This window comes from Salvia splendens, chromosome 22, assembly GCF_004379255.2.
Source record: "Salvia splendens isolate huo1 chromosome 22, SspV2, whole genome shotgun sequence".
Lineage (NCBI taxonomy): Eukaryota > Viridiplantae > Streptophyta > Magnoliopsida > Lamiales > Lamiaceae > Salvia > Salvia splendens.
Window position 1 is genome coordinate 3,370,081 of NC_056053.1, and position 139,689 is coordinate 3,509,769.

Genomic DNA, 139,689 nt, shown 5'->3' on the forward strand with positions numbered 1-139,689 from the left:
ATAGGAGAATAACGCTCCCCCACTTATGAATATCATAAGATTAAGATTAAGATTCATAACAGGCCCAAACAAAAATGTATAACATGTCAATATGAGACATTTATTCGTTTAACTTGTGAAGTCTTTTTTAACATTATTTAAATATATTAGAACTAGCATCTCCAGTGGTTATGGACATGCAATAGCCCTCCCATAGCCTTGTCACTGCCACATCATCAGCACTAAAATCCTCCTGCCACATCATCTGGACATGCAACTGGACAAGCAACTAGACAGGCAATAGCCCAGCCACATCACTCAATTATGAAAAACAAACAATTAATAATCACACAAAATACGGAATTAAATATTCGACACATATACGCAAAAATATACTATTTTCATTTAAATTAAAAGGTACATTTAAAAAAATTACATAATTTTAAATAAAAACTAACTCCTTGCAATCCTCCGCGCGCACAACTCTTCAATTAAATCCTTTTGGAGTCGAATATGAGCATCCGTTTGACGCATGTCGGCATGTGCTTGGAGGAGGGCTTCTTCATCGTGAGGTACCCCACCTCGTACGTTGGTGGCGGCGACGTCGTGACTTGGACCTGCTTCATTATCGCCGTTGGCCCAATTAGTCAGTTGTACACCTTCATCTTCGACAATCATGTTGTGCATGATAATACAGGCGTACATTATATCAGCAATGCAATCGACATTCCACAAACGCGTTGGTCCCTTAACTGCAGCCCATCGAGCCTGAAGCACACCAAATGCGCGCTCCACATCCTTTCGCGCCGACTCCTGCCGCGTCGCAAAGTAGGCCTTCTTCGCATCTGATGCGCACCGGATCGTCTTCACAAAGACGGACCACCTAGGGTATATCACATCCGCCAAGTAGTAGCCCATATCATGCTGGTTGCCGTTGGCGACAAAACTGATGGCCGGACCGACGCCGTGGCACTGCTCGTTGAAAAGGGGTGACGAGTTGAGGACGTTTAGGTCGTTGTTCGAACCGGCTATCCCAAAATACGCATGCCAAATCCACAGCCGGTAATCAGCTACGGCCTCGAGGATCATCGTGGGATTCTTTCCCTTGTAGCCGGTCGTGTAAAACCCCTTCCAGGCAGCGGGACAGTTCTTCCACTCCCAATGCATACAATCTATGCTGCCTAACATTCCCGGGAACCCATGCTGATCCCCGTGCATCCGCAGCAGATCCCGACAATCTCCGGGGGTAGGCTTTCGGAGATACTGATCACCGAATACTTCAATCACGCCCTGACAGAAATACTTCATACATTCAATGGCAGTCGTCTCACCGATGTGGAGGTATTCGTCCCACATGTCTGCCGAAGTCCCGTCGGCCAACTGCCTGATTGCCGCAGTGCACTTTTGAATAGGGGTGTGGCCGGGTCTGCCAGCCGCATCGTGCCTGAAGCGGAAATACAGATATCGATGCTCAAAAGCGTTAACAATACGCATAAACAAGTCCCGCCTCATCCTAAAACGGAGCCTGAAATGGTTGGCGTTAAAACGCGGCTCCTCTGCGAAGTAATCTGTGAACAGGCGCTGATGTGCAGCTACATGATCACGATCAACCACTTCTCGACGGTGGACAACTGGTCGTGGGCGAGGTACCGCTGGCTGCATATAACTCTGCAGCCATCGATCAACCTCACGGCTCGTATAGGTATCTAGCTCTTCGTTCATCATACGCTCGTACTCATCAGCATCCCCACCACGGCCACCACCACTACCACCGGCATTACTCATTTCTCGTTGTTGATCTTGTACAGAAATTAAGATAGAGAGAGTACTCGTTAAAACAAGTGGTGCGAATGAAAATGACGTCCAAATCGCGTATGTATAGTGTTTCGAAAAATAAAAAAAAAATAAAAATCTGACGTCGGTATGACGCCGATCCGGGGCTATAATGGCGCCGTGCGGATCGGCGTGAGAATCGGCGTGGGCATGCCGATTTCGCTGACGCCGGCTACAATGGTTCGGCGTCAGCACCGGCGTCCGTGAAAAATCGGTGTGTCAGTGCCGACGCCGCCATTGGAGATGCTCTAATAGTGGGCTTCAACAGAGATTTTGGCTGGAGTGTCCACATCTCAAGGTCGCTCCAAAATGCCGAAATCAATGAACCCAGTCAATAATTCAAACCAAATTGGAGCTCATTCTTTAATTCTGCAACTAACTAAAAATCAGCCAAAGTTTTGGTATTAAAAAATCAGCCACCTATAATCCATTCTTGCAATTACGATATTAATTTTATTTTGTTAAAGTTGAAGTTATTAATAAAAAAGCGTTAAAATTAAAGAAGTAAAGTATTATAAATCTTATCTGTAACACAAAAGCTTTATATTTAACAGTTTAGGTTAAGATGCTTTGAATTTTTAGTTAATAAAAATATTACAGTGTTTTAGTACCTATATACTCGTAAATAGTGCAAGATTAAATTAGGTTATACTCCTTCTGTCCCTAAAGAATATGCACTTTGAATTCGGCACGATCTTAATGTAAAATTGGGAAAGTAAGAGAAAGATAGAGAGAAAAATTAATTAAAGTATTTAAACAAAAAGAGATATATAAAGCTTGTAGAAAGAAAGAAGAAAATTTTAGTCCATTAGTACTCCTCTATAGGGTGGTTGGTACGGTATACCGTACCAAAATTGTCATACTACATACCGTTCTGAAAACTACAGTATGACAAAATATCATACTGATACCATAACGAATTTTTGTTATACCGTAATCCGGTATATCAAAAATTCGACGTGGTTAATTTTTTATACCGTTACCTAACCGTTACTGCAGTATACCGTAATACCATTACAGAAAAAAATCTATTTTATACACAAAATATTTAAAAGTAGGATTTTTGAAGATTTTTTCTTTTTAATTTTATTTTAAAATTTATACTCCTTTTGTTCCATAATAGTAGAGTCATTTTGCTATTTTGGTGCGTTCAATAGTAGTGAAGTCATTTCTCTTTTTAGTAAATGTCAACACATTTCTTCTACTTTACTCTCTCTTACTTTATTCTCTCTTCATCTCTCTACTTTTTTCACTTCCTACTTTATTCTTCTTTTACTTAACTCATTTAACACAATTTTTCTTAATCTTCGTGACGGAAAGAAATGTCTCCACTACTATGGAACGGAGGGAGTATAATATTTCAACATATACCGATTTTTCTGTATGCACAAAGGATTCGGTATACTGACTCTATGGTATATACCAAATATTCGGTAAACCACGGTTAGAAAAATTGATACTGTTATTGAAAGTTTTCGGTATGGTATTATACCGTACCGAAAATTGCGGTATATTGAAAAATCAATATTCTTGGTATATTTTCAGTGTAGTAAGGACAATATTTCGATATTTTTTTCCACCCATGCTACTCCTGCAAAGAGAAAGATAGAAAGGAAAAATAATAAAAAAGTGCTAAGTTTGAGGAAAATATTGAAAAGTGACGAAGAACAATAAATGAGTACAGTACGTAACAATAATTATTAATTAATATCAGGTGAGATAGAGTAAAAAATAGGAGTAATACTCTTATTTCCTCTTTGCACGAAAAATAATCTTATTTGTAACTTGCATAAATTTTAATGAAAAATTGGTAAAATAAAAGAGATGAAAAAAAAGTAAATAAAGTACCTCTCCGTCCTAACTAAGTTGAGTCGTATTCCCTTTTTAGATGTCCCAACAAAGTTCCTTTTTTGACAAAACACAAAACATCCAATCAATCTTACTTTATTTCATCACCTACTTTATTCTCTCTTTATCTTTCCAACATACATTTTAATATAATTTCTTAATCTCATTGTCCAAAAGTTTTGTAGTATTAAATTAGTTGGGACGAAGGTAGTAAGAGAAATAAAGAGGTTTATAAAGAGATAGAACGAGAAAAAATGGATAAAATATAAGACACAGTTTGTATATTTGAAGTAATCTATTTTTCGTGAAACCCTAAAATGACGAAATGAGACTATTCTTGCAGATCTTGAAAATATGAGAGAAAGTTCTCCCTTTAAAATGCAACTATTTTGTTATGGACGGAGGATGTAGTATATGAATTGAAATGCCCTCAAGTGGCTCATGGGCTATTTTGTCCGAAAAAAGGTTTTAGAAAAAGTGCAAAAAACACCTCATCCAAAGTACTAAAGTTCAGGGATCTCTAATAATTTTTTTACGGAAATGTTTAACTCTGAAGGTTCATATCATTGTGCATTATGTAGGATCTCCTATATTAAGAATAAACATAGGAAGTGGGAAAACCACAAAAACATCAACTTCGAATTCTCTGTTGAATGACAATTCAAGTTTTTTATTCCCTAAAGCATTCATATATTGGATATCAAATGCAATGTGGCTCAACTTTGCTGTCAAATAGAACTATTATTGTACACAAAATAGAAACAATTTCAGCTCACTAACCTCAAGGCTGCTATATATGTATATCATTTTGGCTTAAAGAGCTAATTAAGTTTGAGAAGATCTTGCAAGTTGCAACAAACTAATTCCTACGCCAAAGAAAGCAGTTGTATTTAGAGACTCCAAATCCTCCACGAGACCGCGACGTTCGAGCTTTTGGTGCGTCCTTCTCCGACAACAAGTTTCTCATGGCTTGAGCTTCCATCTCCGAGGCTCTCAGCTTGTTCATGATTTTGTCCGTGGATGCTGATTTCTTCTTCTCTAGTTTCATCTGAAGAGATAAAAAAAATCACAAGAGGTTACTTAAAACACTCGAACATAATTGAGCGTTACTTCGTGTATTAGATGTGATCGGCCCTTAACATTAGTACTACACAAACCTCAAGTTCCCGAACTGCTGCCTCCGGTTTCGCCTTCTGCAAGTTCTCCCAAGCAGTGATTTTCGCTTCGTCTCTTTGCAACCTATATGATTATAGGTAGCACATGACATACAATTGAAAAAGGCATGTAAATATTTTTTGAATCATTGAAATCATTAGACATACTTTGATATCTCTTTTGAATCCTCTGCAGCATTCCAATGTGAAGGCATGTTTTGGATATGAATCAAGTCCTTCACCTTTATTACTTCTTGCTTCTTGGACTGCCCGGCTGTAGCCATGCCTTTGTCAACCTGAACATCTCGAACTTCGTCTTTAGAAGCAGGAACGTCGTTCTGATGCAATGAAGCCGGACCTAAGGCAGGTGATGCAGAGAAGGAGAGCCTCACATTCCCATCATGGTTGATCTGAGTTTTCATGTCCTTATGTTTAACATCTGAAATCGGAGACTCCTCCTTTGCAGCGCCATCGGGTTTTTCATCTGCTCATTCAGTTCAACAAACTGAGAGATGATGTTCAAGCAGAGGCTGAATGAATGCAGTGAAATACAGAGAGTTCACAATACAACAAGGACTTGTACTACTTTTAAGTGAACACTAAAGGTTGATTTGAAAAGCTAGATTTTACTTGGAATTAATTGCACTTCAAATTAGCTTCTTCATTCCTTCACATTGAAGTTAATCATTCAATGACATCCACTCCACACCAAAACATGTGGAAAGCTTTCACATTGAGGATTGGTCTAGATATGCATTAGCACTTTTAATAGAGTAGTTACTAAATGTGCAAATGAGTGGATTAGAACATCATTGGATACTCACATTTGAAAAATATTACAATTACAAGATACATTTCCCCCCCCCCCCCAAATTTAGTGAAATACTCCCTCCGTGCATAAAAATTTGACACGTTTTATATTTTGGGACGTCCATAATTATAAGACACTTTTTCCTTTTCTTTTCAGAAGTACGTAGACCTCAACCTCACTAACTCGTTACCTACATTCTACTATGAAATTAATATACACATTCTATTAACTTTCTTCACCCATTTCTTTTATAAAAACAAACAATTTCTGAAAACTCGTTCTTAGTCAAAATGTGTCTTTCAATCAAGGTCGGAGTATAATCAAGCATGTGAAGAAATTAAGAAAGTAGCAAATTCAAAATATCTCAATTCATCATAGTAAATCATTGATTAACTCTGAATTTTATTTATTTATCCATATAATCATTTAAGGTAAAAGTTAACCAAATTGACTAGTACCATGAGGCAGAATCACACCATCAGTGGGCCCCATGGGCCCACTCTTGGCTTTGGGCCGCCGCGGAACTTGAGCCGAGGCCCCATAGCTCGAAACCGGGCTCGTGATCCAACGCTCAGCATCGTCCCATTTCGAAGGCAGCGCCCTCAAACTGTTGAAAGGCATCAATGCAGCACCACCAACATGCCTCCTAACATTAATAGGATTCGCTACTCTCTCCGAGCTCCACGACGTCGGCATTCCGCCGCCGTATTCGCCGGAGAATCTGACCGTTTTCGAATTTCGCTTCATTTCTTTCTATTAAGAGACATCTAACAATAAGACCAAATAATAGTAGTATTTATATTTAATACTATTGCGATAAAGAAAACGATCACACGTTGAATTTGAGGAACAATAAAATACATGCGCAATTAATGAATAAATGGTGAAGATATCAATAAAATGGTAGCTTCTTGAATATATCGACAGAGGAAATGACATCCATCGAAATGGTTGGACAGTAGTTCATTTTAAAGAAAGCCCATCCTTTTATTTCCAGCTACATACACTACCACCAGAAAAAACACAAATATAAATGAGTAATAAACGAGTAAAATAAGAAGTTGGCTTTTCGTGAAATTAATTTGGATTGGCTAAAAACACATACATACTCGAGTTCTCAGCTTTGTCTTTCTTCTCGAATTTTTCGATGTCGACTGCTTTAATAAACTATAGCAGGGATAAATTAAATGAAGAGTACTCAAAGAGGAGTATTTAAAAATTTAAATAAGTGGGAAATAGAATAGTAGAATGTTGACAAAACAGTCGGTTCCATGATATCCATAGGTGTTATCTGAAAAGAGAGTGGGATTAGTAAGGCTATTCCATAACCATTGTCCAACACAAATGTCATTCAAATTTTAATAAAATATTATTTCAGTCTTATCTACATATACATCTCTTAATCTAATACCTCATCCCTCCGACTATAAAATTTGGAAAAGATGAGTTCTAACATAAAATTAATAAAATAAGAAATTAAAAAAAATAAATAGAATATTGATAGTGAAAAATGAGGCCCGGGTTCAGTGCATTCTATGCAGCCAAACTTGGGCCAAGATGTCGATTGAGGTATTCAATTAGCTCAGTATTTTCTTGACCTTTTTCACAAGTCCATCATCAGGTTATGACCAACTTTTCATGGCTGCATGATGGATATCAGCTAGCATTGGAGCTTGACAAGGCATGGAGTCAAAGTATTTCGGGTACAACAATCGACGTAGCATCTTCTTTGAAGAGGTAATATTTCATGTTTATGCTATACTACTAACTTAGACATGCGGTGAAATAAGTTAAAAAAGAAATTAAAAACGATAAAATTGGTGAAATAAGTTATAAGACCGAAAATGGGTTGTGGCTTATAAATTATAATGAGGGCATTACAAAGTCGAATAGCAAAATGGCATAATGTGAGAGGAGTTAGGTGGATGAAAAGCAAATACTCTCTCCTTCCATAATAGATGACACACTTGAGTAATGACACGAGATTTTAGAAGATTTATTTTGTGTGTTGAGTGATGAGAGAAAATAATATATTTATATTAATGTGATGAGAGAACTTGTGGCTTGGTAAGTTCCCGATAAGTACGAGAATTACCGAGCATCACGTCATTGTCATTGGTATACTCTGAAAAATTTTCTTGCTTGCTAAGTTGTTGCCGATATGAACACTTGTCTATTAGTCTCTCAGAAGGTGTTTGGTGATTGAGCAATTGCAATGCTTGGTAATATGTGCTCGCTAAGTCCCGCTTTTTTGTAGTGCTTCAACACACAATTTATTTGCATAGTGCCCGTTCGGTTGCCGATACTCACCCCGACTCAATCTCAGTCACTGGAATTGTCCGACATTCGGTTACTACGACAGAGTTATCACTCTGCCCGCGTCTCCTTTATCATGGCCCGTCTCGACTGATTGTTTTTCACCCTAATCCCACGACAATTCACCCTGCGACTAAAATTGTCGCATCTCTCTCACATCTGCTCCACGCCCGCCGTGCACCGCCCTATGCAGTCGGACTTTTTTAACGATTCATTCTATGGGTGTGGATTGTTGTTTCCTAGTATGTGAAGAAGGGCTATGAAAATCTTGGGGAAATGGGTAGTCGTGATAAATGGTAATTAAATGAAATTAAATATGTATGTTTGGGGAATGGTGTTGGAGTAGGATTTGAAAGTTAAATAAAATTAAATAAGTAGGAGTACTAATGTTTGTGCTATATTTATTGCAGCAAAATTTGCCACTCCGTTGCCAACTGAGCTACGCCCTTGCGGGCGCTATATTTATGCTTTTATGTTCTGTATTGCAGTAATCCAATTTCATTCTATTTTTATGGTTTTGAGTTTTTCCTCCATATTTTTTATCAGCGAATTTAGAATTAATAATTAGCTAATTACTAAATTAAATAAATAAATTAAATTTGATTCATAATTTAATAAAATATAATTATAATTAATCAATTTTTAATAATATATTAAAACAAGATAAATATTATTACCTACCAAACATTATACTAAAATATCTTACACATAATTTGTCAACCAAACAATATTTATAAATCCAATACTAATTCTATCTTAGACAAGACACATCCTATCTTATCTCATATTGTATCTTCCTACTATTTAGTCTCATGAACCGAACAACCACATAATATATAAATATAATTTTGTTATTGACTGGACTTTAAATAAACTCCAAGAATAAATAAATTTTCACTGAAACTATATTTTTTATAGCTAAATACTATTTCATCCATCTTGTCACAAACGAGACGTTTCTTTTGAGCACGAGATTTAAGAAAATGATGTTTGAAAAGTAAAATGGGATATAATAAAGTAGGAGAAAGAATGAAGTAAAGAAATAACAGAGAATAAATTAAAATAGAGTAAAATTTACTTAATAAATGTGTTGTTTTTGCTAAAAGAGGAAATAACTCAATTTAGACGAGACTCCCAAAAAAATACGCATCGCTTATCATTAATGTTCTAATCTACTCCCCCATCCATCTACAAGAGGCTCGGTTTTTAACAAATGTAATAGAAACTGAATCGGAAAAGATAGTGAAAGGCGAGCCGTACTTCTATATGGTAGTTTTATAACGAAATATGAGTTAGATAAAATTAGTGAAATGCATGTTCCATTACTAAAAATAATAAAAAAATAAATGAGATATTTATTAGTGGACAGATAAAAATGACAAATGATGCGATTTATCGATGGACATAGGGAGGGGGAGTAAGTAACAAAAATGTGGTCTTTGCATGTGTTTATATCGTAAGTTTGCATCATAACTTCTTTTGTACACTACTTCTAAGTTGAATAGAGATTAAACAAAAGAACAATAGGCGTTTTCTTTATTAGAAAGAGTAAAATGCATAGAATCAAAATTTGATATTTTATGATATTTCAAAAGTTGACTTTTGAATAATACTACTAAATGTTATTCCAATTTTAAACACAGAAAAAGGCATCATTGGATGTAATAATTACATCCTCTTCAGCATTACCACCCAAATCAATCAAGAAGATGCCCCGAATCTTCAGGCATGTGCTCCCTCTTTCCTAATCATTGTCACTCACTCTCACAACATGTGATCAAGACATATTCCACTTACAAATCCCAATGCTACTATACTCTAACTTTTCAGCATTAACAATGAATTCAAATGTAAATTATTCCACTCATATAGTGATTTCTTTGGTTGTCGATTTGGATTTAAATACATGGAATTTACACTGCTAACTCTATCAACTATTTGAGGGTCTTTTCAAATTCTTAAGAATCTTTTCTTTTCGGTTATAAAACAAAATAGAAATTTGTTAGCATCTCATATCAGTGCTCTTCATCTTCTCTATCTATAGTGGTGAAAAATATATGTGGTCCAAAAAATGCCATCACATCAAATACTATATGATGGTATTATCATAAATAAAAAAATGAGGGCAAAAAGGCTGCTATAAATATTTTTTTCATTCCATCCAAGAAAAAATATTCGTCCTATAAAACATGTGAAAAAAGTGAAATAGAAGTTTAAGTATAAAATAAAATCCAACCAAAAACGTTCTTTAATCGAGTGCAAAAAAGTGCGGGGAGACGGGAGAGGGTTAAAACGTGCAGATTGAAAATTTAAAAGTAGGAGTAATAAATAATTATGTGGAATGATATTGATATTGCAACTACTGATAAGATATGGGTAGAAGTAAAAATGAAAAAATGATCTGGATCTGTTTGGTTTTTCTTGAGAGGGAGAATATATATGCGGCTAATGCATCTTGTTGGGTGCATAAATAATAAAGTTCTCTCAAAGTTAAAACACAGGGAATCAAAACGTAACTCACTAGCCATATAGGGTAAGAGGGGTTGGCCTACCACTTTTGTCACCTTCTCTTTCAAGTTCATGCATCCAATTTACTATAGGAAACCATGGACCACCACTCCTCCGTACCAGCCGCTCCTGTTCCCTTTCCTTTTGTGTAAAAGTAACACTGTCCTAATCCCCCCCCCCCTCTCTCTTTCTTTCTTTGTATAGATATAATACACAAACACACAATGTGGTGAAACATCAAAAGAATGCAAGTAATAATAGCATCACTTGATTTGTTGTACTTTGTGATGCTCCTAAGTGGGGTGTTAGAGAAAGGGAGTGATTCAAAATCAAGAACACACTCACCTTGAGCCACATGGAGTCGGATCAGCTTTAGGCCATCCACAACCTCGCAGCTGCACTTCTTCCGTTGGAAAATTTCACATTCAACAACCGCAGCCATATTGGAAAAGTAAAGCTTACTCATGTGTCTGTGTGTAAAGTGAGTGGTAGGTTTTTTACACCAAAAGGTAAAGGAAATAAGGGGAGAGAGAAAGTCTAAAATTCAGTTTGAGGAAGACATACAAATTGGTTGGTGAAATTGGAAAATTAACTGCATTTATAGTTATATGGTAAAATCTATGAATAGTATTGTCACAAGCAGCAGAGAATTGCAGTCAAGAAATAACTGCAAATATAGAAAGAAGAAATTGATGGAACAAACAAGGATACCAAAATCTGAAAGAAAGCGCATTTATTGAAGTGGTTGAATATTCAAATTTTTCCCCAGAAGTGAGTGAATTTCCATTCGACTGCAGAGATAAGCTTATACTACTCAGAAAAAATAACGGAAATAAAACTTTGATACTTCTTCTCTACGGAAGAGATAGAGATTGAACAGGTAGCTGTACGATCTGAGCAAGAAATTAAGCAAACCTAAACCTTCAGATTGAAATTAGTGGAAGAACATGATGTTGTTGGTTATTCTGGCCTCACTGGAACAAGGACCCATTCGTACCGCCCCTCAAGGGGCTGGTCCTTCACAATGTCATAGTTGTACCTACAAAATCCGTACGCACGTTTAAGATTGTAAACTACTATGAGCAATTGATGCTGATGCTTTTAGAGAGAGAGAGAGTTACTTGTCAATGAATTTTTGCTGGATGTTCTTCTCAGCCGCGGCAAAGAATTCCTCGAGCTCAGCTTCTGATGGAATTTTCGTCTCTGCAGAATGACGGCGAGGATCTGGTTCACGTATCGACTCCAGCTCGCCTGACTCACCTCGAGCCTCTCTCACCGGCGTCGTTTCGCTTCTGATAAAATAGGAATTCGTCATATCTTCAAAGTATGGCATGGAAATATGAGAGGGAGAGACGTTGAGGATTTCGGAATAGATCAGATCATACAATTCGAAAACGGTGCCGTTGCGGATCACTGTTTTTGCGGATTTTCAAAATTTTGAATTAAAGGAACGGTTTGGAGGAGAAGTGGAGAATTATCCCATTTAATTCAATTTTTTTGTAAAAGTAAACAAAAAAGAGAGAGAATTCACCTCTCTCGGCAATCCAACGAATCACCAGCAGAAGTCGTGAGGAACTCCACAGTCGCCTCATTGTCCTATAAAACGGAATTCAAAATTCAAATGTCGCATCATGAACAATTAAAGCGATATGAGCATATTAATTCCGGTATCAGCAAATTTTGAATAGCGTGAGAATAGAATCATTGAAATTAAATTCCATTCAGCTTTAATATACGCATATACATGTATATGTACCTCCAGATCTACGAATTTCGATGTCTCCTTAGTCAGATCACCGGATCCGTTACTTGTGCAACAAGACGCAAAGGCATCGTCTCCTCCGACTGTCTCGCAAGATAAATCTCCTGAACTCGCCGGCGAAGCTGAATTTGCCGACGCCACGTCATCCAACCGCGGAGCCTTCAGATGAATTGAAGACGCCGATAACTCCGATTCACCTAAATAAACCTTCCTCTTTCTCTCCCCCGCCGCTGCCGCGCTTTCCATGTCTGATCTCTCCAATTCCTACCAGTTTCAAGAGAACCTTCCCATGCGAGAATTCTCCAGACTATCTTCAACTCCTATTAATAGCCTACTCTCTCTACGCCACAATTGATTGCTAAGAAAGTGAACCCTCGCAGCTCACTAATTTCAGATATTACTAATATTCCCCCTCCCAGCGCACGTACGAGTACCGTTTCAGACTGCAAAACGATCTGCTTTTTACCGCGCTTTTTCTGTTGCATAAATTCTTTTCTGTAGAGAGAACTTTTTTTTTATATATAATGAGAAAATGGTAGTAGTGGTGATGGTGATGATGATGATGATAGAGATGCTTATGATGGGCACAGAATTCCGTTGAAAGGTGTTAAGATTGTGATTGGGGGCTTTAACGGCGATGGACGGAATGAATGGGGTCTCCCGTTACATAGATCTAGCATGAACACGTTGCCCCGTTGTGACTCGCGAGCTACCCTCTATACGCGCGACACGTGTGCAACTTTTCCAGTTTATCCAGTATTTTCCGCGTGACTCAGGGGCTGTTAGTCCTTCGTATAATGACGTTTTGTATTTTACGGTATAACATAATTACTGCGGTTAAACCATAAACATAATTTATCACGTAATTATGGAACACATAATGGATATGATATGGATGAGGTAAGGTCTACCGTTTGTTGATGAATGAATCGTCGTAATTAACTTATCTTTTTGGAAGATATATGGTAGAAAAAATCTTTTTAGTTTGTGCAAATATATCCTTGAATTTAATAGAATAGGTAAGCCTAATGGATTAGCGTACCAGATCGGAATTCATGTCAAAATCTTTACAAATTATTCTTATACAATTATATTGCCTAAATCTCTTTAAAGTGGCACTCACGTGAGTTTTAATTTTTTTTTAAAAGAAAAAATAATTAAAGTCAAGAGAATAAAAAATGAGAGTGTTTAGTTATTTTGTGGAAGTTCCAATCTCATAAATTGTAAATAAGATGAATACATGATGAGGGGTAATGTGTTGTGAAAAGTTTATAAAAAATAAAAATGAATTCATTTTAGTGTAAAAATAAAAAAGAAAAAGGATAGTACTATTTTTAAGAGATGGGAGTGTGTATGAGTTCCATATATAAATTGAGATTTCAATTTAGTGTAAAGTTTCATACACCGTTTTGTAATTTTTTGCCAAATATATCCCAATGATAAAAAGATATCCGTCTATATACCTAATCTAGCCGTCCTAACTTCCTTCATGTGAATCATTTTTTTCATAGCTTAAAGTAATAAACTGTAAACTACAATTCCATTTGTCGGGTTTTCATGACTGGGTAATGTTTGTTGGACTTGGATATGGCTGGCTGCAAGATCCACCACAAAAAATATATAAATAAATTTTACATTTAATTTATTATATTAAAGTATGGTTATTGACGCCTAATATTCCACAAATTCAAAAACAATTCTACTAACTTCGAACTAAATGGAGTAATATTATGGACATTGTCTTGGGTGTTAATTTTCCACGAGCGACGGATTCTTACTTCTGACTTATTATTGAATATGAGGTGTAAACTGAGTTGGCAATCTAAAACAAATTAGTAGTTTTATTTAAAGGATCTATTATTTTCGTCCTAATCTTAATTAAATTGGGATCGGTTTGTACCAAGTTAATAACACTTTCAAAATTAGCCCATTTCATAGCTGGGTTTTATTCGAGAATCACCTCATTCCCTTACACCATCGGTTGTTCATATGTATTTTGGTCAAAAATACATATGGACAATAGTATTTTCTCAATCCCATTGTGAATAATTGATACTTATTTTTTAATTGTCTTATTATAAGTGATCAATTTTCATGTTAGTAAAAAATAATTCATTTTCTTAAATCTCATATCTAAAAGATATCCATCACTTGTATACTCCCTCCGTCCTACAAGAATATGCACTATTTTCTTTTTAGTCCGTCCCACGAGAATATGCAATTTCTAGTTTTGGAAAGTCTTTTCTATCTAATGAGATGAGACTCATTCTCCACTAACAATACTTTAATTACTTTTTCTCTCTACCTCTCTCTTACTTTACTAATTTTACATTAAACTCGTGTCGTCCCCAAAGTGCATATTTTTTGGGACCAAGGGAGTATGTAATTGGATGAAAATATGGCTATGTCATTTGTAAGAACATTCACCAGAAACATTAAACGATTGTTTCTTCCCTTTTCAGTGATATACTATGATAATTATATATTAGGAATGACACACTTCAACAAAACATAGAAGTTCAAGAGGGACTAGTAAGAGAGTTTTGGAGTATCTAAGACGGCCTAAAAACAATAATGGTTAAAGCTACAATAGTCTCTAACTAAATCATTCTTTTGTTAATAGGAATGCATTTAGTAGTGTGTTTACGATATATGCAACATGGTACTGAGTTTTTGTAGTTACTCCCTCCGTCCCCCAATTTGAGTCACTCTTTGGCTCGACACGAATTTTAAGGAAAAGTTTAAATGTGTGGTGTAATAAATGGAGTTAGGTAGTGAAATGTTGGACCCTTTTGACTTTTTGTGTAATAAAGGGTAATTTTGATGTCCAAAAATGGTAAGTGAGAAGAGTGACTCTTATTCGGGGACGGCCCGAAATGGAAAAGAGTGACCCAAATTGGGGGACGGAGGGAGTATTATTTAACATTTCAACACGGTTTTTGTAGCTTGTTTTCAGTTGTGTAAATAATTGACACATACCATATAAACAATGCACTTATAACCACAAAAATGAATCAGAATTGGGTATAACTATTTAGCAATGTCATAACCTCAAAGTCTTTCCTATGGACTTACAAACCCCAAACTTAACCAATTTCAAAAGCATGATGTTTACCAATGAAAAAAAAAATCATAATCCACATAGAAGTGAGTCAAGTGACTTTAAAAATAACAATTGGAATACGATTTTTCTTGGAGTGTAAGTTAAATATAGAGATAATGAGGTGGCTTGTTGATAGGAATTAATCTCATATTAATCCTTAATAGGCTAATATTTGTGTCAAAAAGAGTGAAATTGATGTGACTTTTGTGAGAAAAAGAAACAAAACCTTAGGTTAGAGTTGAAGTGCTAGGGGAGGCGTTTAACACCCGTGAGAATAATATGTATTCTATATCTTCATTTTTAATTTTAATTAAATATTTTTCATATATTTATATATGTAGAGATATTAAAAAGTATATAAAAAAATAAAATAAATATTAACAACAAATCAAATCCTAACAACTGTAAAAAGTAAATCAAATCCTACAATTGTAATAATTAAGCATAAAATAAGCTAAATGATAATAAAATGATCAACTCCTTTACGTTTACCGAATAATATAAGTCTAGATCCCTATCATTTATCTTAAGTAAATACTAGTAGTACACAAACATGGTTTTCCAATATATAAATTCCTTTTAAGCTTCCAAATTACAGTAGTAACAACAAATTAAAACTAAAACTATATTAAAACAAAACATATACTCCTAAGGAGATTAAGCAATATATTAAAACGCTATAACAATTTTCCACATGTTGACTGTATATGGAATTCATAAATTAGTTATTATATCTAAAGTATTAATTAAATTAATTTTTTTTGTTTTGAAAAATTTATTAAAAATTGTTGGAAACAAAATTGGGATTTTTTTGGCTTTCATCTTCAGAATTTCGTCCCCATCCACTCTCCGTCCCCCTTGTACCCCGTCGTCGTCCTCCGCCGCCTCAGCCCCTTCCAACCGCCGTACCTCGTTTCTTTTACCGAGCTCGAACTATCCGTGCTTCCTTTTATTTCACCTGTTTCTCTGCCATCTTGGACCTCGCGGCCGACGAATCTGCCTGCGCTGACTCCTTATCTACTTGGAAATTCCGCCGCCTAAACCAACAGAACAGGCAATTCTTTCTTTATCAGTTCGATTTTTGTGTTATTTCGAGTTTTTCCTCAGTCTGTTCAATTGCGATCGTTTTGCCGGACAGTTTTTCTTTAGGTCTTTTTTCATTTTCTCTTATTTGTGTTTCCTGCCTTTTGTTTAGTCTCTGCGAATGCTATGTGCTTCTCTGTAATGATTGTTCACTTTAAATCGTTGTAAACTGGCTGCTAGATTGGAGTTTCCTCTGACTTTAAATGATCAGTGTCTTCAATGGTCTTAGTGCGTTTTTTTCCTTCTTAATTTTCAGCACTCTGGCTCTCTTTCACTTGGCTCACTCAACCGTCATTCACAGGTAAGGTAATTTAATTTGCCGTTTTATGTATATGATATTCTCATTTTTGATCCTGGAAGTTACATTTACTTAAAAGGTTTAGAGACCATTGCTATAATTTATTGCGTGGTGATAATTATTCATTAAATATTATTGAATAATGAGCATGAATCGTTTATTACCCCATTAAGGATTAGTTCCCTTCTTTGTTCTTTCCATTGCAAGTGTAATTAGTTGAACCTTCATTTTTTTGGGTTGCCTGATTGTAGCGAACTTTGTAACCAAAACAAGGGAAATTGAAGCACTTTTTAACCTCTATAGAAACGTTAAAATTAAAATATTTAACCTATAAAAATGTGAATGCCTATCCTTTTGTTTATTTCTCTATTGGCATTATTATTTTTGTTATTCTTGTTGTTTTTATTGTTACTACTATGATTCTTACTATTAATTTTCTTGGAGCAAGTAAATGGCAATTGAAGCTTATGTAAGAACTAGTACTATGTAGGCTCCTTATCTCTAGTGGCAGTGTCGGTATATGTTTCTTGCTATAAGATGCTAAATGTAACAGTCAATAAGCCATGCAGGTTGCATTATCCTACTTAGACAAAGTTCCTTTTCATAGTAAATTTAAAGGTTTTATTTTGTTTTCATTCTCAATCAGAAAATCAAAAGAAATTTGTGAATGGAGTATCCATGGTATTTATCGGGTTCTTAAGTTCTTAACTATATTCAACAAAACTTAGCTGGATCAATCAGACTCAGAAATAGCCTGTCAAGGGTTTGAGTGATTTAATGTTATTTCCTTGGAAGTTGAATACATTGCGGGGATGGTTTGAGTGTTTGATTTTAGAATAACACCTTACAATTTTTCTCTGTTCCTAGTCATTCTTCATTTTCTGTATATGAATGCTATCAATCTCTCGTGAAATAAGTCCAAAAGATAAAAATAGAAGTTCCAAAGTTCCAATAAACCACAACAAGAAACTTAATACTCTTCTAGAGCTTATGCTCAGCAGCATGGGCTGGTGGTTGCTTAAGAGAGTAAGATGGTAGTTTAAAAGTGTGTGGCCCAATTATTGAATGTTGTGCAAGTGATTGCCCGAAAATGAAACGGACCAAGTCAAGTGGGACAACCAGAAAAGGAATACAAGCCAAGTCAAGTTGGACAGAGGGGGTAATATTTTAGCACCTATTGGAGATGAAGATGATATATGAATATATTAATAGTTTGTCAATATAAAGTAATAATGTAATAATGTTAGTTACTATAATCTGCAAGTTGGTTTACGGGGGAAATTGTACTTCCTATTTTTGCAGTATTTTTCAATTAACATATTATGTATTGATCATTTCAAAGTGTAATTAGCTATGAAAAGCAAGCAATTCCTTGTTAGTCTCTAATTCCTGTGTTTAAAATGCCACTAGCCTATCTTGTTATTAGTCTAATATGGTAGTAGAATTTCAATTGTATCAAATTATCAAGCGAAAGTGGCAACACTATTTATGATGTCTTCAGAAGTTTCAGCGATGCATCGCGTTGGCAGCTCAGGAAACACATCCAATTCAGTTCGTACTCGCAAGGAAAAGAGGTTAACATATGTATTAAATGATGCAGATGATACAAAGGTAATACTCACTTTAGTTCAGATAAAATTCTGCCCCTTGCATTGTCGTTGATAAGAGAAGAATAGCCGGTCTATCAAACTTCTGTTTTATGGGTTTTTCACTGTAACTGCGAACTGCACACATAAGGTTTGGTGCTTATACATGCTTTGGATGATGATATATGACCAGACTCTGTTTCCTCTGTGTCTTTTGGCCCTTTATCAAAGTGTACTCCTTGTGATATCATCTTGTTACAAGGCTAAGAAATGTTGATGAGGAATATAATAGAGTTTTTTTCTGCCAAAAATGAATATATAACAGGGAATACTATTAATAAATTAAAAATTATACCACTTCTATGTAATATAGTATTTGGTTTACTTCAGTGATGTTGACTATATAAGTAACATCTATCACATTTTCTATTTGCAGCACTGTGCAGGCATAAACTGCTTGGCTTTATCGAAATCTACAGAACAAGAAGGTAGTGAGTATCTCTTCACTGGTAGTCGTGATGGCACATTGAAGAGATGGACATTATCAGAAGATTCCGCTACTTTCTCTGCTACATTTGAGTCTCACGTTGATTGGGTACAAGTTTCTTTCATTTTTGGTTAAGTCTATTGTTTACCATTTTCCTATTTTGTAATGGTTATGCAGAGAAGCTAATATAGGTCTATGATATCTTCTCCCAATATCACTAGTCACTTCCATATGTGGCCCCATCAAGTTGGTCTAACTTTGTACAATAGATTTGTATCCTCATTCCATACCAAGTTTAAGAAGCCCATTTCTGCAATTAGCTCATATTGAACTGGTTTGTCAAGCAAAATATAGATTTATAGACTATCATTTTGCTGTTGCTTGATATTTTGGGTCCATGACTTAATGCATTATATGACCTTCTTAGAAGTTTATTTTGGAGCTTTTTGTTGGTGTGGCAGGTCAATGATGCAGTTCTGACAGCTAGTAACACATTGGTCTCTTGCTCATCTGATAGCACTGTTAAGGTGCATGTAGTCTGCATTTATTTCATGATGATGTTCTCTTTCTTAATAAAGATGAATTTATCAATTTATTTTTTATATGGTGCTAATATTAGGTATGGAATTGCTTGTCTGATGGAATATGTGCGAGGACGTTTCATCAACACTCTGACTATGTCACTTGCCTGGCGGCAGCAGAGAAAAATGTAGTCTTTCTGCCAAATACATTAAGATTCTAAGAATATGATATTGTGCCAGGCATAAGTTTATGATTCTTCTCTATTATGCTTAGAGCAATGTCTTTGCCTCTGGAGGCCTTGGTGGCGAGGTTTTTATATGGGATCTGGAAGCTTCACTGAATCCCGTTTCCAAATCAAATGATACAAATGCAGATGATTGTTCAACTAGTACTAATGGTTTGGGGTCTTTGCCGAGTACTAGTCTTCGTCCTATCAACTCAAGTAATAACATATCTGTGCACGCCACCCAATCTCAAGGCTATGTTCCCATTGCTGCAAAAGGCCATAAAGAGTCAGTTTATGCATTGGCAACAAATGACCGGGGAACACTTCTTGTTTCTGGTGGAACTGAGAAGGTGAGCTCTGGTTGTATGTCTGGTATTTTGATCAATATATAGTTTTTAATTCGTCTCATGGGAAAGATCGATCAAATGATGCTTCTTTTCATTTCCCCAGAGCTGTTGATGTCAGATGACATTCTAATCTATTATTTGACCAACAGTTTTCTAATTGATACATATTGTGTGATGAAATTCTTAGGTTGTGCGTGTTTGGGACCTGAGGACAGGTTCTAAAACCATGAAACTAAGAGGACATACAGATAACATAAGGGCGCTGTTATTGGATTCTACAGGCAGGTTAGTTTAGGGGGCCTCCGTTGAGCATACTTTCAGGGTTCTGTGATATCAGTCTTGTGGCAAATATCTATACTGGCAAACATTAATTGCGCCAATTTTGGTAATTACGCTTAAATTGGTGTGGGTACCCAGCTTAAGTTGTAGCATACTTGCCCTTGAAATTCATGTTTAGGTCAAAGCTGGTAATCAAGTTGTGTACTTGTGTTAGTAAAAGTAGTAAGGGCGAGTATTTACTCTTGGAATCTATATTTAATATTTCCATCCTAGTGGGATGATAGTTCTGCTAAGTGTTGTAAGAAAACATGAAACTTGCTCATATGATGTTAGCCTTCTTTTCAAAATCCAAAGTGTTATTTTAGGACCTAGTTAAGTTGAAGTTCTTGTTTTTTTCTTTTGGCACTCTTCCATAACTAGAATGTTGGTCTTTTGCTGTCATGAAAAGTAGTGATGCATGAAATCCAGACACTAGTAAAGCCAAAATATTTGTTTAACAAATATTTCTCCCATTAGATTCTTTTTTGTTTGTCGCAATAGGAAACAACACAAGGTGCGCCAACTTGATTCGAATTATTGAACTTCTAGTAACCTGCTATTACTGTGACCTCTGATTACATTTCAAATGTTGAAATGTATAATGCATATCACCTCTGTTGATTTGCAGGTATTGCTTATCCGGCTCCTCTGATTCTATGATCAGGTATGTGCTATCTTTGCATTTACCTACTACTGGAAGCATCATTAATGAAACTAGTGTCATTATTAACCATGGTATGACCATGCGTTTCTTAATGTTCATTCTTTGATTTACTGAAAACTTCACAGGTTGTGGGATCTTGCTCAACAGCGATGCATTCATTCCTATGCTGTGCACACAGATTCTGTCTGGGCACTAGCCGCTACTCCATCATTTAGTCATGTTTATAGTGGTGGGAGGGACCTTTCTGTGAGTGTGGCTAACTTTAGCATTATATATATACGAGCCACCCCATATTGTGTTGCTTTTGTTTATAACTTTACCTCTTTCTGTAGTTGTATTTAACTGATTTGGCAACAAGAGAAAGCGTATTAGTATGTTCAAAAGAACATCCTATATTGCAATTGGAACTGCATGGTGATGGTATATGGGTTTCCACAACTGATTCTTCTGTACATAGATGGCCTGCAGAAGCACATAATCCCCTTAAAGTATTCCAAAGAGGTGGCTCATTTTTAGCTGGCAACTTGTCATTTTCAAGGGCTAGGGTTTCACTGGAAGGTTCTACACCTGTGAGTCTTTTATTTATGTTCTTCTCTTAGTAACAGTTCTCAGCTTAGTGTCAACATAAGAATTAGTTGGATGCATATTTCTATTTAAGTGGCAACAATTTTCCTTCAGATTTTTATTTTACAAATTTGCAGAGGGAAATTGCAACTGGAACGTTTTCTGTATAGTTGGATAATGATAGGTTACTTAGTAAAATACTTCGGATGTTTTAGGAGAAGAATTCTGGGAAATGATATATGCAAAATGTTTGGAGAACTCTAATAACTTATGGGGATAGAAAGCAAAATATTCTGGAGGGAAATAATGGGTTTATATATTTTTCACTTCATGTTGGGAAAAGCAGAAGTGAAGGTTGAAATTTTACTTAACAATCCTTTTGCTTTTTAGTTATTCCGACACAGTTTATATGTGGTAATAGTAGCTCCATATTGAACTGTTAATAATCAAAATTTTTAGAATAAAGGAGAAATTAGTAATCATGGTGATTCACTGAGTTGTATATGTTGTCTATGTACCAACCGGCAAAGAAAATTCCTAATATAATTCATGATCTGTGTGTAATCAAGGTTTTAGTAATAGTTTTATTGTTGTAGATTCTTGTGCAAATTTAGTAAAATAGGTTTGCGAAGTAAGCAATTGACTATTTAAGTTTCTGTAGGTTCCTGTTTATAGGGAACCGTCTCTCACCATTTGTGGAACTTCGGCTATAGTGCACCATGAGATTTTAAATAATAAAAGACATGTCCTGACAAAGGTAAATTGATGCTGATTCCTTTGTTACCCTCAACTTGCTGTTGCAGTTTCCCTACATCTATTGCTCATCTTGTTGATTCAGTTATCTAAATTGGTAGTTCAATTTTACGTTTTCAAGGACACTGCTGGTACAGTAAAGTTGTGGGAAATCACAAGAGGTTTGGTTACTGAAAATTATGGAGAGGTCAGTGATGTGCATGAACCTAATAACTTTCTTACATTAGCAGTTTCAGTGGGATCTGGTGGGAGTTTGTAAGTACTTATGGTATTTTCCAGTTCCATGTTATCTGAATTTGTTTGTTTTGGTTTTTCAGGTTTCATTTGAGAAGAAGAAAGAGGAATTGTTTGAGATGGTATGTACTTCTTGTCTCGATTTCCCATGTTTTCATGTCCATTTTGACTTATTAACCAGCCCTATTCAGGTGAATGTTCCGACATGGTTCACAGTAGATACAAGGCTTGGGAGTCTGTCTGTCCACTTGGACACACCGCAATGTTTTTCTGCTGAGATGTACTCTGCAGATCTAGGGATTGCTGGGAAACCGGAGGATGACAAGGTATTTTCTCATGCTCACAAACATATCTATGTATATATGTCATTTCTTGATCCCTACTCCCACTGAACCATAAAGATATCTACTGATATTTTTCCTGCTAACCTTTTGTTTTAGCTATGACTGACTTCAAAATACAAAACTTTTTTTCTCTGGGCTTATTTTATCTGATTCTATAGCATTCCATGAACCATAAAGCTTTTCTCAGGCTTATTTTTTCCCTTGGATCACCCTTTCTTGATAATAAGATCCTTATGATACTTTTCTTTTCATTGCAATGATGAATTGATATACATGTACAAGCTTTCTATATTCTTAGTTGTTACTGTTGGAAACTAAGTTGAATCGTCCTTTGTTAATAATATGTAGGTCAATTTGGCAAGAGAAACCCTCAAAGGGCTTTTGGCACATTGGTTGACTAAAAGAAGGCAGAGATTTGGATCTCAAGCGACAGCTAACGGAGAAATTCCCTCAGGAAAGGAAATGTCTACGAAAACTTTAACTCTAACCCGAATAGAAGGAGATGGGAATTCAGAGAATGACTCTGCTGTTTATCTACCCTTCGAATTTTTATCAGCTTCCCCTCCTTCCATTGTTACTGAAGGCTCTCATGGGGGGCCCTGGAGAAAGAAAATTACTGACTTAGATGGAACTGAAGATGAGAAAGACTTGCCTTGGTGGGTTCTTGATTGTGTGCTGAATAATCGCCTTCCTCCAAGGGAAAATACCAAGTAATGTCAATCCTCTTGTCTGTTTAAATTGGTTGTTGCCCATTTCTCGAGCCTGCTGCTAGGAACTTATTTTGTATAATGTTGTTTTATGCAAGGTCAGAAGTCTGTTAAAAATGGCCACTATCACTTAACTGTCTGAATCTGCATGCCATTGGTCATGAAAACTTATCCTGATTGTTGTGAACTTACTATCTTAGAACCTAATAAATTGTTCAAAGATGCTGGCCTTGGTAATATTGTTAGGTCTCGAGGACTCATTCATGCACTTGAGCAGATGACTTGTGAGCCCTGCTTGCCAAACTTTTGTGTTTGCTTGATGAAGGTGGTTTTGTCTTCACTCGACCCTAGAATGGGATAGAGCAATCTTGAACTTGATTTGTCCTTATTTGGAATGTCTTTATAAGATTTTGAGCAAGTCATTTGCAAATATATTTTGCTTGTCTCAGCTCTCTTGTTGTATGAATTCCATGTATTTTTTGTTGCTGTTGCAGATGTAGCTTCTATCTGCATCCATGTGAAGGTTCTAATGTACAAGTCCTCACACAAGGGAAACTAAGTGCTCCTCGCATTTTGAGAATACACAAGGTAAAAATTTCTACTTGATACCTTAAAGGGTAGTCTCTTGAGTAATTTTGATTTTTTAAATGAAACTAAAATATACATCTAGATTTTGACCGTGCAGACATGTTTTGCAATAAAAATGAAAATTTTATGCTAGTTGGTGATTGCCATGAACCTAGCAATTATTGTCTTCCAATAAAGTCAATAGTATTGTCCATATAATAGATGAAACAAAAATAGACTTCTAATTTTGACCATGCATATCTATCTCAGTTAGTGTCTTAGTGACTTAATGCTTGCAATAGAAAATGAGAATATTATGCTAGTTTCCTAGTTAGTGATTTATATGAATCTAGCAATTATTGTCTTCCAATAGTTTCGATATTTTTGTCCACAATTACTTGGAAATTGATGCATTATGTGTACACTAATATTAAAATTATGCTGGTAATATAATCTGGCAGTTAAAGACCACCCACTATGTGACGTTTGAACGTTCTGCCTCTTGGTTTTTAGACAAACCTCTTAAGACGCTCAATTAAGTATTCAATTGCCCCAAAGAAAATTTTTTAATGTTTAACAGAATAACAGGTTCTAGGTGAAGGAATCTTAATGCAGTAGCAGTGGCATGTAAATAAGTTTAGTCAGCCTCATTGCTTAATTTTCTTCTTCTGGATCCCAAATAGAAAATGTTATACTGGCTCATCTTATAGTTTACTGTTTCCTTACCTTTTGTTTGTATAGGTTGTCAACTATGTGTTAGAAAAGATGCTTCTTGACAAGCCAATGGATAATCTGAATGGTGATGGAACTTTTGCTCCGAATGCACCTGGAGGTCAGATTTCACATCCAGTTGTAGGAGATGGATCTCTACGATCTGGGCTGAAACCTTGGCAAAAACTTAGGCCTTCTATTGAGATTCTTTGCAATAACCAGGCAAGTAGTTTACTTTTTATGCGAGAGTAACTGACTCACATCTGAAAAGCTATACCTTCTTGATTCAATACCTAAAAGTAATTAATATTTTTTTTGCGGAAGAAAAGCTTACGGTGCATTATGTTTGGAAAGGATCTATTGAAAATTTTAAACTTGAAAGGCTGTTCTTGCATGCATCACTGCTCCTGAACTTGCAATATTATGATTTTGATATTTCAAAGGCCTGATAGTTGAAAGATGGTAAGCTTTTGATTATTTATGTTGATGTCTTTATGGCCCATAGATTAGCACCTCTACTTGCAGTTTTCTGTTCACATTCAAATTCTACTTTTCCAGTCCTTTTTATTGACAGATCTCTCTTATTATATGAATATTATTGGAGTGTATTTCATGGTACATTTCCATATGGATGAAGCATGAGGTTTTCGTTTTCTCCCATGTTAACTTCTCTAGTGATGCTCTAGGTTTTACCTCCAGATATGAGCTTGGCCACTGTCCGGGCTTACATATGGAAGAAATCTGAAGACGTTATCCTTAACTACAGAATTGTGCAGGGAAGGTGATGAATTGATTTGGCAGATGATGCTACATTCCTCGCCTAAGGTAAATATCTTATATGTGAGTTTGATGTAAAATGGATTCTAATCAAATTTAGGATAGGTTACAAGCTGCCAAATGCCAATGCTGCCATGACATACTCCAATTGAGTGTGAATGAAAAAGAGGTATATCATAACCAACTATTGGAATCTCAAAATTCTAACTGATGTATCAACAGAAATTCAAAAGGCAAGAACTGTTGGAATAATCCAACATTGTTTATTTCAATTGAAATAATCCCCTATGGTCCAATCCAAATATAATGATTGATTCCTTGATGGTCCATTATGCTAATCTTAGGGGTTTACCTTAAGAATATGATGCTTTTGGAATTCTAGGAATCCCATCCGCGAATTCATTGCTGGTGTAACTTCCTTGAAGTTTTATTAACTTTTTCTAGTATTTGAACATGTTTTTAACAGAAGAAGATTTTTTTCATCTATTTGTAATTTCTTCTTTTCAATTTTATAATGAAAGTTTTTTTCTTGAGAAAAGGGAAAATATAGTATGCATCACACTGAAATGGTTATGTGATTCAACAAGTCATTTAATTCACCGCTAGATCAGGTGTCTATGCTTGTGCATGTGCGTGCAGACACATGACTTTAACCATATTAATTCACATACTTTCTACTTCAAAATATATCAAGTAGCATGAAATTTTGGCTCATTCCATTCATCAATCTTATATGACCCTAAGTTGCCAACCTTTTAAGGAAAAAAGCTACTAGGCTATACATTGTTATTTTTGTGAATATGACTAGTTCTTCCAACAATGTACACAGAGGGAATAGACTTAAATTTTAGCAGCATGTCAAGTTGAAAGCTGAGAGATTGCTAAATTGACAATCAAACATTTAGTCTTTGTGGTTTTCCTTGCAATGCTTGATTTCTTGTATTGTGAACATCTTTGCAGTGGTGTATGTGACTCATCAACTTGTATCTGGTTTCGTCTGTTAGAGTTCGTTGCAAGATCATTTATCGGCAACTTCTTCTCACTATGATTGACAGGTTGCTTGTGCATGTAAATACTCAGAAAGTTGTCCATCTTCAGAAGCTGGAAATGTAACATATCACCGAATCTTGGAAAAACGAAGCAGTTGCTGGAGGGAGGAGATCTCATCAAAACTGTGCAGAGTGCTCTCTGAACTGAATCTCTTGTGTTGCGACGCTTGATTATCTTCCTTTTTGGGCACCGGCGTGGATGGGTTTTGCCTTTTGATTATGTGGTAACTTGCAGACATGCCGGGAGCTTAAAGCTTGTGGAAATATTTGAGAATTTTTCAACGGGTTATTTTACCCAAAGAGGGATTTGTATTAAGAAAAACTACTGTTGTGAAGCAGTGAAGGTCAATAGATTTTGTTGAAAAAATAAAAAGCTACACCAATTTCAGTTACACCTATTTAATTGGTAAGTTGATAGATAAACTTAAACTTCACTTGTAATCTGTTCAGGTTTGACTGTCGTTGCTGAATTTAGTTTCTGAAGACAAATTAAGTCGCCTGGAAATGCAGATATATAAGCAAAAGAAAATATTAGTAGTATGTTTTTAGTTTGTGTCAAGCTTCTAGTTGGAATAATCTAGTTCAACTTTTGTTGATAAATATACGGAACAAAAAATGAAAAGTTTCGAGAGCCTGATTCAACATAATCGAACCAATTAAATATATTGAGATAGATAGACATATTATTAAAGAAATTGTGGAAGTAGGGATTGTAGAATTATCATAGTACATGAGTACATTAGATGAGATGATCAACTTGAATATATCTTGACTGGTATATTTCTTGCCAAAGTTGTTTGAAAGTTTGCTAGGTAACCTCATCACTTCACTTGAGGGGGTGGGTTGGAAAGTGAAGAACAAAATGTAGCCATCAAAGCATATTTGGCGAAGTTGGTGTAAGCATAGTATAACAGTGTGTTCAAAATTTGCAAGTGTTGAAATATGAATGAAGAACGTGACATGTAGGAGACGTTAACCTAAGACCTCATACAATTGAATTAGGAACGTGACATCTCATGTAGGGGAGTTGTCTGCATACCACTATAAATCTCTCACTACCTGTCTGAAGTATCATAAATCTTAACACACACGACACATGCACGGTAGCTTTTCTACCACTTTCGGTTATCAACACCCGACACTATGGATACCATTGGAAAGCTATTATCGATAAATTTTCATTGATACATTGAGATTTTACATATGACTATCTATAACCAAACTATTAGTGAACGATCCAAATACTCCTATAAAAAATTAACAGTTCAATTCTTAATAAAAAAATACAGTATAAATTTGGATAAAATCTAGTATTAAGATAGCATCCACAGTCGGGCGGGCTATCGTCCGCCGTTGTAGCCATGCGGACGATGCCCGATGCATCGTCCGCACCTTATACATTGTCCGCGGACGATGGCATTGGAACACACATCGTCCGCCCCTGTGGGTCACGCGGACGATGCAACGCGTTTTCCTTTTTTTTTTCAAAATTTTTATCTATTTAAACCCCCATTTCTCTTCCATTTCCCACACCAACAATTCTCTCCCATTTCTCACTTTCCCCACACACCAATATTTCACTCCCAACCTTTCTCACTGAAAAAAATGAGACCCGACGACGACTGGAGTACCTCGGAGGGCATTACTCGGGCATTGACTCTGGCCTTATTCGATTGCGTTCATGAGGCTACGGTAGAATGCTTGGCCGAAATGGAGTGCGAAGCGGCGGAGCAGGCCCAAGCGGTGTGGATCCCACGTTCGATTCGACGTCGGACGTTTGTCTGCCGCGAGCACGACGTCGAACGTCTCATTTTTTTTATTTCGTAGTGTAATGTTTGAATTTTAATGAAATGAAGTTTTTTTTCCAATTTTTGTAGTGGTTTAAATATTCAAATAAATAAAATGCTTAGGGCGGACTATAGGGCGGCCTATAGGGTATCCCACTGCATGTGGAAGAGTAGGAGGATGAAATGCTGATGTGGCGGGACTATAGGGCGGCCTATAGGGCATCCCACTGCAGGTGGAAGGGTAGGAGGATGAAATGCTGATGTGGCGGAGCATAGGGCGCCCTATAGGGCGGACTATAGGGAGCCCCATCGTGGATGCCCTAAGTTGGTAATTACTCGTTGCTTGGTTCAGAATATAGTAAAACCCTTATAAAATAATTGTTGTGACCATAGAATTTTATTAATTTAGGGAAATAATCTATAAATGACAAAGTAATAATTTATTAATATAGAGATGTTTTAACTAACGTATATATACATAAATGACCTTCAAAATTATAGGCTTGTATGATTAACTTATAATGTACATTAATGATTGATGACAATTGAAATCAAACATGAATTGTAATTGTCGTTCAAACAAGGTATTAACTGAAAGTTGGAATATCTCAATCATTATTTTGACCAAAGTAAAACAATATTTCATTTACATTTATTACTCTTAGCCAAAAAAAAAGAACGGTTCATTGTAGCAAAAAAAAAGCGATTCCGTCGCCTTGGCGGCCCCCACACTCTGACCCGACATCATGTGAGGGTGTTAAATCAAGGTACGCAATGACCCGTTAAGGGGGATGTCTTAACCCACTGACTGCCAGAAGCTCATCTCCACTTGTGCCTGAGAGATGGAAGCAACTACATAGAGATGGAAGCAACTACACAACAACAGTGAGATTTGAACCCAGACTCATTGCAGCAAGATCTGCCCCCCGTTGCTAACTGTGCTACGCCCCTGCGGGCATAAAAGAAAAAAAAGAAGAGAATTGTATGTATGTACATTGTGTAGAACTGTAGAAGTGAATCCATATATAAGAATATTCGCCTCTAAAACTGTACACTTGACATAATTCTAGTATTTTTTTACGAGTTTTAAAAATGGTCTAAAATATTATAAACTTTACATTTCGTATGTTATTTCTCAAGCCAACCCGAGTAAGATATTTTCAGCAAAAACTTAGTTTATGTGAGTAACCTTGAAACCTTTATGATGTTTAAGATCACTTTTAAAGTTCGTCGCAAGTAGGTTGAAAGACATGTAGATTTAGTTGTGCCAAGAAGGATTTAAAATGCACATATGTTTGTTAGATATGATGATTGACCGACCATGAGAAACAACACATAAATTGTAAAATTAGTGATATTTTAGATTATTGTCAAAATTCATGAGAAATGCCAGAATTATGTCAAAATTCATGATTTTAGGAACCAATATACATTCATTTGTATTATTTATAAGCTATACATAACAATCATCTCATTTCAAAAGGTGTTCAAAAATCAACATTAACCAACCACCAACAAAAAATATTACTCCCCATGAGAGTATTAGAGAGATTAGTCTGAACAATAGCATAGTTATTATTTAATTGATTGGTATTAAAATTTGGAAGGGTTACATGTTGGGAACAGAGAAATTATTAGTCGATTACTAGTTTACGATTATTATTATTGAAGTAGGAGTCAAATAATTCAATACCATCCATATCAAATAACAATCGTAGATAGGCTTGTTAAGTAGGAGAGACAGAATCAATGATATCGAACAGCCTCAAAGTTAATTCAGTCATGCTTAAATTCGATTACACTAATTATTGAAAGAATAAGAAAAAAACGTATAGCAAGTAGTATCACTTTAAAATCCCACTTGTATTTTACTAAAAATATCTAAATCCCACTTGTATTTTACTAAAAATATCTTAAACAACGGAAAATAATAAAACTAAAAGAAAGTTGAGAGCATTTACAATGCAACCTTATTCGGGGCGGGCACTCGATGGGGCAGCATTGCAGGTTCTCGAAACCATGTAGCTGCTCCACTACCCGCCTCCCTCACGTGAATTGCCGGCCGCTGGGGGTTTTTGCAGCCGCATTGCGGCTCTCGATTAATTCCTTTTCTTTGTTTTTTTAATTAATTTAATAAATATTACTCCTACTAATTTTACATAAATACTCATATTTCCTCCTCACTTTTCATACTCTTCATTCTCTCTTTTCGCACTTCTAATGTATGGTCTATCTAGATATTTGTCTAAATGAATCAAAGAGCTCAAGTAGAGTTCGTGCAATATGCATACACAATCGGACTGGATCGGTGCAATCCAAAACTTGGGATTGTGTGAGGAAAGATTCGACGAAGCCAGTTGCTATTGATACTTCCTATTCGTCTGAAGTTGAGCGCCTCCGCCGGATGACCAAGATGATCGAGGAGCTCAGGAAAAAATTGGAAGTTAAAATATACTCCCTCCATAACACAATTTTTTCAGTTTGTCCCTAAAAAGATGATACTTTATTATTTTAAAAAAAATTTCTCTCTAATTAATACACCCATCTACTTTATCTATTTAATTTAAATATTTAACTTTCTTTTCTCTCACTATTTAATACTTACTCCTATCTTTTTTTTCAATTAAATATATTAACCAACAATTAATAGTAAAATTCTATGCTAATTAAGAAATTTGTTATTTTAGTTGAGTCGGAGGAGTAAATTTTAGATTTAAATTAATGCAATTTTTTGTTTTGAATGATTGTATAATTGAGTTGAGGCTGAAAATAAAACTAAAATTGGAGAAAAACTGACGTCTGAAAAATAGGGATGGGACTGAATTTTTGAGACAGATTGTGAATGGCAAAGTTTTCTTTTTCTACATTGATAAAAAGACAACACCGCTTCGGTGCACATTACTGTATTTATGAATAATGAGTCTACACCTCACAATTCCATCTCCGAAAACTAAAAGTTTGGAATATTTTTGCTCGATATTAAAAATTTGAATTCCAATTAGAATATTACCAAAAAAGACTTCATCTTTTCAAAATCAATAAATCACAAAATATACATACTCCAATGGCACAATTCTTGCCTAATGAGTTGTGGAAAAAGCATCAAGCTTTGTCAGCGCCAGCCATTTGCACGCCTCAAATCCCACTCTTGTAATTACTGTTTTTAATGAAACGAGAGAGGCCCTTCTTCTACATTTAACTGAAATTCGCCAAAAATGTAATTCCCACTCATCAAAATTCAGACACAACTCAGATTCCATGTTTTAATAAATTATACAGAGCAGAATAGGAAAATTTAGAAATAGTAGCAACGGGATGAGCGCCACCAGCTGTTTGTCATTATTGTTTTTGTTTTTTAACGAGGAGGAGCTTCACCGCTCCCCCCTTCTAATTCTGCCTCCGACTCAAGTCAAGTACCCTTGAATTCTGTTCTTGGTAACATCTATATATGAATTGCATTGTTCAAGGGAAAATAAAATGTGTTCTTGGAACTAGTGGAGGAGTAGCTGAAGAGATTTGAGCTAATTTCAGAAGAGCCCTTTTGGTTTTTCTTCATTCTTGAGAGTTACTTACTATGGCCGAAGAAATCTGTCTTTTCACAAAGGTTAAATTTTGGTTCCTTATTTTGGTTTTTGTGCTTTTCCCCCCTTTTAGTAGATTTATTTGAGTTGAAGTAGTGTATTGAAATTTGGTTGATCAAATTTGAGATTTTCTCTTTTTCTAGCTCATGTTTCAGTAATTGAAGGTTTGAGTTCAGTAGATAGTTGGGTTGTTACTAAAATGAGGTTTTGAGCTTTTATTCTTGGCTAGTTTATATGAAGGTTAGGTTTTAGGTTTTATTTAGTTTGGCTTCTGAGAAATCTTGCTTGAAATTTTAAATTTTTGTGTTGTCTGAGATGAGATTGAGGTGTTTTCTCTTTTAACTTGTTTTCATCCTTGTTGAATATGGTTGATTTTCTTTTTACCTGTATTTATAATTACTGCATTTAAAGTGACATGTATAGTTATACTGAAGCAAAAGAAGAGAAAACTGAAGGGGTATGCTCATAATGCTCCTTTTTTTCATAAGACCTGTAGCTTTATGATAAGTTTATCTCATTTTTTCATCTTATAGAATTTATGTGATTATTTCAATGGACTGATTTACTTAGTCACTTGAAATTACATAGTATGATGGATTTATTGGGAGATGGTAGGGAGAGGTGAAGGTGAGATTGATTGCATCATAACATATATATTTGACATCTCTTATTAAAGTCTCAGAAAAATGTGAACTTTAATGTTTCGAACTTTCGTTTGAACTCAAATTTTGTTGCGGAACAAAGTTGTTTGTGTATTGTTACACTAACCATTTCCTACTGCTAATGACAGGATTCCATAATCATAAAACCTCCCAAGAAATCTCTGGCTTCGATGAGGATGCTAGTCTTAGTATTTGCTATGGCCTGTGGCATTTATATCTGTTCAGTATGTTTAAAACAAACAAAGTACCACGACATAGAAGTTAGTCAGAGGCAATGTCTTGATAGCACCATTAGTATGCCTCAAACTCCAATCTGGCACTACCCGAAGCCCACTTCATTTAGCAGGCTAGTATCCACTATCCACACTCTTTTTTTCAAAAAAAAGCTTTGCTAGTTTGGAATGTATAATAAGATGTGAATCTTCTCCAATTTTATCTCAGGGCTGAATGTGCTAATAATCCAGTGCGGCTTTTTGCTATTCTATCGATGCAAAGATCTGGAAGCGGATGGTTTGAGACATTGTTGAACAACCACACCAATGTAAGCTCAAATGGGGAGATATTTTCTGTTAAAGAAAGAAGAAGCAATGCTTCTTCAATCATGTGGACTCTGGATAGAGTTTACAATTTGGACCTGTTCACAAGTGCTTCCAAGAATGAATGCTCAGCCGCAGTTGGCTTCAAGTGGATGCTTAACCAGGTGAGAGACGAATGCTTTCAACTTTTAAGAGGGAGCCGTTTTTCAATTTATGGCAGGAACACCTTTAGTTAATAGTAAAGATTCTGCATGTTTTCAGGATGTCGTTTCATATATAGGTTTAACTCAGCAATTTGGAATCATGTGGCTGTGCAAATACTTCCTGAGTGCTTTGCTTTCGAGGCTTCATCTTGAGTAACATATTTAACTTTTACTTCACTGCTGATGCAGGGTTTGATGCAGTACCATAAGGAAATTGCATATTACTTCAACGACAGAGGTGTTTCTGTATTGTTCCTTTTCCGGAGAAATCTTCTTAGGCGGATGGTTTCTGTTCTTTCCAATTCTTACGACCGCTATGCCAAACTCCTAAATGGGACACACAAGTCTCACGTGCACTCACATGAAGAGGTATGTACATATCAACTTCCGTCGTTCAACTCCCATCTAACTAAGGGTATGTGCTTATGGGGTCTAATCCTTTGATCTGCTTATCGTAGGCTGAGGCTCTGTCCAAATATAAACCAGAAATCAACTCAACATCGTTAGTGAAGGATTTAAAGACCATGGAGAATATGTTCTTGGAGGCACTGGAGTATTTCAGCAGCACAAGGCATATGATTTTATATTATGAAGATCTCATAAAGAATCGAACCGTGAGTTGCTTTCGATCTTCCTAAGAAAGCTTTATTTTTACTGCCATTTGTCCATAAAGTCTAGAGTTTGCTCCCTTATCTGCTGTGGTTATTTGTTTCGATGTTTGTAGAGCATTGAATCCATGATAAACACTTAAAATCGTAATCTTTTTTATCTTTGTTAGTAGTTATTGAGTCCAGAGATTTAGTAGACAAATATAAAGTTGTTCATACATATACATTTTTAATTTCTTGATCACCATATTATAGAGATTTTATGTTTAGTTAGTGTCTGTTTATTTAGAGTTAGTTCTCAAGTTAATCATGGAAATAAAGTTTTCGTCTTGCTTTATTGTGTCTATCCCCTCTTCATTTTGAAGGAGCTTCCTTCATCATTTCTATGTATTGATTGTTATTTATAGGATTACGAAAAATAAGTTGGATTGATGAACTTTTTCTTGGTGGAGCTTATAATTTATTGATCTGCTGCAGAAACTGATGGATGTTCAAAGATTTCTTGGGCTACCGGAGATGGATTTAAGCAGCCGGCAGGTGAAGATACATCGAGGATCATTGTCGGAGCATATCAAGAATTGGGATGACATCGACAAGACTCTACGAGGAACGGTATACGAAAGCTTCCTCAGCACTGACTACAGTAATTAGAGTTAAGAGTCCATTAATTTGAAACTGATGTATTGTAGGAGAGTCTCACATTTTTGGCAGGTGATCAATGCAATTGTTGATCTCTGTTTCCAATCCAATTGTTCAAAGCCTTTTTTCTTTTATCACTTTCTTTGTTTTTCTTTATTATTTTCTAAGGCACATAGGATGTATAGGTCTGTGATTTGTGCATAGACATACATAGATGTGAAGCCAACCTACAGCGCCATCAATCGATTTCATCTGTGCATTTTTATCTAGGCACAATCCTCTATTGCTATTGTTTTGTGTGGTGTCTGGTCCGACCGGGATTTGCACGGAGTACGGGCATGGGACCCGCACACAGCCCGTGCACAAGAGTGTGTATGTGCGTGCGTGCTTATTAAACTATCGCTTTGTCAAATTATGACTTGCAAATTTGACAGTGTTTAATTTCATTACAAGTTAACTCAAATAAAATAAAAGATTTTTTCATCTTAGGCAACTCGATATGATGTCCGTAACCACGTGTATTTCTAAGTTCTTGATGCCAAGTTCCTTCAAGATTCTTTCGGGTTTATTAAAAATCAAAACAAAAACTAACAAAATCAACCTTCAACTTTCAAGTTTTAAAGCATCAATAGGTTAACTACAATTCATTAGATCATTATTAGGTTGATGACAACATTAAGATAATAAAAGATTTCACATTGCTAGCCGCCAACCTATACAAGTGAAAGTACTCCAACTCCCACCTTAAATTAAATTCTTTTTTATCAGAATTCATATGTTGCAAATTTGGGGTAGCAGCCCATTTATGAACGAAAGTACAAATTTAGTTAACTGAAATAATTGTGTGTGAGAGAGAGCCTAGAATTCAATAAGGTTTATATTCTATCAAATTCAAATGTTACAAATATTATCTTAAATAATACTACTATAAGTTAATGTTCGGTTGTTAGACAAAATAATTATGAGATGCAGTCTACGATCGAGCTGTGAGATCATTTTAGTTGGAGGAGATGATTATGACTAATTATCACATAATCTTATGCATCTAGGATTGAGTTGTGAGATTCAATCCCAATACATATTTAATCCCGTGATATAATCTTGCAAACCGAATGATGGAGTACGTACTAAACAAGCCCAACAGCAGTAAAGCCCATCAGCCTAAAGCCCAAGAAAGAGTATCAGTTCGGCATGACTAAAGAGTATCAGAGTTCAGTTCGGCACAACCAAAGAGTTCGGCCCCAGCCTACAGCTCGGTAAAAGCCAACCAATCAAACTCTGCTCTCAGGTCGGCATCAAGCTCTACTCTCAGATCGGCAAAAGCTGCTCGGCCATAATTCAGCAGTTCGGTCTCAGTATTCGACCGAACTAGGAGATAGTGGACTCATGCAGGATTTCCACCTCCACCACCCACGATCTATTTAGTGGTGTCAAGCAGTCATTAACTCATGCAGGATAGTGGACCCATGCAAGATCGCCACGATCTCCACGACATCCACTACCTAGTAAATGGCTGCATGCCACGATCTAGGTTCAATGTATAAATAGAACCTAGTTCAGATAGATAGATTAAGTTCTAAATAGACTCTCTCGCCTTCTAGAGATCAAATACAAAATAGCAAGTCTGTATTGTAAGCTGTAGAAAACAGATCAAGCAATACAACTCTGCCCTCTTTTCTTCCCGTGGACGTAGATTTACCTCCGTAAATCGAACCACGTAAATTCTCTGTGTCGTGATCTGCATCTTCCTGCATTCATCACCATCAAAAATTCGCCGATTCATCACTGGCGCCGTCTGTGGGAAACAGAGAACCAAATTTGTGAAAAAGCGAATTTTTGACCCTTTTTCCACCCCAAAAAAAATGCATACCAGATCACATACCACCCGTAATACCGTTCGTGATCACCGTGAGGAAGCTAGTCCAGCTCGCAGGTCTGAAAAACGGCCTCGGGAGACATCTACCTCCGGTTCTCACGAAGGAGGAACAAGCCACTCCAGGAGTCATCGCACCGAGTCTTCCCAGCAGCCCGATTTAAATGAAGCTGTCAAGCTGTTCTTGGCCGAGAAGCAGGAGGAGTTCTTAACCTTCCTGCAGAAGAGCCAACAGCCGGAGAAGACAACGGCGGATTCTCCCTCCTCATCCAGACATGAAAGTCACTACCGCAGTAGTGACATGTCTTCCAGGAGAAAGAATCCTCAACCCCGACATGTTCCTGCTCCTCCTCGGTACCGGAACCACAGGAGAACTCCATCTCCTCCGTACCGAAGAGATGTCGGGTTCGCCATGTACGGAGCATTAAAAACTCCGTTCTCGGACGATATCACCCGAACTCCTTTGCCGCGGAACTACCGAACTCCGTCGATAACCTATGACGGACTCGTGGATCCTCATGATTTCTTGGGACGCTATCAATATAACATGGCGAACCAGGGTCTCAACGAGGTCCACATGTGCAAGCTGTTCCCCGAGCTGCTCATCGGGAACGCCAGAAGGTGGTTCGACAGCCTTCCTCAAGGCAGCATTAGATCCTACCGAGATCTAATGGATGCTTTCCACAGGAGGTTCTTTCAGAAAGCGGAAGCCCGGATCACTTCGGCTCAGCTGCTTTCTATTCGTCAAGGTCACGACGAAAAGATCAGCGACTTTTTGACGAGATTCCACAAGGAATGCCTACAAGTAGATGATCTCAATGATCTACTTGTCATTTCGGCATTCCAAAATGGAATCCTGCCCGGAGCTCTCTACAGAAAGCTCGTGGAATGCAGTCCGCAAACAGCTCAAGAGATGTGGGACATTGCGGACCAGTACTCCCGGGCCGATGAGGCAGACCGTCGCAAACGGTCGTTAGACAGCTCATCGTCCCGAGGAGACAGAAGGAAGCCCGATCATAGCGATCAGAGGCTTCCTCGCCGAACTCCTTTTGAAAGAATTCAAAGGGCACCGGTACAAGGCAGATTGGGACCACGTCTCAATCCTGAGAAGCCGCCCGCTCAGTTCGTACCCTTAAACAAGTCAAGAGCGGAAATTTTCGAACTACATTCCGATATGTTCGAAAAGCCAAGGCGGATGACGAAATCGGCCGCGCGCCGACCTCAGGATCAATATTGCTCCTTCCATCAAGACTACGGTCACGATACCGAGGAGTGCCAACATTTGGCTGCAGGTATTGATGCCCTTGTGAAAGCAGGGACGTTAAAAAAATACCAAAGCAAGCAGCCGAAAAGGAACAAAAAGCAGGGAGGTGCGAACTGCGCTCCTCAGGATCCGAAAAGGCAACGGGATCCCGAAGACGATAACGAGCCGCAATATGATGGAGTAATCCTAACTATTGACGCTCTCCCTGCCGAGAAGACTAAATCGTCTCTGAAATCATAGAGCAGAAAAAGGCTTTTGACGAGCTCAAAAGTTATCTAGCCGAGCTTCCTATTCTCTCTGCTCCAACCGAAGCCGAAGTAATTTTCTTATACTTAGCGGCATCCGATCAAACCATTAGCGCGGTGCTTGTACGAGAAGAAGGCCTAAAGCAGTTTCCCATCTACTTTACAAGCCGAGCATTAAGAGGTCCAGAAACCAGGTATCAACCTCTGGAAAAAATTGCTCTGGCGTTAGTAAATGCAGCAAGGAGACTGCGGCCATACTTCTATGCTCACAAGGTATGCGTCTTAACCGATCTGCCTCTTCGGCAAGTTTTGACCAAGCCAGAAGCATCAGGCAGAATCGCCAAATGGGCCATAGAGCTGGGAGAACACTCAATCGAGTACCTACCTCGAAAAGCCATCAAGGGACAAGCCTTGGCAGATTTTCTTGCAGAGGCCAAGTTCGATCAAGCAATCCCTGTCATTGCCGAACAGAAAAATTCTGCCAATGCCGAACTAGCACAGCCCTTGGAATCCGAAGAAGAGCCGCCGGACTGCTGGAGCGGATTCGTAGATGGAGCTTCAAACAAGATGGGAAGTGGAGCTGGTATTTTACTTGTCGCTCCCGACGGACACGAGGTAACCTACTCACTTCGGTTCCTATTCCCCACTACTAATAATGAAGCCGAGTACGAAGCCCTCCTGGCCGGACTCCAGTTAGCGCAAAGTCTGCTCGTCAAATCTCTCAAAGTCCATTGTGATTCACAAGTCATAGTAAATCACATGTTGGGTACAAGTGAAGCTCGTGACGAGAGAATGAAGAAGTATTTGGACAAAGCGCAAAGCATCAGCCGAAGTTTCTCCTATTTTCGGATAATCCGCGTTCCCAGAGCGGAAAATAGCCGAGCAGATACCTTAAGTAAGTTGGCCTCAGATCCGAGCTCAAAGGCGGAAGAATTAATGCATCGAAGCATTGATGAAGCCGAGGTACGTTCAGTATCCAGCTCGCCGAACTGGATGACGCCGATCTTGCAGTATCTGGATCAAGGACAATTGCCCGAGGATAAGAGAGAAGCTCGGAAGATCACGTGCCGAGCACTTCGGTACGAACTTCATGAAGGAGTCCTCTTTAGAAAGTCTTACCTCCAGCCGTTATTGCGGTGCGTAGGACCAGAAGAGACGGACTACATCCTCAGAGAAGTTCATGAAGGATCGTGCGGCAGCCACATCGGAGCTAGAGCTTTAGCTAAAAAAGTTCTAAGATGGGGATATTATTGGCCAACCTTGGTACAAGAAGCAGTGCAGCTCGTCAAGACCTGCCCGAAGTGCCAAATCCATGCAAATATCCCAAGGATGCCGCAGACCGATCTATTCACTATGCAGAGCCCTTGGCCTTTCATGCAATGGGGCATAGACATAGTGGGACCACTTCCTCAAGCTCCTCGGCAAATGAAATTCCTAATCGTTGCCGTGGACTACTTTACGAAGTGGGTGGAAGCTGAACCATTAGCTACGATAACGAGCTCAAAGGCATTGGATTTCGTCTGGAAGAACATAGTGTGCCGATTTGGCATACCCCACATCCTCATCTCGGATAACGGGACTCAGTTCACCGACAAGACGTTCAAGAATTGGTGCCAAGAGCTGAATATTCAACAGCGGTTCACTTCGGTCTCTCATCCACAAGCAAACGGACAAACGGAGGTAACAAATCGTATCCTGGTGAAAGGGTTAAAAGCTCGGTTAGAACAAGCCAAAGGACAATGGGTAGAAAATCTCCCTCAAGTCCTATGGTCCTACCGAACTACACCCACAACCTCAAACGGTGAAACTCCGTACAGTCTTGTGTACGGCACTGAAGCCGTGATTCCGGTGGAGATCGGCATACCCAGTCCCCGAACTCTAAATTTCTCAGCAGAAATGAATGATGACGGACTGAGAGCCGAGCTAGATCTTGCCGAAGAAAGAAGAGAATTGGCATGCATAAAAGCAGCCAAGTACAAGGAGCAAGTAGCCCGGTATTACAACCAAAGGGTGAAGAAGCTGCAATTTCAAGTGGGAGATCTCGTCTTGAGAAACAACGAAGTAAGCCGAGCAGAAAAGCTGGGCAAGCTCGAACCCACATGGGAAGGTCCGTATCGGGTGTCAGAAGTCCTCGGCAAAGGGTCTTACAAATTGGCTCACATGTCAGGAGAACAGGTACCCCGAGCATGGCACATTTCCAACCTCAAAAAGTTCCATTTGTAAGAGAGTCTGGTCAGTCAGTCTTGAGTCCTGTTCGGTCAATGTGCTTTATTTGGTTTACTTGGTCTTTATTTGTCTCTGTGCGTTTTGTCTGTGCGTTTTGTCTGTCTATGTGCGTGTCGTCTCTTACAAATGTTACTGAGGTATCTTGTTCTTCGAAGGCTGATCCCCTTCTTAGAACATATACAAGCCAACGATTGTGAGTCAAAGCTTCTACAGAAGATACAAGACCACAATTCAGCTTAAACAAGCAGTTCGTCTGAAACGAGCTGCAACAAGCCAACGATTGTGAGTCAAAGCTTCTACAGAAGATACAAGACCACAATTCAGCTTAAACAAGCAGTTCGTCTGAAACGAGCTGCAACAAGCCAACGATTGTGAAGTCCAAGCTTCTAAAGAGGATACAAGACCACAATTCGGCTCAAAAATCAAGCACTTCGTCTGAAACGAACTGCAACGAAAGTCCGATTCTCGCGATAAAACTTGCCTGAATTAGGACAAGGGAAAGTCCGATCCACGCGATAAAACTCGCCGAATTAGGACAAGGGAAAGTCCGATCCCCAAATTAGGACAACGGAAAGTCCGATCCGAGCGATAAAACTCGCCAAATTAGGACACAAGCTTAGTCCGGTCAAAGATGTTTATTTCATCAGACCAAAGACGAGTCCGGTCAAAGATGTTTATTTCATCAGACCAAAGACGAGTCCGGTCAAAGAAGAGTTCACTTCATAAGACCGAGGACAAACATCAACTTACCCCGTACCTTTATCCAGAATGCCGAAGTGATTCACTTCGCTTTCCGGGGGGGGTAGTGATGGAGTACGTACTAAACAAGCCCAACAGCAGTAAAGCCCATCAGCCTAAAGCCCAAGAAAGAGTATCAGTTCGGCATGACTAAAGAGTATCAGAGTTCAGTTCGGCACAACCAAAGAGTTCGGCCCCAGCCTACAGCTCGGTAAAAGCCAACCAATCAAACTCTGCTCTCAGGTCGGCATCAAGCTCTACTCTCAGATCGGCAAAAGCTGCTCGGCCATAATTCAGCAGTTCGGTCTCAGTATTCGACCGAACTAGGAGATAGTGGACTCATGCAGGATTTCCACCTCCACCACCCACGATCTATTTAGTGGTGTCAAGCAGTCATTAACTCATGCAGGATAGTGGACCCATGCAAGATCGCCACGATCTCCACGACATCCACTACCTAGTAAATGGCTGCATGCCACGATCTAGGTTCAATGTATAAATAGAACCTAGATCAGATAGATAGATTAAGTTCTAAATAGACTCTCTCGCCTTCTAGAGATCAAATACAAAATAGCAAGTCTGTATTGTAAGCTGTAGAAAACAGATCAAGCAATACAACTCTGCCCTCTTTTCTTCCCGTGGACGTAGATTTACCTCCGTAAATCGAACCACGTAAATTCTCTGTGTCGTGATCTGCATCTTCCTGCATTCATCACCATCAAAAATTCGCCGATTCATCACCGAACAACCCCTAGATTACTCCCTTTATCTGAAGTCATCTACCTTGTATGTTTAGTGATGCTTCATTTCTTGATTAGATCATAGTTCTATTCACTGATGTGTGCCATATGAATATGACCAACTCAATTAACTAATTTATTTAACTCAACAAACCCCCCTTTATTTTAATCTAAAAAAAATCTAATCAGATAACTTAATTAGCAGACCTACTTAATTATACCATTACTACAAAGCGGCGTATAACACAGCAAATATTAACGCATTAAACACAGTTTGAATATAAAGACAAAGTTAAGTTATTTCTCTATATAAAGACAAAGTAGCGAAGAATGGATGAAACACAACACAACACAACACAACACAACGCAACACAACAACGATGCTGAAAGTTTCATATTTGTGGATACTGCTGACGGCTGCTTCGTTGGCATTGGAAGCAAATGGTGGTGCTACTAAATATACAGCAATGTATGTATTTGGAGATTCACTAGTAGATTCTGGAAACAACAAGTATTTCGTCGACACTATAGCAAAAGCTAACTTCCTGCCTTATGGTATAGATTTTAGTGGAGGGCCCACTGGTAGAAGCTCCAATGGCAAAGTCCTCGTTGACTTCATTGGTAAAGAAATATCTATTCAGTTCTCTCTTTACAACGACGTCTGATTCATATCTATATTAGTCAATAACTAACAAACATTGCATGTATGCATGCAGCAGTTCTATCTTTACAACGACGTCTGATTCAGATATGTATATAAGTCAATAACTAACAAACATTGCATGTATGCATACAGCGGAGATGGTGGGACTTCCTCTTCTTCCATCATATGCAGATGTTGTTGCAAAAGGAGAGAGCATTCTGTATGGAGTAAATTATGCCTCAGCTGGTGCAGGAATTCTTCCCGAAACAGGATATCGATTTGTACTTTCTCTTCATCACTGCATGCTTATAATTAAGCTCTTGAGGCGCTGCATTTTTTAAGCTCTTCGTATAAGTTATCTGAAGTAGTAACACGATGAACAGGGGCGCGTCATCCCTTTCGAAGGACAGATTAACAACCTGAGGAAAACGGTGGATCAGTTGAGAGGGCAACTGCATGGGAATGAAGTGAGCAAGTATTTGGCAAATGCATTGGTTTTTGTGGATATTGGAGCAAATGACTACCTCAACAACTACGTGCAACCTATATACTACCCAAGCAGCCACATCTACAATGTTGAGCAATTTGCTGATCTCCTTATAACCCTCTATACAAAGCATATATTGGTAACCACATTTGAATATGTTTTACAAATTGTCTTAATATATAGTTACTTCTAGACACCAATTGGAAGTTGTTTGTCGACGCAGGAAATCCAAGGTTTGGGCCTGAGGAAGTTCTTGATAGTAGAGGCGTCGCCTATAGGTTGCAGCCCTATAAGAATTCACAACATGAAGTGTAACGCCACATTAAATCACATGGTAGCAATGTTTAATACACGGCTGAAATCTGTTGTGCACGACCTCAAGTCAAACTACCCTGGATCTACATTCAGCTATGCACCGTCGTTTCAAGTGTTTACAAGCTTGTTCGATAATGCTGAGGCCTACGGTAATTGAAGATTAATGTTTGTTTTAAATAAAAACTGTTTTTCTTATTGTGGGAATGAGTTAACTTTTGATGGATGGTGCAGGGTTCAAGGTGAAGGACAAAGCTTGTTGTGGGGGCAGTGCTGGTTCAAAAGGAACAAAGCCTGTGTGTTTTAAAAATACAGTACCATGTCGGAATAGAAATGAGTACTTGTTCTGGGATGGTGCTCATCCTACTGAGGCTGGCAACCGAATTCTTACTGCCCTCCTTCACAACACTACCTCCTTTTGAAAAATTGAGTGGTTGATCCAGATAAAATGTTACTACTACAAAATAAGGCTCAAATGAATGGGGTTGAAAGCTATATATTATTACAAGGCTTTTGTGTTGAATATGGTTAATTGGTTTAGTTATGTTTTTGTTGCCAAGTTGGAGTTGGGAATGAATGCGTTGGGTCCATCGGACGTGTTTATGTTGATGTAGTGCATAATTGTTATGAACACATGGTTATAACAACATTGAACTCTAATTTTTAATAAAAAATTTCCTTAGTTTATTTGAAGTGTTTTAGATTGCGTGCTATAGTTAATGTGTATTTTAGAGCTTGTATATCAATAATAATTAAGTATTCCCTCCGTTCCAAGATAGTTGAGTCGTATTCCTTTTTTATTTGTCTCAATATAGTAAAGTCATTTCTCTTTATGGTAAAAGCTTTATTCTCTTTCTTACTTTTACTCTCTCTTACTTTATTCTCTCTCTTATTTTACTTTCTCTATTCTAACCTTATATAATACTCTCTCTGTCCCAAAGAAGATGACACACTTGAGAGATGACATGAGATTTTAGGAGATGTTGTTTTGTGTGTTAAGTGGTGAGAGAAAATATAATTTTATAATTGATGTGAGAGGAAACTTTTTCCAAAAGAGGAAATGTGACATCTTTTATGGGACAAACAAAAAAGGAAAGTGTGACATTTACTATGAGACGGAGGGAGTATACTGTATAAAAATGATTGTTAAAAAAGAAAATAGAATAGTCAGCTAATCAGGTTTGCCCCAAAAAAATATGCAATAATTATTGATGGTAGTTTGGACCATCAGTATTAAAATCTTGCATCTGCCATTAGCCCTGAGTACGGGCCGGATGGGACCTGCACACTATCCATGTGTGAGAGCGTGTATAGGAGTGCGCCATTAGCCCTGAGTAAAGGCCAAAACGGGTCCTGAAAATATGTCCATTATACGATTTTGGTCATATACTTTATCTTTTGAATTTTTGCATCCCGAACATTTCAACTACAATTGATCCTATAGTTCCGTCAATTTAATAACGATCAACGGTTTTAACCCGATTTTGACCGATTAAAGCTGTTAATTATGATTTTTAACTCACTAATTATATCATTAATTATTATTCTAATTTATTATTTAATAAAACAAAACAAATATGTTAAAAATAAATATAATAAAAATAAATGAAATTAAAATAACAAAATGAAACCAAAATGAAATTAAAACAAATCAAAATGAAATCAAAACAAATGAAATTAACGAGAAGGATAACAAATCAAAATGAAATCAAAACAAATGAAATTAACGAGAAGGATAACAAATCAAAATGAAATCAAAACAAATGAAATTAACGACACTTACAAAAAAATGAATTATCTTCTCCCTCCCGCGACGAATCACCCTCCCCCTCCACTTTGATAGCCGGCGAATCCCATTCCTGTACGAGGGATTAGAGTAGTTCTCAACGAAGCCTTGTACTTGACTAATACGGAGTGAAGCAAGTTTCTTGCAATTGCAAGACTCGTACTGGAATCGAAGGTCACGTTGACCGTCGCCACTCCCGCCGGACCCTTTGCTGAAAGTCGAACGCTCCATAACAAGGGTTCTTCGTTTACCCACTAAAAGATGATAGTAAGGAAGAAGAAAGTGGGAAACGCGATGAGAGGAGAGGAAGGAAGAAGATGAAATGATTGGGGAACGCGATTTAAATTTCGGAACCCTAATCTTAAATTTAATTCATATATTTAAAATAAATAATTAAGGATATAATTAGGGAGTAAAAAATAATAATTAGTAGTTTAATTTGGTCAAAATCGGGATTAAACCCGTTGACCGTTAAAAACTAACGGAACTGTTAGTGTAGGATCAATTCTGATCCGAGTTGAAATGTTTGTGATGGAAAAATTCAAAAGATAAAGTATAAGACCAAAATCGTAAAATGAACATATGTTCAGGATCAGTTTTGGCATTTACTCTAAAAATTATTGTAAAAAAAATAGAATATGGTCAGCTGACCAGGTTTGCCCCGAAAAAATATGCACAATTATTGATAGTAGTTTGGACCATCAGTATTAAAATCTTGCATCCGCCATTAGCCCTGAGTACGGGCCGAATAGGACCTGCACACTATCCATGTGTGAGAGCGTGTATAGGAGTGCGCCGCTCAATTAACTACTCCCTATGTCCTCGAAATGTTGTCCATATAATGCATTGCGGGTTCTAATATATGTGAAGAAAAATGAGTGGAAAAAGTTAGTGAAATATGAGTTCCACATTTATATATTAGTTTTATATTGAATATGAGTGTAGTGAGTTAGTGAAAAATAGACTTTATTTATTAAAAATGGAAAAAAGTAAAGTGAACAACATTTTATGGACCGACCAAAATAGCAAAAGTGGAGAATATTTTATGAACTAAGAGAATATATCCCTTAGTCAAATTACATTACAAAAGCATTTGTGGGTTTTAGAGCATGCGTAACGCTAGGGGCCGGGCCGCAAATCGCGAGTCCCGGCCCGTCCCATGCGTTACACGGAGGCGAGTCACGGCCCAGGCCGCTCCCGGGGCCGCGTTCCCGGCCTGGGTAGCGTCCCGCGTCCCGGCCCGGGACGGGGTTGCACGGTGCGGGACGGGCCGCAAACCCCCAAAATGTATTATTTCTTTTTTTTTTTAATATATTTTTTTGTCCATTTATACTCATTTCTTCAATATTCTTCCACCAATTTCTCCATTTATATCCTCTAAATTATTTCAATATTTTTTCTAGGACTTGTAATTTTTATTTTTTAGGACTTAATAATTTTTTTTTTAGGATTTGTAATTTTTTTTCTCTAGGATTTGTATTTTTTTTCTAGGATTTGTAATTTTCTTTTTTCGACTGAACAATATATTTTCCCGGTTTGAATTGTTCAACGTATTGCGTTTACGAATAAAAAAGGCTGAAGTTGTGAATAGTGTAATTTATTAGTTGCGGCCCGAGTTGCGGCCTGCAGGGTTACAGCAGTTGGGGCCTGGGCTGCAACTGTAGAGGAATGATGACGTGGAGGGGACTTGGGGCCGGAAATGGGGACGGGGTTATTGATGCCCTTAGCTTTCGACCCCTCATTACATAGGTTAATGCAAGTCAGTATAGCATTCTTAGGTTCATGAAGACATTAAGAACATAAAAGATTTCACATAGCTACCCACCAACCTACAACATTATTTTAAAGCCTATTAACTTTTTATCCACCTATAAACTATAAGAACTCCAACTCCCACCTTAAAATAAGTTCTTTTGTCAGCATTCATTTGTTGCTAATTTGGGAGTTTATAAAAAAATCTTATTTTAATAAAAAAAGAAATCGAATTAGATAAGAGTAGCAGACCGTATTCATAGTATACTACTCCCCCGTCCCAACATAAGTGAGACGTATTTCTTTTTGGTACGTCCCAACCTAGGAGCATTAGCAGTGGTGCGGATGTCCCGGCGGACATCCCCGCGGACATCCCAAAAACACCTCCCGCCACGTCATACGGATATCCCACTGCGGATGCCACCTCATACGGACATCCCACTGCACAATAGCGGACATCCCCAATGACATCCCGACAGACTTCCTAGAATAATAAAAATTTACAAATTCACAAATTAAACAATTTCCGGAATTAAACAATTTACGGAATTAAAATTTCGACACAAATAGGGAAAAAAATTCCATTAAATAAAAAAAAGAAAAGTACATTTCACCAAATTAAAAAAAATACATTTCAATAATTAAAAACTACATCAACGACGATTCATCCGCTGCCATACTTCTTCAATAATATCGTTCTGGAGTCGAACATGGGCTTGTTTTTGGCGCATGTCAGCAAATGCACAGACTCGATCAACTTCGTCGTGGGGTATCCCCATGCGTACATTGCTAGTGGCCACGCCGTGGCTTGGACCCGCAGCATCAGCATCATCATTGGTCCAATCAGTTATTGCTGGACCTTCATGATTGTTGTGCATGATAATACATGTGTACATGATGTCGGCGATGCTGTTAACATACCACAGCCGTGCTGGACCCTTCACTGCAGCGAGGTGGTCCCGGGGTACTATAGATCGACGATGGATGAGTCGAGGTACCGCCGGCTCCAAGGCCGCTTGTTCCTCCTTATCCGCTGCCTCCCGCACACGTGCATGAATCAGCCGCATCATGTGTTCATAATGTCCACCACTACCACTACCACTACCGGCCATTACAGATATATAAAATAAATTTAGAGAGAGAGAAACTTGTTAAAACAAGTGGTGCGAATGAAATGAAGTTCAACTAGCCGTATATATAGACTTTTAAACAAAAAAATAAAAAATCGGGATGTCCGCACGGACGTCCGTCGTGTCTCCGCAATGGCGGACGTCCGCACGGACGTCGCTACGAACGTCCCCGGAACGCCGCGGAACTCCGGTGTCCGTAGAGGACGTTCGTATCCGTCGCGACCTTGCACAATGGCGGACGTTCGACACGTCGGTCGGACGTCCGTCGGGACGGACGCCATTGCTGATGCTCTAAGTGAGACATTTCCTTTTTTGGCAACAATCAACTCACACATCTCTCCTACTTTTTCCTCTCATCTCTCCTACTTTATCATCTCTCTTAACTTATTCTCTCTTTCTCTTTCTCTTTCTTACTTTATCCTATTTCTTATTTTTTTCTCTCTTTCTCTTTCTTAGTTTATCCTCTCTCTTACTTTTTTCTCTCTTTCTCTTTCTTATTTTACCTTCTCTCTTACTTTACTACTAATAATTAACTCACTAAACAACACTACCTAAATTCTTGTGCCAAAATAGAAACGTCTCGCTTAGGCCGGGACGGAGGGAGTATTAAGCAGCGAACTACTCCATCCGTTCCCTTATCTATCCGCTCCCTCATAGTTAGTTGCTTCTGTTTTTTACACTTGTTGTAAAAAACTATCTGTTCACTTTAACTATTTATTAATCCATTATTTATACTTTTAAGTGGAGCATTTTCTTTTTAACACGAAATTTTATGTATAATGTTGTTTTTGTGAGTTAAGTGGATAGAGCATAAAGTAAGAGTGAGAAAAAGTAGAGAGAATGATATTTCTATTTTAAAAAATGTGTCATTCAAGTTGGGATATCCTATTCCACTGAGAGGGCAACTGCATGGGAATGAAGTGAGCAAGTATTTGGAAAATGCATTGGTGTTTGTGGATATTGGAGCAAATGACTACCTCAACAACTACTTTAAAACTGAACACTACCTAAGCAGTCATATCTACAATCTTGAGCAATTTGCTGATCTCCTTATAAACCTCTATAGACAACATATATTGGTAACAATATTTGATTATAGTTAACAAAACGTCCCAATAATTAGTTGTAGACACCAATTGTTATCTGTTTGTCAATGTAGGAAATCCAAGGTTTAGGGCTGAGGAAGTTCTTGATATTAGAAGCATCACCTATTGGTTGCATCCCTATAAGAAGTCACAATTTGAAGTGTAACGCAACATTAAACCACACGGTGGAAATGTTCAACACGCGGCTGAAATCTATTGTGCACGACCTCAGTTCAAACTACCCTGGATCTGCATTTACTTACGCCCCATCGATTCAACTGTTTAACAGCTTGTTCAACAATGCTGAGGCCTACGGTAATCCAAGATTGACGGCTTGGTTTAAATAAATTTTTTTTTGCTGTGGGAATGAATTAACTTATGAGGGATGGTGCAGGGTTCAAGGTGAAGGACAAAGCTTGTTGTGGGGGCAGTGATGATTCAAATGGAACAGGGCCAAGGTGGTTTGCAAATACAGTACCATGTCGGAATAGAAATGAGTACTTGTTCTGGGATGGTGCTCATCCTACTGAGGCTGCCCAACGAATTCTTGCTGCCCTCATTCACAACACTACTTCCTTTTAGTGATACATATCTGCACCAATAAAGCTTTATTTCAGTAGCTTGTAAGAGCATTATCTCATCTATAGATTTGCAAAAGTTGTGCCAAAACAAAACTTCAAAAATATCAGCACTTATTTATCAGAACCAGGACGTCGAAAGAATACACGACCGAGAGATGGGGATAGTGTTGCACTCACCCATGGTTGTGTTGTCGCCGCTGCGCTCTGAGAAGTTGGGTGGCGGAGTGACATTACAAAAGGCCAATCCTTTAAACTAAATCTTTCACCTAAAAAGACTTGATTGCAACCTCAGACTGATAAAAGCAATGCCTCACCAACTCCCCAACCACATTCCCCCCTTTTCATACTACTCCTGAGACCATCAAGGGTCTCACAAATGCTCACCATCTTTGTCCCACCCGAGTAAAAAACCTCCACCTTATCCTTCACCTCAATCCAACTACACCCAGCCACCTTCCTCACTCCCTTCTCCTTCATCAAACTCCTCAACTCTGCCGCCTTCTCCTTAAACCCTCCCTCGACATACAAGTTTAGCAGCTGCACATACCCACCCCCATTCTCTGGCTCCATCTCCAACAGCTTATAAGCAGCGGCCTCACCAAGCTCAAACCTCCCATGAACCTTGCAAGCAGAAAGCAGAGACAGCCAAATGCCTCTCTCAGGCACCATAGCCATCCCCTCCACAAACTCCCAAGCCTCCTCCACACGCCCACCCCGACCCAAAAGGTCAACCACAGTGACATAATGTTCCATCTGAGGCTCCACTCCGCTCTCCCTCATCGACCTAAACAGGCTCAGCCCTGTATCAATTAGACCACTATGATTGCATGAGGAGATGAGGGACAGGAACGTCACCCCATCAGGTGATTCTCCTGAATCCCTCACCTCCTTCAGCATACCAATGGCCCTATGGCACTCACCATGTGATCCGTAGCCTCCAATCATTGAGTTCCATGTCACGATGTCTCTCTTCTCCATGTTCCTGAACACCCGTTCAGCATAAACTAAGCTTCCACACTTCGCACACAAATCAACCAACGTGTTCTCCACTTGATTTTCGTTAAATAGAAGGGATCTTATGATATAACCGTGTATCGCCTTTCCCACAAGCAATGCCGCGAGCTCTGCAGCTGCAGCAAGAGCTAGGGTGACTGAAACAGAATCGGGACAGAGGCCATCTTGCAGAACACGAGGCAGGAGGCTGATCGAGATGTTTGGGAGGCCGTTCAATGAGTTACACGAGATGAAAGCATTCCACGCCGCCAAATTCTTCACCAACACACTGGAAAAAGCTTCCTCTGCCATCTCAACCTTTTTGAATTTGGAGTAGAACTCAATTAGAGCTCTACCTGTGCATGAATCCAAATCTAGGCCTTCCTTAATCGACATTCCGTGAAGACAACAACCTAGTTTCACATCACCATATACTAAACAAGCAACAATTGAGCTTGCAACAACACTAGCATCCGGCTTCACACCTTCGGATATCATCCCCTTGAACAAAATCAATACCTCCTCGAATTTCCTATTCTCTAAACTCCCCGATATCATAGATCCCCAAGCTACAACGTCCTTCGTCCTCATCTCTCTGAAGACCTTACAGGACTCCTCGAAACTCCCAAGCTTTGAGTACATTGTCAACAGAGCACTCTGCAGAGCAAGACTCTGCTTCACTGGCCTTTTGATTAGCTCTCCGTATGCCGTTTCTCCAAGTTGGTGCGATCCAATCATACCACATGCTATTAGCACATTAGATACGGTGAAGAAATCAGGCTCTACTTGTTCGGGACGCATCTTGATGTAAACATCCAAAGCATTATTAGCATCACCACAGTTAATATAAGCCGATATCATGCTATTCCAAATCCCAACCGTTCTATCTCTGACCGAATTGAAAACACACTCTGCATCTTCGACAACTCCACATTTGGCATAAAAGGTCAGTAGTGAAGTGCTAGCATAGGAATCTTGCTCGAACCCCATCTTGACCAAATCAGAGTGCACCTGACAACCAAAATCCACAGCTTCACCCTGTGAGCAAGCTGTGAGAACACTTGAAAATGTTGTGGAGCCAAGCTCAAGAGCCTCATTTTTCGCCGATGAATATAACTGCAAGCTGTTTCTCCAAACACCATTTTCACAGAAGCCGTTGATCATTGAATTCCAAACTGCAATGCTGTGTTTATTCTCCAACATTACAAAAGTATTCCACGCGTCCATCGGCCTACCATAGCTTTAGTAGAAATCAATCATTGCGGTGACCACAAACGTGTCGTGAAGAAACATGTTTCTGATTGCATAGATTTCTCTCCCAAATGATACACCTAAACATGCATTGGACTTTCCAAGAAGAATACAGGAGAAAATTCCAAGAAAGGACGCCATGCAAAAATGTATCCGCCATTTGGACCCTGAAAAACAAAGTTTCCAGACATGGTATAGACGTGAGAAGCTCTCGCGTGTTTAACTAAACACGCTTGAAGCTCTTGCGTGTTTTAACTAAACACGCATCAGGCTATCGCGTGTTTAACTAAACACGCGACACGCTCTCGCGTGTTTCGGGTAGACACAAATTCCAGCCCAAACGGCAGAGACCTCACTTTCCACTCGCGAATTCACTTCCAGCTCGCTCAATCTCTCACTCTCAGCGACGGCCAACGTTTCTAGCCGGCGAAAATCGAAGTGAATCCGTGATTTTGTTGCTCTAATTCCTATTTTAAGTGGTGTTAGGTAATTATTGACTATTAATTTCAATTATCATTGCTATATGTTACTTAGTTATAGATTTAGGGTTTATGGCATTGAACTTGGTATTGAATTTTCGATTTTAATTTTGTTCAATATTTATCTAAGTATGTTGAATTTATAGTATATGATGTTATGTCGCACTTATTTTGCAGGTTTAATGGTGTTTGTGAGTTTATATTGGGATGGGAAAATTATTCAGCTCCCAGGTTTGGGTGTTGCTTATGATCCCCCTCGTGCAAATTCATTTATTATATTGAATGAAAAGATATCATATTATCAGCTTGTATCAATGATATGTGAAAAAATTGGAATTGAGTTGGATGCACATACGATTGATTTAACATGGAGGCATCCTGTGGTTTTTAGTGGAGTGGTGAATTATATAGCTACACCAGTGGATGCTAATTTGTTGGAGTATATGTTTGGTGAAAATCCACGTCAAATTGAACTTTTTATTGAATATACTCCTGTTCCCACTGCGTTGCAATTTGAACCACCTATCACTCATCATGATGTTGGAACATCTAGGAGAGATGGTTATCCTAGTTTTGATGTCGGGACATCTAGGAGGGATGATGAATATCATAGCTTTGAATTTAACACATCTGGGAGAGAGGTTGATGAACCACTAGATGTACCAAATTTGACATGTGATGGTTATGATGGTTCTGATAATTGTGATGGTTCATGGGTCTGATAATGGTGATGGTGCAGATGGTTCTGATAATTGTGATGGTGCAGATAATGTTGGTGGTGCAGATGACTCTGATTGTGATGGTTCCGATGGTTCTCAACCAAGTGATCTTGATTATAGTGCAGAATCGTGTGAAGATTCTACAGACGATGAGGCACTTGATATGATGGTTGAGAAGTATGTACAACCATATGTTCGTGGGGAGCAATCTGTTCCCAACTATGTGCCTGAAGGGTTACCATTTTTTCGATCATTACCATGTGAAGGCAGCCGTGGTTACTTTTCAGAAGACCATGGATTGGTTGATGAAGATATGTGGTATTGGTATGAGGATAATCCGAGACATATAGATGTGGGAACAAAATTTGATAGCAAATTGCAGTTGAAAACTGCTATCACATTATGGCATGTGGGAACAGGTCGGATGTATGAGGTTATGGATAGTCATTCAAGAAGATGGCATGCAGTTTGTAGGGACCCATTTGGTCCGAAAAGAATAGGCAGGGACCTTGGGCAACGCTACCCATGTAATTGGGAGGTTAAAGCAACGTTTAAGAAACGTGATGGTAGCTGGTCTATCAACTCATGGGTTGATCGTCATTGCTGTATGGGAGATCACGATCCAAGTGAACATGTTAATCTTACATCATCCATGATTGCTCTCTGCATTCGAAGTCAAATTGAAAACGATGCAGCATTCAAGCCTTCTGCAGTACGTACATATATCAAAGATAAATTTCACGTGAAAATCAGCTACAAGAAAGCATGGTACGCTCGCAGAAAAGCTATTGAGCTTGTATATGGTGGGTGGGAGGGGTCCTTCAGACAACTCCCCAGCTACCTGTTGCAAACTCAAAATCCGGGGACAATCGTTGAGTGGTTGCATGACCCTGTATTGAGTCAAGGTAATACAAAGGTGTTCCGCTACGTATTTTGGGCATTTGGGCCAGCAATAGAGGCGTTCCAAGTAGCAAAGCCGGTCTTATCAGTTGATGGGACTCACCTGCGTGGAAGATTGAAAGGTAAACTACTTGCTGCAGTAGGTTACGATGCAAATAAGAATTGTTTGCCTGTTGCTTTTGCTATTGTCGATGAAGAAACAAACGAGAGTTGGAGTTGGTTTTTGAATCTTGTGAGAGTGCATATTATAAAGCATGACCAGGAAGTGTGCATAATAAGTGACAGACATCAAGGCATTATAAATGCCATGAAGGCTGATGTGTGGAAAGAGGCACCAGTTGGTTATCATCGATTCTGTTTAATTCACGTTAGATCGAATGTGTTACAAAGACACAAAGTCCCCGGAGTGAAGAAATGGGTATGGATAATGGGTGAAGTGAGTGAGGAGCGGAGATATTGGACTGCAAGGCGTGAATTAGAAAAGGTGAGTCCAGAAGCTCTGAGGTATCTCGAAACCACCATAGATAGATCGCAATGGACTATGGCACACGATGAATTTCGTCGATGGGGTGAGACATCTACTAACATGGCCGAGTGTTATAATAATGTGTTGTTAGCTGCGAGGGAACTCCCAATTAGAGCTATCGTTGATATTACATTCTGGCGGACCATCAACTGGTTTGTTAACCGAACGACTCTAGCCAAACAATGTCAGACGCCTTTGACACCGTGGGCTTGGGAGTTATTTCAGAAGAATGACCAACGAGTGAGACGTCATCATGTTAGGACTACAAGCATAGCACGTGGCATCTATGATGTGCTAACCTATCACAGAGGTCCGGGTAGAGGCCATAATATACATGTTGTAGATTACCGTGAAAAGATATGCTCATGTGGAAAGTGGCAGACCTGGAGAATGCCTTGCTCTCACGCTGTTGCGGTGCTGAGAGAACGCAGTGATGACATCTTTAGTCATGTTGATACACGATACCACACAGATGTTTGGATTCACCAGTACGCAGGTATGTTGTCTAAATACTTTGTATTCTTTCATTTTTATCATGTCTTACATCTGCACTTTTATGCAGCTGTGTTCCGTCCACTGAGACACCAAGATTATTGGTATGAACCTGAATGGACACTGGAATGTTCACCAGCACGGCTACTTCCTCGTTCACGTGGGCGATACAACAGAAGGAGGATACACAACCAAATGGATGAGCGCGAAAAAAATGCGCCAAGAGCTTCTCCTCGATGCCGCCTTTGTGGAGAGACCGGCCATAATAGAAGAAAGTGCACTTTAGGACGTGTTATGTAGTTATTTTATGTTTGAGAATCGTGATTGAGGGTTGGAGTTTATTATGTGTTTGAACCAAGATTAAGCCTGAAATGACATTCTTAAGTAATATTGTTTACAAAAAATTCGACAGAGTTTACTTTATTTATTGATCAATCCACCTGTAATAAATCAATCAACATATAATAAGTCAACAGTACATCTCAAATCAATCCACCAGTAATAAATAGACAATACATCTAATGATATTATTCTACTTAAATGACGAAGGTGTATATTTACTCGGGCCTTTTCCTCTGTTGTCACGGCTAGACCTTCTACGTGGGAACATACCCATAATTGTCTGAGACAAACTTGGTCTGGAGCGTTCCTTATCGGGACGGGATGTATGTGAACTGCTACTAGGTCGATCGAGTTGAACACTACTCCTAGGAGGGTCAATATGCTCTCTCCTCGTGGGGCGCTCTATGTAGGCACTACTCCTAGGAGCAACATCATCATCATCATCATCATCATCAGCATCATCATCATCATCATCATCAGCAGCAGCATCATCATCATCATTTGTTGGAGAGTGCACGATATGGACATCCGAAAAGAATGAATCCTGTGTAGTAGGATTCCATGGTAGCCCAACTCTATCTAATGGAGTCACCCAACTAGACTGTGGCGCATCTGACCAAGTAGGAAACCAACTAGAGGGATCTGGTGCTGGTGGATTTTGCATTTCGGGCTCACCAGCAAAATTGTCGATGAGTGCATCCAAATCTATGTTATCATCTGAATTAATATTTTCTTCATTTGCTGCTTGTGATGACCCTGGCATGTCTTGGGACATTCTGAAATGCCGTGAATAACCATGCCCGCCTGTTCGGATACCTCTCTGGCCAATACCGCGAGCTCTTCGGATAAACCCCCGGGACATATCCACATCAGTGCGCTGTGGAAGGTATGACCGTGCGTTCACTCTCACCGCACTCGGTGAGGCAGTTAAGAGCAAGACTGTTAATCTCGTGCAACAATCCTACGGCGTCTGCTGGGTCAAAACCGCGCGACATATGAAATATACGTGCCAATGTCTCCGCCTGTAACTAATAAAACATGCATATTTGGGGGCTCTTTGACGGTCCACGTAGGGCATCCAAATAAACTACAATAACAAGTTTATATTAAAATTACCCAAATATATATCAAACATTATTCATTTTACCTGGCTATTTTGGAGTAATGACAACTGTTCACGATAATGTCGAACCGAAAGTTTGGGGGCTCTGTTTATCATATAGGACTCAGTCCACCTACAATAACAAAAGATGTCAATTAAATATATTGTCATTAAATACACAAATGAGAGGAAACAACCAAACTTAAGAAACTTACATTAATGCACATGGCGTGTTGTTTGTATGTATACGTGCCGTTGTAAAATCCGGTCTCAAAGTGGGCATTCTCTCCCACGCCCAAAGCTGAAGGAGCACTGACGGACCTCCAATGTCTGTCCTTTTGCCCATAGACGCCTCACAGAGATTATGGTATAATGTAGCAAGTGCAGCACTCGCCCAACTAATCATAGAGGCAGCCTCTACATCTCGAAGTTGGGTCAACCACATGAGAGGTATCTTACACCCTGAGCCGTCGGGTAAGATCAACCCTCCCAATAGCACAAGCACAATCATACGTGCCCGTTGAATGTAGGCTTCATCTTCGAGACCATCTCCTAACGGTTGAATTGTCATCCTATGTATTAGCGCGGATGCCAAGATACCGTTTTCCTTCATCTCGCTTTGAAGGGGATGGAAGCCCAAGAGCTCTTCACATAAACCCCTCTACCCAGTTTCACAAAACCCATTTCCTGTGAAGGGTACTCCATCTACACGTAAAGCCCATAATACTTGAACGTCTTGTAATGTAATGGTAGTTTCCCCTACGGGAAGATGGAATGTATGAGTCTCTGGCCTCCAACGCTCAACTAAAGCTGTGATCAACGAATGATCTACATCCAGAGCCTTACCACAGAAAAGAACTCCACCTAAACCAAACCTACAAACATAATCAATCACGCGTCTTTGATGATTATCGATTTCCCAGAAATGTCCCTCAAAGCGCCGAATATTGAACGAGGTTGTTTCCTGGCCTGCCCACGCCTTGCGTGATATATGACTGTGCTGATAATGCAAAACAGAAGGATCTTCTGGTCCATATCGCGACATCCTAATATAATCAAAATTTAACATGTTTAATTATAAACGAAATTTTATTAAAAAAATTTCACTTAATAAATTCAACCAAATTCAACAAATTAACATCAAATTCAACAAATTAACACCATGTTCAACCATATTCAATAATTCAACAATAGTTCAACCAAATTCAATAATTCAACAAAATATCAATCACATTCACCACATTAACACCAAATGCAACAAAATAACACCAAATTCAACAAAACATCAACCAAATTTAATCACCACATTAACACCAAATGCAACTAAATAACACCAAATTCAACAAAACATCAACCAAATTGAATAATTCAACATCAAATACAACCAAATTCAAGATAAAATCAACCAAATTGAATAATTCAACACCAAATTCAACAAAATGATTTCTACCCCACGAACCCTAACTATTATAACCCCGCCTAAAATATACCAATAAAAACGAAAATAAGGGTTGAAAGTTACCTAACAACACTTCAAATTGGAATGGGAGAGCTAATTAGCGGACTAGGCTTCGAATTTGGCTGGTTGGGCAGAATTTTCGCTGATTTTCTTCTCTTCTTCGCGTAATGTCGTATGTTCTGCCGTCTGGAGTGATTTTGTGGAGCAAGGAGACACGCGAGAGCGTGTTGCGTGTTTGCTTTAAACACGCGAGAGGAAGACGCGTCTCTTCTTTAATACACGCGAGAGGAAGACGCGTCTCTTCCTTTTAACACGCGAGAGGAATATGCGTCTATACTTTTAAGACACGCGAGAAGCTCTCGCGTCTATACCATGGCTGGAATCTTTTTTTTCAGGGTCCAAATGGCGGATACATTTTGCCATAACGTCCCTTCTTGGAATTTTGCCAAGAATACAGAGAGTATAACCATCGGGCTTGACATTCATTGCAAGCATTCGTCGGATCTGTGCAATGCCTTGATCAAAAAAATCATTCTTGAAATAGCCATCAATGATAGAATTCCAAAGCGCGACGTCGGAAGTCAAAATCTCGCGTTCAGGCATAAAATCAAACACTTGGAGTGCAGTAGCGAGCGAGCCACATTTTACATACATCTGGACAAGCGCGGTGACGATGTAAGGATCGAATAAAAGGCCCAATTTGATGACAGTGGAGTGAAGCGTGCTTCCATAGATGGAATTGGAGAGGGAAGCGCAGGATTTGAGTAGAGAAGGAAAAATGAATCTTGAGGTGATGTAATTTGGGGAGTAGAGATGCTCCGAGTATTTAAACGCAGCAATAGATAAATGAAACGCAGGATTTGAGTAGAGAGGGAAGCGCAGTATTTAAACGCAGCAATAGATAAATGAAACGCAGCAATAGATAAATGAAACGCAGGATTTAAAATGTAAGGTATTTTAATTTCTTTTTTAGTAAAAACAAATTTTTTCTTGCTCTTGTTTGTTCTCTGTTATACTTAATTCTAACCAGTTCACTTAATAAATGGAGTATCATTTTTTTCTTAATCATGTGCCGAAAAGAAATTGATCACTGGCGAGAACGAAGGAAGTAACTTTTATTGTGATCAAACCTAGCCGTTGCAAAGATGATAAATGTTCTTAATAAAAGAAATTATATTGATGTATAAAAGTTATGGCCAAAAAGAAAAGAGAATATGGTCCGCTCTGACCAGGTTTACCCCGAGCACGGGCCGATGGGACCCGCACACAGCCCATGTGCGAGTGCGCTCATTTAACTACTATCCCTTCGTCAAATTGCATCACGGAAGAATTTGTGGGTTTCAGGCTTTCAGCTTTCGACCCCTCTTTACATATGTTAATGCAAAGTCAGAATAGCATTCTTAGGTTCATGAAAACATTAAGACCATAAAAGATTTCACATAGCTATCCACCAACCTACAACATTATATTACAAAATCTACAACCTTTTATCCACCTAAAAAGTGAAAGTACTCCAACTCCCACCATAAAATAAATTCTTTTGTGCTTATACATTTATTTGATTGACTATCTTATGAAGGCATGTGAATTTTAATACCATAATCGAGTGATTAGCAGTTTAATTTGAGATAATTTCAAATTAAAATTATGCATTCAAATTTAGAAGAACTAAAAATTTGTTTGAAATCCGAAAATAAGTGATCACGGATATAGAAATATTCCTTTAAAAATAAAACTCATTTCTATTTTAGTCTGTCCCTCAAAAGTTATGCATTTTCTATTTTAAAAAACTTTTTTTATCTCTAGGGATGTATGACATATTCTCCACTAAATAAGACTTCAATCATTTTTTTCTTTCTCTCTCCCTTTATCAGTTGTGCATTTAATTTAAAGGGCGAAGAGAATAAAAAATTATGTTAAATGATGTATTAGAATCAAAATACATTTATAAACAAAAGTATTAGAATCAAAACTAATTGAGTTGTTGTAATGTAGTTATTTATCTTTAAATTTGATTTTATTTCTTTTAATATAATAACTTAAATCGTAAAGTCTAAAAAATGATGATTAGATATGTGCAAACTAATACAGTGTTGTACTTGAAATTTTATCTATGATAGTATTAAACTAAAGGTGAGGAGATTGAAATTATAGTGTGTGCACTTTATACTCCTACAAGAATTAAAATTTGGACAGGAGATTGAAATTATAGTGTGTGCACTTTATAATTATACTCCTACAAGAATTAAAATTTGGACAATTTGGTGACAAGTGTTCCACCTTTGATTTAAAAATGGAAAGAAAAAAATTGTAAATTAAAAGAAGAAAGCAAAATTGATGAAAAAGAATTTCTCATCGGCTGCCTAGCATGTGGGGTTTAATTATTTAAACTTGAGTTAGTTTAGTATCATAAAATTCGCCCCTGCCCCAGTAAACCAGGGTCTTGGTTTACTCAAACTATGTAAGTAATAAATTTAACTTAATCAAATTTCTACAATCTATTATTTTAATATGCAAAAAAGAAATCGAATTAGATAAGAATTGTTATTATTGTCAAAGATACCGAATTCAAGACTTGCCAAATAAAGAGGAGTCATTAGTGGAGAAAGATATGTAATTGATAGGCAATTAATGTGTAATACATAGCCCTAGAATAGATTGATCTATTACCTAAATTACACTGTAATCTTCTCTACTTAAAGGAGAAGAAACCGTGACATTATATACAAGAAAAAATACAAACCATTAATCTTCTCCCAAAAGCTTTTTCACTCAGAATTGTTCCATGCATCGCCTAACTCTCGATTACCATCGTTGAGATGGTATCAAAGCAGGAAATCAACAAAAAGCCTCAAATGGAGGTCAGTCAAATACACACTCTCGAGCTATTGATCGGGTCTATCTCAAATCTAATTGATTTGTACAAAGCCAACACAAATCAAAACCAAAAATCCTACCACGCGAAGAAAACCAGCGGTGAATCTGCCACTGCTCCGAAGAAGACCAGCAGTGGCGCTGCCTCCTGCTCGCGTAACCACCGCAACGGTGCTGCTGCTGGGAATAACAACCCAAGAGGAGAATCCCCTGCAGCCGTATTTGGAGAAAGCGGTGAGGCTATCGTCGGGGCGCCAGGAGGTGCTGTCGGAGAGGGTATTGCAGCAGGAGGGGTAGCCAGTGAGGAGGTCGTCGGGAAAGAAGCGGAGGATGCAGTAGTCTTCTGCCGGCCAGCAAGTCCGGCACCATCCTCAGCCTCAGAAGCATGCCGGCCATCGAAGAGCCTCCAGCCTCCAGCCTCGGAAGCATGTCGTCCTCAGCGTCCCTCCCGTGAAATGACGACGCCTTCTCCGACAAGCGATAGAGCCTATCCATCGAAGAGCATCGACGGCAGCGGCAGCTTTGCGGTGGGAAACCGGGAAGAAGTGAAGAAGAATGAAGGGGAGGCGGCTAGGGTTCCCACAGGCGAAAGGGGGAAGACGACTAGGCATTCATTCCGACGCCCTATACACTCCCCACTCTCCAAAATCCAAAAAGGAACCCCACACAAAACCGAAATCCCAATCCAGATCCCTCCCACAAAATATCCCCAATTTCTACCCTCTCAGTTTCGAAAATTTCAAAATAACCCCCACTCAGAAGGAAACCTACAAATTCACCCCCAAACTTCCGGTTTATTGCACTTTAGTCCTCACAGAAGGGAAAAACCAACAAACTCACCCTCAGTCGCCAAAACCTTACAAATTGTACCCCAGACTTCAAAAAACATCGATTTCCAGCCAACTATACCCTGTCAAAACTCATTCGAAGCCTTAGCCTATTCCTCTACGTCTAACTCAGGACCTAAAGACACTCACTGGATTTTTGACTGTGGGGCAACCGATACCATTTCATTCGAAGCCTCAGACTTTGTATCTATTGCCAATTCAAAAAAATCCTATGTCCAAACCGCCAGTGGGGACCTAGCCCGAGTTATGGGAGCAGGCACAATAAATATTTCGCCAACTCTGCGTCTTTCTAATTGTCTTTTTGTTCCGTCGTTATCTCATAAGTTATTATCCATTAGTCATGTGACTAGAGAACTGAACTGCAAATTACTAATGCAGCCTCGATTTTGCATGTTACAGGATATCAAGACGGGGACGATAGTTGGGCGTGGCACTGAGCGAAGCGGACTGTACTATGTAGACGAGATAGCCCAACAGAGTGCTGCAAGGATGCTGACTCCCGGACCGACAGACAGACAGGCTTGGCTTTGGCATCGTCGGTTAGGGCACCCCTCTTTGGGATATTTCCGTCTTCTTTTTCCTAAATTAGCTAGATCCTTGAACTCTTTTAATTGTGATACATGTGTGTTGGCCAAAAACCATAGACATTCTTTCAAGTTGAACAATACGAGAGTAAAATCTCCTTTTGCTTTAGTACACTCTGATGTTTGGGGGGTCCTGCTCCTATCACTGGGGGCCAAGGTTTTCGATATTTTGTACTTTTTATTGATGACTATTCCCGCATGACCTGGATCTATTTTTTGAAAAATAAAAATGAAGTGTTTGATAAGTTTGTTGATTTCTATAACCTTATTCAAACCCAGTATAACTGCACCATCCAGACCCTTAGATCGGACAATGGGGGGGAATTTGTCAACAATAGGATGCAAGAATTTTTTAGGACAAAGGGACTAGTCCACCAAACCACGTGTGCTTACAATCCAGAACAAAATGGGGTAGCCGAAAGAAAAAACCGTTACATTCTTGAAATTACCCGGGCCCTGTTGATAGAATCCAAGGTACCCAAATTTTTTTGGCCAGAAGCTATAGCAACTGCTGTCTACCTCATAAATCGACTACCCACTGGCATACTTAGCTTCAAAACTCCCTTAGATATTTTTTCCCAGCACTTCGACATTCCATCTTCTCTATCCCTTGAACCCAAAGTTTTCGGATGCTCGGTCTTTGTCCACATTCCTAAACACGAACGTTCGAAATTTGATCCCTGTGCCCTAAAATGTGTCTTCCTTGGCTATGGAAAAAATCAAAAAGGTTACCGATGCTATGACCCAAGAACCCGTAAAATATATACAACCATGAACTGTGATTTTGTGGAAGGGGAATACTTCTACGCCCAATCTAGCGGTCAGGGGGAGATACAACCTTCAGACAACACTCCAGCAGATGACCTTCTAGATTGGCTACCGGACATTCAAAACTACCAATTAGGGGGAGAGTCACCACGGGAACCACCGATAGGGGGAGAGTCACAGCCAAGCCCTGTCACAGATGTTGGTCCACCTGAGGAAGTTAGCAACACCGCCGGGCCATCAAATCCACTAATACAGAACGACGAGCAAGGTGACACTAATCAACCGTCAACCCCGCCTTTGATTCCTGAGGTAACCAGTTCAGTTTTTGATAATATACCCGTGGACGACACTAACCTTGACAGAGGAGATAATGAGGACAGTGGAACCAGTGGAGGAAGCGAGAAGAATCCATACGAGTTGCCCCAGAGGATAACCAGAGGAGTGCCTCCTCGACGGTACTCCCCGGACTGGAGAGGGAAGAAGGCAAAATACGCAATATCCAATATTGCGCAATGTCACCTATCAGAAATGGCCCGGGCCTTTGAGATGGCTTTATATGAGGAAGAAGACATCCCACAATCATTTGAGGAAGCAAGCAAACACAAACACTGGAGAGAAGCTATGAAGAAAGAAATAGACGCTCTAGTCAAGAATGGCACATGGGAGAAATGTACGCTGCCAAAAGGAAAAAAGCCAGTTGGATGCCGGTGGATATTCACCATAAAAAGAAGAGCAGATGGTTCAATCGAGAGATACAAGGCGAGACTCGTGGCAAAAGGATACACCCAAGTATATGGAGTGGATTATGAAGAGACCTTCTCCCCCGTGGCTAAAATGGAGACTGTGCGAGCACTACTATCTGTAGCAGCATGCAAAGACTGGAACCTACACCAATTTGATGTGACGAATGCCTTCCTACATGGAGAACTAGAACAGAACAAGGAAGTATACATGGAGGTCCCACCAGGCTTTGCCGGAGAATTTGGAGAAGGAGAAGGTTGTCGTCTGCGGAGAACCTTGTACGGGTTAAAGCAGTCTCCCCGGGTCTGGTTCGGCCGGTTCTGTCAAGCCATGTTCAAGCACGGATTTCAACAAAGCCAGTCTGACCACACACTCTTCACAAAAAGGAGAGACAACAAGGTAACATGTCTGATTATTTATGTTGATGACATGATTATCACTGGAGATGATATAGAGGAAATCCAGAAGTTGAAAGAAAATTTGTTCAAGGAATTTGAGATGAAAGATCTAGGAGCATTGAAGTACTTCTTGGGGATAGAAATGTTGAGATCCAAGCACGGAATATTCCTAAGGCAAAAGAAATATGTCCTAGACCTGTTAGCTGAAACTGGTCTCCTCGAATGCAAGCCAGCTGACACTCCGATGATTCCCAACCATGGTTTGAAGTTAGAGGAAGGAGTAGAACTCACTGACAGAGAGAGGTACCAACGACTGGTTGGAAAACTCATTTATCTCTCACACACTAGACCCGACATTGCATATGCTGTTGGCATTGTGAGCCAGTTCATGCACAAACCACAGGTGAATCACATGGAAGCAGCTTTAAGGATCGTGCGGTACTTGAAAGGCACTGTAGGATATGGAGTATTCCTAGCAAAGAAAGAAGACTTGGAGATTGATGGATACACTGATGCTGACTGGGCAAGTAACCCGGTGGATAGAAAATCTACAGGAGGCTACTTCACCTTCATAGGGGGAAACTTGGTTACGTGGAGGAGTAAGAAACAAAAGGTAGTAGCTCTATCTAGTGCCGAGGCCGAGTTCCGAGGAATGAAAAGCGGACTCATGGAAATCATATGGCTAAGAAGGTTACTTACAGAAATTGACTTCCCACCTACTCGAAAGAGTCAATTGTTCTGCGACAACAAGGCTGCGATTAGCATTTCAGAAAACCCAGTACAACATGACAGAACAAAACATGTGGAAGTCGATCGACACTTCATCAAGGAAAAACTGGAAGGAGGGATTATCGAGTTCCCATTTGTCCATTCAGAAGAGCAACTTGCTGACATATTAACCAAGGCTGTTCACCCAAAGGTCTTTAAAGAAGTATTGGCCAAGTTAAGCATTGGAGATACCATTGCTCAACTTGAGGGGGAGTGTCAAAGATACCGAATTCAAGACTTGCCAAATAAAGAGGAGTCATTAGTGGAGAAAGATATGTAATTGATAGGCAATTAATGTGTAATACATAGCCCTAGAATAGATTGATCTATTACCTAAATTACACTGTAATCTTCTCTACTTAAAGGAGAAGAAACCGTGACATTATATACAAGAAAAAATACAAACCATTAATCTTCTCCCAAAAGCTTTTTCACTCAGAATTGTTCCATGCATCGCCTAACTCTCGATTACCATCGTTGAGAATTATAATATACAAAAAGAAGTCGTAGCAGACCCTACTCAGTCATACTACCAAGCGGCGTACGAGGCAGCGAACCACAATGCATTAAACACAGTTATGAATAATTGAATGCAATTACAATTATGCAAACTTTACGCTGCATATTGTCATTTTTATAGTAGCTATATTATTCTAGGTTAAAAAGTCGAGGAAAGAGTTAGTTAACACTTAACACTATATAAAGACACACTTGCTAAGAATGGATGAACCACACACAACAATGATGATGAAAGTTGCATGTTTGTGGATTTTGATCACTGCTGCTTCTTTGGCATTGGAAGCAAATGGTGATGCTACAAAATATACGGCAATGTACGTATTTGGAGATTCACTAACGGATGCAGGAAACAACAAGCATTTCATCGACAGTATAGCAAAAGCCGACTTCCTTCCTTATGGTATTGATTTTAGTGAAGGGCCTACTGGAAGATTCTCCAATGGCAAAATCGTCGTAGACTTCATTGGTACAGACACATCAATTACTATGATTTATTTTCTCATTTTCATATATACATAATTGTATTGTATTGTATTGTATTGTAATGTATGTATGCATGCATGCATGCAGCGGAGATGGTGGGACTTCCTCTTCTTCCATCATATGCAGATGTTGTTGCAAAAGGAGAGAGCATTCTGTATGGAGTAAATTATGCCTCAGCTGGTGCAGGAATTCTTCCCGAAACAGGATATCGATTTGTACTTTCTCTTCATCACTGCATGCTTATAATTAAGCTCTTGAGGCGCTGCATTTTTTAAGCTCTTCGTATAAGTTATCTGAAGTAGTAACACGATGAACAGGGGCGCGTCATCCCTTTCGAAGGACAGATTAACAACCTGAGGAAAACGGTGGATCAGTTGAGAGGGCAACTGCATGGGAATGAAGTGAGCAAGTATTTGGCAAATGCATTGGTTTTTGTGGATATTGGAGCAAATGACTACCTCAACAACTACGTGCAACCTATATACTACCCAAGCAGCCACATCTACAATGTTGAGCAATTTGCTGATCTCCTTATAACCCTCTATACAAAGCATATATTGGTAACCACATTTGAATATGTTTTACAAATTGTCTTAATATATAGTTACTTCTAGACACCAATTGGAAGTTGTTTGTCGACGCAGGAAATCCAAGGTTTGGGCCTGAGGAAGTTCTTGATAGTAGAGGCGTCGCCTATAGGTTGCAGCCCTATAAGAATTCACAACATGAAGTGTAACGCCACATTAAATCACATGGTAGCAATGTTTAATACACGGCTGAAATCTGTTGTGCACGACCTCAAGTCAAACTACCCTGGATCTACATTCAGCTATGCACCGTCGTTTCAAGTGTTTACAAGCTTGTTCGATAATGCTGAGGCCTACGGTAATTGAAGATTAATGTTTGTTTTAAATAAAAACTGTTTTTCTTATTGTGGGAATGAGTTAACTTTTGATGGATGGTGCAGGGTTCAAGGTGAAGGACAAAGCTTGTTGTGGGGGCAGTGCTGGTTCAAAAGGAACAAAGCCTGTGTGTTTTAAAAATACAGTACCATGTCGGAATAGAAATGAGTACTTGTTCTGGGATGGTGCTCATCCTACTGAGGCTGGCAACCGAATTCTTACTGCCCTCCTTCACAACACTACCTCCTTTTGAAAAATTGAGTGGTTGATCCAGATAAAATGTTACTACTACAAAATAAGGCTCAAATGAATGGGGTTGAAAGCTATATATTATTACAAGGCTTTTGTGTTGAATATGGTTAATTGGTTTAGTTATGTTTTTGTTGCCAAGTTGGAGTTGGGAATGAATGCGTTGGGTCCATCGCACGTGTTTATGTTGATGTAGTGCATAATTGTTATGAACACATGGTTATAACAACATTGAACTCTAATTTTTAATAAAAAAAATTTCTTAGTTTATTTGAAGTGTTTTAGATTGCGTGCTATAGTTATTGTGTATTTTAGAGCTTGTATATCAATAATAATTAGGTATTCCCTCTGTTCCAAGATAGTTGAGTCGTATTCCTTTTTTATTTGTCTCAATATAGTAAGGTCATTTCCCTTTATGGTAAAAGCTTTATTCTCTCTCTTACTTTTACTCTCTCTTACTTTATTCTTTCTCTTATTTTACTTTCTCTATTCTAACCTTATATAATACTCTCTCCGTCCCAAAGAAGATGACACACTTGAGAGATGACACGAGATTTTAGGAGATGTTGTTTTGTGTGTTAAGTGGTGAGAGAAAATATAATTTTTATAATTGATGTGAGAGGAAACTTTTTCCCAAAGAGGAAATGTGACATCTTTTATGGGACAAACAAAAAAGAAAAGTGTGACATTTACTATGGGACGGAGGGAGTATACTGTATAAAAATGATTGTTAAAAAAGAAAATAGAATATGGTCGGCTAATCAGGTTTGCCCCAAAAAAATATGCAACAATTATTGATGGTAGTTTGGACCATCAGTATTAAAATCTTGCATCTGCCATTAGCCCTGAGTACGGGCCGGATGGGACCTGCGCACTGTCCATGTGTGAGAGCGTGTATAGGAGTGAGCCATTAGCCCCGAGTAAAGGCCAAAACGGGTCCTGAAAATATGTCCATTATACGATTTTGGTCATATACTTTATCTTTTGAATTTTTGCATCCCGAACATTTCAACTCGGATTACAATTGATCCTATAGTTCCGTCAATTTAATAACGATCAACTGTTTTAACCCGATTTTGACCGATTAGAGCTGTTAATTATGATATTTAACTCACTAATTATATCATTAATTATTATTCTAATTTATTATTTAATAAAACAAAACAAATATGTTAAAAATAAATATAATAAAAACAAATGAAATTAAAATAACAAAATGAAACCAAAATGAAATTAAAACAAATCAAAATGAAATCAAAACAAATGAAATTAACGAGAAGGATAACAAATCAAAATGAAATCAAAACAAATGAAATTAACGACACTTACAAAAAAACGAATTATCTTCTCCCTCCCGCGACGAATCACCCTCCCCCCCTCCACTTCGATCGCCGGCGAATCCCATTCCTGTAAGAGGGATTAGAGTAGTTCTCGACGAAGCCTTGTACTTGACTAATACGGAGTGAAGCAAGTTTCTTGCAATTGCAAGACTCGTACCGGAATCGAAGGTCACGTTGACCGTCGCCACTCCCGCCGGACCCTTTGCTGAAAGTCGAACGCTCCATAACAAGGGTTCTTCGTTTACCCACTGAAAGATGAGAGTAAGGAAGAAGAAAGTGGGAAACGCGATGAGAGGAGAGGAAGGAAGAAGATGAAATGATTGGGGAACGCGATTTAAATTTCGGAACCCTAATCTTAAATTTAATTCATATATTTAAAATAAATAATTAAGGATATAATTAGGGAGTAAAAAATAATAATTAGTAGTTTAATTTGGTCAAAATCGGGATAAAACCCGTTGACCGTTAAAAACTAACGGAACTGTTAGTGTAGGACCAATTCTGATCCGAGTTGAAATGTTTGTGATGTAAAAATTCAAAAGATAAAGTATAAGACCAAAATCGTAAAATGAACATATGTTCAGGACCAGTTTTGGCCTTTACTCTAAAAATTATTGTAAAAAAAATAGAATATGGTCAGCTGACCAGGTTTGCCCCAAAAAAATATGCACAATTATTGATAGTAGTTTTAGAGATGCCCACCGGTTCCGGTTCCGGCGGTTAACCGGCGAACCGGAACCAGCGGTTCCGGTTCCGAACCGGAACCGTGGCAATTTTTCCGAACCGGAACCGTCGCAATTCGGGTCGCGGTCCGGTTCAGGTTCATGATTTTTCGAACCGGAACCGTCACCGAACCGGCGGTTCGGGACGGTTCGGAACCGCCGGTTAACCGGTGGAACCGCCGGTTCGGGTGCGTAAATCAAGGCGTCAGAGATGGGGCTGACGGCGGCAGCTTTTCAGCGGCAAAACCGGCCGGTTCCGGCGGTTTTTGGACCGGAAACCGGCGGTTAACCGTGAAAACCGGCGGTTCCGGCGGTTTTCCGCCAAAACCGCCGGTTTTTCCGGCGGTTCCGGTTCGGAACCGGCGGTTTCGCGGTTCGGTTGTATTTTTTTTTTTAATTTGAAATTTGGATTTATACAACAAATTGGAACAAGACAATGTATAATTCAAATAGAAATACGGCGAATAAGGAAAAAATGATATCTATTTTATTGAGTTTGAGTTGTAAGTTGTAACGGACAACGATACATTACAATTTACAATATGTATACAAGTATACAACATACAATAATGTAATATAAATTTGAAATTTGGACTTATACAATAAATTGGAACAAGATAATGGATAATTTAAATTGAAATAAGACGAATATGATGAAAATGATATCAATTTTATTGAATTTGAGTTGTAACGGACAACGATACATTACAATTTACAATACATATACAAGTATACAACATACAATAATGTAATATAAATTTGAAATTAAATTCTTCCATTTCCCCCCATTTTTTAATCTATAAATACCCCCCTCTATTCTCATTTACATTCACCACACTCTTATGTTAATAAGAGTTTCTCTCTTCAATCTCTCAATTCTCTCTCTTTGTCTCCAATTTCTCATTTGTGCTATTGTGCTTCCATTTAATTACTCAAGTGCTACTCTTATTACGCATTGTTATACACTTATACTTGTTCCCGTAGTTCTTCCATTTTTCCCTCCATTTCATGTTTTTTTATTTGTAAATTATATTACATTGTTGTATGTTGTATACTTGTATATGCATTGTAAATTGTAATGTATCGTTGTCCGTTACAACACAAATTCAATAAAATTGATATCATTTTCATCTTATTCGTCTTATTTCAATTTAAATTATCCATTGTCTTGTTCCAATTTATTGTATAAGTCCAAATTTCAAATTTATATTACATTATTGTATGTTGTATACTTGTATATGTATTGTAAATTGTAATGTATCGTTGTCCGTTACAACTCAAATTCAATAAAATTGATATCATTTTCACCTTCTTCGTCTTATTTCAATTTAAATTATCCATTGTCTTGTACTCTTGTTCCAATTTATTGTATAAGTCCAAAATTCAAATTTATATTACATTATTGTATGTTGTATACTTGTATATGTATTGTAAATTGTAATGTATCGTTGTCCGTTACAACTCAAATTCAATAAAATTGATATCATTTTCACCTTCTTCGTCTTATTTCAATTTAAATTATCCATTGTCTTGTACTCTTGTTCCAATTTATTGTATAAGTCCAAATTTCAAATTTATATTACATTATTGTATGTTGTATACTTGTATATGTATTGTAAATTGTAATGTATCGTTGTCCGTTACAACTCAAATTTAATAAAATTGATATCATTTTCATCATATTCGTCTTATTTAAATTTAAATTATCCATTATCTTGTTCCAATTTATTGTATAAGTCCAAATTTCAAATTTATATTACATTATTGTATGTTGTATACTTGTATACATATTGTAAATTGTAATGTATCGTTGTCCGTTACAACTCAAACTCAATAAAATAGATATCATTTCTTCCTTATTCGCCGTATTTCTATTTGAAGTATACATTGTCTTGTTCCAATTTGTTGTATAAATCCAAATTTCAAATTAAAAAAAAAATACAACCGAACCGCGAAACCGCCGGTTCCGAACCGGAACCGCCTAAACCGCCGGAAAAATCGGCGGTTCCGAACCGGAACCGGAACCGCCGGTTTTCGAACTGGAACCGGAACCGTGAAATAGCCTCACGGTTCGGTTCCGGTTCCGCCTTCGACCGAACCGGAACCGGCGGTTCCGAACCGGAACCGCCGGTTCGTGAACCGTGGGCAACACTAAGTAGTTTGGACCATCAGTATTAAAATCTTGCATCCGCCATTAGCCCTGAGTACGGGCCGAATAGGACCTGCACACTGTCCATGTGTGAGAGCGTGTATAGGAGTGCGCCGCTCATTTAACTACTCCCTATGTCCTCGAAATGTTGTCCATATAATGCATTGCGGGTTTTAATATATGTGAAGAAAAATGAGTGGAAAAAGTTAGTGAAATATGAATTCCACATTTATATATTAGTTTTATATTGAATATGAGTGTAATGAGTTAGTGAAAAGTAGACTTTATTTATTAAAAATGGAAAAAAGTAAAGTGAACAACATTTTATGGACCGACCAAAATAGCAAAAGTGGAGAATATTTTATGAACGAAGAGAATATATCCCTTAGTCAAATTACATTACAAAAGCATTTGTGGGTTTTAGCTTTCGACCCCTCATTACATAGGTTAATGCAAGTCAGTATAGCATTCTTAGGTTCATGAAGACATTAAGAACATAAAAGATTTCACATAGCTACCCAGCAACCTACAACATTATTTTAAAGCCTATTAACTTTTTATCCACCTATAAACTATAAGAACTCCAACTCCCACCTTAAAATAAGTTCTTTTGTCAGCATTCATTTGTTGCTAATTTGGGAGTTTATAAGAAGAAATCGAATTAGATAAAAAAATCTTATTTTAATAAAAAAAGAAATCGAATTAGATAAGAGTAGCAGACCGTATTCATAGTATACTACTCCCCCGTCCCAACATAAGTGAGACGTATTTCTTTTTGGTACGTCCCAACCTAGGAGCATTAGCAGTCGTGCGGATGTCCCGGCGGACATCCCCGCGGACATCCCAAAAACACCTCCCGCCACGTCATACGGATATCCCACTGCGGATGCCACCTCATACGGACATCCCACTGCACAATAGCGGACATCCCCAATGACATCCCGACAGACTTCCTAGAATAATAAAAATTTACAAATTCACAAATTAAACAATTTCCGGAATTAAACAATTTACGGAATTAAAATTTCGACACAAATAGGGAAAAAAATTCCATTAAATAAAAAAAAGAAAAGTACATTTCACCAAATTAAAAAAAATACATTTCAATAATTAAAAACTACATCAACGACGATCCATCCGCTGCCATACTTCTTCAATAATATCGTTCTGGAGTCGAACATGGGCTTGTTTTTGGCGCATGTCAGCAAATGCACAGACTCGATCAACTTCGTCGTGGGGTATCCCCATGCGTACATTGCTAGTGGCCACGCCGTGGCTTGGACCCGCAGCATCAGCATCATCATTGGTCCAATCAGTTATTGCTGGACCTTCATGATTATTGTGCATGATAATACATGCGTACATGATGTCGGCGATGCTGTTAACATACCACAGCCGTGCTGGACCCTTCACTGCAGCGAGGTGGTCCCGGGGTACTATAGATCGACGATGGATGGGTCGAGGTACCGCCGGCTCCAAGGCCGCTTGTTCCTCCTTATCCGCTGCCTCCCGCACACGTGCATGAATCAGCCGCATCATGTGTTCATAATGTCCACCACTACCACTACCACTACCGGCCATTACGGATATATAAAATAAATTTAGAGAGAGAGAAACTTGTTAAAACAAGTGGTGCGAATGAAATGAAGTTCAACTAGCCGTATATATAGACTTTTAAACAAAAAAATAAAAAATCGGGATGTCCGCACGGACGTCCGTCGTGTCTCCGCAATGGCGGACGTCCGCACGGACATCGCTACGAACGTCCCCGGAACGCCGCGGAACTCCGGTGTCCGTAGAGGACGTTCGTATCCGTCGCGACCTTGCACAATGGCGGACGTCCGGCACGTCGGTCGGACGTCCGTCGGGACGGGCGCCATTGCTGATGCTCTAAGTGAGACGTTTCCTTTTTTGGCAACAATCAACTCACACATCTCTCCTACTTTTTCCTCTCATCTCTCCTACTTTATCATCTCTCTTAACTTATTCTCTCTTTCTCTTTCTCTTTCTTACTTTATCCTATTTCTTATTTTTTTCTCTCTTTCTCTTTCTTAGTTTATCCTCTCTCTTACTTTTTTCTCTCTTTCTCTTTCTTATTTTACCTTCTCTCTTACTTTACTACTAATAATTAACTCACTAAACAACACTACCTAAATTCTTGTGCCAAAATAGAAACGTCTCGCTTAGGCCGGGACGGAGGGAGTATTAAGCAGCGAACTACTCCATCCGTTCCCTTATCTATCCGCTCCCTCATAGTTAGTTGCTTCTGTTTTTTACACTTGTTGTAAAAAACTATCTGTTCACTTTAACTATTTATTAATCCATTATTTATACTTTTAAGTGGAGCATTTTCTTTTTAACACGAAATTTTATGTATAATGTTGTTTTTGTGAGTTAAGTGGATAGAGCATAAAGTAAGAGTGAGAAAAAGTAGAGAGAATGATATTTCTATTTTAAAAAATGTGTCATTCAAGTTGGGATATCCTATTCCACTGAGAGGGCAACTGCATGGGAATGAAGTGAGCAAGTATTTGGAAAATGCATTGGTGTTTGTGGATATTGGAGCAAATGACTACCTCAACAACTACTTTAAAACTGAACACTACCTAAGCAGTCATATCTACAATCTTGAGCAATTTGCTGATCTCCTTATAAACCTCTATAGACAACATATATTGGTAACAATATTTGATTATAGTTAACAAAACGTCCCAATAATTAGTTGTAGACACCAATTGTTATCCGTTTGTCAATGTAGGAAATCCAAGGTTTAGGGCTGAGGAAGTTCTTGATATTAGAAGCATCACCTATTGGTTGCATCCCTATAAGAAGTCACAATTTGAAGTGTAACGCAACATTAAACCACACGGTGGAAATGTTCAACACGCGGCTGAAATCTATTGTGCACGACCTCAGTTCAAACTACCCTGGATCTGCATTTACTTACGCCCCATCGATTCAACTGTTTAACAGCTTGTTCAACAATGCTGAGGCCTACGGTAATCCAAGATTGACGGCTTGGTTTAAATAAATTTTTTTTTGCTGTGGGAATGAATTAACTTATGAGGGATGGTGCAGGGTTCAAGGTGAAGGACAAAGCTTGTTGTGGGGGCAGTGATGATTCAAATGGAACAGGGCCAAGGTGGTTTGCAAATACAGTACCATGTCGGAATAGAAATGAGTACTTGTTCTGGGATGGTGCTCATCCTACTGAGGCTGCCCAACGAATTCTTGCTGCCCTCATTCACAACACTACTTCCTTTTAGTGATACATATCTGCACCAATAAAGCTTTATTTCAGTAGCTTGTAAGAGCATTATCTCATCTATAGATTTGCAAAAGTTGTGCCAAAACAAAACTTCAAAAATATCAGCACTTATTTATCAGAACCAGGACGTCGAAAGAATACACGACCGAGAGATGGGGATAGTGTTGCACTCACCCATGGTTGTGTTGTCGCCGCTGCGCTCTGAGAAGTTGGGTGGCGGAGTGACATTACAAAAGGCCAATCCTTTAAACTAAATCTTTCACCTAAAAAGACTTGATTGCAACCTCAGACTGATAAAAGCAATGCCTCACCAACTCCCCAACCACATTCCCCCCTTTTCATACTACTCCTGAGACCATCAAGGGTCTCACAAATGCTCACCATCTTTGTCCCACCCGAGTAAAAAACCTCCACCTTATCCTTCACCTCAATCCAACTACACCCAGCCACCTTCCTCACTCCCTTCTCCTTCATCAAACTCCTCAACTCTGCCGCCTTCTCCTTAAACCCTCCCTCGACATACAAGTTTAGCAGCTGCACATACCCACCCCCATTCTCTGGCTCCATCTCCAACAGCTTATAAGCAGCGGCCTCACCAAGCTCAAACCTCCCATGAACCTTGCAAGCAGAAAGCAGAGACAGCCAAATGCCTCTCTCAGGCACCATAGCCATCCCCTCCACAAACTCCCAAGCCTCCTCCACACGCCCACCCCGACCCAAAAGGTCAACCACAGTGACATAATGTTCCATCTGAGGCTCCACTCCGCTCTCCCTCATCGACCTAAACAGGCTCAGCCCTGTATCAATTAGACCACTATGATTGCATGAGGAGATGAGGGACAGGAACGTCACCCCATCAGGTGATTCTCCTGAATCCCTCACCTCCTTCAGCATACCAATGGCCCTATGGCACTCACCATGTGATCCGTAGCCTCCAATCATTGAGTTCCATGTCACGATGTCTCTCTTCTCCATGTTCCTGAACACCCGTTCAGCATAAACTAAGCTTCCACACTTCGCACACAAATCAACCAACGTGTTCTCCACTTGATTTTCGTTAAATAGAAGGGATCTTATGATATAACCGTGTATCGCCTTTCCCACAAGCAATGCCGCGAGCTCTGCAGCTGCAGCAAGAGCTAGGGTGACTGAAACAGAATCGGGACAGAGGCCATCTTGCAGAACACGAGGCAGGAGGCTGATCGAGATGTTTGGGAGGCCGTTCAATGAGTTACACGAGATGAAAGCATTCCACGCCGCCAAATTCTTCACCAACACACTGGAAAAAGCTTCCTCTGCCATCTCAACCTTTTTGAATTTGGAGTAGAACTCAATTAGAGCTCTACCTGTGCATGAATCCAAATCTAGGCCTTCCTTAATCGACATTCCGTGAAGACAACAACCTAGTTTCACATCACCATATACTAAACAAGCAACAATTGAGCTTGCAACAACACTAGCATCCGGCTTCACACCTTCGGATATCATCCCCTTGAACAAAATCAATACCTCCTCGAATTTCCTATTCTCTAAACTCCCCGATATCATAGATCCCCAAGCTACAACGTCCTTCGTCCTCATCTCTCTGAAGACCTTACAGGACTCCTCGAAACTCCCAAGCTTTGAGTACATTGTCAACAGAGCACTCTGCAGAGCAAGACTCTGCTTCACTGGCCTTTTGATTAGCTCTCCGTATGCCGTTTCTCCAAGTTGGTGCGATCCAATCATACCACATGCTATTAGCACATTAGATACGGTGAAGAAATCAGGCTCTACTTGTTCGGGACGCATCTTGATGTAAACATCCAAAGCATTATTAGCATCACCACAGTTAATATAAGCCGATATCATGCTATTCCAAATCCCAACCGTTCTATCTCTGACCGAATTGAAAACACACTCTGCATCTTCGACAACTCCACATTTGGCATAAAAGGTCAGTAGTGAAGTGCTAGCATAGGAATCTTGCTCGAACCCCATCTTGACCAAATCAGAGTGCACCTGACAACCAAAATCCACAGCTTCACCCTGTGAGCAAGCTGTGAGAACACTTGAAAATGTTGTGGAGCCAAGCTCAAGAGCCTCATTTTTCGCCGATGAATATAACTGCAAGCTGTTTCTCCAAACACCATTTTCACAGAAGCCGTTGATCATTGAATTCCAAACTGCAATGCTGTGTTTATTCTCCAACATTACAAAAGTATTCCACGCGTCCATCGGCCTACCATAGCTTTAGTAGAAATCAATCATTGCGGTGACCACAAACGTGTCGTGAAGAAACATGTTTCTGATTGCATAGATTTCTCTCCCAAATGATACACCTAAACATGCATTGGACTTTCCAAGAAGAATACAGAGAGTATAACCATCGGGCTTGACATTCATCGCAAGCATTCGTCGGATCTGTGCAATGCCTTGATCAAAAAAATCATTCTTGAAATAGCCATCAATGATAGAATTCCAAAGCGCGACGTCGGAAGTCAAAATCTCGCGTTCAGGCATAAAATCAAACACTTGGAGTGCAGTAGCGAGCGAGCCACATTTTACATACATCTGGACAAGCGCGGTGACGATGTAAGGATCGAATAAAAGGCCCAATTTGATGACAGTGGAGTGAAGCGTGCTTCCATAGATGGAATTGGAGAGGGAAGCGCAGGATTTGAGTAGAGAAGGAAAAATGAATCTTGAGGTGATGTAATTTGGGGAGTAGAGATGCTCCGAGTATTTAAACGCAGCAATAGATAAATGAAACGCAGGATTTGAGTAGAGAGGGAAGCGCAGTATTTAAACGCAGCAATAGATTAATGAAACGCAGCAATAGATAAATGAAACGCAGCAATAAAAATGTAAGGTATTTTAATTTCTTTTTTAGTAAAAACAAAATTTTTCTTGCTCTTGTTTGTTCTCTGTTATACTTAATTCTAACCAGTTCACTTAATAAATGGAGTATCATTTTTTTCTTAATCATGTGCCGAAAAGAAATTGATCACTGGCGGGAATGAAGGAAGTAACTTTTATTGTGATCAAACCTAGCCGTTGCAAAGATGATAAATGTTCTTTATAAAAGAAATTATATTGATGTATAAAAGTTATGGCCAAAAAGAAAAGAGAATATGGTCCGCTCTGACCAGGTTTGCCCCGAGCACGGGCCGATGGGACCCGCACACAGCCCATGTGCGAGTGCGCTCATTTAACTACTATCCCTTCGTCAAATTGCATCACGGAAGAATTTGTGGGTTTCAGGCTTTCAGCTTTCGACCCCTCTTTACATATGTTAATGCAAAGTCAGAATAGCATTCTTAGGTTCATGAAAACATTAAGACCATAAAAGATTTCACATAGCTATCCACCAACCTACAACATTATATTACAAAATCTACAACCTTTTATCCACCTAAAAAGTGAAAGTACTCCAACTCCCACCATAAAATAAATTCTTTTGTGCTTATACATTTATTTGATTGACTATCTTATGAAGGCATGTGAAATTTAATACCATAATCGAGTGATTAGCAGTTTAATTTGAGATAATTTCAAATTAAAATTATGCATTCAAATTTGGAAGAACTAAAAATTTGTTTGAAATCCGAAAATAAGTGATCACGGATATAGAAATACTCCTTTAAAAATAAAACTCATTTCTATTTTAGTCTGTCCCTCAAAAGTTATGCATTTTCTATTTTAAAAAACTTTTTTTTATCTCTAGGGATGTATGACATATTCTCCACTAAATAAGACTTCAATCATTTTTTTCTTTCTCTCCCTTTATCAGTTGTGCATTTAATTTAAAGGGTGAAGAGAATAAAAAATTATGTTAAATGATGTATTAGAATCAAAATACATTTATAAACAAAAGTATTAGAATCAAAACTAATTGAGTTGTTGTAATGTAGTTATTTATCTTTAAATTTGATTTTATTTCTTTTAATATAATAACTTAAATCGTAAAGTCTAAAAAATGATGATTAGATATGTGCAAACTAATAAAGTGTTGTACTTGAAATTTTATCTATGATAGTATTAAACTAAAGGTGAGGAGATTGAAATTATAGTGTGTGCACTTTATACTCCTACAAGAATTAAAATTTGGACAGGAGATTGAAATTATAGTGTGTGCACTTTATAATTATACTCCTACAAGAATTAAAATTTGGACAATTTGGTGACAAGTGTTCCACCTTTGATTTAAAAATGGAAAGAAAAAAAAAGTAAATTAAAAGAAGAAAGCAAAATTGATGAAAAAGAATTTCTCATCGGCTGCCTAGCATGTGGGGTTTAATTATTTAAACTTGAGTTAGTTTAGTATCATAAAATTCGCCCCTGCCCCAGTAAACCAGGGTCTTGGTTTACTCAAACTATGTAAGTAATAAATTTAACTTAATCAAATTTCTACAATCTAGGAGTATTATTTTAATATGCAAAAAAGAAATCGAATTAGATAAGAATTGTTATTATAATATACAAAAAGAAGTCGTAGCAGACCCTACTCAGTCATACTACCAAGCGGCGTACGAGGCAGCGAACCACAATGCATTAAACACAGTTATGAATAATTGAATGCAATTACAATTATGCAAACTTTACGCTGCATATTGTCATTTTTATAGTAGCTATATTATTCTAGGTTAAAAAGTCGAGCAAAGAGTTAGTTAACACTTAACACTATATAAAGACACACTTGCTAAGAATGGATGAACCACACACAACAATGATGATGAAAGTTGCATGTTTGTGGATTTTGATCACTGCTGCTTCTTTGGCATTGGAAGCAAATGGTGATGCTACAAAATATACGGCAATGTACGTATTTGGAGATTCACTAACGGATGCAGGAAACAACAAGCATTTCATCGACAGTATAGCAAAAGCCGACTTCCTTCCTTATGGTATTGATTTTAGTGAAGGGCCTACTGGAAGATTCTCCAATGGCAAAATCGTCGTAGACTTCATTGGTACAGACACATCAATTACTATGATTTATTTTCTCATTTTCATATATACATAATTGTATTGTATTGTATTGTATTGTATTGTAATGTATGTATGCATGCATGCATGCAGCGGAGATGGTGGGACTTCCTCTTCTTCCATCATATGCAGATGTTGTTGCAAAAGGAGAGAGCATTCTGTATGGAGTAAATTATGCCTCAGCTGGTGCAGGAATTCTTCCCGAAACAGGATATCGATTTGTACTTTCTCTTCATCACTGCATGCTTATAATTAAGCTCTTGAGGCGCTGCATTTTTTAAGCTCTTCGTATAAGTTATCTGAAGTAGTAACACGATGAACAGGGGCGCGTCATCCCTTTCGAAGGACAGATTAACAACCTGAGGAAAACGGTGGATCAGTTGAGAGGGCAACTGCATGGGAATGAAGTGAGCAAGTATTTGGCAAATGCATTGGTTTTTGTGGATATTGGAGCAAATGACTACCTCAACAACTACGTGCAACCTATATACTACCCAAGCAGCCACATCTACAATGTTGAGCAATTTGCTGATCTCCTTATAACCCTCTATACAAAGCATATATTGGTAACCACATTTGAATATGTTTTACAAATTGTCTTAATATATAGTTACTTCTAGACACCAATTGGAAGTTGTTTGTCGACGCAGGAAATCCAAGGTTTGGGCCTGAGGAAGTTCTTGATAGTAGAGGCGTCGCCTATAGGTTGCAGCCCTATAAGAATTCACAACATGAAGTGTAACGCCACATTAAATCACATGGTAGCAATGTTTAATACACGGCTGAAATCTGTTGTGCACGACCTCAAGTCAAACTACCCTGGATCTACATTCAGCTATGCACCGTCGTTTCAAGTGTTTACAAGCTTGTTCGACAATGCTGAGGCCTACGGTAATTGAAGATTAATGTTTGTTTTAAATAAAAACTGTTTTTCTTATTGTGGGAATGAGTTAACTTTTGATGGATGGTGCAGGGTTCAAGGTGAAGGACAAAGCTTGTTGTGGGGGCAGTGCTGGTTCAAAAGGAACAAAGCCTGTGTGTTTTAAAAATACAGTACCATGTCGGAATAGAAATGAGTACTTGTTCTGGGATGGTGCTCATCCTACTGAGGCTGGCAACCGAATTCTTACTGCCCTCCTTCACAACACTACCTCCTTCTATTTATAAATGTGTGCATAATAATTTCATTCATCATTGCTCATCTCCAATAAGAAATTGTGTTGCCGATTGAATTTAAATGTAACAATTTAATTTGGGCTCAAATGAATAAGCTTTTCATAGCTAATATGTTTGATATATTGTTAATTTGTTATGGTTTTATTCTTGTTACCAAATACTTCATCGAACGTTTTTAATGGTGTATAAATCGGATATGAACATGAACACGAACACGAACATATAACAATAACATTAAGCTGCAGTTAGACCACTTAAATTAAATCAACAGCCACACACGGTTAATAGGTATGATTTCGAATGAAAACCAAGATTCAAGAGAATAGTTCAATACCAATAATTCTGCAATACTCATTTAATAAAATAACCAAACGTCTGCCTCAATCATTGTGCGAAACTCCAACAACACAAACAATAGTTGCAGTTGTATATCGAAAACCAAAAAATGTTCAGGATCAACGGTAACGGCGAAGAGAAAGGGTCTGGTTTCTCTTCCATGTGGCCCTTCTTGAAGGACGTGCTTTGTGGTGCAAGTGGCCCCTGCCTCTGAGACCCCTGTACTTCTTTCCAGCTGATGTGAGTCCTCGAAGCTCTCTGTGTTTGTGGACTGGGTTGCAAATCCAGTTGATCCATGGATCATTGCGGATAGTAGTATGCGCTGGATCAATCAATATTACTTCAAAGTACTTGTAAGTAGAGTCCTGCAATTATCAAATTGAGTTTCAACTTTCAAGTCACCAGCTGAAAATAAGTAGGTATAAAGAATACTACAAATACATAAAGCTTAATTTGCTCGTAAGAACATTCTTTCATATATAGCTTAGCAGAAGTTTTGTCAAAACAAAATAAAAAAATTATCAGCACTCATGTATAGTTAGTTAATGAGAGTACCAAAAGATATGATAACTCAATTTATAAGAAAGCAAGTGATCATGCATGATGTACAGAAGTAATTGTTTATTGAAGCCAAAAAGACAATCAAATCATATTTTGGTGTTTTGAAATAATTGTAGGAAGAGAACAACAATAATGGAGGTATTAAATGTGAGAGCAAGTCTAAATACAAACCTCATTTATCCAGTAAGAACTCAGAACCCTTAGGCCGCCCAATTTACGGCCAGCACGTTCCTCAGCAACAGACCTTTTGCTGCGTTGGAACTTCAACTGAGTAACTCCCTGATTTGTTGGCTTACCATACACAATACCCTTGGAGACGGGCCTCTTTCTTCCACCACGTCTAATACGAACTCGGTAAATAACATACCCCTGCAACAAAGGGATAATAGTTTTACAAATTCAAATAGAAAAAACAAAACAATATCTATTGTATGATCTCATAGCTTGACCTAAATTCCAAACCAACACTGATAACCATACATCACATTCTATAACACCACCAAATGACACTGACACAAAACAGCAACGCATTGAAACATCTCCCAAAATATAAATTTTGAGAATATACATTCATCACTATGATTCCGATTCACGAGTCTAACACTTATTGGCAGCACCATTTCTCACTCTTAAGCATCTAGCAACACAGTACATTATGATGGAGGCATAGTTACATCATTCAAGCTAAGTCAATAGTATCATGCTAGATACACAATGTAGGGACAAGGGGAAAATGTAACTCATTGCCCTATAAATCATTACATTATCTAAACCTCCATAAATTCAATTAGATATAGCAAATGAATAACAGAGAACGGGTTTTTTCTATTTTTGTACTAGAATAGAGTTATCATTCCTCGTTTGTTCTAGAGTTTTTTTTTGTTCCGGGTTTGGGAGAGACGCATGACCCTCATGCGTTTCTTTTTAATGAGACGCATGACCCTTATGCGTCTTTTATAGAGACGCATGAGGATCATGCGTCTCTCTTTTTTCGTTTTTTTATTAGACGACGCATGTGGCTCATGCGTCTTAAATCATCACATTCATGCATCTCTAGTGCATGAGGCTAGTGGCCTATCTTATATTTATTATTGTAAGAGAAAATCGATGTCTCGAGCCCACCGCTGTATGTCTCTGTCCAAAACGTGGACTTATGATCAATACAACTCCCTTCCCGCTTTCCAATACAACTTTCCACGCTGCATGTCTCTGTCCAAAAAGTTTTTGTCCCCTCCCTTCCCACTTTCCACGCGCTCTCTCCCTCAATTTTCCCATTTCTCAATACTCTTTTTTTAACTACTCATTCCGTTTTGAGTATAAATTTTGGAATAAACGTGGACTTATGATCAATATAACGTAGAGACGCATGAGCCACATGCGTCGTCTAATAAAAAAATAAAAAAAAAGAGAGACGCATGACCTTCATGCGTCTCTATGAAAGAGACATAAGGGTCATGCGTTAATGAGATGCATGAGGGTCATGCGTTAATGAGATGCATGAGGGTCATGCGTTAATGAGATGCATGAGGGTCATGCGTTAATGAGATGCATGAGGGTCATGTCCCAAACCCGGAACAAAAAAAAACTCTACAACAAACGAGGAATCTAAGTTCTATTCTAGAACAAAAAAAGAAAAAACCCAACAGAGAACACATAAATCATAAAATTAAACTTGAAGAAACGCCACTAGGTCTAATAAGAAGGTACTATATTACCTGTTTGGCCTTGTATCCAAGGCGTCGGGCCTTATCGGGGCGGGTGGGGCGGGTGACGCGCACAACAGCAGGAAGCTGTCGGTACTCCCAGCAGCGAACCCTAAGCAGAAACCGCATCACATCGGACTGCTTCTTCTTCCATAGCTCCGATACATAAGTGTAGGCGCCTGAAAAACCGAAGAAAAATCAGTCAGGATCCGAACGACGAAGGAATACACGACGGAGGGATTGGGATAGTGTGGCAATCACCCATGGTTGTGTTGTCGCCGCTGCGATCTGCGAAGTTATTTGGCGGAGTGAGATTATATGGCAGTGAGTAGCTAGGGTTTTAGCTTTAGGGATTTTTGAAATTACAGATTTGGGCTGACGCTGTCAGCTTGCTTCTTTCTTTGGGCCGAACTTACAAATGAGTAGGCCTAAAATTCTCACTAGTAATGAAGTCTATTAGCCTAATTACTTTTCATATTTTTCAATTATTTTGCAATAATTTTTGTAGTAAATGTGCGTAATATATTTTCATGTAAAATCTATTCATATATTCTCTTTTCTTTCATTAAAATTAATCTTACTTATAAATGATACAGATTTTAATCTACTATGGAATAATAAAGTAAAAGTATTACAAAAAAATCAATAAATAATTAGGAGATGAGTTTTAGTGTAAAGATAAAAACAAAAAATAAAATTATTTTTATAGACTGGCAAAAACATAAAATTAAAATCTAGCGATCCACACTTGGTATGTAGTTCATTTGTTAAATTAAAAAATATCACATCAACAACATCATCACTAGGAATGGCACCACATCATCACTAGGAATGCCACTAGTTATATAAAGGATTTAATAATAGAACATAACTGAATTACAAAAGGTTGTGAAACACCTGAACCGGTCATTTAAATATATCAAGATATCAACATTAAATGAACCTTAAAAAGTTCATGACAACAATATTTTAACTCGCGCGCAAGATGACAAACTTGACGACTGTGAATAATTTAAGTAGTAATATATGAATGGATTGAAGTCAAACTTGACGCTCTTAGTCAATTTTCTAAAATGCAGATAGAGGAAGATAACCAAATATCTACTTGTTCGTTATTGGTCCTTCAAAGATAAACCATGTAACTTTTCTAACTATAATGTGAACCTTTATGTTTACAAAATTATGATAGTTGAAAACACAAAAAGCTCTCCAAACAAGACAAATTTAGTTGTTCTTGTATGAACAAGAGAAATACAAGCATCATAAGGACCATTAAATTAATCTTAGGTCAATTTACTCAGGCTAATTTAACAATCTCGATCTTTGAACATTAATTGGACTCACAAAACAATATTTTGTTTTATCTTTATAATTACAAGTATTCACATACATTAAATAACCAAATTTTGTGATTTTAGGTTCCGGTAGAGTGAGTATTGATGAACTAACACACTTTAATACGAAAAGACTCAAATTTTAGTTGTAATTGTAAATAATTAAAAAATAATATTATAGTAGTAAAATTGTAGAAAAAAATTTGAATTTAGATTTTTAAAACATTTGTTGCTTTTGGCGTCACATGAGTGACGTACGTCCCGAAAGAAGACCAAATAGAAAAGTGATCAAAGGTTTTCACACTCGAAATTCCAAGACCAACAAATGTGTAGAGTAAGAAAGAAGTCTAAATAGAAAATTGATTAAGGTTTTCTTTTCACACTACAAAGAATAAGACACACACTTCAAACCCTCAAATCATACATTAAAACTAGCCTTTACCTTTTCGTCATTGCCAAGACGCTTCTATCTACTTTTCAAAAAGGCCATCAGCTTCTCTACAAATAGTTAGAATCTAATAAACCCTAATCCCTAAATCCAATATTCAACCAAATTTACACCCATATTGTTGGGATTTACGCACACAAGGCTTTCACACACTCAAACAGATCACACACACACTCACTGTTGTATGAGATCACACAATGCAGAAAACACACACACTCACACTTTGAGTATTGAAGATGATAATCTTGGAGAGAAAACTGGAAAACTCTTTATTGATAAAACTCTCTTCTAAACTACATACATGGTGAGCTATTTAAAGCTCTATAATCACGTAGCAACTGCTACTAACTAACTACAAGAAGAATCAAGAAAGCAAGAAGAATAACCGCTACATCTCAGCTAACTAACTGCTGCTCCAACGGCTAGTTCGGCTAGGTTGCTTCTAACTTCTCGGTTCAAGACCGAGCTCCTTCCTCGGCTCAATACCGAACTCATTCTCGGCTTACAACCGAACTCTTCCTTCTCGGCTTACAACCGAACTCTTCCTTCTCGGCTCATTCCAGCTCAACGCCGAGCTTCCATACCGAGCTTCCATACCGAGCTTCCTTACCGCTGAGCTTACCGACTTCTGCCTTCTTCTTCTTCTTCTCGGCTAGTTCCAGGCTAGTTCCAGCTCGGTAAGCCGAGCTTACCGAACTCCTTACTAGCCGAGCTTCTTCCAACTGAAATGAGCACTCCATTATTACAATTCTCCACCTGAGGGCTCATCTCAGTTCTTGCACAAACATTGATCCATTTCTTGCAATGATCAAACTTGTCTCTACCTAGATCCTTCATTTCAAAGCTTGACTTCAGATCTTGTTTAACTTTCTGAATTTCTGTCATAGAAGGCCCTGCAAGTAGCATATCATCCACATAGAGTAATAGGTAGGCAATGGGAGTCTTGCCTGCCTTCTTGATGTAGATGCAATCATCATATTCTGACTTGGAGAAGCCAATCTTCTTCATCTGTGCATCAAACTTCTTATTCCACTGTCTAGGACTTTGCTTAAGTCCATAAAGACTTTTCTGTAACAGGCACACCTTGCCTTCTTCTCCAATCTTCACATAGCCCTCTGGCTGTTCCATGAAGATAGTTTCCTCTAGATCTCCATTGAGGAAGGCTGTCTTCACATCAAGCTGTTGTAGCTCCCAGTCAAGCTGATTCACCACAGCCAATAGAATCCTAATCGAAGTGTGCTTCACAACAGGTGCAAACACTTCATTGAAATCGATTCCCTCCTGCTGTGTAAAGCCTCTAGCCACCAGCCTTGCCTTGAACCTGATCCTGTCTTTATCAGTGGTTTCTACCTTCTTTTTAAACAACCACTTGCAACTGATCAGCTTCCTCTCCTTTCCATCTGTATTCAGCTTGGATTTGTCCACCAAAATCCATGTTTTGTTCTTGAGTAAAGACTCTATTTCCTCATTCATGGCTTCAATCCATCTTTCTCTATCTTTACTCTGCATAGCTTCTTTATATGTGAGTGGATCTGCACCATCAATACCTTCAGCAGCACACAGAGCATAATACACAACATCAGAGAACTTTGTTGGTGGCCTTGTTTCTCTTCTAACTCTGTCCCTTGCAAGCTGATAGTCTCTGATAGAGTCTGATATAGACTCACCAGCCTGGTTGCCCTGAGTTGGAGCCTCTTCTTTATCTGAATCAGACTCACTCCCTGAGTCAATAACTCCACCTGCTCCTAGGCCAACCCCCACAGGCTCCACCTTGAAGAAATCACCCTCATCTTCATTGGAGTCCGGCTTATCTTTCAGGAATGGCATCTGATCCTCCAAGAACACCACATCCCTACTCACCAAGACCTTCTGCTTACCGGGCTCAATGCACCAGAGCCTATACCCCTTAACACCTCTCTGATACCCCAGCAAGATACATTTCAGAGCCCTAGCTTCAAGCTTACTTTGCCTAGCATGAGCATAGGCTGCACACCCAAACACCTTGTATTTTGAGTAGTCACTATGAGCTCCATACCACATGTAATCAGGAGTTTCAGATTTCAGGGCAGTAGATGGGCATTTATTGATGAGATAGGCTGCTGTATACACAGCCTCACCCCAGAATCTGCTGCTCAAACCAGACCCAAGAAGTAAGCACCTCACCCTCTCTAGGATTGTCCTATTCATCCTTTCCACAACACCATTTTGCTGAGGATTACCAGGAACAGTCTGGTGCCTCTTCATACCCTTCTCTTTACAGAACAGATCAAACTCAGCAGACAAGAACTCTAGGCCATTGTCTGTCCTTAAGCATTTAACACTTCTACCCTTCTCTAGCTCAACCTCCTTACACCATATCTTGAACTTTGTGAGTGTTTCAGATTTTTCTTTAAGAATATATACCCACAACTTTCTTGTATAGTCATCAATGATAGCTAGATAGTACTTTCCTCCACCAATTGAACACACCGGTGAAGGCCCCCAAAGATCACTATGTATGTAGTCTAAAGGGGCTGTAGAAGAGTGAATACCTGTAGGATAGGGTGCCTTCTTAGCCTTTCCAAGTATACATTGCTCACAGGGGTCCATCTTGTTGAAATCTCCAGAGATCAGACCCTTCCTGATGAGTTCTTTCAAGCTTCCTTCGGCTGGGTGGCCCAATCTCTTGTGCCATAGCATTATGGAATCATCTGACACTGCATTGCTTTCTCCATCAACAGCCTTAGCCTTCAGATAATAGAGAATATGCTCTCTGTCAGCCTCCATCATTACTGCATCTCCAGATTTCACAAACAATTTTCCTTGACTCATCAATATGGTGAACCCTTTCTGTTCCAGCATTCCCAATGAGATGAGGTTCCTCTTTACTTCTGGAATATACCTCACCCCAGTTAGGATCTTTATAGAGCCATCTTGTAGGCTTAGCTTTACCTTCCCTATTCCTTTGATCTGACAAATGTGGTTATTACCAAGAACAACCGTACCCGATGCTTCTTGAAGATCATGAAACCAGCTTCTATTGGGGCACATATGGAAGCTGCACCCCGAGTCCATAATCCACCTATGACTGACCCCACTATCACTGATATTCATGAGTTGAGCCGGGGGATCAGCACTCTCCACACAATCAGATTGATTGTGTCCCTCTGAGGCCATCTTTCTCTTCCATGCATGACAATCTTTCTTCAAATGTCCAGGTTTCTTGCACCAATAGCAAGCTCTGGTTTCCTTCTGTGCATCTGAACTTGAGGGTTTAGGGCCCTCAAACTTCTTCTTGAAGTTCTGCTTCTTGAACTTCTTCACATTCAAGGCCTCTGCAGCTTGAACATTGGAGCTTGCAGAGCCTCTGTTGGCTGTCTTCTGGAGTTCTTTGGCCATCAAGGCTGAATAGACTTCTGCATAGGTGATAGGTTTATCTCTTCCATAGATAATTGCATCACTTAGCTGGTCATACGAGCTAGGTAAGGCATTCAATGTGAGAATGGCCTTATCCTCATCTGAGATCTTGACATCAACAGATCCCAGGTCATCAATGATCTTGTTGAACTCCTCTAGCTGCTCAATGATGGACCTATCTCCAGAAAAACTATAGGCATACAGCCTCTTCTTGAGATACAGCCGGTTAGCCAAGGATTTGGCCAAGTAAACTTCATCTAACTTGTCCAAGATCTCCACCGCAGTCTTGGCTTCTTGAACTTCCCTCAAGACCTTATCTCCAAGGCACAGAATCACTGCAGAATGTGCCTTGAGCTGCATCTCCTCCATCTTTGCCTGAGCTTTTTCATCAAGCACTGGAGCCTTTCCTTTCTCATCTGGTTTTGCAAGAACTGCCGCCAAGCCTTGTTGAATTAAGATCGCCTTCATCTTCATCTTCCACAGGCCATAATCATTCTTGCCTGTGAACTTCTCTGCATCAAGCCTTGCTGCCATCTCTGAAACCGTTTGATCCTCTGCAAATCAGCTTCAATATCCCTTTCCCACAGACGGCGCCACTTGTTGGGATTTACGCACACAAGGCTTTCACACACTCAAACAGATCACACACACACTCACTGTTGTATGAGATCACACAATGCAGAAAACACACACACTCACACTTTGAGTATTGAAGATGATAATCTTGGAGAGAAAACTGGAAAACTCTTTATTGATAAAACTCTCTTCTAAACTACATACATGGTGAGCTATTTAAAGCTCTATAATCACGTAGCAACTGCTACTAACTAACTACAAGAAGAATCAAGAAAGCAAGAAGAATAACCGCTACATCTCAGCTAACTAACTGCTGCTCCAACGGCTAGTTCGGCTAGGTTGCTTCTACCTTCTCGGTTCAAGACCGAGCTCCTTCCTCGGCTCAATACCGAACTCATTCTCGGCTTACAACCGAACTCTTCCTTCTCGGCTTACAACCGAACTCTTCCTTCTCGGCTCATTCCAGCTCAACGCCGAGCTTCCATACCGAGCTTCCATACCGAGCTTCCTTACCGCTGAGCTTACCGACTTCTGCCTTCTTCTTCTTCTTCTTCTCGGCTAGTTCCAGGCTAGTTCCAGCTCGGTAAGCCGAGCTTACCGAACTCCTTACTAGCCGAGCTTCTTCCAACTGAAATGAGCACTCCATTATTACACATATTACTCAGCCATGGATGAAGCGTTCGACCTCGACTTAGCTTTAACTATGCCTGAATTAGAAGATTCAACATCAGAGCGGAATAAGAGTGACCTTGAAGCTCAATCAAGGGCGGCCGCTGCCCGGCTCACGGTGGAGAAGATGCCGACGACGGGTGGAGGGGGCGGTGAATGCGCGGTCTGCGTGGAGGGCTTTGGGTCAGGCGGCGGCAAGCAAGTGCATTGCGGGCATGTTTTCCATGAACACTGCATTATAGAGTGGCTGTCCATTCATAACTCGTGCCCCTTGTGCCGCTGTAGTGTGCCGCCCCACGCCTCTTGAAAACATACTCATAATTTTATGTATATGCATGTCTTAATTCTCAGTCTTGTTGAATATTTTTGTGCAAACAAATTACTCCATCTAGTACTATAACCAATTTAAATTGATGATTACTATGAACATCTCATAAGGGCATCAGCAGTGGGCCCCTAAGGCGCGCCACGTCATCAGTTTTATCCTCCTACCTCCCCACCTGCAGTGGGGCGCCCTAAGGCGCGCCCTATGGCGCGCCACATCATCATTTTTTTAATATTTACAAAATCCATACGAATTTAAAAAAACTTAATAAATTAAAATACGAATTTCAAAAACTTCATTTCATTTAATAAAAATTAATACATTACAATGCGAATTAAAAAAAACACAAACTCAGCGACGGCGGTTACGAGCCCACACTTCTTCAATCATGTCGCTCATGAGCTGCGCATGATCCTGTTGGTTGCGCATTGAGGCCTGTCTAGATAGAACCTCATTGAAGCCTAACAGTAACCCTCTATCGGGTGTCTCGGTCGACGTGCCAGACGAGCTAGATGCACGGTCATCTTCATTCCAATCGGAGATGCTTCCGCCTTCATTCTCGACTATCATGTTGTGCATGATTATGCACGCATATATGACATCGGCGATGACTTCCTTGTACCAGGAACGAGCCGGCCCTTTCACAATTGCCCACCATGATTGGAGCACACCAAATGCCCGCTCGACATCCTTACGCGCCGACTCATGCTTTTGCGCAAATAAAACCCTCTTCTCACCAATTGGGCAGCTGATCGTCTTTAGGAAAACTGGCTACCGTGGGTAGATGCCATCGGCCAAGTAGTACCCCATATGGTATTGGCGTCTGTTGGCAGTGAACTCGATGGCCGGGCCGTTGCCGTTACATTGCTCGGTGAAGATGGTGGACGAGTTGAGGACGTTAATGTCGTTGTTCGACCCGGCTACGCCGAAGTAAGCATGCCAGATCCAGAGTCGATGGTCAGTGACGGCTTCGAGGATCATCGTCGGGTGGCTGCCCTTGTATCCACTTGTGAATTGGCCTCTCCACGCCGTCGAACAATTCTTCCACTGCCAGTGCATACAGTCGATGCTCCCGAGCATCCCAGGAAACCCATGCGCCGTCTCGTGCATCTGCATCAGACCCTGGAAATCAGTGGCAGTCGGCTTGCGCAAATATGTGTTGTCATAGGCCTCTACTATCCCCCGACAAAAGCTCTTCAGACACTCGCGGCCTGTAGAATCCCCGCAGTGGAGGTACTCGTCAAAAAGGTCCGCCGTGGTGCCGTATGCCAACTGACGAATAGCAGTCGTGCACTTTTGCAATGGTGTAAGGCCGGGTTTGCCGATGCCGTCCTCCCGAAACGTGAAGTATTCATCACGTGAAGACAATGTCCGAACAATGCTGAGAAAAAGGTACCGCGACATTCTAAACCGGCGGCGGAAAACAGTCCGGCCCCATCGTGGTTGATCGGCAAAATAGTCTTCAACCAGACGTTTTTGAGCTTCCGGGTGGTCGCGTCGGACATACGTCCTATGTCGAATAGGCCTATGGACTTGCTCAGCCGCCGCTGCCGCCGCCTCCTCCTCGCGCTGCATTGTCGCATAGCATGCCGCCATGGCCTCTTCAACGGCTGCATCTAATGCTTCTGACGTCGAACTACCGGACTCAGACGAACTAGAACTATTGGTGTCGTCGCCGAGATTCATTTTGGTTGGATGTTGAGAGAGAATATGTAAAGAGATAGTCGATATGTTCGTATGTACAAATGAATGAGAAACGAGATTTAAATAGAAAATTAAAAACGCGTGCCATCGTCCACGTAGGCCGCAATGGGGCGGACGATGGTGCGGACGATGGTGCGGACGAGGGACATCGTCCGCGCTATACTCCGCGCCCTTAGTATAGGGCACGACGATCGTCCGCGGCCTATGTCACGCACCCGCAATGGGGCGGACGATGGCGGGCGCGGACGATGCCCGCCATCGGGCGTACCATCGTCCGCCCCATTGCGGATGGCCTTTTTGAAATTTAATAGGGATGCACACTACTACTTAATTATGAAATTTAATAAATTAATAGTTCAACTAATATTAATAATTAAAACTGCATAATATGGAAATTCTAAAAAAAAAGTAACGCTTTCTTTTTGTCTTCAACTTAGTGACACTTCTTTTGCGTCCTAAATTATATTTAAAAATAAAAATAAAAATCAAACGTTAGTATAATTGCGTCTCAATTTTTGTATCCGTAGTACGTATTTTGTATTGTACAAATTTTGAGTTTTGAATTTTAGCTATGTAAGCCTACGTTGTAGTATGTTTTATATAGTTGTGTATCTTTAAATGTATTTTAATGTAAATTTAAACGTGACCATAGTACTTTTAATGTATTTGAATTTTCAAGTTGTGTAATTTATATAAGTTGTGATAAATTGTTGTATGGTTAATGTGTAATCTCGATAAAATATATTGGTGTAATTAAAAAAAGTATAGAAAGTAAGTGAAAATATAATATTATTTTGAGTTTGGTAAGTTAGTTGGAGTAAAATCACAATTTAATGTGACATTTTTAAACATATAATAGGTTTGGATTTTGTAACAACCCGACTGTCAGATTGACGAATGTCTCTACAAACCAACACAAGTCTTTTCAGTGTGATTTGTCCTAACCACACACTCTCCATGAGAAGTTTACCGGGGATCACCCATCCCAGAATTACCACAAGCTAAACACGCTTAATATTGGTGTTCTTATAAGAAAAACACCAGAAAAGAAGTTGTTTCTTGTTGGATTAATGATTAGCACCTATCAAATCCGTTAAGCTCTCATTGAATTTGCAGTTTCATATCTGTGTATTCTTGTTGGATTAATGATTAGCACCTATCAAATCCGTTAAGCTCTCATTGAATTTGCAGTTTCATATCTGTGTATTCTTGTTGAATATGCAGTTTTATATCTGTGTATTCTTGGAATCTCTTTCTTTCCGATGTGTTTCGATTTAGTCATGCACCCTCCACTTTAGATGTAAGGGTGTGTTTGAATTGGTAAATAGACACATTTAAAGTGCATTTAATGGTCCAATCTAGTGTTTGATATGTTGTTTAAATTTTATGTGTGACTCGTTCAATGGGCAAAGACCCGTTGAATTAATGCTGAAAATGGTGTTTTATTATCATGGAAAATTGAGTGATAATAATATGTGCAATACTATATCAATTTTAAATTACGTAAAATTTACTAGTATACCCCTCAACTTTGGAAATTTAGAAAAAGACAAATGATAGTTTTAGAATTTCCTACTATAGTGTAGCTTTATATAACAAACCAAACATGTGATATTAAGGACTACAGATAACATTACATCAATTCAAACACCACAAATAAAAATGGAAAACTAAAGAAAAATATTTTTACAAAATGATTTTATTCTTATCTAAATAAAACATAAACTTCAATTCAAATACACCCTAAAAGTCACTATTGTCTGTACTTTTGCATTAACATTCACTCCCTATTCTTGTCTTGGGCATTATATATTGGTATAACTACTTTATATATATGCTACAAATTTCCTCACCGTCTAATAACGATAATCTTTGCGTAGTACAATATACAGAGTAGTATAAATTATGCATACTAAATTATTTCAGATCTAGACAACATTAAATATCAAATGAGAATTTACATGATAAATTCCGCCACCGGGACCAGTGGCCATTTCCAACTGACTTCGAAAATGGGAGAAACATGAAAGATGATTTAGACGGAGATATGAGTTTCTGAAACGGTAGAGTGCCGAGTGGGGCACCTACTTTTGCACAAAAGAACCTATTTTCCTTCTTCGTATCTTTAAAAATCAAATAAAATTTAAAATTAGAATGTTAATGGGCCACATTCAAAATTTTTCTATGTAAAAGATGGCATCTACTCCCTGCAAATAGAAGTCTCGTTTTTCCATTTTAGTCCGTCCATGAATAAGAGTTTCGGTTCATTTTTACCATAAATGGTAGGTTCTCACATTCCACTAACTCATTCAACTCACATTTTATTTAAAGTTAATATATACAAGTGAGACGTATATTCCATTAACTATTTTCCATCCACTTTTTTCAATATTTCTTAAAACTCGTGCCGCCAAGGAATGAGACTTTTATAGCAGACGTGGAGAGTATAATTCAATCTGCGTCATCCTCTGTTTTCCAATTTACCAAAACAAACTAGAATACAATTAACCTCAAATTATCTGTATCTGTTTTCCAATTTACCAAAACAAACAAGAATACAATTAACCTCAAATTATCTGTACATACCATTTAATTAATTTATTAATTTACGCTAGTGGGTAGCGGCTTCCGAAAAGTAAATCCAATATAAAAAATACTGTAAAGCTTGTGACATCTATAATTTCCCCTCGTGGCTAGAGGTGCCACGGTTCGGAACAGCCGATTCCGGTTTTAGAAATTACCGAATCGGGACCGAACCGCGAGGGTGTTTCGCGGTTACGGTTCCAAAACTGCCGGTTTCGCTTTCGGTTCCGAACCGACGATTTTTCCGGCGGCTTTTCTCGATTCCGAACCTCCGATTTTTTGCGGTTCCGACTTGATTTCATGGTTTTCCGGCGGTTTTTTACGGATCCGATTTGGAACCGCCCGAAACCGGCGGTTCCGACGCGGTTTCGGTTCGAAAATTTTTGAACCTGAACCTAACCACGGTTCAAAAATCGACGGTTTCGGTTCGAGTAAATTCTCACGGTTTCGTTTTTAACCGCCGGTTCGGTAAAGCTTGGGCAGATCTACTCGTGGCATAAAACTTGTTGTACATAAATAAACATTACTTTTTAAAAAAATATCATTACTTTAGCTTTTGGCTATTGCGTGGACGCTTCTATGTTTAAACTGTGACAAATTGCCATCAACTACTCTATAAATAGAGAGAAACCATAATCTAGAGGGAACTCTCACCACTGTTTAATCAAATTTTGCCTCTATCATCATATATCTATATATATATATATATATACCGCATATATAGATATATTAATTGGAATTAATGGATGAAATGTTCGACCTCGACTTTGCTTTAACGGTGGTTGAAGAAGATTCAACGGTGGAATGGAACAAGTACAACCTTGAAGCTGAGTTCAGGATGGCTGCTGCCCGGCTCGCGGTGGAGGAGATGGCGACGACGGCTGCAGGCGGCCGCGAATGCGCAGTCTGCATAGAGGGCTTTGGGTCATGCGGCGCCAAGCAAGTGCGTTGCGGCCATGTTTTCCATGAGAGCTGCATTTTTGAGTGGTTATCCATCAATAACTCATGCCCGTTGTGCCGCTGCAATGTGTCCGACGCCACTTGAAAAAATGTTGATATTATTGTCGGATTTGTTTGTTTTTTCATTTGTTGTAATGTTGAGCACAAGATTAAGAAATTGATGTTTGAAAATTAATTGCAGTGAGTTAAAGTGTAAGAGAGAAAGAAGTAGGTGAGATAAGAGAGAATAATTTTTTTTACGAAAAAATAAAATGATTAATATAACTTGGAACAACCTGAAATAAAATGTGACTCAACTAGCTTGGAATATATATATATATATATATATATAGGGAGATGATCAAAATAAGTATGTGTTTAAATCCAGAAATGCAGACCAAATCTTGGCCCTAGGATTAGATGATCTAATGGTCAATAATTAACCAAAAACACGGAAGGTCATAATTAAGCAATTTTAGGTCATATTATAATATTTGGGTTTAATATCATGCTAAGATCGTTTTAGGTCATGCTTTGTTAGCATGACCTAAAAATTACCTAATTATGACCTAAAAGTGACCTAATTATGATATTGTTCTGCGTTTCTGTATTTAAATCTAGTTTTGCATAGATCAAAACCCTATATATATATATATATATATATATATATATATATATATATATATATATAAAAGTTCTTATTGCTAACGAACGTCGATCAAGTTGAAGATGACAAGGTGAGTGAGTGCACGACGGTGCATAAGGGGGCTTTCCACATGCAACGTTACAAGTAAGATCTCCGAGCCAGATGCTCAGGGTGTGCGACCTCATAAAGTTAGCAACGGAACCACAAACGTAGTTGGAAAATTTGAAAATGAGTGTATTGAATAGAGAAGTTTAACAAGTATTAGAAGAGAAATGAAGTAGGACTGTAGGAGTCTATTCAAATTAAACTAAATTATACTCCACTTTGATTTGCAAAAAAATCCTGATTAAATTAGTTTATAGTAATCAACCCTTTTAAATAAACTTGTAGTAACATTCATGTACTGGAATATTTTAAGAGCATCTACATCCGTGCTCTTGCCAACGAGCATAGATGTGGGCCCGGACACACTTTTTCTGCCTGCTCTTAGGCAAGAGCTCAACACCCACATCTGTGTTCTTCCGCAACGACCAGCACAAAGGTCCCACCATTCCATTATTCAATTTAAATAAAAATATTTCCACAAAATTAAAATACATTAAAAATACCCGGAATAATATTACAAAATACATTAAAAATTAAAAATTACATAATTAAAATCCTAAAAAATAAAAATTACATAATTAAAATCATAAAAAGTAAAAATTACATAATTAAACTCCTAATCAATAAAAAATGCATAATTCAACTCCTAAAATAAAAAAAACCACTACTCGTGGCCGAATTTTGCCCAAATGTGTTTGATTAGGTCTTCTTGAGCTTCCTGCTTCATCCTCGTCGTTAAAACTAGCCGTCATCGGTCCTTCGTCGGCTATAATCATGTTGTGTAAGATAATACACGTGTACATGATGTCGGCGATAAGTTGTATGAAAAATATGAATGAGAGATGATTTGATGTGAAAAATGAATGATGAATGTGTGTATTTATAGATGATTTTGGGGAAAAAAATAAAAAAAATACAGAAAAAGCGGGCAAAAAAACAGCCATTAAAAAAATGATTTTCCAACGGATATGCCTTTGGCCAATCAGAACGCGCTACGTCGCCTGCTCGCTGGCACGGACGTGCTCGATGCATCGAACAGTGCCGTGCCAGCGGCGGACAGCGTCTCCGTGCCGCTAGCACGGATGGACGGACGCGTCCCTGCTCGCCGATGTGGATGCTCTAACGGTCGAGTGGGGGTGACAGTGAGAAACTTTTGTACAAGTGCATCCATTTTCCTTAGACTGAGTTTTCGTTGTCAATGGTTTTCCATGTTTGGTGGACTCATCACGTCAAACTTGACGATCTTTCTTTTATGAATTTCCAATAGTGGAGGGGATGTTGTTAAGATCTCCTTCTCCATATCTTTAAAAACCAAATAAAATTATACGGAGTAATTTAGAATGTTAATGGACCACATCCAATGGAAATTAAAGTTTTCTACATTAAAATTATATCCATAATTAATTCGTCATCGACCTCCGTTTTCCAACTTACAGAAACAAACTAGAATAGAATTAATCGTTACAAATTTTCAATATTCAATGGAATAAGTAGCGTAACAAATATAACCAGAGATTAGTGGAGTATTTTTTATTTTTGCTGTCTGGTAGAAACACGAGATATACATGTACTAATTAATTTAGTAATTTAAACATTCAGTGTCGCTTGACGCTACTGAGTAGTTACTTCCGGAAAGCAAATCCATATAGAAAATAGGATTTTCACATTAGTTAAGACACACCTAAAATCCGTCAAATAAAATAAAATAAAATAAACATCACTAGTTTAAGCTTTTGGCTATTACCTAGACGCTTCTATGTTTAAACTGTTACAAAGGGCAGGGAAAATACTCACCACTGTTTTATTAATTTTGTTTTCATGATAAACTACAAACTACAAACTACAAACTCTAATCATATAGGCCTAATATAATTCATCAACGGTTTAAGATAGGTGCTCATCATAATGTCAGCATTCCCAGTAAAATGTGTCACCAAGGGGTATTATTGGGTCTTAAAATTGCACGTTGATTTGTTGAGATTACCAAATCCCCCTAATTGCGTCGTTCGGAGTCACTCCACTATTCACGTTTATCTCTCCTATTTCCTCTCCTCTTTCCACCTCATTCTACCTTTTCCTCTTCCCTCCGAAATCGTCTGCGGTGCGTCTTTGCGGCTTCGGCGGAAACATCAAATCGGATTCAGTCTACCAGTCAACCTTCCTCGCCGGCCTCATGAGTTCTGTAAGACGACGTGGCCAAGCTTCCGCTGATTCGATGGAAGGTGAGATTTTCTGGCTAAAACCCTAGTTTTCAAACGTGGTAACATTTAATTTGGTTAATTGTTCGTATTATTTGCCAAAAAAACTAATGCATGATTTGAAATCACACGCCCACCACAGATCTTTTTCACTCTGTCGGAAACTTTTTTATCTGTTTTCAGCTATTTGGTGTTGACATTATGAATGATTTTGGAGTTGTTGTGAACATTGTTGTATTTTGTGTTGAGATTTTGTGTTGACATTATTGGAAAATGTATGATTTTTGGCAATGGTTGATATGCATCGTTGATATTGGTGGAAAATGAATCATTTTGGCTACATTGTGTTGACATTTTGTATTGACATTATTGGAAAATGTATGATTTTGTATGATTTTGGCAATTGTTGATATGCATCGTTGGTATTGGTGGAAAATGTATGATTTTGGCAACGGTGTTGACATTTTGTATGCTTTGAAAATGTATGGTTGATATGCATCGTTGCTATTGGTGAAAACCTAAGAGTTTGTTGAATACATCGTTGTTTATATTGGTGGAAAATGTATGATTTTGGCATTGGTGTTGACATTTTGTGTTGACAAATGAATGATTTTAGAGTTGTGTTGACAATCTGGTGAGGTCACATGAGCTGTGGAAGAGCAATAGGTTGAAAGTTTTTAGCATGCCAGTAGTCTTCTTACTGGTATGTCCTTCATTTATCGCATCAATGCTGTCTACTTTTTTATGGTTGATAGACATGGACTTATTTGAATTGGGTATGTTGTTGACATTGTCTATACATTTGTTTTATTTACTGTAGGCCTTCTACGTCGATCGAGTAGTGCACCGCAGGAGATGTGTGCAACGTGCCATTCCTAGGATAAAGGGTTGGACGGCCGAACTGTTAAAAGAGAGAGAGCACGAGGAAATGAAAGAAGATGATTTCGGACTCGGACGAGTGGTTTCACAATATGATGAGAATGAACTTGGTAGTGCGAAGATGTCAACAGGAGTGGAGCATCCAGTATCTACTGAAGATGTTGTTGAAAACATAGATGGTTCGGAAGAATTGGTGTATATGAAGGGTGTTTTGGGTGCAGTCGAACACATTGGTTATGGTTTCAAGCTGCTGGCAAAGGAATTGAACCAAGCGCCTCCAGAAATAAGGAAAACGGAGAGCTTTAGAATAACATGCGACACCCTTAGGAGGGCATTTAGGCTGGACGACAATGACGTTGACCCTGTTGAGTCAATGACTCAGACGCAATCTGCCCAATGCGATGCAGCGGAAGACTGGTCAGCCTTGAAATCTTTGTTGGACGCGGCTGATGAAATGGATATACTCGAAAACAAGGACGAATACCCAAGCTTCAGCCTCGGCTTTGATGCCAGCCAGGTTAAGTATATATTATACGTTCCCAGGTTAAAAATCCGTTGACATACTTAATGAAAGTGTGACTTTTGTTATATTGTAGGATGGTGGCGCTTGTCACCGTGATTCAGAGCGTCGCCAGGAAACAGACATGCCAGACAATCCAACCAATGTTGAAGAGGTATGTTGGCCACATTTGTTTTTGGTTTAAAGTGATTGCTTACTAAATCATGATAGCTTACTTTTCGTGAAGGCTGATGTGTCGAGAACGAGCTAAGGGAGCCAGCTGACCTATTTTTAAGTGGGGATGAAGGTGTTTCCCTGGAAGGGGAAAGAGAGACCGCTGCCGAATTAGGAGGGGATTGTCTGGATTTTATGACTGGTAGTGAGATTGGGAGAGAGCCTGTGTCTGTTGCGAAAGTAGGAACGGTAGTGAATGAGGAGAATGCACTCGACGTGGCTATGGCTATAGCGCGTGATGTTGAGGCAGAGGTATGTAAAACAGCTGAACTTAGTAATGTTGCCTTTAAGTAGGGGTGTTGACATTTACTGTTTTTCTAATGCATCACGACGAAGTAGATATTGCCATATGTTCTGCTGTGGAAGCAGTGTATGAGCTAGGTGATGCTGCCTTTGAGACACAAATAGTTACGAGGGGCGTTGACAAGGGTAAATTACCAGTCTGTGGAGATGCAGAGAGTTATCGTGAAGAGAGCACGTTTGCTGACATACAACCTGCTCCAATGAAGAAAATGAGATTGCCTACGGGGAGAAGACATGGATCGATGTCAACGCGCATCAGCCCATTATGGACTAGAGAAGAGAGGGATTGTTATCAATTCCTGCTTGCAACTCCCTACATGTGGATGTAAGCAAAAAATTGTATTATTATTGGGTTATTTTAACAACAGTTGGTGACTTGAATAACGTATTGTTGAAACCTAGGGATCATGTTGTCTACGATGATGATATGGTGGAACTTAGTAAACGAAAATTCAGCACGTTGAAGCCCCATGAAGCTGTTGATGTTGGAGTTGTGGATGCTTGGGCTTGGTATCTGAATCGCATGGAAGAGGAAAAATCAACACAGAATCCCAGGAGATTGTTTGCCACAACATCTCCAACAGTAAGTGTACTGTTGATATGATGTAATTTGTATTATTTTATTTCTAATGACACTGTGTTACGATTGCAGACATTCAATGTGGTTGAAAGGAGAACTAGTTGGGTTGAATCTGAAGCTGCACATTCATTCTGTGAGGAGATGGATGGTCAATTCAACATGGATGGAAACTTTGATTTCACAAAATATGATTTGGTAATTCTTCTGGTTTAACTAAAAACGACGTCCTCGAAAATGAATATTTAAGCAAGTGTATTATTATGTGCAGATATTTTTCCCAATCTTTTCAAATAGGTAGTACTATTTGGTATGCTTTTCCTTTAAGACTGGGGTTGTGGACGTGCTAGACATTGTCGTGCCAGAGAACGGTATTCCAGATGCGACCAAATATGGGAGAGACCTGGGGCTGGAGGGTGCTGGAGGGTGCTGGCGGGTGCTGGCTAGGCTACAACAGGCGGCGGCGGCGGCGCGACGGTGGGTGGCAGATTGTGGAAGGACTGAAGGAGTAGAGATGAAAAGCGGCAGATTGGGGTTGTGGAATTAGGGTTTAGAATTATTGGGGTTAGAATTATTGGGCCTATGCAAAATTAAATTAAAAAATAAAAAGCCCAATAAAAGTCAAAATTAGCACCAAAAAGTCAAAATTGGGCTAAAATACCGTTATTGCGGGATATGGTAGCGCTATGGCGCCACGACCGCCACGGGTATGGCGGCCGCCACAGAAAAATGCTACGTATCGGTGTGGCGATAGCGTTTTCATTAAAAACTGATATGCTATAGCGCAACATCCCCGCTATAGCCGCTATTTGACAACATTGCTTATATCCCTATAATAATTGGCATTATGTGAAAAACAGAATGGAGGATTTTAAATACACATTTTTTTGTATCCAATTTAAACCTTATAAATGTGCACATCTTTTTATATGTAGGGCATTTATAGTTAATCTAGGTGATATGCTGGAGCGATGGAGCAATTGCATTTTCAGGTAATTACACAATGACATACAAGTATGATAACTAGTTTATTTTAATACCCTAAGGAGGCGATTAATTTTCATGATTGATAAGAATCATAAGATTAGATGATTGAGTACTTTTATCCTTATTATTAGATTTCTCCGATCTTACTACCCCATTCAGTGGGATATGAACTAAGCAAAATTATCTTAAATGATAGATTATCAAGTGCCTTGGCATATCCTAAAGTTCCAATCCATCTAAGTGACATGGATCAACGTTTAATATTTTTATCTATCTAGGCTAAGCCTTAAAGGTAAATGCACAAGGGTTGATGGGCATCTAAAGAATTTTCTAGAAATATGAAGTGAATCCCATTAACATGGAGTTTTCCCTAATTTTTAATGCTCTGTCTCTTTTTATAGAATGTTGCACCGTTTCATCTGGTTTTGTGTCTGATGAAGCCGCGAATTTCTGATGTTTGTAAATGCTGGTAGAGAATAAAGATCACGACACAATGAATTTACGTGGTTCGATTTACTGAAGTAAATCTACGTCCACGGGAAGAAAAGAGGGCAGATTTGTATTGCTTGATCTGGGATTACAGCTTACAATACACACTTGCTATATAATCTATTCTGTCTCTAGAGAACGAAAGAGTGAGAGTCCTCTTCTGTCAGATCTAAGTTCTATTTATATATTGAACTGAGATTGTGGCTTGCATCACCACTCTAAGTCGTGGAGGTCATGGAGGTCATGAGATCCTGCATGGCCACTAAATAGGCAGTGGCTTACATCATCAGTAATTATGTCGTGGATGTCGTGGAGGTCATGAGATCCTGCGTGGCCACTAACTAGGCAGTGGCTTACATCATCAGTAATTATGTCGTGGATGTCGTGGAGGTCATGCATGAGTCCGCTATCTCCCAGTTCGGTCGAATACTGAGACCGAACTGCTGAATTATTGCCGAGTAGCTTTTGCCGATCTGAGAGTAGAGCTTGATGCCGACCTGAGAGCAGAGTTTGATTGGTTGGCTTTTACCGAGCTGTAGGCTGGGGCCGAACTCTTTGGTTGTGCCGAACTGAACTCTTTAGTCATGCCGGACTGATACTCTTTAGTCATGCCAAACTGATACTCTTTCTTGGGCTTTAGGCTGATGGGCTTGTTTAGTACGTACTCCATCACTACCCCCCCCCCGAAAAGCGAAGTGAATCACTTCGGCATTCTGGATAAAGGTACGGGGTAAGTTGATGTTTGTCCTCGGTCTTATGAAGTGAACTCTTCTTTGACCGGACTTGGTTTGTGTCCTAATTTGGCGAGTTTTATCGCTCGGATCGGACTTTCCGTTGTCCTAATTTGGGGATCGGACTTTCCCTTGTCCTAATTCGGCGAGTTTTATCGCGTGGATCGGACTTTCCTTTGTCCTAATTCAGGCAAGTTTTATCGCGTGAATCGGACTTTTGTTGCAGTTCGTTTTAGACGAAGTGCTTGTTTCTTAAGCTGAATTGTGGTCTTGTATCCTCTGTAGAAGCTTTGACTCACAATCGTTGGCTTGCAGCTCGTTTCAGACGAACTGCTTGTTTAAGCTGAATTGTGGTCTTGTATCCTCTGTAGAAGCTTTGACTTCACAATCGTTAGCTTATATATGTTCTAAAAAGGGGATCAGCCTTTGAAGAACAAGATACCTCAGTAACATTTGTAAGAGACGACACGCACATAGACAGACACAACGCACATAGACAAAACGCACATAGACAAACAAAGACCAAGCAAACCAAAGAAAGCACATTGACCGAACAGGACTCAAGACTGACTGACCGGACTGTCTCTTACAAATGGAACTTTTTGAGGTTGGAAATGTGCCATGTTCGGGGTACCTGTTCTCTTGACATGTGAGCCAATTTGTAAGACCCTTTGCCGAGGACTTCTGACACCCGATAAGGACCTTCCCATGTGGGTTCGAGTTTGCCCAGCTTTTCTGCTCGGCTTACTTCGTTGTTTCTCAAGACGAGATCTCCCACTTGAAATTGCAGCTTCTTCACCCTTTGGTTGTAATACCGGGCTACTTGCTCCTTGTATTTGGCTGCTTTTATGCATGCCAATTCTCTTCTTTCTTCGGCAAGATCTAGCTCGGCTCTCAGTCCGTCGTCGTTCATTTCTGCCGAGAAATTTAGAGTTCGGGGACTGGGTATGCCGATCTCCACCGGAATCACGGCTTCAGTGCCGTACACAAGACTGTACGGAGTTTCACCGTTGGAGGTTGTGGGTGTAGTTCGGTAGGACCATAGGACTTGAGGGAGATTTTCTACCCATTGTCCTTTGGCTTGTTCTAACCGAGCTTTTAACCCTTTCACCAGGATACGATTTGTTACCTCCGTTTGTCCGTTTGCTTGTGGATGAGAGACCGAAGTGAACTGTTGTTGAATATTCAACTCTTGGCACCAATTCTTGAACGTCTTGTCGGTGAACTGAGTCCCGTTATCCGAGATGAGGATGTGGGGTATGCCGAATCGGCACACTATGTTCTTCCAGACGAAATCCAATGCCTTCGAGCTCGTTATCGTAGCTAATGGTTCAGCTTCCACCCACTTCGTAAAGTAGTCCACGGCAACGATAAGGAATTTCATTTGCCGAGGAGCTTGTGGTAGTGGTCCTACTATGTCTATACCCTATTGCATAAAAGGCCAAGGGCTTTGCATAGTGGATAGATCGGTCTGCGGCATCCTTGGGATATTTGCATGGATTTGGCACTTCGGGCATGTCTTGACGAGCTGCACTGCTTCTTGTACCAAGGTTGGCCAATAATATCCCCATCTTAGAACTTTTTTAGCTAAAGCTCTAGCTCCGATGTGGCTACCGCACGATCCTTCATGAACTTCTCTGAGGATGTAGTCCGTCTCTTCTGGTCCTACGCACCGCAATAACGGCTGGAGGTAAGACTTTCTAAAGAGGACTCCTTCATGAAGTTCGTACCGAAGTGCTCGGCACGTGATCTTCCGAGCTTCTCTCTTATCCTCGGGCAATTGTCCTTGATCTAGATACTGTAAGATCGGCGTCATCCAGTTCGGCGAGCTGGTTACTGAATGTACCTCAGCTTCGTCAATGCTTCGATGCATCAATTCCTCCACCTTTGAGCTTGGACATGCGGCTAACTTACTTAAAGTATCTGCTCGGCTGTTTCCTGCTCTGGGAATGCGGACTATCCGAAAATAAGAGAAACTTCGGCTAATGCTTTGCGCTTTGTCTAAATATTTCCTCATCCTCTCATCACGGGCTTCACTTGTACCCAACATGTGATTCACTATGATTTGTGAATCACAATGGATTTTGAGAGACTTGATACATAGACTTTGCGCTAGCTGGAGTCCGGCAAGGAGGGCTTCGTATTCGGCTTCGTTATTAGTGGTTGGGAATGAGAACCGAAGTGAATAGGTTACCTCGTGTCCATCGGGAGCGATAAGCAGAATACCAGCTCCACTTCCCGTTTTATTCGAAGCTCCATCTACGAATCCGCTCCAGCAGTCCGGCGGCTCTTCTTCGGATTCCAAGGGCTGTGCTAGTTCGGCATTGGCAGAATTTTTCTGTTCGGCGATGACAGGGATTGCTTGATCGAACTTGGCCTCTGCAAGAAAATCTGCCAAGGCTTGTCCCTTGATGGCTTTCCGAGGTAGGTACTCGATTGAGTGTTCTCCCAGCTCTATGGCCCATTTGGCGATTCTGCCTGATGCTTCTGGCTTGGTCAAAACTTGCCGAAGAGGCAGATCGGTTAAGACGCATACCTTGTGAGCATAGAAGTATGGCCGCAGTCTCCTTGCTGCATTCACTAATGCCAGAGCAATTTTTTCCAGAGGTTGATACCTTGTTTCTGGACCTCTTAATGCTCGGCTTGTAAAGTAGATGGGAAACTGCTTTAGGCCTTCTTCTCGTACAAGCACCGCACTAATGGTTTGATCGGATGCCGCTAAGTATAAGAAAATCACTTCGGCATCTGTTGGAGCAGAGAGAATTGGAAGCTCGGCTAAATAACTTTTGAGCTCGTCAAAAGCCTTTTTCTGCTCGGCTCCCCACTCAAACTTTGGTGCCTTTTTTAACACTTTGAAGAACGGCAGTTGCTTTTCGGCTGCTTGGGAAAGGAATCTATTCAATGCGGCTAGACATCCAGTTAGTCTTTGCACATCGTGTATGGACTTCGGCATCGCCATGTTCTGAATAACTTGAACTTTTGAAGGGTTTGCCTTGAGTCCGTCCTTTGAAACCCAACAACCCAGAAATTTTCCCGAATCTACCAAAAAGGTACATTTTTGGGGGTTGAGTTTGAGGTTGGCTTTTCGGAGCACGTCGAGAGTGGATTTGAGGTTGTCTTCGTACTCCGAAGTGCTTTTGCTTTTGACAACTATGTCGTCGACATACACTTCAACCTGTTTTCCGATTAGGTGCCGAAAAAGCTTGTCTACCATCCTTTGATAAGTGGCTCCGGCATTCTTTAAACCGAATGGCATCTTTTTATAAGCGAAAATGCCGAAATCGGTAATGAAAGCTGTTTTCGGAGCGTCACTCTCATCCATCAACACTTGGTGATATCCTTTGTATAAATCAAGAAAACAGAAAATTTCGAAGCCGATCAAAGCTTCTACTTTTTTATCTATATTCGGAAGGGGATAGCAATCTTTAGGACAGTGCTTGTTTAGATCGGTAAAATCTATGCACATCCGCCATCCTCCTCCTTTTTTCTTGATCATCACAGGATTGGCCACCCAAGAAGGATATTTCACCTCGAATAGTACATCCGCTTTTAGTAATTGGCGGACTTCGTCATGGATGACTTGGCTTCTTTCTGCCGCAAAGAGTCTTTGCTTCTGTTTTACTGGCCGGATTGAAGGATCAATATTTAACCGATGAGTGATTACCTCGGGGGGCACTCCGGTCATGTCCAACGAAGACCATGCAAAGACATCTTTGTACTCCTTGAGGAGCTGAATGGTCTTTTCTCGGAGTAGAGGCGTTCCTGCGAAGCCGATCTTGACCGTTCTGGATGGATCGTCTTCGTATAACCGAACGGTCATTGAGTTCGGCTCTGAAGTGACTTCGGTCATCTCGCTTGCCTGTGACTCCGGTTGCTGTGATTGCTATGCTTGATGGTGCCGAACTGATTGCTCGGCACTTTTAAGCGCAATCTGCAGACATTCTTTTGCTCTCTTTTGATCACCTCGGATGACCGCTATCCCACCTTTAGTGGGGATCTTGATGGTGAGGTGATAAGTAGAGCAAACGGCCCGAACTGTGTTGAGCCAGTCTCTCCCCAGGATGATGTTGTACGGGGACCGAGCTTTCACCACAAAGAACTCGATCATCGTATTGGAGCTTGTAGGCGCTTTTCCCACCGTGATCGGAAGGCTGATAATACCTTCAGGGCGGGTGTCCTCCTGGGCGAAACTTTTCAGAGGAAGTGGAGCCGGACTGAGCCGAGCTGGATCCACTTCCATTTTATCGAAACATTCTTTAAAAAGAACGCTGACTGACGCTCCTGTATCCACAAATACTATGTGGATCAGTTTGTTTGCCACTCCGGCTTGAATGACAATAGCGTCTTGGTGAGGAGAGATGGCTGGGACGGGATCGGCATCTGAAAATGTAATCACTTCGTCTTTCTTCAGCCTTTTATGTGTCGGCTCCTCTTGATTGGAACCTCTGCGTTCTGCTTTTAGGGACGACTTAGTCTTCCCGGCAGGGAGAGCATCAATAGTCTGGATTACTCCATCATATTGCGGCTCGTCGTCGTCTTCGGGATCTTCATGCCTTTTCAGATCCTGAGGATTGCAGTTCGCACTTCTCTGCTTTTTGTTCTTTTTCGGCTGCTTGCTTTGGTATTTTTTTAACGTTCCTGTTTTCACAAGAACATCAATACCTGCAGCCAAATTTCGGCACTCCTCGGTATCATGACCGTGGGCTTGATGGAAGGAGCAATATTGATCCTGAGGTCGCCGCGCGGCTGATTTCGTCATCCGCTTTGGTTTTTCGAACATATCGGAATGTAGTTCGAAAATTTCCGTTCTTGACTTGTTTAATGGTACGGACTGAGCGGGCGGCTTCTCAGGATTGAGCCGTGGCCCCAATCTGCCTTGTACCGGTGCCCTTTGAATTCTTTCAAAAGGAGTTCGGCGAGGAAGCACCTGGCCGCTTTGATCGGGTTTCTTTTTCTCTTCTCGGGATGAGCTGTCTAAAGACCGTTTTCGACGGTCTGCCTCATCCGCACGGGAAAACTGGTCCGCAATGTCCCACATTTCTTGAGCTGTTTGCGGGCCGCACTCCACGAGCTTTCTGTAGAGAGCTCCGGGCAGGATTCCATTTTGGAATGCCGAAATGACAAGTAGATCATTGAGATTATCTACTTGTAGGCATTCCTTATGGAATCTCGTCAGGAAGTCGCTGATCTTTTCGTCGCGACCTTGACGTATAGAAAGCAGCTGAGCCGAGGTAATTCGGGCTTCCGCTTTCTGAAAGAACCTCCTATGGAAAGCATCCATTAGATCTCGGTAGGATCTAATGCTGTCTTGAGGAAGGCTGTCGAACCACCTCCTGGCGTTCCCGACGAGCAGCTCGGGGAACAGCTTGCACATATGGACCTCATTGAGACCCTGGTTCGCCATATTATATTGATAGCATCCCAAGAAGTCATGAGGATCCACTAGCCCGTCATAAGTCATTGACGGTGTCCGGTAGTTCCGCGGCAAAGGAGTTCGGATGATATCGTCCGAGAACGGAGTCTTTAATGCTCCGTACATGGCGAACCCGACATCTCTTCGGTACGGAGGAGAAGAAGTTCTCCTGTGATTCCGGTGCCGAGGAGAAACAGGAACACGTCGGGGTTGAGGATTCTTCTTCCTGGAAGACACGGCACTACTGCGGTAGTGACTTTCATGTCTGGATGAGGAAGGAGAATTCACCGCTTTCGTCTTCGGTTTTTGGCCTGTTTGCAGGAATGCTAAGAATTCATCCTGCTTCTCGGCCAAAAACAACTTGACAGCCTCGTTCAAATCGGGCTGCTGGGAAGACTCGGTGCGACGACTTCTGGAGTGGCTTGTTCCTTCACCGTGAGAACTGGAGACAGACTTCTCACGAGGCTGCTTTCCAGGCCTATGGGCTGCTGGATTAGCTTCCTCATGGTCATCACGGACGGAGGCACGGGAGTTATGTGATCTGGCATGCATTTTTTTTTTGTGGTGGAAAAAGGGTCAAAAATTCGCTTTATCACAGATTTGGTTCTCTGTTTCCCATAGACGGCGCCAGTGATGAAGCCGCGAATTTCTGATGTTTGTAAATGCTGGTAGAGAATAAAGATCACGACACAATGAATTTACGTGGTTCGATTTACTGAAATAAATCTACGTCCACGGGAAGAAAAGAGGGCAGAGTTGTATTGCTTGATCTGGGATTACAGCTTACAATACACACTTGCTATATAATCTATTCTGTCTCTAGAGAACGAAAGAGTGAGAGTCCTCTTCTGTCAGATCTAAGTTCTATTTATATATTGAACTGAGATTGTGGCTTGCATCACCACCCTAAGTCGTGGAGGTCATGGAGGTCATGAGATCCTGCATGGCCACTAAATAGGCAGTGGCTTACATCATCAGTAATTATGTCGTGGATGTCGTGGAGGTCATGAGATCCTGCGTGGCCACTAACTAGGCAGTGGCTTACATCATCAGTAATTATGTCGTGGATGTCGTGGAGGTCATGCATGAGTCCGCTATCTCCCAGTTCGGTCGAATACTGAGACCGAACTGCTGAATTATTGCCGAGTAGCTTTTGCCGATCTGAGAGTAGAGCTTGATGCCGACCTGAGAGCAGAGTTTGATTGGTTGGCTTTTACCGAGCTGTAGGCTGGGGCCGAACTCTTTGGTTGTGCCGAACTGAACTCTTTAGTCATGCCGGACTGATACTCTTTAGTCATGCCGAACTGATACTCTTTCTTGGGCTTTAGGCTGATGGGCTTGTTTAGTACGTACTCCATCAGTGTCCATCCACAATAGCATTATACTGAGAATTTTTTTAGCACTAGTTGTCATATAATGTGCATATACATATGTAATGTGTAATTGATCTCTGTACAGATCCACTCTGCATCGAGTATTGAGCAATGGCCAAGAAAGATATTCAGTAAGACTTTATAATTATTGTGATGTCCTTTCAGGGACTTTCTTCTTGTCTTGCACTATACATTTGTTTAATTTCATTTTCATTTTCATTTTCATTTCATTAACTAAATAAGTAATCATCCTGTAAAAAGAGAAAATTAGTTCTGTTAAGCTGAAACAGTGTAAAATTTATTAGTTTTAATTGTCAAAGCAAGAGATCAGAGGGTCTAATTTCAAAATAAATATAGAAACCAACGATGGCACAATTATCTCTGCATCCTATATTCCTATTGCTCAAAGGGATCCGACAGCAAAAATGTGCCTAGGAAACCAAGACCAATGGGTTTACATCCCAAGTCAGTATCAGTTTGACAGAAAGCAAAACCATGGCCACAGCTTTTTTATTTGTCATCTTACCTCTTTTTTTTTATGGTTAAATGAACATAAATTTAAAGGCCGCACCACAGAGGACTCAAACCTCGAACCTGAGACCTTTGGCCTCAGGAATTATTAACCTCTGTACCGCTTGGCCAACTCACACACACGTCATCTTACCCCTCTTCAGTAATGAAATATAGGTCTTGGACCAAACAAGCTTCTTGTAATGGAACGGTGTAAGTTGTCTCTCTATGTAAGCCAAGGTTTATTGTAGGATAAAAAGGATCATTCTTCTAACATTTTGTTGGTGATATAATCATTGTCTGTTATCCATATGCATGTTGATCTATGACCATGGGAAGGCTGACTCTTGTTTTTCCATTGACAGATAGCATTTTTTGTTGAGCCTAGTCATGAGTGCATAGTTGAATGTTTGCCAACATGTCAATCAGAGAAGAATCCTCCAAAGTAAGTTTGATTGATAATCGCCTTATCTTAATACTCTCTATAAATTGCTTATGAGTTTTTTGGTATGCTAATGAGAATTTGGTGCAACACTATATATCATGAGGAAACTGATAGACCGAAACGAGGCCCTACAGCAGGACGTGGTCCACAAAACAATCTTCTTTCTGATTTTTCCCATGAGATCAAATTGCCCCAAAATAAATATGATTTAACAAAATAAAAAATGACATTGTGTCGATCAAAACATTGCCATTTTGTTGCCACATACGTATAAGCTCTTGACGCAGCTATTAGGGATAAGATTCCTTAGGGTCTAGCATTATGTTATTACTTGCATATACATAAAATATAGTGACCATTTACTAATATTAATTTGTGTTGTTATTAATTGTACACTGTTATGCTCTATCAGGTTCCCTCCAGTCAAATGCAAAGATTACCTCTCGCAGAAGTATAAAGATACTCATGCCGACCTCAGTTCCTATACATGATACTATGCATACGAAAACAACTGCTCCGGAAACGCTACTGATGTTGAAGGCAATTTTATCCAAAGGAGATTTTACGAACATGTGACTTTCAATTATCGATGTTTTGATTACTTTGTACATGAAATTTAGGGTGACTCTGTGTTGATGTACTTTAGTTCTATTTGTTCTTGAAGACATTATAGTTACACAAATCTATAGCACCAATACTGTGAATCTGTGATGCATGTATGTGTTTAAATATATAGGGAGAAATATATGTCCATCGACTAGACCTGCTAGGATGAAGTACAATCAATCTTTTGGCATACAAGTTGGTTTGTCTATTGCATCTCTATTTCTCCATTCATACTCCTTTTTTGTCGTTCCATTGTAGTTTCTCGCCTACTTAGTATTCTGACCATCCCATTTTTGCGAGCTTGTTTTGGTGCAAATTATTTCGTATGAAACTCAAAATGAGTATTCTGACCATCCCATTTTTGCGAGCTTGTTTTGGTGCAAATTATTTCGTATGAAACTCAAAATGAGTTTTGCCTATCACCTGAAGGACAATATGAGGGAGGTTTCAAATCGTTTCCTCAATTGGTCGAAGTGGCTTGCATGGGTGGAATTATGCTACAATACGAATGTTTGCCCATCCATCGGATCAACCCCAATTGAAGTTGTACTTGGATGTCCAGCACTCTCCATTGAATTTTGCCCCGTGAGGTTCGTATCCAACTAGTGGCACACAACTTATTGAGACACAACGAGATGTTATGACACTCTTGTTTCCATCTCGACCGAGCTCTACAACGCAAGGTGATTGTGTCCTAAATAAGCATCATCACCACGTGGAATATGCCCCTGGACGACTTGGTTTATATTTCAAGATTCAACCTTGGTTTATATTTCAAGATTCAACCTTATAAGTAAGCCGCATTGTACAAGTCCAATAATCATAAGTAGGCTCCCCATTGATTCGGCCAATTCAAAATTCTTGAACATAATAGTTCCGTGACTTTCGTCTCAAGTTGTCAATCGACACCTGCCTTCACCTAGTTTTTCACGTTCAAAAGGCTATTGGTGTCAGTATGGCAGAACTAACCCTTCCCGTCGACCTGTTCCTTGTCGACCCGCCATATCTTCATTTATGTTGATGCTACATGGCTCGATGTGGTGGATATTCAAGGATGATTTTGTCATTCTGCCTTAAGGACATGGCTGAAAGCTTTCAGGTCCAACGCAATTGATGCAGATGTATCGAATGAGACAGAGAAATAAAGAACTCGATGCAAACATCACTATGCCTCATTATATGTAAAATACTAATAATAAAATGATCAAGCCTAAGATAGCTATGAAAAATAATTCACTTTATTCGCTCCTTTCTAGAAGTAATATGTTGTGCTAAAAAATGAAAAATAGGTTACAACTAAAGGAAACGTAGAATCCTGATTTAAAACGTATTCCATGAACTCCATTGAAATGAAAGAAACTCATAGCCAAGATTTTGTCCTAGGTTCAGCCATCGTCGTTAATGGGATTCAAGACTGAAATTTCTCGTATAACTTGAGATTTATCATAATTAAATTTCTCATCTTCTACAGCTGCAGCAAACGACATGATCAGTTAGAGTTTCCTTTTGAAATAAAAACACTCAAGAATGATCTCTGTGAGACTTCACTCTTACCTTTATCACTGTTAATATCAGCAATAAGTCGAAGAAGCTTGGTCCGATTCGCCACAAGGATATTGATGATATCTGTGGGTTTGTTCTGATTGGCTGCAAATAACTACCAATATGATGTTGAATGAGAACCTTGAAAACATGTGAATTCACCTGATTTCCCATGAGCTTAGATCAACTTTAGAATTGGTACCTTAAAAACATGAAATGTTTCAAACTGAATGCTCTTGCTAGACTCCTGTCAGAAGAAAAAATGAAGAGCTGAGTGCATGAGTTTAAATTAACATCGCGAGTTTTACAATTTTTTCTAGGCCAGAAGCTAGATTTCATGCGGATGAAGCAAGTTGTTGTGTAACCCATGACCTGAAGTTGTACTTTCCACATTTATATGAAATATACTAATGCATTTGTGATTCTAATAGTTTGTTCCTTGTACTCTTTTTCTTTTAAATGAAGGAGGCTAATGCATTAGCAGAGCAGACGATCATACTCTTAGGAGATTCATATGGATCCTTAGGTTGTCCACCGAGCTAACGTATCGAATCATCACTGCCGAATTTGAACGTTCAAGCAAGATATCACTCAAGAGCTGAAATTAGCACACAGCAAAATCATAATTGCTCAGGAATGGGATGCAATAGACATACTTGAAAGTTTTCATTTACAATATAGGGAGTAAGCTGAATGAAACAATAGATAACAGAGAGAGAATGATTATTACCTTGAGAGCTTGCCTTCTAGTGATATAATTAGTAGATACAAGCAATTTTGAGTTGTAATCCGCAAAGAACTAGCAAGAAAAATGATTTAACATATCAGAAAGTGACGATGTGTTTAGGTGTTGTAAATCAACATCATTTCATTCTGTGAAATTTAAATGATTAAATTGTTAATTTAAACTGAAATGATAATGATGATGTTGTTTCAGTTATTATTACTTGCATGAAGCAAGCTTCATAAAAAGATACGGCAGCAGAACTCATACATGGATGATAGACAATATAACAGTCATGATGCTAAACTTTTCTTACATGACATAAAATGTTAGTGAAAGAAGACACAAATCTACTAACCCAGTCATCATTCTTAGATAGAAAATCAGCTACAGTTGACTTATGTCTGGTCAATAGTTCCTACAACAGGAGATGTATAAGTGAATGTCAGACAGGATCAGTACAATGAGGGAAGGGCACCAAACATCACCTATATAAGGTCATGACCTATTTTGCTCATCTATCACAACTCATAAGTATCTAACTGAAATTATATGGTCATGATATCGTTACAGTTCAATGCACATTCCTATACAAGGAACTTATCATTAGAGGTATTCCACCCCTTTGCAAGGGTGAGGGACCAGGGTAAGAATCCCCCCCACCCCACACCCCGACATTCACTTATTAGTTTGAATGCATAACCTTGAATGTTCCAGCAACATCAGAAGCAACGTCAAAATTTGGGAGTTGTATATACTCAAAGAATTTCTTCATATGCTGTGAATCCAAAATGTACCTTTAAAGCAGAATCTAGAATTAGTAAGCCAGGTTTAAACATACACAGCAACTAATATCAAAATGCAAAGGGTAAAGGTAAACATGGAGCCAATACTAATATGCCAACTGCTCAATAAAGGAGACAGAAGTGCTCATCTGCAGGTGCAGAAATCTTTGGTTCATTAAATTAGTGGGTAACAGCCAAAACTTTCCTAAACTACAAAATTCCAGATTCCAGTAAGAAACACAAGAATCATTCATCAAGTTAACCCTTCCACATATGTGGTAATAGAGCTACCTTGTAAAAGGAAAAATTCGGAGATGAGGGTAGGTCTAGGGGTGCGAGGAGACTACAATTTGGGTTCCTTTCTTACTCTGTAAACTAACTTAATCTTGGTTTATGCATAGAGAAAAAATCATCTATCATGGAATGAATTCAATATTCCACATTAGTAAACTGGAGTAGAGACAAGAGATAATCCTCAACTAGGCCGCGACACATGACGATAACAACTCAATAATCCAAGACGCCCCCTCCCAAATCTGAAGGGAAGTATATAAGATAACACAAGACTCCTAAACCTATTCTAAATCGAAAGGGCAAAGATAATTTAGAAGACTATTAAACAAGGGATTCTTAACTAAAGATAACTAAAAAACAAAACATAAGTATAAACAACTTGACAATATCTCTAAGCGCTATCCATAAGCTGGACTCCTCACTGCCCAAGCCCAGGCCGGTCAATATCACTTACTTGCAATATCAATTATCTATGTTAATGTTATGCTACTGGAAATTGATCACATTTAGAAAATCACTTTAATGTAATCAACAAGGAAAACTGGATAAGTAACTTACTTTGCAACACTTTGGTGGCGTATGCACTCCCTCAACATTGCACCATAATGTAATGCCAGATCGTTATTCTCATAACTGGTGACCACCAGCAAAGATATAATTAAGGGAGTGTGGTTAAAAACTCTTTTAACAATTAAAAGAAGATCATACGCACTATCAAATGCAAATGACACTTTCCGAGCATGAAACAAAATCAAGTGTATTATCTTGCAAGAGTTTGAAGGGTTTAAACTTTCTAGCATTAAGATGTCATATATTGTCAAGTTTCAATGTTAGAAATGAAAATCTATTAGTGTTTCTTATATTGTAGTAGTACTATAAAACAATTTTCTAACTCACCAAGTTCCAAAAACATGTCTTCAAGTGTAGATTCAGTTCAAAATACCAATCAAAAGCCCAAACAAAATCGTCCACATAGTCTTACCCGGCTATCAAAATGTCCATGAGAGCTAAGTTCCTTTCTATGTATTCACAAGCAATCAACCTTGACTGTAGTTTTTGCCCCTGCAGGTTCGTGACAATCTGTGTAGCTTGTTTGCGAGTCTGCAAGAGATTATCAAGTGACTCGTAACAATCATCCATTGAAATATCCAGTAAAAAATTTGGCACGGTAAATTCAAACGTTTCAAAATCAAGAGAAATAGTTTCCTTTTTAACGCTGCAATTTTAACCTTGGAAGTAAAACTACTCTGCATTTACCTCAAAGTTCAACTTGGGAAGACATGCAATAAGCAAACGAAAATTGTCTTCCCTAAAGAACTCTATAGCCAATTGTGCACAAGTTTCTGCTACAGGTTGGGAATCACTGTCTCCATAAAGTATGTTTTGCAGTTCCCCGATTACTTTGATCAGATCCTTCATCTACACAAATTGGAAAAAAAAAAGTAAAACAATGCAAAACATATACTCCAATAAATAGGTAAAGAGAGAAAATACGGAATAGATTGATAAAACATGAGAATGAATATTTGAAGGATAACATAGTAAAGTAAGTTCAAAATAAATAAATCCATCAACGTAAATGGTAGATTAACTCGAATCATTTTTGTCAATCCATCCTAATACCAAAAGCACAAAAAGGATGCGTTCACTTAAGGATTAAGCTTGATAGACTAATCCCCTGATTGCTAAAATGAATTGAAAGTGTGGAACATCCCAATCCAAACCCCTTGATAATATCTAGCATTTGAGCTAATTTGGTTAAATTCAATACCCTGGTAATTAAGATAAAAATTATTCGTTCAATTTCACACCTCAACATAAATGGGGGAAATGAAATGCAGAACAGCATAATCCACAATATGAAATTGAGATCAACATAGGAATATAATCACGACAGGAACAAAATGTAGGAATGGAAGGGGGACCTTTTGATCGCGTTTGGCGTCCTTGATGTGGGGGGCGGAGGCGCGGTCGGCGAAGAGAAGCAGATCGCGAGTTTGGCGGACCAATTCGGCGGGGGTCTTGGATTTGGGCTTGAAAAAAGCCTTCATGATGATCTCCGGCTGCGGGAGCCACCGCTAGTTGTGTTGTGATGACATTTCATTTCATTTGTTAGGTGGGTTAATATGTTCAGTAAATTGTTTCGCGGGAATTTGGGGGCATATGCATATCATCATCGAATCACGTCGATCAACCATGACGTCCCAATTATTTCTATTTATACTATCTCCATTTCTTATAAAAATAAAAACTACTACTATCACATTAGTTTTAATATATACTGTATAAAAAAAGAAATTATAAGAAAAAGTGGGTTAGTAAAAACCTGAGAGAAAAAATATTCTTCAAATAAAAAGTTTTTTATTTTTAGAAAATAAATCAAAATGAAAAAGTTTCTATTTTTATAAAGTGAATGAAGTATTACCCAAATAAAATTTGTTCATTTTATAATTTTTTATTTATGGATAAATAAATTAAAATTTGACATTAACTGGTATAATTTTATTTTATTCTTATTCAATACTTCCGGTTTCCTTTTTTTAAAGTTTTTTCTCAAATTTATTTTTCGTAATAATACAAAAAAATTTAGTACTCTTTCCGTTTCACTATAGTTGAGTCATTTTTTTCCATTTTAAAAAATTCTTTCATATTTGAGTCATTTTATAGAATAATAATTTATTTATTTTTTTTACTTTATTCTCCTTACTTTTTCCTTTCTCTTATTTTTCCCCTCCTCCATTTAACACAATAAATATTTTTTCCTTTTAAACTAAAACTCCAAATATTCTAACCAATACTGTACTTTCCTTCCTTTTTCTATTGTTTTGTACTGAGACAAGAAAACAGAGTAAAACTGAATTTTCTTAGGATTTTTATTGGCTCTTTTTCCTTTTCAGCAAACTATAGCCAACGATGAAGAAGACCAGAAATACAGCTGCTTCTGCAATAGGTCTGGTTGGTAGAAGACGAATTGCAGCTAAAGATAAGCCCTTTCCACCTAAGCTGCGTAGTAGTATAGATTTCAGTTGTGTTCATCAATTGAATGATGCTGTTAAATTGTTTCACGAAATGGTTAGAATGCGTCCGAAGCCTTCCGTTTATGATTACAACAAATTGATGAGTGCCACTGCCAAGTTGAAGCAGTATAATTTTTCCCTCCATGTGTTCGACGAAATGCGCCAAATGGGAGTCCCCGTGAATGATTGCACGATGAATATTGCGATCAATTGCTATTGCCTTCTGAAACGCGTAGGGTTCGGTTTTGCTATAATGGGCACATTCATCAAGACCGGCTACAAACCGGATGTCATGACATTCGGCACTCTCATCAAAGGTCTGTTTTTGGATAAAAAGGTTGTCGATGCTATGAAATTGTTCAAGAAGGTGTTGGATTGGAAGCTATGTGAGCCTAGTAATATTATGATTTTGACAGTGATAGATGGGCTTTGCAAAGCCGGATATATCTTTGAAGCACATGATTTGCTTCGTAGATTAGAAAAAACCGGGCGGAGACTCGATGTTTGGGCGTATAGTGCATTGATCGACGGCTTATGCAAAACTGGAAGGGTGGATGATGGTTTACGGCTTCTTTCCAAGATGGTTGATAAGGGAATTTCGCCTAATGTTATCACGTATAATTCAGTGATCCAAGGGATGTGTGATGTTGGTAGGCTTTCAGATGTTAAGGATTTGGTGAATGAAATGGTTGATTCTAATGTGTCTTTGAATGTTATCACTTTCAATATTTTAGTTGATGCATATTGCAAGGAGGGTATGGCAGAAGAGGCCGGGGATTTGTTAAAAGTTATGATGCAACATAATGTTTGTCCTGATATTATCACTTATAATGCGATCATAGATGGATTTTGTATGAGAGGTGAAATGGGTAAGGGGGAACTAGTACTTGATTCCATGGCGGAAAGTGGTCTTAGGCCTGATATTGTCAGCTATGGCAGCTTAATCAATGGATATTGCAAGCATGGAAGATTGAATGAAGCTTGGCGGCTTTTTTGCAACGTTCCTTGTAAAGGTTTGGTGCATAATGCATACACTTACACTACTATGTTACATGGTTTATTTGGCAAAGGTAGATTTACTGATGGTTGGAAGCTTTTCAAAGAAATGGAAGCTCGACGAGTAAGTCCTGACCTATGTACTTACAATACATTGTTGGATGGATTGTGTAGGAATGGGAAGATTGATGAAGCTCTTTCATTTCTACAAACATTTGAAACGAAAGGAGTTTTTCCCGATATAGTCACGTATAGTGTTCTAATTAATGGATTATGCAGAAATGGAAAACATGATGTTGCAATAGATGTTTTCAATCAACTTCCTTCAAAAGGTTTGCAACCTTCTCGTAGAATATACACAATGATCATTGGTCTGCTCGGTCAAGAAGGTGATGTGGAGAAGGCCAAGTGTTTGCTTAAAGAGATGGAGAACCGTGGTTGTCCGCCCAATAGTGTGACATACAACGTTTTAGTACAGAGTTTGTTGAAGAAAAATGAGCTTAACAAGGCAATTCCATTCCTCGAAGATATGCATCAAAAAGAATTCTCAGCAGATTCTGGTACATTTTCAATGCTAATAGATCAAGCTGAAGGACAAAACGAAGATGATTTTCTTCTCAAATTGATGAAGAGCGTTATGCCCAAGGAAATTGTGGGGTAAAACAGAGTTTTGGTAATGACGTATTCTTAGGTATGTATGTCCTTGGCTTTTCGTAATAGAGAGTTGTACAGCAGCTGAGTACTCTTTTTTCTTAACTGATTTTGGTGTTTTTCATTGGTTTTTGCCACAGGGGTTTCAATGAGCTCGGTCGTAGAGTGAATCAACTTGGTGATTATTCTTTATTTTGATTATTTACATATTGGAGTAATATTCTTGAGTAGATGGGACTACTACACTGGTTTGGCTGCTGCCATCTGCTATTTGCTGCACTGCCAAGGTAAGTTGGATCAAGTTTATGATGTACTATTATCTTAAGTCGTGATGTAAAACACGTTGTTGCAACGATGAAACATATGCTGAATTATATAATACTGAACGAATGACAAGTTACTGCAAATCAACAGGCGTAAATTTGGTTGTTAAGAATCTTTGCCTATGTTTATTTCTAACTCTTGACCTCTTAGATTGGTGAATGAGCAATGTAGATATAGTTCATTAGTTTAAAAATGATGAAGCAACACATGCAACTAATTTGAGTAGCTGTTCGTTTGTGTTGTTCGTATGAAAATTTGCCTAACGTGTTGCACCAGAATCATCGGAGCTGGGATTTTGAGATCTCAACGTGTTGCACAGAATCACTGGAGCTGGGATTTTGAGGCCCAGCTGCACACTCCGGTTCGAGGATTATCAGTTTTACCGCGAGTCTATGATTGAAAAGCCGCAGCAACCATTCACAAGTTTAGGTCATTTTATGCTTTGCTTCAACTGTCGAAGTCGAATAAGTATCACCAATTGATATTGCTATTTGCAGGAAAGGCTGCTTCTGTATTTGTATAGTAGTTTTCGTTGCCTCCAAATTAGAATTTTCTAGTATTTGCTTTGTGAATTTTTTATCCGAGTGACACTTTCTCCGTTCTCCATTAATTGACACCATCCGACTTGACTCAGGTTTTAAGAAATACAATAGAATATCAGTCTTACTTTTATACATTAATCTTATAATTTCTCCATCTATAAAAAATAGTCTCATTTTTTCATTTAGGGTGTATACAAAAAATAATTTCAATCAAAAATAGAAAATTTCTCTCAAATTATTACCACTATTCTATCCATTTTTTCTCTTTCTCCCTCATACTTTATCCACTTAGTTTTTTGAGTTATCTACTTGTACAGAACGAGTTTAATTTCTGAATTTAATTGTTCTTCTTAATGTTTGTCTTAGGATATTAAAGACAGCCAAATCCATTGATTGTCGGTTTTTCTCGCGCTGGTTTCTTATCTATCTCCTTGTAAATGTTAAGAAACTCATGAGAGAATTTTTTATTTACTTAGACAACTTTTTTGGTATGCATTTTGTTCAGTTAGTGGTTTTGGATTGTTCAGTTATCATGTTTAACTTTGACTATATATCATATCCAATTTTATCTCTTATTCAGTTATCTTTTTCTCAAAAATAGTTATCTTTTTCTCAAAAATTTAGCATGTGACGATATATTTTGGTCTGTTTCCACGATGTCAAGATTACAATGTACTGTATCTTATGACTTTCATGTCACTTCCATCCATTTGACTAATTTAATTTTAGACATTTCATTTTGCCTTATCTAATAATTGTATCTCATTTTTAGACATATTACAATGTACTGTATCTTAAGACCATAATATCAAAAACGTATTTGGAAACATTGAGGAAAAATTATCTAGATATTTTAACGGAGATTTGAACTAGCTAATATGGTCATTAGATCAAAACATTTGTTTTAAGATCTTGACTATTGGTTTGAAACATTTGCAGCTATAAAATCAAGAAAATTGTTAGTGAGAGAGCTGATGGGGTGCGTACTAAACAAGCCCAACAGCAATGACGGCCCATCAGCCCAAAGCCCAAGGAAGAGTATGAGTTCGGCATTACCAAAGAGTTCGGCCTCAGCCTACAGCTCGGTAAAAGCCAACCTATCAAGCTCTGCTCTCAGGTCGGCATCAAGCTCTACTCTCAGATCGGCAACCAAAGCAGGAGTATGAGTTCGGCATTACCAAAGAGTTCGGCCTCAGCCTACAGCTCGGTAAAAGCCATCCAATCAAGCTCTGCTCTCAGGTCGGCATCAAGCTCTACTCTCAGATCGGCAACCAAAGCAGTTCGGTCTCAGTATTCGACCGAACAAGGAGTTAGTGGACCCATACAGGATGTCCAACACACCCACTACCACGTGGTGTCAACTCAGGCCACGATCGTAGGCCATGACCTACGCTACATCCACGATCTTAGGCCATGACCTACACGACATCCACGACTTAGGGTGGTGATGCAAGCCACGATCTTAGTTCAAGATATAAATAGAACTTAGATCAGATAGAAGAAGGTTAAGCTCTCTAGAGATAAAATCATATAGCAAGTCTGTGTTGTAAGCTGTAATCCCAGATCAAGCAATACAATCTTGCCCTCCCTTCTTCCCGTGGACGTAGATTTACTTCAGTAAATCGAACCACGTAAATTCTGTGTGTTGTAGTTTTCATTCCCTACCAGCTTTTACTAACATCAGAAATTCGCGGATCCATCACTGGCGCCGTCTGTGGGAAGCAGAGAACCAAATTTGTGATAAAGCGAATTTTTGATCCATTTTTTTCCACCCAAAAAATGCATACCAGATCGCAGAGTACCCGTATTCCTGCCCGTGAGAACCAGGAGGAAGCCAATCCATCCCATAGGTCTGGAAAACAGCCTAGGGATAAATCCACCACCAGTTCTCATGGCGAAGGAACAGGCCGCTCCAAAAATCGTCCCACTGAGTCTTCCCAGCAGCCTGATTTGAATGAGGCTGTCAAGCTGTTCTTGGCTGAGAAGCAGGATGAGTTCTTAGCCTTCCTGCAAAAGAGCCAAGAGCCGAAGACGAAAGCGGAGGATTCTCCTTCCTCATCCAGACATGAAAGTCACTACCGCAGTAGTGCCGTGTCTTCCAGGAAGAAGAATCCTCAACCCCGACATATTCCTGTTCTTCCTCGGTACCGGAATCACAGGAGAACTCAATCTCCTCCATACCGACGAGATATCGGATTCGCCGTGTACGGAGCACTGAAGACTCCGTTCTCGGACGACATCACCCGAACTCCCCTACCACAGAACTACCGAACTCCGTCGATGACTTACGACGGGCTCGTGGACCCTCACGATTTCTTAGGGCGCTATCAGTATAACATGGCGAACCAGGGTCTCAACGAGGTCCACATGTGCAAGCTGTTTCCCGAGCTGCTCATCGGGAACGCGAGAAGGTGGTTCGATAGCCTCCCCCAGGGCAGCATCAGATCTTACCGAGATCTAATGGATGCCTTCCACAGGAGGTTCTTTCAGAAAGCGGAAGCCCGAATCACTTCGGCTCAGCTGCTTTCCATTCGTCAAGGTCGCGACGAAAAAATCAGCGACTTTATGACAAGATTCCACAAGGAATGCCTGCAAGTAGACGATCTCAACGATCTGCTTGTCATCTCGGCATTCCAAAATGGAATCCTGCCCGGAGCTCTCTACAGGAAGCTCGTTGAGTGCGGTCCGCAGACAGCTCAGGAAATGTGGGACATTGCGGACCAGTACTCCCGGGCCGATGAGGCAGACCGTCGCAAACGGTCGTTAGACAGCTCATCGTCCCGAGGAGACAGGAGGAAGCCCGATCATAGCGATCAGGGACATCCTCGCCGAACTCCTTTTGGCGATCAGGGACATCCTCGCCGAACTCCTTTTGAAAGGATTCAAAGGACTCCGGTGCAAGACAGATTGGGACCCCGTCTCAATCCCGAGAAGCCGCCCGCTCAGTTCGTACCGCTGAACAAGCCGAGAGCGGAAATTTTCGAACTACACTCTGACCTGTTCGAAAAGCCAAAGCGGATGACGAAATCTGCCGCGCGCCGACCCCAGGATAACTACTGCTCCTACCATCAAGACCACGGTCACGATACCGAGGAGTGCAGAAACTTGGCTGCAGGTATCGATGTTCTTGTGAGGGCAGGGACATTGAAAAAATACCAAAGCAAGCAGTCAAAGAAGAATAAGAAGCAGAGAGGTGCGAACTGCGCTCCTCAGGATCCGAAAAGGCAGCCGGATCCCGAAGACGATGACGAGCCGCAATATGATGGAGTAATCCTGACTATTGACGCTCTCCCTGCCGGGAAGACCAAGTCGTCCCTGAAGTCAGAGCGCAGAGGCTCCAATCGAGAAGAGCCAACGCATAAAAGGCTGAAGCAGGACGAAGTGATTACGTTCTCGGATGCTGATCCCGTCCCGGCCATCTCTCCTCACCAAGACGCCATTGTCATCCAAGCCGGAGTGGCAAACAAACTGATCCACAGGGTGTTTGTGGATACAGGAGCGTCAGTCAGCATTCTTTTTAAAGAGTGCTTCGACAAACTAGAAGTGGACCCAGCTCGGCTCAGCCCGGCTCCGCTTCCCCTGAAGAGCTTCGCCCAGGAGGACACCCGCCCTGAAGGTATTATCAGCCTTCCGATCACGGTGGGGAAAGCGCCTACTAGCTCCAGTACGATGATTGAGTTTTTCGTGGTGAAAGCTCGGTCCCCGTACAACGTCATCCTGGGAAGAGACTGGCTCAACACAGTTCGGGCCATTTGCTCCACTTATCACCTCACCATCAAGATCCCTACTAAAGGAGGGATAGCGGTCATCCGAGGTGACCAAAAGAGAGCAAAGGAATGTCTGCAAATTGCGCTTAGAAGTGCCGAGCAGTCAGATCGGCACCACCAAGCATAGCAATCACAGCAGCCGGAGCCAGAGGCAATGACCGAAGTCATACCGGAGCCGAATTCGATGACAGTTCAGCTGTACGAAGACGATCCATCCAGAACGGTTAAGATCGGCTTCGCGGGAACGCCTCTACTTCGGGAAAAAACCATCCAGCTCCTCAAGGAGTACAAAGACGTCTTTGCATGGTCTCCGTTGGACATGACCGGAGTGCCCCCCGAGGTAATCACTCATCGTTTAAATATTGATCCTTCGGTCCGGCCGATAAAACAGAAGCAAAGACTCTTTGCGGCAGAACGAAGTCAAGTCATCCATGACGAAGTCCGTCAATTATTGAAGGCGGATGTGTTATTCGAAGTGAAGTATCCTTCGTGGGTGGCCAATCCTGTCATGATCAAGAAAAAGGAAGGAGGATGGCGGATGTGCATAGATTTCACCGATCTAAATAAGCACTGTCCCAAAGATTGCTATCCCCTTCCGAACATAGATAAAAAAGTAGAAGCTCTGATAGGCTTTGAAATTTTTTGTTTTCTTGATCTATACAAAGGATACCATCAGGTTTTAATGGATGAGATTGACGCTTCAAAAACGGCCTTCATTACTGATTTCGGCATTTTCGCTTATAAAAAGATGCCATTCGGTTTAAAGAATGCCGGAGCCACTTATCAAAGGATGGTAGACAAGCTTTTTCGGCACCTGATTGGAAAGGAGGTCGAAGTATATGTTGATGATGAATCCGCGAATTTTTGATGGTGATGAATGCTCGTAAAAATAAAGGAAGATCAACACACAGAGATTTACGTGGTTCGATTTACTGAGGTAAATCTACGTCCACGGGAAGAAAAGAGGGCAGAGTTGTATTGCTTGATCTGTTTTCTACAGCTAACAATACAGACTTGCTATTTGCTATTTTCTCTCTAGAGAGCTTAACAGAAGTTAACAGAAGGAGTTATCTATCTGACCTAGGTTCTATTTATACATTGAACCAAGATCGTGGCATGCAGCATTTATTAGGTAGTGGATGTCGTGGAGGTCGTGGCGACCTTGCATGGGTCCACTATCCTGCATGAGTTAATGACTGCTTGACACCACTAAATAGATCGTCGGTGTAGCGGAGGTGGAAATCTTGCATGAGTCCACTATTTCCTAGTTCGGTCGAATACTGAGACCGAACTGCTGAATCATTGCCGAGCAGCTTTTGCCGATCTGAGAGTAGAGCTTGATGCCGACCAGAGAGCAGAGTTTGATTGGTTGGCTTTTACCGAGCTGTAGGCTGGGGCCGAACTCTGTGGTTGTGCCGAACTGAACTCTTGAGTCATGCCGGACTGATACTCTTTAGCCATGCCGAACTGATACTCTTTCTTGGGCTTTACTGCTGTTGGGCTTGTTTAGTATTTGTTTAGTACGTACTCCATCACTACCCCCCCCCCGAAAAGTGAAGTGAATCACTTCGGCATTCTGGATAAAGGTACGGGGTAAGTTGATGTTTGTCCTCGGTCTGATGAAGTGAACTCTTCTTTGACCGGACTTGGTTTGTGTCCTAATTTGGCGAGTTTTATCGCTCGGATCGAACTTTCCGTTGTCCTAATTTGGGGATCGGACTTTCCCTTGTCCTAATTCGGCGAGTTTTATCGCGTGGATCGGACTTTCCCTAGTCCTAATTCAGGCAAGTTTTATCGCGAGAATCAGACTTTTGTTGCAGTTCGTTTCAGACGAAGTGCTTGATTCTTAAGCTGAATTGTGGTCTTGTATCCTCTTTAGAAGCTTGGACTTCACAATCGTTGGCTTATTGCAGCTCGTTTCAGACGAACTGCTTGTTTAAGCTGAATTGTGGTCTTGTATCTTCTGTAGAAGCTTTGACTCACAATCGTTGGCTTGTATATGTTCTAAGAAGGGGATCAGCCTTCGAAGAACAAGATACCTCAGTAACATTTGTAAGAGACGACACGCACAGAGACAGACAAAACACATAGACAAAACGCATAGAGGCAAATAAAAAGCACATAGAGAAACAAAGATCAAGCAAACCAAATAAAGCACATTGACCGGACAGGACTCAAGACTGACTGACCGGACTGTCTCTTACAAATGAAACTTCTTGAGGTTGGAAATGTGCCATGTTCGGGGTACCTGTTCTCCTGACATGTGAGCCAATTTGTAAGACCCTTTGCCGAGGACTTCTGACACCCGATACGGACCTTCCCATGTGGGTTCGAGCTTGCCCAGCTTTTCTGCTCGGCTTACTTCGTTGTTTCTCAGGACGAGATCTCCCACTTGAAATTGCAGCTTCTTCACCCTTTGGTTGTAATACCGGGCTACTTGCTCCTTGTACTTGGCTGCTTTTATGCATGCCAATTCTCTTCTTTCTTCGGCAAGATCTAGCTCGGCTCTTAGTCCGTCGTCATTCATTTCTGAGGAGAAATTTAGAGTTCGGGGACTGGGTACGCCGATCTCCACCGGAATCACGGCTTCAGTGCCGTATACCAGACTGTACGGAGTTTCACCGTTGGAGGTTGTGGGTGTAGTTCGGTAGGACCATAGGACTTGAGGGAGATTTTCTACCCATTGCCCTTTGGCTTGTTCTAACCGAGCTTTTAACCCTTTCACCAGGATACGATTTGTTACCTCCGTTTGTCCGTTTGCTTGTGGATGAGAGACCGAAGTGAACCGCTGTTGAATATTCAGCTCTTGGCACCAATTCTTGAACGTCTTGTCGGTGAACTGAGTCCCGTTATCCGAGATGAGGATGTGGGGTATGCCAAATCGGCACACTATGTTCTTCCAGACGAAATCCAATGCCTTCGAGCTCGTTATCGTAGCTAATGGTTCAGCTTCCACCCACTTCGTAAAGTAGTCCACGGCAACGATTAGGAATTTCATTTGCCGAGGAGCTTGAGGAAGTGGTCCCACTATGTCTATGCCCCATTGCATGAAAGGCCAAGGGCTCTGCATAGTGGATAGATCGGTTTGCGGCATCCTTGGGATATTTGCATGGATTTGGCACTTCGGGCATGTCTTGACGAGCTGCACTGCTTCTTGTACCAAGGTTGGCCAATAATATCCCCATCTTAGAACTTTTTTAGCTAAAGCTCTAGCTCCGATGTGGCTGCCGCACGATCCTTCATGAACTTCTCTGAGGATGTAGTCCGTCTCTTCTGGTCCTACGCACCGCAATAACGGCTGGAGGTAAGACTTTCTAAAGAGGACTCCTTCATGAAGTTCGTACCGAAATGCTCGGCACGTGATCTTCCGAGCTTCTCTCTTATCCTCGGGCAATTGTCCTTGATCCAGATACTGCAAGATCGGCGTCATCCAGTTCGGCGAGCTGGATACTGAATGTACCTCGGCTTCATCAATGCTTCGATGCATTAATTCTTCCGCCTTTGAGCTCGGATCTGAGGCCAACTTACTTAAGGTATCTGCTCGGCTATTTTCCGCTCTGGGAACGCGGATTATCCGAAAATAGGAGAAACTTCGGCTGATGCTTTGCGCTTTGTCCAAATACTTCTTCATTCTCTCGTCACGAGCTTCACTTGTACCCAACATGTGATTTACTATGACTTGTGAATCACAATGGACTTTGAGAGATTTGACGAGCAGACTTTGCGCTAACTGGAGTCCGGCCAGGAGGGCTTCGTACTCGGCTTCATTATTAGTAGTGGGGAATAGGAACCGAAGTGAGTAGGTTACCTCGTGTCCGTCGGGAGCGACGAGTAAAATACCAGCTCCACTTCCCATCTTGTTTGAAGCTCCATCTACGAATCCGCTCCAGCAGTCTGGCGGCTCTACTTCGGATTCCAAGGGCTGTGCTAGTTCGGCATTGGCAGACTTTTTCTGTTCGGCAATGACAGGGATTGCTTGATCGAACTTGGCTTCTGTAAGAAAATCTGCCAAGGCTTGTCCCTTGATGGCTTTCCGAGGTAGGTACTCGATTGAGTGTTCTCCCAGCTCTATGGCCCATTTGGCGATTCTGCCTGATGCTTCTGGCTTGGTCAAAACTTGCCGAAGAGGCAGATCGGTTAAGACGCATACCGTGTGAGCATAGAAGTATGGCCGCAGTCTCCTTGCTGCATTTACTAACGCCAGAGCAATTTTTTCCAGAGGTTGATACCTTGTTTCTGGACTTCTTAATGCTCGGCTTGTAAAGTAGATGGGAAACTGCTTTAGGCCTTCTTCTCGTACAAGCACCGCGCTGATGGTTTGATCTGATGCCGCTAAGTATAAGAATATTACTTCGGCTTCGGTTGGAGCAGAGAGAATAGGAAGCTCGGCTAGATAACTTTTGAGCTCGTCAAAGGCCTTTTTCTGCTCGGCTCCCCACTCGAACTTGGGTGTCTTTTTCAACACCTTGAAGAACGGCAGTTGCTTTTCGGCTGCTTGGGAAAGGAATCGATTCAGTGCGGCTAGACATCCGGTTAGCCTTTGCACGTCATGTATGGACTTCGGCATTGCCATGTGCTGAACGACTTGAACTTTTGAGGGATTTGCCTTGAGTCCGTCCTTTGAAACCCAACAACCCAGAAACTTTCCCGAATCTACCAAAAAGGTACACTTTTGGGGATTAAGTTTGAGGTTGGCTTTCTTGAGCACGTTGAGAGTGGACTTGAGGTTGTGCTCGTACTCCGAAGTGCTTTTGCTTTTGACAACTATGTCGTCGACATACACTTCAACCTGTTTTCCGATTAGGCGCCGAAAAAGCTTGTCTACCATCCTTTGATAAGTGGCTCCGGCATTCTTTAAACCGAATGGCATCTTTTTATAAGCGAAAATGCCGAAATCGGTAATGAAAGCTGTTTTCGGAGCGTCACTCTCATCCATCAATACTTGGTGATATCCTTTGTATAAATCAAGAAAACAGAAAATTTCGAAGCCGATCAAAGCTTCTACTTTTTTATCTATATTCGGAAGAGGATAGCAATCTTTAGGACAGTGCTTGTTTAGATCGGTGAAATCTATGCACATCCGCCATCCTCCTTCCTTTTTCTTGATCATGACAGGATTGGCCACCCACGAAGGATACTTCACTTCGAATAACACATCCGCCTTCAATAATTGACGGACTTCGTCATGGATGACTTGACTTCGTTCTGCCGCAAAGAGTCTTTGCTTCTGTTTTATCGGCCGAACCGAAGGATCAATATTTAACCGATGAGTGATTACCTCGGGGGGCACTCCGGTCATGTCCAACGGAGACCATGCAAAGACGTCTTTATACTCCTTGAGGAGCTGGATGGTTTTTTCCCGAAGTAGAGGTGTTCCCGCGAAGCCGATCTTAACCGTTCTGGATGGATCGTCTTCGTACAGCTGAACTGTCATCGAGTTCGGCTCCGGTATGACTTCGGTCATCGCCTCTGACTCCGGCTGCTGTGATTGCTATGCTTGGTGGTGCCGATCTGACTGCTCGGCACTTCTAAGCGCAATTTGCAGACATTCCTTTGCTCTCTTTTGGTCACCTCGGATGACCGCTATCCCACCTTTAGTGGGGATCTTGATGGTGAGGTGATAAGTAGAGCAAACGGCCCGAACTGTGTTGAGCCAGTCTCTCCCCAGGATGATGTTGTACGGGGACCGAGCTTTCACCACAAAGAACTCGATCATCGTATTGGAGCTTGTAGGCGCTTTTCCCACCGTGATTGGAAGGCTGATAATACCTTCCGGGCGGGTGTCCTCCTGGGCGAAACTTTTCAGAGGAAGCGGAGCCGGACTGAGCCGAGCTGGATCCACTTCCATTTTATCGAAACATTCTTTAAAAAGAATGCTGACTGACGCTCCTGTATCCACAAATACTCTGTGGATCAATTTGTTTGCCACTCCGGCTTGAATGACAATAGCGTCTTGGTGAGGAGAGATGGCTGGGACGGGATCGGCATCTGAAAATGTAATCACTTCGTCTTTCTTCAGCCTTTTATGTGTTGGCTCCTCTTGATTGGAACCTCTGCGTTCTGCTTTTAGGGACGACTTAGTCTTCCCGGCAGGGAGAGCATCAATAGTCAGGATTACTCCATCATATTGCGGCTCGTCGTCGTCTTCGGGATCCTCATGCCTTTTCGGATCCTGAGGATTGCAGTTCGCACCTCTCTGTCTTTTGTTCTTTTTCGGCTGCTTGCTTTGGTATTTTTTTAATGTTCCTGTTTTCACAAGAACATCAATACCTGCAGCCAAATCTCGGCACTCCTCGGTATCGTGTCCGTGGGCTTGATGGAAGGAGCAATATTGATCCTGAGGTCGCCGCACGGCTGATTTCGTCATCCGCTTTGGTCTTTCGAACATATCGGAATGTAGTTCGAAAATTTCCGCTCTTGACTTGTTCAGCGGTACGAACTGAGCGGGCGGCTTCTCGGGGTTGAGACGTGGTCCCAATCTGCCTTGTACCGGTGCCCTTTGAATTCTTTCAAAAGGAGTTCGGCGAGGAAGCCTCTGATCGCTATGATCGGGCTTCTTTTCGTCTCCTCGGGATGAGCTGTCTAAAGACCGTTTTCGACGGTCTGCCTCATCCGCACGGGAAAACTGGTCCGCAATGTCCCACATTTCTTGAGCTGTTTGCGGACCGCACTCCACGAGCTTTCTGTAGAGAGCTCCGGGCAGGATTCCATTTTGGAATGCCGAAATGACAAGTAGATCATTGAGATTATCTACTTGTAGGCATTCCTTATGGAATCTCGTCAGGAAGTCGCTGATCTTTTCGTCGCGACCTTGACGTATAGAAAGCAGCTGAGCCGAAGTGATCCGGGCTTCTGCTTTCTGAAAGAACCTCCTGTGGAAAGCATCCATTAGATCTCGGTAGGATCTAATGCTGCCTTGAGGAAGGCTGTCGAACCACCTTCTGGCGTTCCCGATGAGCAGCTCGGGGAACAGTTTGCACATATGGACCTCATTGAGACCCTGGTTCGCCATATTATATTGATAGCGTCCCAAGAAGTCATGAGGATCCTCTAGCCCGTCATAAGTCATTGACGGTGTCCGGTAGTTCCGCGGCAAAGGAGTTCGGGTGATGTCGTCCGAGAACGGAGTCTTTAATGCTCCGTACATGGCGAACCCGACATCTCTTCGGTACGGAGGAGATGGAGTTCTCCTGTGGTTCCGGTACCGAGGAGGAACTGGAACATGTCGGGGTTGAGGATTCTTTCTCCTGGAAGACACGTCACTACTGCGGTAGTGACTTTCATGTCTGGATGAGGAGGGAGAATCCGCCGTTGTCTTCTCCGGCTGTTGGCTCTTCTGCAGGAAGGTTAAGAACTCCTCCTGCTTCTCGGCCAAGAACAGCTTGACAGCTTCATTTAAATCGGGCTGCTGGGAAGACTCGGTGCGATGACTCCTGGAGTGGCTTGTTCCTCCTTCGTGAGAACCGGAGGTAGATGTCTCCCGAGGCCGTTTTTCAGACCTGCGAGCTGGACTAGCTTCCTCACGGTGATCACGAACGGTATTACGGGTAGTATGTGATCTGGTATGCATTTTTTTTTGGGGTGGAAAAAGGGTCAAAAATTCGCTTTATCACAAATTTGGTTCTCTGTTTCCCACAGACGGCGCCAGTGATGAATCCGCGAATTTTTGATGGTGATGAATGCTCGTAAAAATAAAGGAAGATCAACACACAGAGATTTACGTGGTTCGATTTACTGAGGTAAATCTACGTCCACGGGAAGAAAAGAGGGCAGAGTTGTATTGTTTGATCTGTTTTCTACAGCTAACAATACAGACTTGCTATTTGCTATTTTCTCTCTAGAGAGCTTAACAGAAGTTAACAGAAGGAGTTATCTATCTGACCTAGGTTCTATTTATACATTGAACCAAGATCGTGGCATGCAGCATTTATTAGGTAGTGGATGTCGTGGAGGTCGTGGCGACCTTGCATGGGTCCACTATCCTGCATGAGTTAATGACTGCTTGACACCACTAAATAGATCGTCGGTGTAGCGGAGGTGGAAATCTTGCATGAGTCCACTATTTCCTAGTTCGGTCGAATACTGAGACCGAACTGCTGAATCATTGCCGAGCAGCTTTTGCCGATCTGAGAGTAGAGCTTGATGCCGACCAGAGAGCAGAGTTTGATTGGTTGGCTTTTACCGAGCTGTAGGCTGGGGCCGAACTCTGTGGTTGTGCCGAACTGAACTCTTGAGTCATGCCGGACTGATACTCTTTAGCCATGCCGAACTGATACTCTTTCTTGGGCTTTACTGCTGTTGGGCTTGTTTAGTATTTGTTTAGTACGTACTCCATCAGTTGACGATATAGTCGTCAAAAGCAAAAGCACTTCGGAGTACGAGCACAACCTCAAGTCCACTCTCAACGTGCTCAAGAAAGCCAACCTCAAACTTAATCCCCAAAAGTGTACCTTTTTGGTAGATTCGGGAAAGTTTCTGGGTTGTTGGGTTTCAAAGGACGGACTCAAGGCAAACCCCTCAAAAGTTCAAGTCGTTCAGAACATGGCAATGCCGAAGTCCATACATGACGTGCAAAGGCTAACCGGATGTCTAGCCGCACTGAATCGATTCTTTTCCCAAGCAGCCGAAAAGCAACTGCCGTTCTTCAAGGTATTGAAAAAGGCACCAAAGTTCGAGTGGGGAGCCGAGCAGAAAAGGGCCTTTGACGAGCTCAAAAGTTATCTAGCCGAGCTTCCTATTCTCTCTGCTCCAACCGAAGCCGAAGTAATATTCTTATACTTAGCGGCATCGGATCAAACCATCAGCGCGGTGCTTGTACGAGAAGAAGGCCTAAAGCAGCTTCCCATCTATTTTACAAGCCGAGCATTAAGAGGTCCAGAAACCAGGTATCAACCTCTGGAAAAGATTGCTCTAGCATTAGTAAATGCTGCAAGGAGACTGCGGCCATACTTCTATGCTCACAAGGTATGCGTCTTAACTGATCTGCCACTTCGGCAAGTGTTGACCAAACCAGAAGCATCAGGCAGAATCGCCAAGTGGGCTATAGAGTTGGGAGAGCACACAATTGAATATCTACCTCGGAAAGCCATCAAGGGACAAGCCTTGGCGGATTTTCTTGCAGAAGCGAAGTTCGATCAAGCAATTCCCGTTATTGCCGAACAGAAGAATTCTGCCAATGCCGAACTAGCACAGCCCTTGGAATCCGAAGTAGAGCCGCCGGACTGCTGGAGCGGATTCGTAGATGGAGCTTCAAACAAGATGGGAAGTGGAGCTGGTATTTTACTTGTCGCTCCCGACGGACACGAGGTAACCTACTCACTTCGTTTCCTATTCCCCACTACTAATAATGAAGCCGAGTACGAAGCCCTCCTGGCCGGACTCCAGTTAGCGCAAAGTCTGCTCGTCAAATCTCTCAAAGTCCATTGTGATTCACAAGTCATAGTAAATCACATGTTGGGTACAAGTGAAGCTCGTGACGAGAGAATGAAGAAGTATTTGGACAAAGCGCAAAGCATCAGCCGAAGTTTCTCCTATTTTCGGATAATCCGCATTCCCAGAGCGGAAAATAGCCGAGCAGATGCCTTAAGTAAATTGGCCTCAGATCCGAGCTCAAAGGCGGAAGAATTAATGCATCGAAGCATTGATGAAGCCGAGGTACATTCAGTATCCAGCTCGCCGAACTGGATGACGCCGATCTTGCAGTATCTGGATCAAGGACAATTGCCCGAGGATAAGAGAGAAGCTCGGAAGATCACGTGCCGAGCTCTTCGGTACGAACTTCATGAAGGAGTCCTCTTTAGAAAGTCTTACCTCCAGCCGTTATTGCGGTGCGTAGGACCAGAAGAGACGGACTACATCCTCAGAGAAGTTCATGAAGGATCGTGCGGTAGCCACATCGGAGCCAGAGCTTTAGCTAAAAAAGTTCTGAGATGGGGATATTATTGGCCAACCATGGTACAAGAGGCAGTGCAGCTCGTCAAGAAGTGTACGAAGTGCCAAATTCATGCAAATGTCCCAAGGATGCCGCAGACCGATCTATACACTATGCAAAGCCCTTGGCCTTTCATGCAATGGGGCATAGACATAGTGGGACCACTTCCTCAAGCTCCTCGGCAAATGAAATTCCTTATCGTTGCCGTGGACTACTTCACGAAGTGGGTGGAGGCTGAACCATTAGCTACAATAACGAGCTCAAAGGCATTGGACTTCGTCTGGAAGAACATAGTGTGCCGATTTGGCATACCCCACATCCTCATCTCGGATAATGGGACTCAGTTCACCGACAAGACGTTCAAGAATTGGTGCCAAGAGCTGAACATTCAACAGCGGTTCACTTCGGTCTCCCATCCCCAAGCAAACGGACAAACGGAAGTAACGAACCGGATTCTGGTGAAAGGGTTAAAAGCTCGGTTAGAACAAGCCAAAGGACAATGGGTAGAAAATCTCCCTCAAGTCCTATGGTCCTACCGAACTACACCCAAAACCTCCAACGGTGAAACTCCGTATAGTCTGGTGTACGGCACTGAAGCCGTAATTCCGGTGGAGATCGGCGTACCCAGTCCCCGAACTCTAAATTTCTCCTCAGAAATGAATGACGACGGACTGAGAGCAGAACTAGATCTCGCCGAAGAAAGAAGAGAATTGGCGTGCATAAAAGCAGCCAAGTATAAGGAGCAAGTAGCCCGGTATTATAACCAAAGGGTGAAAAAGCTTCAATTTCAAGTGGGAGATCTCGTCTTGAGAAACAACGAAGTAAGCCGAGCAGAAAAGCTGGGCAAACTCGAACCCACATGGGAGGGTCCATATCGGGTGTCAGAAGTCCTCGGCAAAGGGTCTTATAAATTGACTCACATGTCAGGAGAACAAGTACCCCGAACATGGCACGTCTCCAACCTCAAGAAGTTCCACTTGTAAGAGACAAAAGTCCGGTCAGTCCGTCTTGTGTCTAGTTCGGTCATAGGGGTATGTGTTTTTATTTGTTTGTTTTTTACTTGTACCTTTTACTTGTCGTTTTTTAAAAAAAAAGGGTCTAAAGTTTTTTTTTCCTTCGTCCTTTTCATTTTTTCTCTATGTGTTTTGTCTCTATGTGCTTGTCGTCTCTTACAAATGGTACCAAGGTATATCGTTCTTTAAAGACTGATCTCCTTTTTAGATCGATTATTAAAGACTATTGTGAGTCCAAGCTTCTACGGATGATATAGGACCACAATTCAGCTTAACAAGCAGTCCGTCTGAAACGAACTGCAATAAGCCAACGATTGTGAGTCCAAGCTTCCAAGGAGGATACAAGACCGCGATTCAGCTTAACAAGCACTTCGTCTGAAACGAACTGCAATAAGGGAAAGTCCGATCCACGCGATAAACCTCGCCGAATTAGGACGACCAAGTTCGGTCAAAGAAGTTTACCTCATAAGACCGGGGACGACCATGTCTAGTCAAAGAGGTTTACTGCATAAGACCACTTCGGTTAACAGGGAAAGTCCGATCCACGCGATAAAACTCGCCGAATTAGGACAAGGGAAAGTTCGATCCCGGCGACAAAAATCGCCAAATTAGAACACAAACCAAGTCCGGTCAAAGATGTTTATTTCATCAGACCAAAGACGAGTCCGGTCAAAGATGTTTATTTCATCAGATCAAAGACGAGTCCGGTCAAAGATGTTTATTTCATCAGACCAAAGACGAGTCCGGTCAAAGATGTTTATTTCATCAGACCAAAGACGAGTCCGGTCAAAGATGTTTATTTCATCAGACCAAAGACGAGTCCGGTCAAAGATGTTTATTTCATCAGACCAAGGACCAAGTCCGGTCAAAGAAGTTTACTTCATAAGACCAAGGCCCAAGTCCGGTCAAAGAAGTTTACTTCATAAGACCGAGGACGAGTACGATGAAATTTTTTCGCTAAGCTGTAAATACAGTGTTAGAAGCGAAAACAAAATTTCATTTTTCAAATCTTGTTCGGCATACAACTTAGCTACCCTACAAAATGGCGTTACGCTATTACAAAGGACTATTCTACTGTCCAGGGTTGCTGAAGTTAAGCCACCTATCTGCAAAATCCTCTGGAAGCCGAGTTCGGTTGTTCCGAGCAGATGAAGAATAAGCAGGTCGACGAGATGCTATCCTCGACCCAACGCCTCTTCCCCGAGCCCGAGAAGTCCTAACACCTCGGCGATGAAGAGTCTCTGCAATAAGCATCTGCTGATCTTGCTCGCTCATAGTCACAACTCCTCGGCGAATTTCAGTCCGTCCCTGTCTTGACGATTCCGGTTGCTCCTGAGCCCGTTCTCGTCTTGACGTTTCCGGCTGTTCCGGAGTTCGTTGTTGGCTGGGAGTAGGATTTTGAACAAGGGAACCAGAGGTTTGATCTGGAGTGCGAGCATCTGTTGGCGCGATATGCCGAAGGAATCTTTCTATGGAGGGGCGCCGAGAAAGAACAATGTTGTACCGAGAAGCCCAACGCCGCAGTGATGTCACAACTTGTTGGCAAGCCGGGCTCTCCAGCACATTGTTCATACGGAGTACATGATATTCCTCCCACAGTTCGTCAACTCGACTCTGAACATCTGATATGGTCATTCCCCCGCGCACACGGATGTAATCCTCATACGCAGTCCTCTCAGCAATGGCCGTATTCAGCTCGGCCTCCAGATCTTTCTTATCGGGCTCTAAGTCCTTGATATCGGCCTCCAGCTTCACTAAACGAGCCAGAAGCTCGTCATTCTTCGTCTGATCGGCTATAGCTCTTCTCTCAGCTTCGTCCAAAGCCGAAGAGTACAGCCGTTTCCAGTGAAGTATCTCCATCTCCTTGGGTACAAAGCAGCTATATTAGTTCGGCAGCTGTACCGAGCAGATAGTAAAATACAACAGGAATAAAGGCGAGTACGAAAAGCTATACGAAGACAAGTGTAGAGAATTTTTCATTCACAAGGAAAATTTTTTACACTAGGGCTTCAAGGCCATTTTACAAGGAAGAAACTAGACTAAGAGAAGGGAGACGAAATCATACTCCGCCAGCTTCGTCTCCGGCTCCTCGGTCTGGTACAGCTTCTTTCTCCTGGGCTACCTCAGCCTCAGCCTCGCCTCCTGCCGGCCTCGCCTCCGCCTCCTGATCGGCTTCCTTCTCCGGATGCCCGGCCTGATCGACTTCGGCCTCCCGCTCCAGCGGCTCGGCCTCACCCTCTCCGTTGTAAGTTGAAGCGGGTGAAACGGGTCCCACGGAGGCAAAGATAGCCTCCAGGTTCTCGTCCCGATCAGCTCGACAACTCCGGACTCGGTCTGCAGAAAGCAGGACCGAGGATGAAGCGAGCTCCTCAAGGAGCGGCAGATTCTGAAGCCGAGCTGCTATCTCTCGGCTGTACAGAGGCAGCACGACGTCGGCCCCCTGCTCGCCCTTATCGGTAATTAGCCTTACCAGACTACCAACAAAGGCCGAGAACTGGCTGCTCAAAAAGAGTTTCTCCGTGTAAACACGGAGAGCCTCCCCCTGGGCAGCCACATCGGCTGCCTCCTTCTGAGCCTCCCGGAGCTTCGTCTGCTCTCGCAGGATGATGAGCTGGTTTTTGGCTGACCGAGCTTCATCCTGAGCCGAGATCCTAGCAGCTCGGGCCCTCTCAAATTTGGCCTCAGCCTGTTCGGCCAGACTACGAGCAAGATGCAACTCCTTCTGCATCTCCTCGTAGTCGTGGGATGCTTTGGAGAGCTCCACGGAGACGAGCTTGGCTCTCTGAAGATGAACAAGGAAAAAAACTCAACAGAATGGCCATCAAAAAATGTGGAAAAGAAGCCGAGTCAGAAAGCTTACCTCCACAAAATTCGTCGGCCATTGAAAAGGCTCAGGGACGTGTTCCGGGATGTCTGCAACCACCTCGGAGATGACCAGCTCTTTCCCCGGCACTTTTGGGGACTCATGAAATTTCCCCTTCCCTTTAGCCGAAGACGGCTCCGGCTCTTTCGGATCCGAAGAAGAGGTTTTTTGCCTCTTCGGATTCTTCTCGGCTTCAGACGCCGAGCGAGGGGCTCTCTGCCTCTCCGGCTCCGCAAGCTCGGAGGACTTTCGGATAGCTTTATTCAGCATGTACACTGCCAAAAAGCAAGAAAGCAAGGTTAGTTTTCTTCGTTAAAGCAGTAGAGCATAAAGATAAAGAGAAATCCTCACCCTCGGCCTCTTCGTCCGAAGACGAGATGTCGAACACGACGTCGCCCTTGACGAGCTCAGACTCCGTGTATTGTTTCCTAACTATGGGAATCTTGTTGAGCTCGCCATCGAGCTCGTCCAACGGTTCAGGCCGAGGATGACGGATAACGGACTTCGGCCCTCTCCAGGGAAAACTAGGAGCCGCGGTCCTATCATAGTAGAAGAAGCGGTTTTGCCACTTCGGCCACTTCGTTTTACAAAAGGCCCTAAAGGGCTGTACAGGGATCAAGTAAAACCAAGACCCCTTCCTCTTAAATTGAAAGAATTTAAGGATCGCCTTCAAAGACAAATCCCTTCCTAACCTACGGAGTTCGACAGCGAAGGCCGACAAGTGCCTCCAAGAGTTCGGAGTCACCTGGCCTAAAGGAAGCTGAAAAAAATCTAGTAAATCTATAAAGGCAGAAGGGAGGGGGAAACGAAGCCCGCATTCTAAGCAGGCCTCGTACACGGTGGCGTAACCCTCCGGCGGGGAGTCAGCCCTATGATCACCGTCAGGTACCACCGCCTTCCCCCCAGGAAAAGAGTATTTTTCGTAAAGGGATATCACAGTATCCTTACTCAAGATACTGTGAAAATACTCTACGGTCTTCTCCCCGGATTCTTTCCGGCTAGAAGACCCCTTACCCCCTTTTCTACCGCTACCAGACTCAGACGAAGAAGAAGCAGACATGGTTCTTACTCTTTGAAAGTTTGAAGAAATCCTGAGGGAATTTTTGAAAGCGGAAGGAAATTTTTCACGCAAAAGATAGAGAGTGCAGAAGAAGCCAATAGCAAAGGTGTTCAAATGATGAAGAAAGGCGGTATTTATCAGATTTGGAAAAGATTTCAAATCATCGCACCGTTTCATATTCCACCTTTTCAGGATTCGACGGCCGGATTTTACTGTCGCATTTAATGCCGCATTTAATGCAGTCACGCGCAGGGCACGTCCCCTGACTTCAGCCTCCCCCGTACCCTTTTCCAGAATGCCGAAGTGACTCGCTTCGCCGAAGTGATTCACTTCGCTTTTCGGGGGGGGTAGTGATGGGGTGCGTACTAAACAAGCCCAACAGCAATGACGGCCCATCAGCCCAAAGCCCAAGGAAGAGTATGAGTTCGGCATTACCAAAGAGTTCGGCCTCAGCCTACAGCTCGGTAAAAGCCATCCAATCAAGCTCTGCTCTCAGGTCGGCATCAAGCTCTACTCTCAGATCGGCAACCAAAGCAGTTCGGTCTCAGTATTCGACCGAACAAGGAGTTAGTGGACCCATACAGGATGTCCAACACACCCACTACCACGTGGTGTCAACTCAGGCCACGATCGTAGGCCATGACCTACGCTACATCCACGATCTTAGGCCATGACCTACACGACATCCACGACTTAGGGTGGTGATGCAAGCCACGATCTTAGTTCAAGATATAAATAGAACTTAGATCAGATAGAAGAAGGTTAAGCTCTCTAGAGATAAAATCATATAGCAAGTCTGTGTTGTAAGCTGTAATCCCAGATCAAGCAATACAATATTGCCCTCCCTTCTTCCCGTGGACGTAGATTTACTTCAGTAAATCGAACCACGTAAATTCTGTGTGTTGTAGTTTTCATTCCCTACCAGCTTTTACTAACATCAGAAATTCGCGGATCCATCAAGAGCCAAATCAGACAGTTAGCTAGCGCATAACTCTAATGAGTTTCATATTGCAATTGTTAAAATAAATGTAGCAAAAATATAGAAAGCATATTGAATAAACATAACCGGATCTAGAAAAAATTAATCAATTGGTCTCAATTTAACGGTTTAATGGAAGAATTGTCTATTGTTAAAACTATCTATCATCAAAAGTAAAATTAT

The 139,689-nt window shown here is 40.2% G+C and overlaps 16 protein-coding genes and 1 pseudogene across 31 annotated transcripts; 10 read left to right on the top strand and 7 right to left on the bottom strand.

Annotated features, from left to right (window-relative positions):
- Positions 1-4,305: 4,305 nt before the first annotated feature.
- LOC121787433 (remorin 1.4-like) lies at positions 4,306-10,924 on the bottom strand. Of its 9 annotated transcripts, XM_042186144.1 has the most exons (6): positions 6,731-9,300; positions 6,487-6,631; positions 6,084-6,392; positions 4,983-5,298; positions 4,818-4,899; positions 4,306-4,708 (listed from the first exon to the last, which is right to left on the bottom strand). In XM_042186144.1, exons 3-6 carry the CDS (start codon positions 6,370-6,372, stop codon positions 4,520-4,522), a joined length of 876 nt encoding a protein of 291 aa, XP_042042078.1. In that variant the 5' UTR covers positions 6,373-6,392; positions 6,487-6,631; positions 6,731-9,300; the 3' UTR covers positions 4,306-4,519. The 9 variants fall into 9 exon arrangements, with proteins under 9 accessions (XP_042042078.1, XP_042042075.1, XP_042042083.1 ...); XM_042186141.1 differs by lacking the exons at positions 6,487-6,631; positions 6,731-9,300 and adding an exon at positions 10,795-10,924 and having other exon boundaries at positions 6,084-6,378; XM_042186149.1 differs by lacking the exons at positions 6,487-6,631; positions 6,731-9,300 and adding an exon at positions 10,795-10,911.
- Positions 10,925-11,157: 233 nt separating this feature from the next.
- On the bottom strand, positions 11,158-12,834 carry LOC121787434 (cyclin-dependent kinase inhibitor 6-like). Of its 2 annotated transcripts, XM_042186152.1 has the most exons (5): positions 12,206-12,834; positions 11,981-12,045; positions 11,571-11,741; positions 11,371-11,488; positions 11,158-11,240 (listed from the first exon to the last, which is right to left on the bottom strand). In XM_042186152.1, exons 1-4 carry the CDS (start codon positions 12,455-12,457, stop codon positions 11,410-11,412), a joined length of 567 nt encoding a protein of 188 aa, XP_042042086.1. In that variant the 5' UTR covers positions 12,458-12,834; the 3' UTR covers positions 11,158-11,240; positions 11,371-11,409. The 2 variants fall into 2 exon arrangements, with proteins under 2 accessions (XP_042042086.1, XP_042042084.1); XM_042186150.1 differs by having other exon boundaries at positions 11,158-11,488; positions 12,206-12,832.
- A 3,288-nt stretch (positions 12,835-16,122) lies between these two features.
- LOC121787130 (WD repeat-containing protein 48-like) lies at positions 16,123-26,980 on the top strand. 4 transcript variants are annotated; one of them, XM_042185764.1, is made up of 20 exons: positions 16,123-16,368; positions 16,654-16,703; positions 18,197-18,306; positions 18,718-18,876; positions 19,230-19,295; positions 19,388-19,477; positions 19,564-19,866; positions 20,051-20,148; positions 20,810-20,845; positions 20,971-21,091; positions 21,178-21,414; positions 22,071-22,166; positions 22,284-22,349; positions 22,480-22,518; positions 22,588-22,722; positions 23,089-23,450; positions 23,942-24,035; positions 24,756-24,947; positions 25,412-25,550; positions 26,558-26,980. In XM_042185764.1, the coding sequence occupies exons 3-19, from the start codon at positions 18,208-18,210 to the stop codon at positions 25,508-25,510; spliced, it is 2,292 nt and encodes a 763-aa protein (XP_042041698.1). In that variant the 5' UTR covers positions 16,123-16,368; positions 16,654-16,703; positions 18,197-18,207; the 3' UTR covers positions 25,511-25,550; positions 26,558-26,980. The 4 variants fall into 4 exon arrangements, with proteins under 4 accessions (XP_042041698.1, XP_042041696.1, XP_042041699.1 ...); XM_042185762.1 differs by having other exon boundaries at positions 16,654-16,698; XM_042185765.1 differs by having other exon boundaries at positions 16,654-16,698; positions 18,200-18,306.
- Positions 26,981-31,419: 4,439 nt separating this feature from the next.
- LOC121785892 lies at positions 31,420-34,836 on the top strand. Its single transcript, XM_042184364.1, has 6 exons — positions 31,420-31,942; positions 32,710-32,927; positions 33,023-33,281; positions 33,510-33,689; positions 33,779-33,934; positions 34,406-34,836. The coding sequence occupies exons 1-6, from the start codon at positions 31,913-31,915 to the stop codon at positions 34,577-34,579; spliced, it is 1,017 nt and encodes a 338-aa protein (XP_042040298.1). The 5' UTR covers positions 31,420-31,912; the 3' UTR covers positions 34,580-34,836.
- A 7,173-nt stretch (positions 34,837-42,009) lies between these two features.
- Positions 42,010-43,782, top strand: LOC121786470 (GDSL esterase/lipase 7-like). 2 transcript variants are annotated; one of them, XM_042185113.1, is made up of 6 exons: positions 42,010-42,122; positions 42,215-42,274; positions 42,450-42,577; positions 42,680-42,922; positions 43,007-43,247; positions 43,330-43,782. In XM_042185113.1, the coding sequence occupies exons 1-6, from the start codon at positions 42,095-42,097 to the stop codon at positions 43,515-43,517; spliced, it is 888 nt and encodes a 295-aa protein (XP_042041047.1). In that variant the 5' UTR covers positions 42,010-42,094; the 3' UTR covers positions 43,518-43,782. The 2 variants fall into 2 exon arrangements, with proteins under 2 accessions (XP_042041047.1, XP_042041046.1); XM_042185112.1 differs by having other exon boundaries at positions 42,010-42,274.
- A 2,798-nt stretch (positions 43,783-46,580) lies between these two features.
- On the top strand, positions 46,581-49,430 carry LOC121787895 (GDSL esterase/lipase 7-like). Its single transcript, XM_042186741.1, has 4 exons — positions 46,581-46,640; positions 48,639-48,842; positions 48,923-49,163; positions 49,243-49,430. The coding sequence occupies exons 1-4, from the start codon at positions 46,581-46,583 to the stop codon at positions 49,428-49,430; spliced, it is 693 nt and encodes a 230-aa protein (XP_042042675.1).
- Positions 48,520-52,640, bottom strand: LOC121786229 (pentatricopeptide repeat-containing protein At2g40720-like). Its single transcript, XM_042184818.1, has 2 exons — positions 49,607-52,640; positions 48,520-49,440 (listed from the first exon to the last, which is right to left on the bottom strand). Exon 1 carries the CDS (start codon positions 51,647-51,649, stop codon positions 49,718-49,720), a length of 1,932 nt encoding a protein of 643 aa, XP_042040752.1. The 5' UTR covers positions 51,650-52,640; the 3' UTR covers positions 48,520-49,440; positions 49,607-49,717.
- A 199-nt stretch (positions 52,641-52,839) lies between these two features.
- LOC121787896 lies at positions 52,840-55,089 on the top strand. The gene is made up of 2 exons (XM_042186742.1): positions 52,840-54,793; positions 54,860-55,089. Exons 1-2 carry the CDS (start codon positions 52,840-52,842, stop codon positions 55,087-55,089), a joined length of 2,184 nt encoding a protein of 727 aa, XP_042042676.1.
- A 143-nt stretch (positions 55,090-55,232) lies between these two features.
- Positions 55,233-58,624, bottom strand: LOC121786230 (serine/threonine-protein phosphatase 7 long form homolog). 2 transcript variants are annotated; one of them, XM_042184821.1, is made up of 4 exons: positions 57,756-58,624; positions 56,449-57,279; positions 56,279-56,366; positions 55,233-56,218 (listed from the first exon to the last, which is right to left on the bottom strand). In XM_042184821.1, exons 2-4 carry the CDS (start codon positions 56,844-56,846, stop codon positions 56,093-56,095), a joined length of 612 nt encoding a protein of 203 aa, XP_042040755.1. In that variant the 5' UTR covers positions 56,847-57,279; positions 57,756-58,624; the 3' UTR covers positions 55,233-56,092. The 2 variants fall into 2 exon arrangements, with proteins under 2 accessions (XP_042040755.1, XP_042040754.1); XM_042184820.1 differs by having other exon boundaries at positions 55,233-56,366.
- Positions 58,625-65,414: 6,790 nt separating this feature from the next.
- On the top strand, positions 65,415-67,075 carry LOC121787897 (GDSL esterase/lipase At5g08460-like). Its single transcript, XM_042186743.1, has 5 exons — positions 65,415-65,658; positions 65,763-65,890; positions 65,993-66,235; positions 66,320-66,560; positions 66,643-67,075. Exons 1-5 carry the CDS (start codon positions 65,415-65,417, stop codon positions 66,828-66,830), a joined length of 1,044 nt encoding a protein of 347 aa, XP_042042677.1. The 3' UTR covers positions 66,831-67,075.
- Positions 67,076-72,216: 5,141 nt separating this feature from the next.
- LOC121787898 (GDSL esterase/lipase 7-like) lies at positions 72,217-74,303 on the top strand. The gene is made up of 4 exons (XM_042186744.1): positions 72,217-72,237; positions 73,512-73,715; positions 73,796-74,036; positions 74,116-74,303. Exons 1-4 carry the CDS (start codon positions 72,217-72,219, stop codon positions 74,301-74,303), a joined length of 654 nt encoding a protein of 217 aa, XP_042042678.1.
- Positions 73,393-77,259, bottom strand: LOC121785978 (pentatricopeptide repeat-containing protein At2g40720-like). Its single transcript, XM_042184473.1, has 2 exons — positions 74,480-77,259; positions 73,393-74,313 (listed from the first exon to the last, which is right to left on the bottom strand). Exon 1 carries the CDS (start codon positions 76,520-76,522, stop codon positions 74,591-74,593), a length of 1,932 nt encoding a protein of 643 aa, XP_042040407.1. The 5' UTR covers positions 76,523-77,259; the 3' UTR covers positions 73,393-74,313; positions 74,480-74,590.
- A 1,754-nt stretch (positions 77,260-79,013) lies between these two features.
- On the top strand, positions 79,014-80,440 carry LOC121787900 (GDSL esterase/lipase At5g08460-like). Its single transcript, XM_042186746.1, has 5 exons — positions 79,014-79,257; positions 79,367-79,494; positions 79,597-79,839; positions 79,924-80,164; positions 80,247-80,440. Exons 1-5 carry the CDS (start codon positions 79,014-79,016, stop codon positions 80,438-80,440), a joined length of 1,050 nt encoding a protein of 349 aa, XP_042042680.1.
- Positions 80,441-80,708: 268 nt separating this feature from the next.
- LOC121785756 (60S ribosomal protein L15-like) lies at positions 80,709-83,449 on the bottom strand. The gene is made up of 4 exons (XM_042184182.1): positions 83,311-83,449; positions 83,062-83,228; positions 81,518-81,715; positions 80,709-81,150 (listed from the first exon to the last, which is right to left on the bottom strand). The coding sequence occupies exons 1-4, from the start codon at positions 83,312-83,314 to the stop codon at positions 80,905-80,907; spliced, it is 615 nt and encodes a 204-aa protein (XP_042040116.1). The 5' UTR covers positions 83,315-83,449; the 3' UTR covers positions 80,709-80,904.
- Positions 83,450-101,289: 17,840 nt separating this feature from the next.
- LOC121786410 (2-oxoglutarate-Fe(II) type oxidoreductase hxnY-like) lies at positions 101,290-111,233 on the top strand. The gene is made up of 4 exons (XM_042185039.1): positions 101,290-101,456; positions 109,543-109,588; positions 110,333-110,412; positions 110,825-111,233. The coding sequence occupies exons 1-4, from the start codon at positions 101,326-101,328 to the stop codon at positions 110,901-110,903; spliced, it is 336 nt and encodes a 111-aa protein (XP_042040973.1). The 5' UTR covers positions 101,290-101,325; the 3' UTR covers positions 110,904-111,233.
- Positions 111,234-112,234: 1,001 nt separating this feature from the next.
- On the bottom strand, positions 112,235-116,529 carry LOC121786408 (putative MO25-like protein At5g47540). Of its 2 annotated transcripts, none has more exons than XM_042185038.1 (11): positions 116,289-116,529; positions 115,621-115,782; positions 115,346-115,464; positions 114,922-114,996; positions 113,988-114,081; positions 113,643-113,702; positions 113,291-113,359; positions 113,060-113,158; positions 112,763-112,807; positions 112,573-112,665; positions 112,235-112,489 (listed from the first exon to the last, which is right to left on the bottom strand). In XM_042185038.1, exons 1-11 carry the CDS (start codon positions 116,412-116,414, stop codon positions 112,484-112,486), a joined length of 948 nt encoding a protein of 315 aa, XP_042040972.1. In that variant the 5' UTR covers positions 116,415-116,529; the 3' UTR covers positions 112,235-112,483. The 2 variants fall into 2 exon arrangements, with proteins under 2 accessions (XP_042040972.1, XP_042040971.1); XM_042185037.1 differs by having other exon boundaries at positions 112,573-112,675.
- Positions 116,530-117,205: 676 nt separating this feature from the next.
- On the top strand, positions 117,206-119,996 carry LOC121788052 (annotated as a pseudogene).
- The last annotated feature ends 19,693 nt before the right edge of the window (positions 119,997-139,689 follow it).

Bases quoted from the DNA above. Each gene is read 5' to 3' on its own strand.
- LOC121787433 (XM_042186141.1), bottom strand. The intron at 5,299-6,083 runs GTACTAGTCAAT...CTGAATGAGCAG, and splicing joins TGGTGTGATTCTGCCTCATG to ATGAAAAACCCGATGGCGCT. The intron at 4,709-4,817 runs GTTTGTGTAGTA...TTATCTCTTCAG, and splicing joins CAGCAGTTCGGGAACTTGAG to ATGAAACTAGAGAAGAAGAA.
- LOC121787434 (XM_042186152.1), bottom strand. From the start codon at position 12,457: ATGGAAAGCGCGGCAGCGGCGGGGGAGAGAAAGAGGAAGGTTTATTTA. The intron at 11,742-11,980 runs GTGAATTCTCTC...CTATTTTATCAG, and splicing joins TCGTTGGATTGCCGAGAGAG to AAGCGAAACGACGCCGGTGA. The intron at 11,489-11,570 runs GTAACTCTCTCT...CGGATTTTGTAG, and splicing joins CAGCAAAAATTCATTGACAA to GTACAACTATGACATTGTGA.
- LOC121787130 (XM_042185764.1), top strand. From the start codon at position 18,208: ATGCATCGCGTTGGCAGCTCAGGAAACACATCCAATTCAGTTCGTACT. The intron at 19,296-19,387 runs GTGCATGTAGTC...TGCTAATATTAG, and splicing joins CATCTGATAGCACTGTTAAG to GTATGGAATTGCTTGTCTGA. The intron at 20,846-20,970 runs GTATGTGCTATC...AAAACTTCACAG, and splicing joins TCCTCTGATTCTATGATCAG to GTTGTGGGATCTTGCTCAAC.
- LOC121785892 (XM_042184364.1), top strand. From the start codon at position 31,913: ATGGCCGAAGAAATCTGTCTTTTCACAAAG. The intron at 31,943-32,709 runs GTTAAATTTTGG...TGCTAATGACAG, and splicing joins AAATCTGTCTTTTCACAAAG to GATTCCATAATCATAAAACC. The intron at 33,690-33,778 runs GTATGTACATAT...TGCTTATCGTAG, and splicing joins ACGTGCACTCACATGAAGAG to GCTGAGGCTCTGTCCAAATA.
- LOC121786470 (XM_042185112.1), top strand. From the start codon at position 42,034: ATGCTGAAAGTTTCATATTTGTGGATACTGCTGACGGCTGCTTCGTTG. The intron at 42,578-42,679 runs GTACTTTCTCTT...CACGATGAACAG, and splicing joins CCGAAACAGGATATCGATTT to GGGCGCGTCATCCCTTTCGA. The intron at 43,248-43,329 runs GTAATTGAAGAT...TGGATGGTGCAG, and splicing joins CGATAATGCTGAGGCCTACG to GGTTCAAGGTGAAGGACAAA.
- LOC121787895 (XM_042186741.1), top strand. From the start codon at position 46,581: ATGGGGACGGGGTTATTGATGCCCTTAGCTTTCGACCCCTCATTACAT. The intron at 46,641-48,638 runs GTCAGTATAGCA...GTGTCATTCAAG, and splicing joins CATTACATAGGTTAATGCAA to TTGGGATATCCTATTCCACT. The intron at 48,843-48,922 runs GTAACAATATTT...TTGTCAATGTAG, and splicing joins TCTATAGACAACATATATTG to GAAATCCAAGGTTTAGGGCT.
- LOC121786229 (XM_042184818.1), bottom strand. From the start codon at position 51,649: ATGGACGCGTGGAATACTTTTGTAATGTTGGAGAATAAACACAGCATT.
- LOC121787896 (XM_042186742.1), top strand. From the start codon at position 52,840: ATGGTTCTGATAATTGTGATGGTTCATGGGTCTGATAATGGTGATGGT. The intron at 54,794-54,859 runs GTATGTTGTCTA...ACTTTTATGCAG, and splicing joins TTGGATTCACCAGTACGCAG to CTGTGTTCCGTCCACTGAGA.
- LOC121786230 (XM_042184820.1), bottom strand. From the start codon at position 55,993: ATGTCCCGGGGGTTTATCCGAAGAGCTCGCGGTATTGGCCAGAGAGGT.
- LOC121787897 (XM_042186743.1), top strand. From the start codon at position 65,415: ATGATGATGAAAGTTGCATGTTTGTGGATTTTGATCACTGCTGCTTCT. The intron at 66,236-66,319 runs GTAACCACATTT...TTGTCGACGCAG, and splicing joins TCTATACAAAGCATATATTG to GAAATCCAAGGTTTGGGCCT. The intron at 66,561-66,642 runs GTAATTGAAGAT...TGGATGGTGCAG, and splicing joins CGATAATGCTGAGGCCTACG to GGTTCAAGGTGAAGGACAAA.
- LOC121787898 (XM_042186744.1), top strand. From the start codon at position 72,217: ATGGGCTTGTTTTTGGCGCAT. The intron at 72,238-73,511 runs GTCAGCAAATGC...GTGTCATTCAAG, and splicing joins TGGGCTTGTTTTTGGCGCAT to TTGGGATATCCTATTCCACT. The intron at 74,037-74,115 runs GTAATCCAAGAT...GGGATGGTGCAG, and splicing joins CAACAATGCTGAGGCCTACG to GGTTCAAGGTGAAGGACAAA.
- LOC121785978 (XM_042184473.1), bottom strand. From the start codon at position 76,522: ATGGACGCGTGGAATACTTTTGTAATGTTGGAGAATAAACACAGCATT.
- LOC121787900 (XM_042186746.1), top strand. From the start codon at position 79,014: ATGATGATGAAAGTTGCATGTTTGTGGATTTTGATCACTGCTGCTTCT. The intron at 79,840-79,923 runs GTAACCACATTT...TTGTCGACGCAG, and splicing joins TCTATACAAAGCATATATTG to GAAATCCAAGGTTTGGGCCT. The intron at 80,165-80,246 runs GTAATTGAAGAT...TGGATGGTGCAG, and splicing joins CGACAATGCTGAGGCCTACG to GGTTCAAGGTGAAGGACAAA.
- LOC121785756 (XM_042184182.1), bottom strand. The intron at 81,716-83,061 runs GTAATATAGTAC...CCTTTGTTGCAG, and splicing joins TTGGATACAAGGCCAAACAG to GGGTATGTTATTTACCGAGT. The intron at 81,151-81,517 runs GTTTGTATTTAG...TGATAATTGCAG, and splicing joins GTTCTTACTGGATAAATGAG to GACTCTACTTACAAGTACTT.
- LOC121786410 (XM_042185039.1), top strand. From the start codon at position 101,326: ATGGAGGATTTTAAATACACATTTTTTTGTATCCAATTTAAACCTTAT. The intron at 101,457-109,542 runs GTAATTACACAA...ATCTCTGTACAG, and splicing joins TGGAGCAATTGCATTTTCAG to ATCCACTCTGCATCGAGTAT. The intron at 110,413-110,824 runs GTAAGTTTGATT...ATGCTCTATCAG, and splicing joins TCAGAGAAGAATCCTCCAAA to GTTCCCTCCAGTCAAATGCA.
- LOC121786408 (XM_042185037.1), bottom strand. From the start codon at position 116,414: ATGAAGGCTTTTTTCAAGCCCAAATCCAAGACCCCCGCCGAATTGGTC. The intron at 115,783-116,288 runs GTCCCCCTTCCA...CAATTTGTGTAG, and splicing joins ACGCCAAACGCGATCAAAAG to ATGAAGGATCTGATCAAAGT. The intron at 112,808-113,059 runs GTATGATCGTCT...TTCTTCTGACAG, and splicing joins TCCATATGAATCTCCTAAGA to GAGTCTAGCAAGAGCATTCA.